Source organism: Zosterops lateralis (genome assembly GCF_965231275.1).
Source record: "Zosterops lateralis genome assembly, chromosome: 7".
Lineage (NCBI taxonomy): Eukaryota > Metazoa > Chordata > Aves > Passeriformes > Zosteropidae > Zosterops > Zosterops lateralis.
Window position 1 is genome coordinate 12,661,099 of NC_139767.1, and position 125,322 is coordinate 12,786,420.

Sequence of the window (125,322 nt, forward strand, 5' to 3'; positions counted from 1 at the left end):
TGGAAAAGAAACATAGTGGTATTTCTTTCAAAGAAGGACTACAGTAAAAACTGTGGCGTTGTAGCCTTGAATGAAAAAGGCTATTAAAGCAAATCTGTATTTCAGTATTTTAAGTATGTAAATTTAATGAAATGTAGGGACTGAAACACCAAGTTGCAGCTTTCACCAATTAAAATGATGAGAAGTATATTTATGGTAGACTCAATAATTTTAGATCATTGAATATTTATGCTTCATAACTGGCCAGTGGTCTGTCATGTTTAATCATTGATCAAATGATCAATGATTCTCACTGAAAAAATGTAAGAAGTGAACATTGGTTTAAGTTCAGAATTAATACCAAATTTATTATTTAAGTTTTAATTAATTTCTAACTATCTAATTTTTATTTATTTTAGTAAACTTTCCCTTTGTTCTGCACAATAAGCCATATAGATGGCCTTTGGAATCTTGTATGACTTAGATCCATTATACCTACTCTTTTGCAACTGCAGTGTTAGCTGAAAGATAGTTACTACAGTTAATGTATATTTATATTTCTGTGATTGGAATGTACTTTAGAGCTTTAGTGAAATAAATCCTGAGGGGAGACATTCGGTTTCCATTATTACAGGGACATAACTACTTTTGCTTTCACAGTTGTTTAAATAAGTAGATTCATGGTTAAGCTTCCTTTTGCCTTTCCATATCGCCTCAATAAGAAATAATGTCACCTCAGGCTAAAATTTAGTTCTGCATGAAAATTTTAGAAAATACTTTGACCAATTGCAATCAATGAATCTTGGGAAGAGTCTGATGTAGATATGCCCTCTGTGACCTGATATTGTACATTATGCACCGTGTAGTAATCCTACATGTAAACATTGGGATATTAATAGTGAAAGATCTCATTTCCTGTACTTAAAACTTTTGAAGATTGGTTTTGCCCTGCTACAATTTTGGAGTTACTTGAATTACTCCTATATTATGCTGAGTAGAGAGCTTGCAATTTGCTGGCATTTCTCTGCACGTGGCATCAAAACTATTTTGTTTAATGTAATTCTGTTTAATTTAATTTCTGAAATGCATCCAGTGAATTGTTCAGATTAAAAGGTTTAATTTGAATGATTCGATATGTCTCTGTCTAGAATATGTAGTTTTACACTTTGGTTTGTTTTGTTATAGAATGCCTAATGCCATCTGTTAATTTCAAATGGATCCAGACTTTCAGGGTAAGGATTTTTCTTTTTTTTCCCCAACTTTTCTCAAAAGGCATTTCTGTGTCTTTTTGAACAGAAAGTATTGAATTTTAATGAAATCATGCCACCTTGAGAATCTCTGTGCTGTAGCATGTAAATTACAAATTACACAGCTGTGATGTCCTACCTTTTTTGTAGGAGCTGTCCTGGCACTTTCCTTGCCATTATCACATTGGCTTACGGAATGATCGGGGTCACAGGGCCATGATCCCTAAATTATAATAAATGCTGGGTTTTTTCCATACTTTGGAATAGCCATGAAGGGTGGTCATACACTCCCTTTTTGAGTGCAAAATCTCAGCAGATGCCTCATCTGCCACAGAGCAAATAGCTCAAAATGCAGAATAGCAGGTAACCAGTTGAAGATGTCAGGAATCAGTGCACTTCCATGTGTGTAGGAGCTCCTTTGTCAGCTTCTCAACAAAAGGCATTTATACTTCTTGAGGTGAAATTTGATCCACAGCAGGATGATTACATGCTGCTTTTCTGTCCAGAGGGGAAGCTCCCTGCTATGAGAAATGAAATATTTTAATGCCCCTAAATAGCCTCTCATCAATAATAATTCTAAAATGCTTTGCTATTTTACTTATGTGTCCTCACAAGTTAATTCTGGAACTGTGTTTGACAGGCACAGAATGCCCTACTTTGAGGCCACATTTTGTGTGTAAGGGTGGACTTGAATTAAGTAGCAGATGGCTACTAAAACAGATTCCCTTCACTTAGAAAATCATCTTGTACGTGGAAGGTGTTTGAGTTGAATCGTGTATATTTCTAGCATTTGTATTTGAAAATAAACATTTGGAACTTAATCTATAGCCTGCTGAAAACTGTGAGAGTTGTTCTGTTGCTTTCAAAAGGGCTTTGGATCAGTTTATTGAGGAAAGAGAACTGATGACGCGTGGAAGTCAAAACTAATTTTTCACATTGTATGACATGCTATGCTATATCTTCAAATAATTTCACAAAACATACTATGACAAGAGCAGGACTAAACAGATGGTATAGCAGTTATTGGCATCTTCCTATAGCTTAGACAGCATCTGGGAACCAGCAGAGCCCATAATTTGCTGACTATTAATATTAATCTGGTGTATTTCTTGGAAACCATTGCACACAGATTGGCTCCTTTCCAGACTGAACAGGTGAATTATTTTGTGAGTTATTTCTACTCATTTATACATATTTATTGCTTATCTTTAACCTCAATAAACTGTGTGTAACTTCCTCTCTGAAGTACAGGGAGAAAAGAATCTCTGAGGACAGAGGGATAACTGATAAATCCCTTTCTAGTTTCTGAAGTTTAGTGAACAAACCTTGTTTTTTGGTCTTGAAGTTCTAGGTATGTATGTAAAGTATCAAGTATAGGTCATGGTCAGCATTTCTTACTTTCCACTCAGAAAAATATCCTTTAGTGATGTGAAAGAAATAAGCTGAAATCACTTAATGGTATGGGATTTAGTCAAGCAGATTGAGTGGGTTTGCTAAACAGAGATTTGCTCTGGCTTTTTTTCTGCAAGAGTCCCACATGTTGACCTTGACAGAAGATTTGTTTGGTGCTTGAAACAATATGCAACCAAAACAATAAGCCTGCTGTGCAGACTGACAAACTGTTCCTTGTATTAAGACATCTCTGATCAAAAAACCTATTTGCCAGAAGAAATGCTATTTTGTTATGATCTTGGCTAAAAGCACGTGCCGTGTGTAACCCTCATAGGCCTTGTTCTGATCTATGAATCAACTTGATTCCCAGAGAAGCAGTTGTGCTCTCTATGTTAAATTGTCACTGTTTACAAGAAGACTGTTCACCCCACAAAGTTATTTGAAAAAGAAGAAAATGTTTTCTTTTTGTTTTCTTTTTTTTTTCTCCCCAGTTTTCCTTCAGAGTGTCGATCAACTTGAAACTCCAAATTTGGTTATTTTAATTTTTAGTTAGTTTTGAATGAACTACTCTATTGTAATGTGTGTTTGTTTTCTTTCACAGAGGCCTTCAGTGATGTTCAGAGCTCCGTATACAGAACAGCCCTAAAACTGCGCTCAGTACAAAGTCTTTGCCAGTGTTAGTAGCCAAAGACAACCTGTGCTTTTACAGGGTGGAGAATCTGTATAAAATTTGCATTGCTGTCACCATAAGTTATTATGCTACTTTGCTCTCTCATTTTCCACCTTAGAGTTTCAGAATGGATTATGAACATCTAAGATCTAGGTAGTGCTTCATAGACAAATTGATATTTTTTCCTTTTGAATGTCAATGGAAATATATTAGTGAAATTCTAAACTTATGAGAGAATCAAATTATTTTTACAATCTGCAACACTCCAATGTTGACACCAATGCAAATTATTAATCTATATCTAGGTATTATTATACTCACGAAAAATCAAATTTGTATGTGTTTCCTAGGAGCTGATTTATTGGAAATAGTCATGGCTTGCTGAAAATACATTGAATGACTATAAAAATTTATGAGAGCAAAATAGAATATGATAGACCAGAAAACTCCTGGTTAGTATTCATTCTCCCTGTCTGAAGTGAGAGAGAATTCAGTGCAAGCAGAGTTTGCAACAAATTCCTGGTCACCTAGCTCACTTTGGAATTGCTGTAAATTTTGTGGAAATCTTGAATTTCCCATTTGAAACAGCCTGTTGCTGAAAATGCACAATATTGCATGTGAGGCCTTCAGGGTAGCACAGAGAAGGTGACTAGTTTGTTGGCCTTGGACATATTTCTTTCATTTGGGGATTCTCTTCTATGAATATATTTAGTCTGGTCTCAGCCCTGGTGTGGTTTATCTGCCTGCTGTTCTGTGTCATTGTGAAAGAACCAATTCACACAGGTACTGTGGTGTACTGTTCTAGGCTTCATTTTGCAGACTTGTCCTAGCTAGGCATTTCTGATTTTAATAATAGTCATGTTTCCATTCATGAAAAGGTGGGGATCCTCATTCATTTCTTCCTTAATTTTCCCACAGTGGATTTGATTGATGTTTCTCTGATTCAGCACATCCTATTAAGTGAACAAAGCCAGAGGGAAGAGCAGATTTCTCTGAACATGCGCCAAATCTCTAGAATGCTGATGAAACTGTTCCAAAGGGCAAGATTAGAAAAACTAGGCCAGGTAGACCCAAGAGCTGTTGAATTCACATTGAGCCTGCTGACTGCCATGTATGACAGGTGAGAAAAAGAATAAATGTAGATCCATTGTGAAGTACCATAGAACCAAATAATGTTTTTTTGGACAGAACGTTAAAGATCGTATAGCTCCCACCCCAAGTATTGCTAGGCTAAATCTGTTTCTACCACTCACACACCATTTCTGTGTGAAATTCTCACATTTTGATCTGTTTTGCTTTGTATAAAAACTAGGAGTAGTTCAGTTGTAGGAATATGAAGCACAAAACTGCATCTGAAAAACAATGGTCAAATGTTCCCAAAACTATCTCAGACTTTTGCCAGTCCATACTACTTTTTCTCTGAACAACCTTATAGAGTAGCTCTTCTGTCTTCCAAGATACTTTGATACACTCTTAAAAAAGATTCCTTATTTGCCTCTGGAGAACAGTACCCATGAACAGCTCAGGAATTTGTCGGTCACTTTTCATTATTCAATTTTCTCAAGCTAAAAAAGTTCATCTACCAATTATGAAACAAAATAGATGTCTCATAACTAAGCTGAGCAGCTTAGTGAATAGAAAATTTTCTGAAAAGAATAAGGAAATAGGTCACAGAGTGTATTTTTCTTACATATTGTTCAGGAATAATGAGTTAATTCACTAAAGGCAGGATTGTTTTATGATTGTATCAGATTTGAAAGACAAAGACTAAATTCATTGTACAAGTTATTTACCACAGGTGAATTTTTTCCCTTCTACATCACACCAAAGTTTTTTACTGAAAGTAAACGAGATGAAAGTGATCTACAGGACTTTTTCTTGAATCATTATTCATTACTCCTATGGTCACTACTGCTTAAGATCCCATTTTATAAATTTTTTTTGGTAAAAAATCGATTAAGTCTAAAAAAATAAATGGTGTATTAAGAAACAAAGCTAGAAACATGAAGAGTATTTTGTAATTTGTGTACATTGTAGGGAAATTATTTAGAAGAATCTTATTGAGAAGATTGTCTTGGTCCTTCAGTCTATTTTCTTAGGACTGTCATTTTTTTTTTTTTGCTGTTACTTATTTTAAAAAATTCACAAGTTTCTTGGCATGTATATAAGATAGAAAAAACTTCTTATAATTTTATAATCATATTTTTCATCTAATCATGTTTTCTCTGTAGAGTGCTATTCTCCACTATTAACACTGGAAAGTGTTTCATAGGAGGAGCATATAGGAATTTTCCATATTTGTGTGGTAGTTTACTTAATAAACTTACATAAACATCTTAAGGGAGTTTGATCGCATACTTTAGCTTTAGTCTTGGAGTTTTTTCTTTGGAATTTCTGGAAAAACAACGATTTCTCATGCAGTTCATACTTCAGAGACTATATTGCGACTTTACAGTGTGGGTTTATCTAAAGACTCTTGAAGACAATTTTATGTAATGGTATTTTGAAGCTTTGCAAATGTTATATTTTAAATATAGATTTCCAGATTTTCCTAATTTGTGGTTTCTGATTAATATCTGCATTGTCTTCACAAAAAAATTGTTTCCTAGATCTGGAACAGGGTATGTCTAAACTAGATCTGTTGCAGCTGCCTTAATTTCCCTTTCAGGAGACACTCTACTGGCTAAATACAGAGGTGAGAAATGTATGATTTTATACACTGCCTGAAATACTCAACATTGAGGAAAATTTCCATCGTCATTTTTTTTATTTTAAAAGAAAATTCAACTCTGCCATGAAAAAAGAATTATGTTGAGTGCTTAGTTATAGAGAAAGGCTGATGCAGAATAATGCTTTTCAATCAATATCTGTAGCCATCTTTGCAATAAAGAGCCTCAGAAGAGGTCATAGTAAAGTTTAAATAGAGCTTCTATTTGCCTAGCAGAAAACAACAGAAGCCCCGCAGTTTTAAATTAGCAATTCACAATTTAAATAGAGCACTTCTTGTATAAACATATTTAAATATTTTTCCTATTGTTGTAAGAATGAGTTCATTGCTTTTCTCCTTGCTTGCCTTCTCTTTCCCTCGCTGTAAGGGAGAATTATGGTCACAGCAGTCACTGAGAGCCTGTTAGGTACATAATAAAGTGAAACTTCCTTGAGGCGTTTACTTGTTAGACTGCAATTATCATACCAGTTTGAAGATAGCTTGAAGACAGTTCAGGCTCTGCCATGATTCCAAGGTTTCCTCGTTGTGTTCAGCTTTATTCCAGATTTATGCTGTCCCTGATGGGAAGGAGACCTTGATTACCCGTAGTGCCCTGAGAACCCTGCTAACAGACTTAAATCAGGTAACATCACTGCAGTGCTGTTAGACAACAGATTTTGTAGGAGTGTTCTAACCTAGGAGAAAAACCCCCTCATGATTGATACCTTTCACATTTGATTACCTTATGGGACTGAAGTTAATAGGACACTGTGGACATTGGGACCTGTCATGCAAAGTAGGTAAAAAAACCAAATTCCCTTTGTCCTTTTCCTCAAAATAACCACTTGCATTAGTGAATGCCTCTGTGCATTCATGTTGCCTGAGCTTACAGGTCCTGCAAACAGCTGGATACAACTGTTCCTAAAGCAACTCCAAAATTCAGATGTCTGTACTCACTAGAATAGCTTGCAGTTGCAGCAAGTTGCCTTAGCATACAGGTACTTCCTGCTGAACTGGTGCTGAAAATGAGATCTGAAAATTACCTCTGAGATTTAAACTCAGTGTCCTTCAATATTACAGTGTGGATACATAGTATGTTAATCCATTTCAGTAAGTGAGTTGGAAACAAATCATTCTGACACACCCTCCACTGTGAAACTGCATACTGATGGTATGAATATGAACGGGTTTTCTTCAGAACAGTGTGTAAAATGACATTGCTATAGATACTTCACCATCTGTGTGCTGTCACCATCGCAGCAGAGCATGATGGGAACATCTGTTTTTTATTGAGATGTTTCTGAGCCTTTCTTCTTGATGTAGATCCCAGCCATTGTGGGAGAAGGTTGCACTCTGTCTTGTCTGGAAATTGCGATTCATGACTGTTTCCATGGGGTGAGTGAAATTGTGATGTCCTGGGAAATTATTCTGGGTGTTGCTGATTGATTAAAACTTCAAGTTTTAACACCACATAACATCCCCAAGTATCTTCTTTTAAGAAGCAGGGCTGATGATCACTCTCACAGAATGGGAGGATTTGTATCTATAGAGAAGATGCTTGGTAAGATACTACTGAGGACTCTTGCATTTATTCCAAAACCTTTGGAATCCAGTAACATTTTACAGGAATGGAAAATTTATGCCAGTAAAATCCAATATCAGAGCTTTTACTAGTGGTTATAGGTGAACCACCAGATTTTTTCAAGTGAATGTATGAATTTGAGACATGTATTTTTTCTAGGTTCTGAATGCAGCTATTGTTGAAGAAGAATTCCTGTCTTGGCTGAGATCAGAGCCTGCTGCTCTTCTGTGGCTCCCTACATGTTACAGATTATCAGTCACGGAAATGGTTTCTCACCAAGCTAGATGCAGAGTCTGCAAAGTTTTCCCCATTACAGGCATCACGTGTGTCAATGGTCTTTAGCATCCACATAATTAGTTCTTACCACTGTTTGCATACCTTACAGGCTGTAACTGATGTACTAAGTAACAAAATTTGGATGTAATCTAATGTAACCAGGAAAAGAGGATAGAGAGAACCACTGCAGTCTAATGCTCAAGCCTTCATCCTACTTCTCTTTAGCTCACTAGCACAGACATGACTATAAAGACTTGCCAAAGGTAAACTGGCAATCCAAAGGTAAAGCAAATTAAATCTGTGTATCTAATTTCTTAGTGATTTTTCCTGTAGCCAATTGTATTAACTAGCTCATTAAATTTTCCATCTTAGCATCTTGGTCATCTAAGTAATGGTATAAAGCCCCACCCCACGTTCTGCAGCAGTCACCTGGGGCAGAATTGATTTGTGTCCTCCAATAATACAGCATAGTGGTATAAAAAGAACACTATCCATTACCTTCTGACCAGAATGCTCAGAAAAGCATTTTACTGTTACTATATTCTCACTGATTGTAAGCTTGCAGGTTTAGTTTCTTGCATTTTTAGGTTTTTTGTTTATGAATCCTATGTCATTATTACAGTTCCATGGGAGCAGCAAATAGAGATAAGCTGGTGCATAAGAAGCATATGAAGTTGTAACTGCATTCTGAAAAATGGGAAATGGTGCTAGAACAATGGTTTCCTCCATGGACTGCATTTCAATGGAGCAAATAAATAAGATCAAAACCACTAGTGGGTTTCGAGAAAAGTCCACAATCAGTTGGACAAAATAACTTGAATTCAGAGAATGCTGAGGAAAGTCATTATTCTAACAAAGACGTTTCTTTGCATTTCAGAGCCCAGTGATCTGGGTTTCCAGTAATCAAGCTTTCTTGCACCAAGTTCTGACTTGTGGGAAGGTAAATGAATTCTTTTGTTTTCCCTCACAGGTATCGCTGTTTAAAGTGCCTCAATTTTGACCTTTGCCAAGCCTGCTTTTTCACTGGCTGTCTCTGCAAACCACATAAGAGGTCACATCCTATTGTGGAACACTGTGTGCAGGTAGAGTCCTATTGTACCGATTCATTTCCCTGTTGAGGTTTTTTATGTAGCCAAGTAGGCAGTAGATTCTTGAACTACATGCATTAGAAAGCCATGCGTGTATTAGCCATAATGGCCATGACATATTAGCATTATTAGTCTGGGAACAGGGAGTCAGGAAAAGGACAAAAGCAGGCTTTTAACTTTAGATTGAGTGTCTTGTTCTAAAATAACTGACTAGAGCTATGAAATACCCCAGTGCAAGTCTTCTTTTTAAGAAATTTTATGGCAAGTTTTCTGTTAGCAGATAATCCTTAAATCTATGAAAATTCCCCTCAATGTCCCAATGTTCCTTCATCCCAATCCCAACACAGACTCATCCAGGAATTAATTAATTCTAAAGTTATACAGACTCCTCCATGAAATGTCTTTTTTTTTTTCCCCTCTCCTTTCTGAATGTCTTCAGTTTTTCCACTTTGTTGTAAACCTTTCTGACTTATTTGTCTCTGTCAGTTAGGGATACAGCACAAAGAGGCAGCATGTGCTCAACTAAGATCACATACCTGGACTCTGTTACAGGGGCAACTTGTGCTATCATCACACTAGTGGCAAAGTACAACCTTGGGAATTTGTGTTTGGAAGACCAGCTTCTCCTTTGAGCAGGAGATTTCAGATCTTGCACACAGCAAGAGATGAGTTTCTTTGTGAATCTGTATAACAGTATCCTTCTGTTTCAGTAAATGAGCTGAAAAGCACTTCAGAAAATTTCCCTAGAAAGCTGTAAGAAAATTTCCCTAGAAAGCTGTACCTCCTGGTCTCATTCCCAGTCCTCTGCTGTTAATGTGAAAGATACCTGGGCAGCCAGTGTCTGCACTACAACTAAAGACTGTTAGACTGCTCTTATAGTCATCCTTTGTCTGAGGTAGCATTCAGCTCTTACCACTTCATTGCTCTCTTCCCGCAAACAAAACCCTATGGCTAACATTGTGAGAAATTATATCTGGGTACTCAGTGTCTGCATAAAACATAACAGTTCAGTCCTCCAAATATTCCTCCTCTTATTCCATCACTGAGGAAGTAGGAAAATCAAATGTTAACTGATCTCCTCATGAAGAGATTTCTAAGTAGAGACATTAAAATCAGTGTGAATGGGAGTGTGTTTGTGGAAGCACCAGAAGGAAGGGCAAGAGAGATAAAGCAAGGCAGGAGATGTTGCAGCCTGGATTGCAGCCACATCGTTGCTGGAGAATTGCAATTGAATCACTGAAATTAGGTTTCCTTTATGAAGCCCTACTCTAACACAAACCTTGTAAATATTACTTTATAGGCCAAATACTACAATACAGGCCAAAATCTATACCAAAATTTAAAAGATAAGTTACTCACTATGACAGATACCATTTTTGTATCTGTTGTGTGGAACATAAAATAATCAGCAGTAAGTTGATATCCCCATACCTTTCACTCTTAGCAGGTGCTGTTCTTGTCTGGGTAAGTTTTCACTCTGACTTTATCAGGAATTGAGCAGCTGAGTGGGGGTTTAAAATATCAGCAGAGTTTTTCCTTACCATGCTGACATCTTGTGGTAATGTCACTACCACGTTGAGAAGCACTAGGAGGCATGTGGTGTGTTTTCCTTGTTTTCCTGTTCAGTCTGTCAGGGCTCATCCCATGTTCTGCAGCAGTCACCTGGGGCAGAATTGGTTTGTGTGCTCCAATAATACAGCTACTGAGCTTTGTTGTTGTACATGAGCCTGACATTCCTGTAATAGATGGATGTGTATTTTACTGTATTCTGTGAGAGGAGGATGTAAGCCATGGAAGACTATATCTACAAATGCTTTATACAAGTACAAAAATATTTCTCCCTTAGGCACTAGTCAGCAGAATTATTGTCGTTTCTGTGAGCTTAATCATTGTAATGACCAAAATCCTGTGTTAGGCATTTCCAGGATGCCTGGCTTTGATCCAGGCAGTATTTTTGCCTAAAAGAATTGGAGCTGCTCTTGGCTGTGATCCTGCAACATTACCCACCTCAGCTCCCCTTCTAGAGCTCAGATAGCAGCCATGAGCCTCATCAGATGGTGAACAGGTGGACCTTTGCTTTGGAATATGTCTGTTTCTGGGCAGTACTTGTTTGAAAAGTCACTTTCTTCTTTATTATCCCTCATTCCAATAGATGTCAGCAAAGGCGAATGCAAACCACTTTCTCCGCACCATCAGGAACAACCTGTTTCAAGAGCACGGCAGAAGAAAAGAGGCTCAGAGAAGGACAGCTCTGGAGTCAGTGGAGGAGAGTCACTTCCCTGCTCACAAAAAGACTTTGTGAGTTTCAATTTCAGATGAATTTATAATCTCTGAATGTCGGGCTGTGGAATATTGCTTGATTATGTCCTTTGAGTAAGGGATTTTGTTGTGACAGATACCATGTCATGATTTTTCTATTAAAAAAAGGAAAGAATAATTGAGAAGTTGTTGCACATTGTTCTGTAGCTTAACTATGGTTACCATGCTGACAACCTAATGATCAGTTGTCTTATAAAATATAACAGGCTTGTGTCTTTCTTCCCCTCCTTCCTTATGTTGTCTCTTTCACTCCGTTCCATTTCTTATACTAGCGTCAAGCATTGCAAATATTTACTACCTTTACAACTGCATATGTTTTCAAGCACCTCCTCTGTGAAAAATCCATTGGAAATTAGCTGTGAATACTTTCCCCATGTGACCCACAGTGCATTCACTGGCAGCATTCTACTCAAGTCCCTAAAATTGCAGGCCTGTGGAATTACAATAGCAAGTAGATGATGTCACCATTCCTCTTCTTTCAGACCAGTTGTTTTGTTTGCTTTGGTTAATATTTAAAGTCATTACTGTATTTCCACTGATCACAGTGTTTAATAATGAGAATTGGAGGTTATGTTGGGATTTTCCCTGATAGTTTCTCCTTCCTTGCTATGAGATTTTGGTTGATACTTAGTTATAGAAACTGAAGGGAATGATTACAGGAGATTAGCACTAGAAACATACAAAGGATGAGATACCTTCCTATTTGTATCAAGATCTACCAACTGTCTTGCATCTCCCATGTGTTCTCCAAAAGAGGCTTCAGTGAGGCTGAAATAGGGAAAAAATGGTCAGTCCTCTATAAAATAATTAATTTCATCTTTATGTGAAGGAGGAGAAAAATCTGTTTATAAAATTGGGTTGTGCTACTCTGGTAGGTTTTCAGTTAGAAAAAAAATAATTATATACTATAGGACCAATGGATGATAGTTACAGTGATCCTCGTGGAGAATATAATTTCAGTGTTTGTTTTTTAGAATGTGGTGAAATGCAAAATATCTTCCATTGCTAATATTTCCTCTCTTGTATTCGGCAACAAAACAATATTTAATCATTTTGAATGTAATTGAATCTTTCTGGAAGCAATTGAGATTTCTCTTTAATTCTGTGGGGGTTTGCTTACCTACTGCTTGGGTAGCAATAAGACAAAGAATTTAGGGTTGCTGTTACAGGTGTCACTGTGGGTCTGATGAATATCTAGGCTTTTCCTAACATATAATGGACTGAACAGCAGGAAACGTAGCTATTTTTTGTAGTTGAATTTCCTAACACACTTAACTCTTGGCTAAAGGAAGCAAGAAAGAGAAACAGCAAATTGCACTGAGAATAAATGGGTGGACAGAAGAACCTGTTGCTGATATTCCATCGGGAGAGTGGAATTTGTTTTCAGGAATTTCATTCTTTCAACCAGAATATGCCAGAAGTAATTTTTACTTCTTGCTTAGTCTGTCTGTCTGTCTGTCTGTCTGTCTATTTAGAGTGCATTAGTTTTCTGCATTTGGATCTTCCTGGGTAGCAAAATCATGTGAGTCCTGATCTTTTTCCTACTCATTACTTCCCTGTTGGTATACAGTCGTCATGTGGAATTCAGTGCTTCCTCACTACCTGGTCCTGAAAATATGTCTTTCCCAGTGGATAATTGTGTCCCAGAGTCACCCTGGTTCATACCTGAAAACAGGACTGTAATGCAGAAGAGTGAGAATAACAAGAAGACACCAGAGCAAGACAAGACAATAGCTCAGGTGAGCAAAACGCAAAGCAGTAATAGTTTTAAAGCTGTGAAGAAGACCTAGCAAGTTAATTATCTAATTGCCTTCTAATTCCAATGAAAATGTAATGGGCAGCTTCACCTTTCTGTTAAAACCTCACTTATGGTGAAAAATGTGGAATCTGAAAACTTAGTGGGGTTTGGATTTGTTATCTTCCCAAGATTAGTGACTAACTCCTCAACATCCATGACCTTCAGAAGCACCTGGAAGAATATTTGCTTTGGGGTTTTTGCGTTGTCGTAGAGTAGCACGCTGAAGTCTAGATGAGTCTGGAGTCCTCTCGCTATTCTGACAGTAAAAAAGGCCATCATGTCTTCCTACTGCAAGCAAATGTCAAAGAAGAATGCCTGAATTCTTATCAGACTCAGGCCATTTTTGTTACCATGGAAATAGCGAGAGGACAGAACGGGCCCTCTTAGGATAAACCCAGAGCAGTGTCCACTCCAACTGAAATAGATAATTCACAAAAGGTCTCCATTAATCTATTCCCAGCTCCCCTCCAAAGAAACAATGCTGGAAGAGTGGGTAGGACAGTGTAGCTAAAAATAAGCACATAGCAATTTTTTGTTTTTAAATTTTTTGAGAGGTTGGTAGCTCTGCATTTACTCAGAATACAGGGAACACTGAGTTGTGTTCAAACCAGTTTTTGTGTCATCCACTCATCTTGTTCTTCCCAGGAGCCAAGGGGTGCAGTAACACAGAACTAGCCTCTGTGTGTCAGGTCACTCCTTTGGCTGCTACTCCTGTGCTGCCCTTTGGAAGACCTATCTTTTAGAACTCTGCTGCTCAGCTCAAGGTAGAGTGCCACCAGCAGATATCTGCAGGAGAACTTGTGGGCAGACATTGCTTAAACATAGAATTTTGACGGCTGGCATTTGTCATTTTAGAAAACAGCAGGACAGGACTTGCATCCCTGTGCTGGGATTCTGTCAGGTGCATTGCTCTCTTGTTTATTGTCTCTCTGGGCTGAGAATTCCTTTTGAGCAGTTTTATACTGATTTCTAAGATCTTATAGTGCAGATTATTTCCACTTTGATTGAAAAGATGTGGACAGTCAGTCCAATGATTGCTTTTAATAGAATCCATGAATATGGAGGTCCTAGGTGATCAGCTCTTAGTCTCATAACTTCCTGGCAGCCCTGATCCTGCCCAACTTATATCATGCCTGAAAAGTAGCTTAGCTGGAAAGTATTTGACTCCCTGACTTTTGGGCTACTGTTCTCTGCATGGTTTAGGGAATGCTACTTCCATCTAAAGACCAGGAGTTTCTCTTCTCTCTTATACATACAGTCCACTCCATCTCCTTGTCTCAAAGCAGTTGTGGGGCTTGGGAAAGATTGTTCCCAAATCAGAATATTCCATTTTGCAGAAGTTTTTGGGAATATGGATTTTGTTCTAATTTCAAACCAATTCTTATACACTAAAGTTTGTCATAGATCAAAGAATTTGTTCTATAGAATAAATTTTCCAGCCATTAGAAATACTTCAATGCACCAGTTGATTGTAATACATTAAATTAAAAATTAAATTAAATCTCTAAGACAGACCAAATCCAAAATTTGACACGCACTCCTATAATAAAACTTATGTATAAAAATGAAATGCTATTGCTGATAAAGTTATGAAGTTACTTCTTTTTGTTTTAGGCAATAGCTTCTTTTGAAGCAGAAGTGTTAAAAATGCACAAATCCATTAAAAGCATTCACAATGACAGCAGGTAGGTAAATGGAGTAGTACACTGACTGAAGACTGGTGGGCAGTGCTGTTCCAGCTGGCGGGCTTAGAAGACAGATGATTTTTCCATACTTTGGAGATTTTGAGATTTAAAAAATCCTATAAAATGAGAATGAATAATGAAAACTCAGCAACAAAAATTTTAGATGAAGATCACTGGAAAAACAATGGCAAAGCAATTCATTTTGGTTTGCTTTCATCATCATTTCTGCAATTGCTAGTTTACATTTCTAAAAGTAATTTTTAGGCAAAAAGATGTTCATCCACATAAAAATGTCAGAATAGCATACTTCTCCAAATTTTTCTCTGATTAAGACTTAATCAAAACAAATTTCATAATTTGCATGAAACTTTTAAATTGAAGTAGAATTTCTAAAATATATACTGTATGTCAAATAAAGATAATTAGGCTGATTACAATAACTATTGGTATAACAGTTTATCACTGAAGTTCCTTCTGATAATAAAATCCTTGACACTGTAAAATATTAACTCCTAAATTAAAAATCTTTTGGGAAGCTTGTTTGCCTGGGTGACATGGCAGGGGGGAAGTTGATGTGTGAGCAACAACGCTTACCTTTTACTTGCATTTTTGCCTTCTCCTCCTTCATTTTTGTAATTGTATATAAATGTGTTCTCTATATAACCATGCCTATGACCACTGAAAGTGATGGAATTACAGTGAAGTGTAGAATTTGATTCTGAATCTACTCTCTTTATTTTCTTCAGTATGTTCAGTTCCTTCTGTTCCTATTCTGTTTCATTCCAAGTACAATTGCTGCTCCAAGTTCACACAAGGGCACTCCAAGATTAGAGCTAAACAATTGCAGTTTCATTGTAAGTCTGTTCTCACTTGGGAAAATAAAGAGATACGGCAAAGATCTTCAGCTTTCTTTTAGATTAGCAATCGTTGAGAGGATATTTGGTATGCCTGCTCCTGTAATGCTGCTCTGACCCAGAGCTTATCATAGAACTGGGTGAATGAATCACATTACTCATGGGAAGCTCTTTATTCTTCTTTGTGGACCAGCATTCACCTGTCTGTTCACAGAACTGGGCTCTGAGTTAGCTGAAGGAGGACAGTATTTTACAGTGAAGAGCCCTTAAATGTTCTTATAAGGGACAATTGTAGTATTAATTTTAATTTTGAATGGTCTGACTTGCTGTCCCATTCAGACAAATCTTGCATAATTCAAGTGAAACTGATGGGGCTGTTGTCTCTAAGCCAAAGCATAACCAAAAGAAAATGAATCAGGTGAACTTCTGAATGTAACCAAACAAAGCAGACAACTGTTTCAGATCTGTGATAGGAAGCAGTTGTTTTATTACTTCAGTGTTAAGAAACTTTACTGTCTACACCTTAGCTGTGAGGAAAGCAAAACTATTTCTACCCTGAGTTTTTAGAGAAATCATAACTAGAACAGAATTATGGGTGGTATTTCTGTCATACTGTGCTCTGAGTAGGTAATTTCTAAATCTCTAATGTGCCTGGGAGGGTGGCACTTCTCATTGCAGAAACCAGAGTGTTTTTTCAAGGACAAGTGGCCTGTGCAGAAGCTATTGGTATCATTAAAGAAACTGCAGAGAATACCACAAGCAAGAAGAAACTCTGTCAAAGGGGTAGAAGCTGCTTTTACTTCAGTGTTTCCCAGGCATGAAATAGGAATCTTTTGCAGATCAAGGAGTTGCTATAAGTAGTTTGCTTCTATACAGAGGGACTGCTGTTGTCTCTCCTGTTGCAGCCACCTTTGTGAGAAAGGTAAAACCCCAAGGCGAAAGGTTCAGTCCTGGCCACAGTTCTACTCAGCTCTCATATTTCCTCATCTGGAATACTCATGTTCTTGCTAATTCCATAGATATAGTCCAGCTCTTGAAATATTGGCCTCTAATGCCAAAGCTGACAAAAATTTCCTGAACTAGTAAAGTGGATAAAGTTTGTGCTAAAGCATTTGCTCATTTCTGTGACTGCATATATTTGTGTATGTCTGGTCTAGCAAAAATCCCACCCTCCTGTATCTCTGGTAGGTACATGAAGAAGCAATTAAAAAAATGGAAGGATGAAATGCAGTTTCTTCGTAATTGCCAGGAAGAAAAAAGCTGCAAAATAGAGGCAGAACTCCAGAAACTGAGAGTAAGCCATGAAAACCTGCAAATGACGCTGCAGCACATGAAGGAAGAAGTAAAGGTATAGTGATATATATATATATATATCTCAAGAATTGTCACAGCTATAAGCCATTACTGAACACTAACAACTAGTTTTCTGGTAGACCAGCACTCTTAATACCATTTCATGCCCCTTCCTCTTGTATTTTCAGTCATCTTTGGTTATTCTTTTCAGAGAAAGCAGATAAGGTCTTTCCAGTAGGGATTTTCTTGTCATTCTGTGTATATTTGGCTTCTAGCACAGATATCCATGTTAGCATTTAAATACTACTGCAATGAAAATGATTAATATTCCAATAAGAGTTTCCAACAGAAGTGTTAGATGCTTCATTGCAGTCTGTTCTTCAGAGAAGAGTCAAAGTGCTGGCATTGAATAAATAAAATGTCGTTCCTAATTGCTGTCTTTTACTGGGATGTAATACAGACATCTTATGTAAAATATTTTATTTGTTTTCAATTGCAGTGATTCTTATAATTACAATTATTTCTGAGATTCTCAAAAGAGCCTTATTTCATAGAAAATGCTTACATATTTTCCCCTACAGCATTTTTGTAGCATTTTCTGCAATGCTGTTTTAGTACTACTGGCAGAGTGAAATATCAATTATTTTTATAATGTATTTTCTGTGTTTTGTCTATTGTAGACCATGTTGCAGTCATCAGAGCACCCTTTTGCACAGTGTCATAATACAATGCCAAGAAATCCACATGTTCTGCTGGAAAGGAGAATGCAGAGTGAATTAAATCCTGCCCAAATAAGGCCTACTCCCAGAACATGTGCAGAATGGAAATCTTTGAATCCCTCAAACTCTGTAAATAGAACACAGCTTTTACAGACACCTGAGGATCCCACTGCAGTGAACTATATGTTCTCAGATGACCAACTGGAGTCAGTGTCCCTGCAGAGTGACAAACCCTTTATGGGACATCATAACAAAGCAAAAGAGAAACAAACATATCTGCCTAAACTGACAGAAAACTCTCTTGGTGGAGTGGGGAATACTGGTCTTATTCCCACTGCAATGCAGATACCAGCTGATGAGAAGGAAGTCGGAGAGGAATTGGAACTACTAATGATGAAACTGAAGGATACACTGTCTCTCCAAACTCAACCAGGTATAAATTCTGCCATCATCTTAACAGTGCCTTCTTACCTTCATCCAGTTTACTCCATAATATTGTTCGTAATCATGTAACCCTCAGAGGAAACTCAGAATCTTGCTTTAGCCTTTGTAGTATTATTCTATATTGTAAGGTAGAGCATATTCCAAATATAGCCCCTAATGTTGGACTGATATGGAACTGGATGAATCAAAGCTCCTAAGAGGTAATCAGTCTTGGCAGTCAATTAAGGAGCAAACTTAAACTGGTGAGGGCACTAGAGGTTTTTGCTCTTGCCACTTTTGTGAAACTGTAACTATAACTCTAGTCCTAGGAGACTTCCAGCAGTACAAAATTCCTCTGTAATCAATGGTCTTACACAGCAGAGCTTTGTTTAGCACTCAGGTTGCCTTGCTTTTGATAATGAGGATGTAATAAGGAATATGACAGAAAAAGCTGGTGTTTCTACAGAGTTATCCTAGAGATTTGTAAAGAGTTTTCTAGTGCTCTGGCAGCATCCAAAAGCTTGGAAAGACTTAAAATCTGTTCTGCTTTTCAGCCCAACAAACTGCTTTGCACCAGGAGTTGTTCTCTACAGCTGAGCATGTTTGCAGGTCCTTTTCTGACCTCATCAACCATGTAATTTCACCAGCTTGTAAATGATGGAAACTACCATTCACCTTACAACTTCACTGAACTATTAAGGTAATTGATGCCATGTCTTTTAAAAGAGCTTCTTTAAAGTGTCTCAGATGTTGCCTGTAATAACACAGCATGACAGATTTCTGCATTTACTGACTTCACCAGGAACATTTTGGAGAGCTATATTCCTTTTCTGTTGGTGATTTCGTGCTGTGACTTCCTCAGCAGTGCAAAAGGTTGCCCATTTCTCTCTCTTTAGCTGTTGATATCCCATGGTCAAGTTACTTCTTGGAATGGTGCTGTATTTCTTGTTGATGCCAGCAACAAGGAAAACTTTTTTCCCTGTAATGTACAGAAGGATTTTAAAGACTGGAGAAATGGAAATTATTCAGAACCACTTCAGAGAGAAAAAAATATACAGTCAGTTATTTACTATCACTCTTGGGCAGGAAGTGAATAAAAATAGTAAATAAGTATGTTCTTATATGCTCAAAACCAGTTATGGTTCAAGAAAATTTGGATACTTTTAGTTATGGATTTTAGTTATGTTGCTGAAATGACACCAGCTTTCCAAGAAAGAAAATAGTCCTAGTTTTTACAGGATTTTTTCTGTGATTGCAAAAAAAATAAATCTCACTTGAGTGAAAACAAAATATTTTTGGAAACTCTGAGAGAAAAGTTAGGTAATTTTATATTCTGAAGCTTTGTTTCATATATAATCAGTGTTTGGGCTGATGTCAATGAAAAAGCTAATGAAGTGCATACAGCTAAAGAAAAGCTTCTAAGTAAAACTCCACATAGATTTTCCATGTAGATTTTCCTTGTGTTGTATTTTTCAGAATGAATTATAATCATCAAGATAAAGGGACTGCCCAACTCATTAAAGAGGCTAGAATTCTAATTTTCTGTTGGTAGCACCTCAGCCATCTTCTTGAAAGACCTTCCACTGTGGTAGTGAGATTAATGAACATTCTTCATTCTTTCTGCTAGTTTTGGTCAAAGGAGGCCTGAATTACACATACTGCAAACACTCGAGAATTTACAGCAAGAAATAATGGTATGCTACTGGAAACTAACTAGTGGTTTGACTCTAGCAAAGGAAGTATAAAGAGGGTGAAAATTAAAGAAAATAAACTTATTGAGGGAGGACTCCAGAGAACAAATAGTGATGAGGTAATTCAAAAGTGGATATATGCATATCATAACATAAATAAATATACTGTGTGATAGAAGCTTAGTAGCTTTTGCAATATGCCAGTACCAAGACACACACACAAAAATCCAAGGAACCTAATTGTTCATTATGGGAAGATACCTATCAGCTTCTGATGAGGCTTTAAATTTCTTTCTAGTGCCTGCATCTGAATTAAACTTGGTTGGAAACAGCCGCAACTGACAAATGCTGGTTTGGTCTGAAGCAACATTGAACAGACTGAATTATCTGTTCTTACAAATAGATATTCCTGAACTACCATGAATTCTTCTTTCATGTCAGTATGTAAAGAAAAAAACAAACTTAAAGAATTGTTTTCCATTATAAGAAGCAGTTGTTTAGCTCACAGATCCCTGTAAGATGAAAGGGACAAAATCACAAGGTCTTTATTTTGTTGTTATTCAGTTCAGCTGACAGTGAAGGAGCTTCAGTCAGACGTGTTCATCCAATCCTATTTCTGACACATTCTGAGAAACAGTAAGCCAGGAACAGTATCTGCAGAAACAATCCTAGCTCACTGAGGATCTGCCATGAAGTTTATAAGGAACAGTGGTAGGAGGCAATATCCTGTCTTTAAACACAATGACAGTTTTAAATGTTCCTATATAGCAGATCTACTTTCATCTCATACTGAGAGCCCTTGGGTTTTTTTTAATATAGACTCTTTTATCACTTGCACTCTATCACTTGCAGGTTTACATGTAGTTAGTTGCATCCCCTTTTTTATTTCAGCACAATTAATAACACAGATTGTCTCTTTACATCAGCAATTTCCAGATGTTCTCCATAGTGTGATCTATCCTAGAGATTCATTTGTTTTGTCAGTCTTGCCTCCACATCCTTTCCTGCCCTTTGCCTCAAAGGCTGAATTTTGCCACAGTCTATTAATTAAGAAACTTACTGAAGCAGAGAGGCATTGCAAATTCATTTAAGCTAAACATCATCTTGGCCCATAGTGGTGTTTCTGTCAGAAGGGAGGAAGAAAGCTGCCATGAGCCATTTCCTAAGGGATCCTGTTGTTGCAGGTGGGACCTATCTAAAGTGGAAGCACTAACATCTGCCCAAAGGGCCCTGTGGAAAAGCATCTCAGTTAAACAGGACCTGTTCAGATAATGATTTCACATTTGCTAGAGCTTGGGACGGGGTGTGGGAACAGGTAATATCTGCTCTATGCCTATACCAATCCTCCTGGGCTGAGGCATGAGCCCTTAAAACTCTTGGTCGTTTGCTGGTCTTGGTAGCTGTAGGGACTGTGAGTGAAGGCTCTTTTATATCAATACAAAGTTGCAACAATGAGCTGGGGTTTTTGATATATTAGAATAATGTAAATAATTAACAACATCAGGAGAAAAGAGAGCAGATATGTTGTAACAGTGCTCCTGCTGCCCTGCCATGTGGTAGCAAACTCTCATAGGCCGTGGCTGCAACTGGCTGTTGCTGAGTGCAGTAAAGTGTGTGTTCCTGTGTTATCCTGCTTTAGTGTTCCCTCCTCTCTTGAACATTTAAATGGTTTGCTGTGTGCTTAACTTGAAGCACAAATTCAGAAGCTGCTAGTCCTCTTACAGTTTTTTGTTTGCTTCCTTAAATCAGGATTTCCCTCAATGGGACTGTGATTAAGCCTTATTTTGCTCAAGCCAGTAACTATTTCAAGATTTCTTTACACATTTTGTTACTTGAACCTATTTCTGGAAGTTGATGAACAACCGGGAAGCCCATTTTTCTGTGGGCACTTGGGAAAAAAGAAAAAAAAAAACACAAAATATTGCTACATGGTCAAGGAAAGAAACTTTGAATGAACAACTAAATGTAATAGCCCTGGAAAGACTAAATCCATCGTTTCATCCAGCCAATCTGGCAATGGAAATAATTTATATCATAAAAGCAATCAAATGTTACCTGTCATTAGTTGTTTTGCATTAATTTAATGTCAAATTGCATGTTAGGGTTATCAATAAGGATCAGAAGAAATGGATTTTTCTACAAAGAACTTGTAAACTAAAAAAGAAGGAAATGCAAGTTATGTTTGAGAAATTTTGTGATTGAACATTTTTAATGTGAAAGCAGAGGAGCTGGTAAAATCTCTTAACACTTTTACTGGAAAACTGAAAACATTCTTGGAAGGTATTTTTCATGTAGAAATATGTACTATTTTTCTTTAGTAGGATGATGTCTCTAAGCAAGGGTTGCTCTGTACGAGTACAGCTCTGCATATGACCAAACATCACCATCTCTTCTCTAATCCTGTCTTGGAAGCAGTGGAGGTTTTTTGACAACTTCCTTCTCTGCTTGTCTGTTTTATTGAAGGACCAATTATTTCCTGTTTTGGCACCCAAAAGACAACAGTTTGAACAGATCACATGTATTACAAAAAGGCTGATATACACACAGATCAAAGTAGGCAACTGCTTATAAATCATGCAGTTTAGTAAGAAGACTAAATTCATAGGTAATTAAGAAAACCCATAAATCCAAGTTAATCAGAGATGTAGCGCTCAAGGTTACATGCCTTCTTTCACCACATAAATTGACATCAATGGGGATTAAAATGCAAATAATAAAGAGAAACAGTTAAAATTATCTACAAATCAAAATCTTAGGCTAAATGTGTAATTTCCTCTTTTTTCCTAGCACTCCAATGATTCTTCCAAGTAATATAGATCTACTCTTATGTATGTGGATACTTATTAAATCTTCAAATGAGTCTTTCTTCTTCAGAACTGGTGACCTCTGAATATGAGAAAATGTCCCTGAAAAGTGACATAAAAATGCATATAAGTAAATAATTTCCAAACAGCAAAGAGCAGCTGAATACTCAGTTTCCCACATCTGTATTTCCTCTGCCTTTAGCTGCTGCTGGTCCTCATTTTATCGGCATTGCCCCCAAGCCTCTTGCTCTGGTGATAGTCATATCCCTCCATTTGCATGTTGCCTTTCAGTGTCAAGTCACTTTGATCTTTTCCCAGTATGGACCTTTTCCTTTAGTCTTCCTATAAAACTCTTCTACTTGTAATTAGCAGAATCAAAGTGCTTAAGTCTGTTCAGAATTCTACTAACTCAGTGGCCTGTTATCAACTTGTCTGCACAGTGGGTGAGATCTCTCACACTGTCTAGCAGCACATTTATTATTTCCTTCAGGAATTATGGGGTATTGTCTTTGCAATGATTTCTAAAAGGCAGCAGGTTGGTTTTCTTTCTTTTATATTTGTCTTCTGAAAAAGTACCTGATTGACACAGTACTTGCTTATTTACCAGACCTCAGTTGTACAATAGCCTTTGCCCCACTACCCCCGGGCACCCTGCAGAGTTGGGACAGCAAATTATGTCTGTCTTGGGCCAGGTGTAAGGGCTAGTCTGAGCCTAATCGCCTGCACCTGTGAGGGAGGTGTGCACAGCTGAGGCCACTGAGTGGTAAGGGGCAGTGGGACTGCTGGGCAAGGAGAAAAGAGGCAGAGGGGGTTTAGCTGTAGCCTTCAGATGTTTCTAGGGAGGATGTGCAGAGGCAGAGGGGGTTTAGCTGTAGCCTTCAGATGTTTCTAGGTAGGATGTGTTATGTGGCTTCTTGAAAAGGATCTTCTTGTACAGCTGCTCTTCAGGAAGATTGCTGTAAGTACGAAATATGTGTTTTCCTTGTGGTTCTAAAGTCTTATTTTGGTTAAGACTTGTTATAACCGTGATGTAACTAGAGTGTTGTAATAGATTGGAAGTGCATTTATGAAATCTGCTTTTTCATAGTGTCTGGATTTTGTTGGGGAAAGGGATTAGTTACTAAAGATAGCTTGGCCAGGTAATTGAAAAACTCTCCCTACTTGTCTCTATTTAAAGCTGCTTAACACTTCTCTGCAGAATATCTAGGGAAGTTGAAATGCTGCTGATTAAGTATGATTTAAGGTTGATTGAGACAGTTTGTCAGATTACTCATATTCAGCTGTTCTGATTTTGTAGTCTTTTTCATGGATTGTGTAGAGTTTAAGAGTATCTCCAGACTGTGAACACAGTTAAAAGCCTGGAGGGACTAGACTGGTCCAGAAAACAGTGTTTTAATCTGTAAGTCTAGAACTGGGCTACTTCTCCCACTTTATGGTGCACACTTGAAGAGAATTGTTTCCTAGGAGGACCAAGTATGAGTAACTATAGAAGTGCCTCGAAGATGTGATAAAGTAGTTTTGTTTGGGATTTTTTTTGCTTGGAGGACTTTTTTTTTTTTTTTCTTCTTAAAAGCTCCTGATTCTCAATCTTTACAACTAGGATTTACCCATTAGTCCTGAAATATAATGCTAATAATAACACCTTGGCATCAGTATTTCTGTGTCAAGTTCAGATTTCTGTCTTGCTTTTTCCAATTCAGTGATGTGTTTAAGGAACTTCGATGAATACAGGTTACAGATTGCTCCTCATTCCTGATATGATCCTATTTGCAATTAAAAAAAAAACAACAAACCCCAAACACATTGAAATTTTAACTATTTAAGAGGAATAAGATTAAAAACTTGGGTATGAAACAATGAAGTTATCAACTGTTGCAAAATAACAGTATAAACAAAGAAAATTGCTTTATTTTTGGATTTCTGGAACAAGTCTACTGCAAGTTATTTATACCTGTCCATGTAGATGTGAAGTACATGAGGTAATTTAAGTGCCATTAGTGCTGCTCATGGGGCTGAGTCTTGTACCTCTCTTTATGCATAAGAAGTGGAAATTCTAGTCCTCATCCTTTGCTATGTGATTTCTATCTGCAGTTATTACCAATTGATTTCTACTTTCACTGGTGAAGTAAGGCAGTAGGATCACAGGTTACAAAGATTAAAACAACTGGCTTTGTTAAGAAACTGTGAGACTTGGATGAGAAGTTAGATAACTCCTCTGAAAAAAAAATTAGCCTGTCACTGCTATAAGCTGCCTGCTACAGACAGATGTTAATCAGTTGTACAGAGAACACAGATCAACTGATTACAATTCACAAAACAAAGAGGATATGACTACTTAGTAGTACTTAAAATCTCCTTGTATTAGAGCAAAGAATAGTCAGCATTTATCATAAAATCCTTAATTTGATTCTTCAAAATTCTTCTTCTGTTACTCTTTAATCTTGACTGGAACAAAAACTCTTTGTTTAGGAAAATCACAGTGTGATATAGATACGTAGAGCTAGATGTAAACAAAAGGCTAAGTGGGAGTTTAAACAGTAATATTCAAAGCTGCAATCCCAAACAAAAATTAATCCAGTGCTTTAACCTGCTGGGTTATCTTAGTTTTTGACAATACTGCTGCCTCGTGTGTCTAAAGCTGCATTCTGTTTGCACTCAACAGTGCATCAGTCTGGTAAGGATTGAGCAACTTGTTGCCTGTGTGATGTCTAAGACCACTTGGAAACCAGAAGTGGGTTCTGTGCTGCATGCCAACACAGTAAAGATCCAGTCAGAACTCAGATCCTTTGCAGAGCACGATAGGATCCAGTCCTTGCTTTTAAAGTGCAGCTAGTGGTCATTTGACTCATAGTTTAGAAATTGACCCTATGTGTGTGTTTTTCAGTCTGAGGGGATTGATTCAAACTCAACTCCTATCTCAAAGTTCAGGATACTGCCCGTAGGTAATAGGGTAAGGACTTCTCAGTCCTTCCTGTCTCAGATTCTAGCTTTCAATACTCAAAAATGTTTTGAGTCTGTGGGCAAGAGAGGAATGGTCAGTGATATATTGTCCCTGTGGGGCAAGAATCCTGAATTCAAGTCTGTTTTTTTAGAGACACTCTAATGGGTACTTGCTCAGAGGGACTCTTCATTATTTTATGAACATTCCCCCAGTATGTTAATAACTAAGACACTGGTCTAGGAAGTGGAGATAAGGCTCTCAATCCATTGAAGTGTAAAGGCAATTCTGCCTTCTCACCGTGGGCCCATGCACTACACTGTTGGTGATGGCAACAGCATTTCTACCTCTCCATCAAATTATACCACCTCCCCTATCTGAAAGTGGATATTCTCCAGGCAATGATATATCTGTTGGTAGCAGGATCAGAGCTGAAGCCTTGGAAGGGACTGAGATTTAGGAAAGGCTGTACTGTATCTCCCTTTTGGGAATGAGGATGGCAATTGACATGCATATAGAGAGGGGACTGGGAACCTGGAGACTAGGAATTGCAGCATTAATGTCACAAGTAGTGGTGTTCTTCCTGGAACTGTAGTTGTGTCTGAAAGTCTGCATGCATCTAAGTCCTAGGTCTGTTGCCATTGTGTGTTGGGTAAAGTTACCAGCATGGAAAAGGAAAATAGCTAGTGGCTGACTGCTAGATGGCAGGTAGACATATCCTTACCCTTCTGCCAAAAGGCTGCCACTCTCCCCAACAGCACAGTGCCATGCATTCCTCTCAGAATGGGGAATTCAGAACTAGGCTGTTCATAGTACAACTGTGGTAAAAATGCTGGTGTGGAAGAATATATTGGTATATTCAGTTGCTGAGCTGCCTTCTTTATTTGAATCCTCCTGTATTACACTTCCTGTTGCTTTTCCTGCCCTATCAAACAGAAACTTAGAAGCTGTTGTTAAAGTTTAGGTTGTTTGGAGATCAAATTTTTACTGAGATCACACTGAACATAAACACAGCTCTACACTTCACTGGGAGGAGTCATGGGTTTTGTGCAGCACCGTCCTCTGTTTCTGTGTTATTACCACATAGCACACTAGGCCTCAATCTCTTTTCTTTCTCACTAAACTCTAATTATTGCCCATTAGATGCATATTAAAGGAGTAAGTGACCTTGGTTTCTCCCTGTGAACTGAGAACGTAGAGTAGCTGTCTTCTGCTTGGCTTCTGCCAGCTGCCTTCTCCCCAGGCCATGGGTTCTGGAGAGCACACAGTCCACATAGATATCCCAGAAGAGCTGTGCCAGGTCCCAGAACAAAGCCCCATGCTTCAAGTTTTCTGAAGATTTCAGAAAGATCATGAAGTCCCAAAAGCCGCTGACGGAATCAGAAATGCGAGGCTTCCTCATCTCTAGTAAAACAGCTGAGGAGGATTCCCAGCACTGGGGGTCTGCCCGCCCAAGAGCCAGTGGATCTATTTGACTATGGCAGAGGAAAGGGGTCACACAGAACACTGCCACAAGTAAGAGAGAGCAGGTGAGTCTCATGGTGAACTGCATTCTTCCTCTGCTTCCAAGATCCATTGTGTCACTGAAATAAAAGAGAACCAAGAGAAGCTGAAAAAGTCTGACTCTTAGATGCAGGAATAAAGTCCTGTTACTTTCCGTGATATACAAGGCACTCAGATATTGTTTCTCTGCTCCTTAAAGATTTGTGTATGTTTTTTGTGTGTATATCAATACTAGAGGAGTTGCAATGTTCTGTGCAGCAGAAGCATGTGTAAGATTATTTAATCATCCTCAGATCTGAATGATGAACTGTCTTATCTGGGAGATCTTAATATTGAAGGTTTTTTGCCATTTTTCTTTAACAGATCCCTAATATTTTTCAGTAAAAATCCATCTCTCTTTACATAATTTAAGCTTTTAGGCAGTCTTGCTTTTCTCAAAATTTTATGAGCCCTTTAAAATAGTCTTCAGAATCACAAGGATCAGTGGAGAACAGGTGGAAGAATTTTGTTGAAAATGTGTTTTAATGGTTCTAATTATTGCAGGTTTTATCCATTGACCAGGAGTGGTTTAGGTGCTAAAAGGCAGAACCCTGAAAAGAGGGTATAGCAAAGATACCACACAGCAGCTGTATTGTATGGCATGTACCTATACATACAGGATCACAGAAGAGTTCAGGTTGCAAGGGACCTTTAAAGGTGTCTAGTCCAACCCTTCTGCCATTGGCAGAGACATCTTTGACCACATCAGATTGCCCAGAGTCCTGTCCAACATGACCTTGACTGTTTTCAGGGATAGGGCATCTTCCACCTCTCTGAACAGCCTGTTCCAGTGTCTCATCACCCTTATTGTAAAATTTTTTTTCTTTATGTCTAATCTAAATTGATGCTCCTTTGGTTTGAAACCATCACCCTTTGTCCTCTTGCAACAGGCCCTGTTAAAAACCTGTCCCCATCTTTCTTATAGGCCCTCTGTAAGTACTGGAAGGCTGCAACAAGGTCTCCCTGGAGCCTGCTCTTCTCCAGATGGAACAGCCCCAACTTTCTCAGCCTATCTTTTCAGGGGAGTTGCTTCACCTCCTCATCATTTTTGTGGCCCTTCTCTGGACTTGCTCTAGCCAGGTCCATGTTTTTCCTGTGCTGAGATGTATTTATGTATAGAAAGAAAGTGCAGATGTGTGTTGCAGATCACTAAGAATTCACTGTTAAAACTGTGAAATTCGCTAAATAATATCTGTAATGTATGGGTAGAAATCCTGAGAATGATGACCTTTTGTGGACAGAAGATTGTCTTCATCAGATTTAATTTCTAGTACATACTTCTCTGTTGTATTTTCTAACATGCTTCTAGCATTTTTGATATTGAACAAGTTTGGAGGGTTGTTTTTAGTGCAGTTTATGGCATATGGAGAACTTTCCATTTGTGGAAATCAGCAACATCTGAGATCAGCATTTAGGACAAAATTCTGTTTAATGTATGTGCTGATCTGCTGAGTATTCATGTTTATACATTTTCAGTCTGGTTGCTGGGGGTGGGGAAGCTAATTCTCTTAATGATCTAGATAAGTAACTAGCTTTTTGTGTAGAAAGTCTCTTCCACAGCTGATCCAGAAGAACTGTTCCTTTGCTATGTGAAGAAAATGCCAAAGGCAGGATATTGATGTGCAGAGGGAATGTACATGAAAAGTAGCCCAGCCACAGCCTGTGAGTGAGACTAGGGAAGCGTAGTCTGCTTTGTGGAATATATTTCATTGTAGAGCTTAAGGACTCTTCAGAGATTTCAGTCCTAGCAAAGTTATTCTTACCTAGCCCTGTCTGGCTATCTAGTTAGGTTCTGGGAACATTTTTGAGGTATTCAGACCATTCAGACTTTACTCCTCAGCTCCTTACAGTCATTTTTTAATTTGAGTTAGGGTGTTGTGAGAAGAGCTGGCTTGACAGCCCTGGACTTGAACCCATTTAAGGAACAAAAGAAGGACAGCTTGCTCTTCCCACACCTCTCTGCCTAGTGAATATCACAACAGTGGTGGTAGTAATAGGGCTGTCCTCCTGCTGCTCCCAAGATCCCCAAGAAACATCATTCTTCTGTACTGTACTCCACAAGGCAGGCTTCTATTGCTTTCTCAGAAGCAAGTCAAAAACATCTTGTGAGTCATTACTTCATTTTTGCCCTTCCACTGGGCACAGACACCTATGTATATATGCTATGCAGTATGCATGTCTGTTTACTGAGACTTTTTCAAAGGACATTGTTAACTTTATCAAATTAAGTTTATCAAGTTTCTGGTTTTCAAAGCAATTTAGCAATTGACTCTCAGATATGACCATGAGGGTGAGGAGACAGAAACGGGACAGTGGGTGGGGAGCCTCAACAACAGATTGTTCAAACAAAGTAATAATACTAAGAGGCTAATAATATTAAATAACAACACTAAAATCCTTTAAATGATGGCTCTATAACTTTGACAGAGCCTATCTCGTTTGTACAGGTTAAGAACTGAACTGGTTGCTTTGCATTTTCTTCTTCCCAGCACCCACTCTAAACTTTCTAAGTTACAAAGCTGGCTAAGACAAGGGTTCTGGATTTCTCAAAACAAGGGGACAGCCCTGGGCAGGGAGCTGGTAGGACATTAATATGAGAATCAGTGCCCTTCAAAGAATAATGTGCATGGCATCAGTAAGGGCCAATAGCAAAGCCTGCTAGTCCTTATGGTCTGGTCAAACTCAGGCAGCACTGTGCTGTTAGTCTTCCACAAGGTTCAAGATTGTATATTTTCTTTGATAGTTGAGAGCTGGAGGGGATGCCCGGCAAACGCCAGATTTCATTAATCTCTTACCTGTGCATGTGGTGAATGCTTCCATGCAATTCCTCCCCTACACCCTCCAATCTTTAGGTCTTTCTGTCTGTACATTAAAGTTTGTGTTTATGTGAGTGCTAGTTACACTTCCTGGTTCTGACTTTCCCCATTCTCCCCCCTATCCCTGCTTCTCCTTGCAGTTTGGTCTCCTGCTCCACTCCCCGTCACGGATAATGCCGTACAATAATAATTTAAAAGTTAAACAGTTAATTGGTTATTATCATTGAACTTGTAGCTCCCGCTCACGGATGGTCCCCCAGCCGGCCCCGGGCAGCAGTGCCGGCCCCGGGCAGTCCCGCGGGCTCCGGGCAGTGCCCGACTCCCCTGCTCCCGCCCCGCCCCGTCCCGCGCCGCCCGCAGCTCCCAGCGCTCACTCACCTCCGCCCAGGGCAAGACTCTCCCAGCCCGCTGCCGCCGCCGCGCTCCTTAAGAAGCCGGAGCGGTCAGCCCCACTTAGTTTTTACGTCAAGGCTCCGGAGCAGCCCCCACCCCCTGGGTCCGGCCGATGCTCCCGGGCACCCGGAGCTCCCTCTTTCTCTGTGCGGAGCTGTCCTTGCTGCAAGTCTGCTCCGCTTCTCCGCCTCGCCTGTCGTCCTCTGCTTGCGGACCCCGACCCTGCCGGGGCAGCCTGGTGGCCGTGCTGCCTCTGGCCGAGGTGAAGAGGGGCGCAGGGGGTGGAAGAGTAACAGACCTGGCAAAGCTGCGGCCTTCCCCTCGCCCCCTCTCTTACCAGCGCTGTATCGGGAGGGCAAGAGGGGAAGAGTAGAAAGCAAGTCCGCCCATGGAGCTCATGTTGTCTAGAGCTGGCTCAGACCTCAGCATCTCGCTTTATGTGCTTGGCTTTTGCAGATCCCTCCATCCAAGAGCAGGAGTCTGTGAGGCTTGACTAGAGCTATTTGCTGGCTGGGGCTCTCCTGGAAGTTGAAGCAGAGACCCAGAGAACAGCCACGAAAGGGCTCCACTTAAAGGCATTAGTTGAAGTAGTTGGACTGAGCTGCTCACTGCAGCTCAGTTTACACAACTTTACCTAAAGAAGAGCTAACTTGGAAGGCTGTACATTCTCCAGCGGAGGGGAGTGGTCTGGTTACGTTTTCCCTCCCAAGAACAGTAATGTGGTCTACTGTTGCATTTTCTCTCTGTGATGTTCAGCTGGATTGTGACCCCTGTAACAGCTGAAAAACCTCTATGTATTGGAGAAATTACTTAAGCTAGTAGAGAAGTGAAAGCAAAACATTGGTGAAAAGGCTGTCTCCTGTTACAGCAGCAAGGAGAGAAAAGCCTGAGCACAACTCTGCCTGTGCTCACTGTGCCTGCTGAGATTCCCTTGTGTACAGAAAACATACTACTCTAAGAGCTGGGGCACTGTGGCCATGCTGATAACCAGTGTTGGGCAGAACTTGCTTAACACCAGCTATGTAAGTAATAGGCAGGTAAGACCATTCTTTTTTCGTCCCTCTGTAGTTTATAGTCCAAATCATGTAGCACACCTTGCTGCCTGTCTGAAGCAGTGCAGCTGCACCAGTCCATACCCACTGGGCAGCAAGCTGTTTTTCCAAGGCTTTCACTGGCAGCTCCCTTTTATCTCTCCATGTGGAGTCATGATCCCTTCTCCGGAAAGCAACTGTGCTTCAGTAGCATAAGGCTTATCTTAGTTGAAGTCAGTGGGTCCACACTGGTTCACATCAGCTGGAAGGCTGGCTTGAGACACTGATTTCTCTGATGTTCATCAATACCTTTATAGTTTGTGTTCTTTCTGTGCATCCAGTCCATGTAAATGGAGAAGCAACTTCCTTTCCAAAACCTTGATCTTGCGATGTGCTTATAACAATAAACACTGCTTTGCTTTTCTTCTGATGCCTTATATCCTCAATAAGCAAACCCTATGAAAGTGTATTTTGTGTAAGTAATGCTACTGTTTAACAAAAGTGCAAGGAACTTTTTGGGGATGAGAGAACACTGGCTTGTAAATAGCTATACTGTGGGATTTTGGCCAACTTGCAAAGTTTCCATTTATTTGACTAGAAGTGTGAGTTTGGGAATGCCAGGAACAGTGGTCACCAACTGCTGAAACAGACTTCAGGATTAACTAAAGAGTATAATACCTTGCAAGGAGCCCTTGCAGTGTGGTGGGGGAAACTTCTCCATTTGTAGGATCTCCAATATTTCTTCTCGGTGCTATTGAATACATGCTATTCTAGTAGACTTTTCCTGGTTTCTAGGGCTGAAATGATCCTTAAGGATCAGCTTTTGGATTTATTTGTTTCTTTTTAAAGTCTGCTCTGTGCCTGATTCTGGACCCATGTGCTCCCTTGGCAAGTGAGTAGCCAGTGTGCTTCTCCTTGCCCTCTGTGTTTGGGGATTGAACCAGGCAAAGGAGAGAAGGAAAGTGCAGGTGAGACCTGTGTTGTGATGGAACCTGAAGGCAGTTCCTGGGTAGAAAAGGCTCTGGGGCTGCTTGTGTTCATGGTTGGCCTGGCTGCAGGGGCCAGAGCGGACAAGATTAAAATGCCACAAAAGTGGTTTTTGCTGCTGTTGCTATATCTGTGGTGTGTCGTATTAAGGACTATGCCTCATGTTGTTAAGGGTAGAGCCAAATGGAAAGGAAGTGATAAAATGTTTCTTGTGAGTTGATAAATTTCTGTCAACCTGCAACCTTTGTGGATTCATTGTTAAGAAGTGAGTTTGAATCCCCTTCTGGGTTGCGCTTTATCTGGTTTTGGATCAAGAACAACATTGATTTCATTCCACTCAGAATCCTGGCAGACCCGAGGGTATTGAACCAGGGGCTCTCACTGACATGAGTGTTGCTGCTCAAGGGAAATACTGCTACAGATAAAACAGTTGGCTCCACAAACACTTCCTGAGCTTACTACACTCTGCTCCCTCTGTACCAGAGCACTTATGTTCTATTTCTGGGAAAGAGGTTTTTGATAATTAGATTGATCACCTCAGCCTCCTAGTGGAGAAGAAATATACCAGGATTTGCCATCTCATTCAGGTCCTCACACTCCCTCAGTAAAGCTTTCTGTGCCCTTCTTAAACTATCAATAATCTTTCTTTCATTGCAGCACATGATATATTCCCCTGGCAGCCAGTGTTCATATCTTCTATGGTTCTCCATGCCCTATGAATTTAATTCACATGAGCTGTAGATCATATCCAGAGCCATTTGCAGAAAGATATTGTTATCAAGAAAAGTTGATAATTTACTCATAGATGAGACAGATTTCAGATCATGTAACACTACAGAAAGGATGCTATTTCTACTAGAAAAATATAAGATAAAACAAAAGGTTAAATGGTCACAATAAAGGAATAAGGGATAAGTAAGAAAAGTAGGAGGCCGTTTCACTGATAGTTGCATTTTGAATAGAGCAAAGGTGTAAATAACTTTGTACAGAGTTGCTTTCTTCCATTTGCTCCCAGCAAACCTTCTGATGTGGTTTAAAATTAACATTTAAGTTAACAGGGAGTGGCTTATGGTTGCATGAGCTAAGTAAGCATTTATACATAAAAACAGATTCAGCACTGAGACTGAAAGACAGCAGTGTGTGATGAGATGCCCAGTTTGCCTCTTATGTCCATAAGCAGCCACACCTGAACACAGCATTAAGCTTTTTAAAATAACTCATGATGAAAAACACCTGTTTTAGGCTTATTTTTTTTTTAAAAAAGCTTTACAGACATATTCTTAGGTGAAAGTTTACATTTTGCTGAATTGGGTTCCAAATTATTCCAACTTGGTGTGAAACTTGGCTAAGTGACAGCAAAGGCAAAACTTTTGATTCTCAAAGTGGGGGACACCCAAAGGTCTGTTAGCTTTAAATTCATGGTACCTGGCAGAGGCTTGATTTTTCTTCAAAATCCATAAAGGCAGAGTGTGGAATCCTACTCCCATTTTTAACTTTTCCTATTCTATTTTAAGCAGAAGATTAAACTGTCCTTAAAATTGGCTTCCTGACAAACATACCTAAGAGCTTATTGGAAATGAAACAAAATGAAATACTGATCTAAAGTCCACAGCTATGTTTTATTCATTTTTAAAATGATAAGTAGAGGGCTTTAGTTATCTAAACCTGTTTTTGTAAACTTTTGATGTCAAGTTGGTTGGGGTTTGTTTGTTTGTTGTTTTTGTTTGTTTTGGAGGGGTTTTTTTTGTGGATTGAATCTCTATTCCCGAAGTGTTTGATGACCCCACACTGCTCTAAACAATCCTCTAGTCTATTCTCTGTTGAAATGGCCAGCAGGAAAGTCCCTGGGTGTGATGCAACACTTAAGCAGTTCTAACCAGTGGAAAGATGTAGTTACTAATACAATTCTTCACTGCTGTACATTATTGCTGATGACCTGAAACATTTTCATGGAACTGGCAGACAAGACATTGGACAGGCAGGAGGCCAAGGTATTTCTGTGCCAGGAGCTGGAGCCCTGTGGATACTGTGGCATGTCTATGGCCTGTGATGAGAAGTGGCCTTCTGCTAGAAGGTTTGAGGAACTGCAGCTCCCCATTAAAACAAATCCGTCTTTCTTCAATAATGTGTCTCTCTCTCTATGTCTACCAGTTGTTGTATGTGAGCAGCTCTGTCTCCAGGGCCATATTTGGAGTGTTTCCCCAAGAGTAAATTTAGGTGACATGTCAGAAATGTGAACTGGCTTCATTGTTGAGGCCATTTATTTAAATTATTTGTGGAAGAGGTAACACTTCTCCTGGCAACTGTATTTAACACAAGTTTTGAAAAGACATCTGGGGCAGGTATTTTTACAAGTGCAAGCTAAGAAATGTTGGTTAAAAATTAATATATATTTTTGAAAACATAATCTGGTGATATGTAACACTGTAAATGCAAATGAGCTTTGTAAAGGATGCGGCCACATTTCTCTCTAGACTAAAATATTCCAAGAAAATAGCCAGACAACTATTAGTTTGTGAATCAAGGGATTCATTGCTATTTGGGTGCTGGACTGATATCAACATGTTCCAGAATAAAGTCATTGGTTCTTCCTGACTTGGCCCTCCTGCTTCCTCATATTCCCACAGACAATGGAGAAACCCTTCTCACCTTGAGCACTCCAGGCAGGCAGGAGAGTCACTCTGGGTATGTCACAGTTAGAAGGGCAGTTCAGTGAAACAGGTTTTTATAAAACTGCTACTAACATCTAAGAAAGCAAGGCTGTTATGGGATCTGTTTCTCCCAGAGAGTTACAGCCAAATTTTCTGGGGAAGAAAAGAACACATTTTTACAATGTGTTCTTTCCTGAAGCTGAGCAGGATTCCAGTGTGGAGTCTTCTTCCTTTTCTTCTCTGAGGGTATTTCTTTGCTGCAGGTCTTGGGAGAAAAGGATATTTGAGTACACTTGGCTCAGGGCAGCTTGTGGGCCATGCCAGTGGGCCACCAAGGAGGAGTGCCAGCCCTGCCACTGTCACACTCATCCCACAGCACAGACAACCCCTGGGAGCCACAACCCCATGCTGGGAGCCTGCACATTCCCACTCAAAGTTCTTTGGGGAAAACAGTCTTCAGGAAGAAATTGAAGGGGGGGGATAGCAAATTATTTAGGGCCAAGAAATAGGTTAGAGGAGAATCTGCAATGAGGACGGATATTCTGTCTTGTGTGAAATGGAATTGTGGGATCTTTATCTCTCCTTGGCTACCTGCTCATTCTCAGACTGTTTGCTGGACTCTGCTTTGCTCTGGTACTAGTCCCTGCTGGGGTTATTTGGCACTTACAAAGCACTTGCAACTCTTCAAACCACAGATGCGAAGCCTTATAAGTACACTACTGCTGTTGTCAGGGGAAAGTTGGGGGTTTTTTAACATGCAAGATCTGTCATGAATAATTTATTGGCAGAGAAACCTGCCTTCTTGAATGATATTCCTGAGTGAAGTAGTAGAAGCTCTGTCATTTAGATTACTTAGATGAGACAAACCCCATACATTATCAGTAAGGAACCATATGATAAAAACAGATAGAACATCGGTGGGCTTTTAAAAAGTTGAGTATATATTTCATTTATTTTTAATAGGTGAGGCCACTCAGCCTTTGAAACTCCCATTTTTATTTCATAAATGTACCCTTTGAAACCTATTCTCAAAGGGGATGTGACAAAGATGATGCTAGAATGGGTTTCTATGTAGTGAGTTTAATTTGGAACTTCTGAAAAGACTATAGTTGGATTTAATAAGGTCCTTTCTTTCCCATCCTATTACTGATTTAGGCACAGCTAAAAAGCTGCATATTTAATTAAGATTATAGAGGTTTTTTTAATACCTGGGGAGGGAGGTTGTCTCAAACTTATCAGCCAGCCAGCTCTGCCTAAAACCAGTGATCCCTGGCCTAGGTGCTAAAGGTCACCTTTGAGTACAACAGTTCCTATTCTAGAGATCTTGTGTTTGAAGTGAAAAATGCTCAGCCAAATCAGAGAAAGGAAAACTGAAGCAAAAAAGTAATGGGACCTGAATCTTTTACCTACCTGCCCAGCCCTCAGGTCCAACAGCACACAGACAGGATTCTGTAATGTAAGGGAATTGTTTCTTTCTTTCTGCAAATGAAGCAATTTTCAGTCAAGTGTTCAGGACCTCCTCATTACACAAAGCAGAAGTTAAAATTAATTTCCTGCAGCTTTTCAGTGAATGCTGAAAGGCACTAGAATAGTTCAGTTTTCTTGGAACTGCTTTCTCATTGCACAGAAATCCTGGTCAAGCATTCATGGTCTGTAAACTATGTTATTGTTAACAATATCTGTAAGAGTAACTTCATAATGGAGCAAGTCTTGAAATAGCAATGCAGAGTTCAGATGTGCCTGAAAGGAAATAGAAGTGACTGACTCCAAAGGGAACGGGCTTGCTTGTGCACTTTGCCGCCATCTGATTTCATTGTCGTGCCACCCTGAGTGGGGCACGTTGAACAGAAAAGGTCTAGGAGGAAATGGATGGTCAGAATATGTCAAATCCCAACATAAACATATGAATAGAGTATGGAGGTTTGGACTGTGGTCCTTGTACTTACTTTTAAAAGCAACTTGAGCCTTCTCTTTGAATGAACAGATTGAGACTGCTTAACAAAACCATGAGCACTGCTACTGCAAGTTCTGTACATTTATTATCTAATTACAGTTATTGGTGTGCTTTGGAGCAAACCAGACTGCTAAAAATCATATTTTGGGAAGAAGCCCTTGTTAGGGAGATAAACATCTCTGCTTACATAAGCTGAAGAGAGGAGTGGAAGCATCTTTGTGTGACTGCACCAGTCAGGCTTTGCTGTAGACAGGTGGAGCTTGAGGTGTCCTCAATGCTGCTGCCACACAGCTCGGACCACTGACCAGTGGAAAATAGAGATGTGTTGTGCCAGTAGGGTCTGGCCACTTCCTTCAGCTTGACAGCACAAGGTGCTGTTCAGCACAACTCCCATCAAGGGTCCTTAGAACATTGTCAAAGTTCCAGGCTCACAGGAGTGTCAGTTGGTGCCATTTTCTTCTGTAACCCTTGAGTACAAAAACTTCCACTTTGGCTGGTCTGCAGGTCAGTAGCCAGCTGGGAGGGGAAAGAGGGGCTGTTTCTCTAAGCAAATAACTCTGCTGTTACAAGTATGGTGAATTATTTGGTTGTGCTGAAGTTCCAAAAGGCAGCCAGGAGCCCCATCACCTGGATTAGAGACTAGGGATAGATCTGTTCAGTTTTTTGCAAAACTAAATACTCCTTTCTTGGAACAAGCTTTTATGTACTGATTAGAAGTGATCCACTGTGCTGTGAACCCACAGCATCCTGAATAATATGCATGTTGAGGAATCCTCCCTAAAGAGTGGGTACATAGTAGATAATTAAAACCTCAACAGGCCAAAGACCCAATCTATGAAAAACTATATTGTATTAGTATTAGTGCTTATTCTATTTCAAGGCAACTCATAAATTTGTATTGTGGATGTAAAATGTGAGGGCAACATGCATAGTGATACTGATTCTTGTTTCTATTATGTACAAAACACTTTCAAAGGAATCAAGTGGGGAAGCTGGGAGCTGTCAGTTGTTAGCCTATGCTTCCTGCAATTTATACGCAAGTAAATTTAGCACAGCTGTCATGAAGTTACCATTTTAAAATTTCTCTTAAGGCTTCTGCAAACAGCACTAGGTTTGAGATACATAAACATCTTTCATTCATGAAAATAAACTGATCGCCATCTCAGCTGGAGATAGGAAACCAGTCAAAAGTAGTTTGCCTGTGCCATTTTTTGGCTGGGCAATGTCCAGGTTAGACTGCAGTGAAGCAGCACATGTCACATGTGGGGACACTTAATTCAGCACAAGAGGCAAAAGCAATGTTATATCCCACAGCTTGTTACCAGTGTGTGATGTAAGGAGTGTGTCATGCTCATGCCTCTGTCACCAGTTAAAATACAGCTGCAATAACCAGCCCTTCACTCAACTTCTGTGTAGTGCAGATGCAAACGTTGCTTCACAGTCTCCAAAGCAAATTCAAACCCTTCAGTAGCTGGACTGATGGCTGAGGAAATCGGTGAATATATGATATACAGTGGTGGAATGTTGTGCTTATGAAGTCTGACAACTGGACTTGGACGGTGTAAAATGCATTTAAGTTCCTCCATGCCTTGAGTTACCAGCTTTGATTAGGAAATTCTTATACTGGCTCAGAAAGTGCCATACTAAAGCATGGCGTGTATTAGTGGTAAAGACAAGGGCTATCCCATGACTTATTACAAAATCAAGCTTTTTTAGAAGAAAATTTTAATTTTAAAAAATCAACTAACACTTGATTATGGGTTTTCTACAAATCAGAGCATTCATAATTATGCTGCCCTCAGCTGTTTGTGGTTGTTCAGAAATAACACATTAAGTGGTTGGTGATGCTGGTCTGCCATAGAGTCCTTGTACATATCTAGGGGTTGTGTTCCCTCTTGTGTTACCTGTCCCCACTAAATAACTTATTCCACAAACCTACAACAATGTGCTTGCTGAGTTGTGAACAATAAATCACTGAACTGAATTATAGTATGTTTAGCTTTAAGATAATATTTTTGTGTACTTTTGCTTTCAATAGTACTGGTTTGAGCATCTCTACTACTAAAATTCTTAGTTAGTTTTTCTTAATTTAAGCTTTCTGTGGGCACTTAAACAGTCTCTGTGATATTACTGATGGTTAATTCACATAAAAGTAACTTTTCAGCTCTTGTGGGTGGGAATCTATAGGAAGTGCATTTAGAACAAAAAAGGTGGTTTGGGGTTTGTACCAACATAGTTTGGTGTTGTGTTGGTTTCATTCATGGTAGTAAGTGTCCCAGTAAGATCACTCTTCAGTGTTTTGTGCTGGAATTGAGAAAGTTTTCAAAAACAATTCTAAGAATTTTTTTCTTGTAAAATCAAAAGCAAGTATGCACCTGTGTCTATATCGCTTTTCTATTCGTATGCTGCAAAAGACTTAACTCCTATTTTAAGGAATGTCTGTCTATTCTAATTATAGTCAAAATGCTGCATGTTTATATTGAGTTTATGGATAAATCCTATATTCAAATGACAGGAAATGGAAGTGGATAATAGTGGATCCATTAATGAGTGTTCCATCACTCTATTGTTCTAACATGCTTTTATACAGAACCTTGGGAGATATCAACACAAAAGTGTATTTTGTTTCCCTGTCTGGAGCTGGAGAAAGCAAAACAATATCAGTAGTTATCTGGTAACTGTGACATGCATGCATTTAATTTTCCCAGGCTGGCTTCACTAGAGTTAGTCTGGCAAAAAAGAAAAGGGAAGAACTTTTTTCAGTATTCCATTAAAGTGATAGCCGTTGTATCTGGTTGTTATGATGTAATTATTTAAAGAATTCTTCAAGGGCCTTATTCTGAACTTCTTGTAATTATATAATTCAGACTTTTTGAGCTGGAAAAGGCTTCACTCAACTAACAGAAGCCTCCATGTCTCACTGAACTCAGTGTAGCCAGCAGCTGGGACTGAAGCAGGCTGGGCCCATCCTGGGCGCCGAGGCGCTGGATTCATGCACGGCAGAAAGGCTGCGTGCAGTGTCCTCCCACAGACAGAGCTCACTGTGAGATTTGACAGTTTGAAATCTTTCATAAAAGAAAACTCCATTCAATTTCCACTAAACAAAGGTGAGGATTCCTTGAACACAGAAATTAAATTGAGAGAATAAATAAGAAAAAAAAAGATTGAAAATTAAAAACTACTCCATTCCATGTTCATGACATTTTTAATACTCATCTTGCTAAGATGCAGAACAAGAACTATTGAATTTCCATTCATTAGCAGCCAACAGGATATGAATGAGTATTAACTTCAAACAAAAACTTGATTTATAACAACATCAAGTTGTGCACTTAAAAAAATAATTACAAATCATTTTTAAAAGGAAGAGTAACAGTGGAAGCAGTAATGAATATAAAACATGACTGATTAGGCTTAAAACATAACTTCAAGTATTCTATAGCATTTCCTCAGACATTTGTCTTATCAGTTTGTGCAATACCCATCTTTGCATAGTAAAGAAAAATTGGTTAGACTCCAGCCTTAAGTAATCTGTTTCTTGAACATGCACCTATACAGCTGTTAATTTGCCTGGCAGACTTCTCTTTTAGCAGTATCAGATCAAATCAGTGAGATCATGCAGCAGACTGGAATGAGCTATACAGTTACCACAGTTTCTTGTCCAGCTGAATAGGTAAATAATGAAGCAAATACAGAGTGGATGAAATGGAAGCAGAGTCAACCTGGTCTTCTTTTGGTGATGCTTTATGATGAACAAGTCCTGCTAAATGGATATGCACTTCCCAAAGCACAGCAAGGGGGATGCACAAAATCAACACCGAGCAAATCCAATTTTTTAACTGTCTACCAGCACAAGAAGCACTTCAGCCTGTACCTACTCTGGGCTGTGTTGTCACTTGTGTCATGTACACAGGGCAGAAGGTGAGCTCTTCCCATACACACAATGGCTGAGGACTGGAGCATAAATTCAGTCAAGAAATCCTAATTGCTATGAAACTGCTGGTGTAAATAAAAAAGTTACTCCAGCACTGGACATATATACATAGTAGTTGGGGACCACTGTGGTCTGACTTAAAACATCACATCACACACTAACAATGTTGTTTGTGAAATGCTTTTCCAAGGTTTATTACACAGGTAGTTTATATATATGCAGTTGACTTATTGTAATTTTTGATACCACTGGTGTTTCTGTTGTGGGTTATGCTTGCTTTGGAAGCAGAACCTGAAAAAAGTTAAACATTGTGTTCCAAATCAAAGCATTTTTAAAGAACCATAATACAGTTGCAAATATTTTTGGTTTGTCATCAAAGAAATGTCAGTAATTTAATTCTGCTTAAAGCCAATCAGGAATTTTTCAGAATAAGGTTTATAATTTCTATTAATGTCAACTACCTGTGTGCAGCACCTTTAACTTATAATGTAGTAAGTGTAAATGTGATTATGTTAAAGCTGATTGAAAATATTTAATAACTGTGAATCAAAACCAATATATTGAGACTATTGAATTGAACATTATCATAAGAAAAATAACTGAAATGAGGTTTTCTAACTCACAGGAAAATGTCTGCAGCATTTCTTTAATGTTTTGGCTCTTAAAGCTAACTTGGGAAATGGATTGCCTCTGAACAGAGATGCAGGAAGTAGAGTAACTGGGCTTCTGTTGTCACTAAACCACAACTTTTAAATTAGATCCAAAATTACAAAAGTGTTTAATTCTGATTATCGAACACAGCAATTAAATTTTCAGTTACTTCAATTATCAGATGACTTAAGTTTTAAGTCAAGATTAAAAGGCTGAGCCAGACTGTCCAGCTCTGTATGTTAAGGGAGCCCTAAACTAGACCTGTTCTGCTTTGTTCACAAACCTTTCTCAAGGCAGCTGCAGCCAGGTGAGCCTGGTTCCTAGGAACACAGGACTGCTGCCTAGGATTTCTTGGAAAAGTCTGTTTGTACAGAAGGTGTCTCTAAAAGTAATGACAACACACCTGAAATCACCTGGGATCTCTTGCACATATTGTGATGGTCACTGGCTACCAGTAGCCGAGGGTCAAAGTATTCATCTTGCATTAAACTTTGAAAAGTGACTTGCATCAAAGAGATACAGGGAGTGAATTAAAAAGGTCAGTCACCTTTGCAAGCTGCTTTGAGTGGATGGGTAGAAGGCAAGACAAGAATAACTCATTCCAAGCTTTAACATCTTTTGAGTATTTTAAGGCTTATTTAAGTTTTTATTTTACAGGATCTAGGCAGGAAAAAGAGAGTAGCTTTTCTTAAAAGAAAAAAAAGAGCTTGGCACTTCTGTGATTAGTTTGAGTGTGTTACTTATATAATGGAAAAGTCTGTATAACAGCCAAAAAAAGTAATTCAGACTTATAGTCAATACATAGATATGCATTTATACATTTTAATTGTTTTTGGTTTCAAGCATACAAACTTTAGATCACATCTGTTTGGTGTCAGAACTCCCTGCATCTGCATGCTGTTATCTGCCTTTTTTGAGCAAGCCCAGAACATCTGCTGTACAACATGCTACAGAAAAAAAGGGGAGGAAAAAAAACCCAAAACCAAACCCAACATCAAAAATAGATTTACATAAAGAATAGAACCTTTTTTTATGGAAATTCTTTTCTCTCATATATATATATTTATATATAATCTGTGAAAATGATACATCAAAATCTTATTTCCATATTTACACTTTTTCCTTCTTGGAAGAATTCCATCCATCATTCACTAGCTTCCATACCCAACAGGCTCCTGTCCAAGGTGGACAGTGAGCTCATGGAGCAGGGAACCCTCAAGTCCAGCAGCAGAATGCACTGCATAGCTGGAAAAGCTACTGAAGCCTGGCACTGGCTTCCCAGTGGTTTGTATTTATTGGGCTGCAGATTCTGCTTGGGGTCAGCTTGCTAACTTGGTTGTTTGTATGTGAGCCATGCAGGTTACCCTTTCAAAATTAGCTCCTCATGCCACTGGAGTTTGATAAGAAAAAGGAAGTCATGCGAACTCAAGTGAAGTTAGAGTGCCAGCAGGCTGGGAAAGAATCTTTTGCAATTCCATTATTTTGGAACAGTTCTCTTATTGCACTTGGTCTGTGTGTCTCCTTCTTAATTTGAAAAAAGGAAAAAAACACCTGATTTTTGAAGCAGTTTGCTTGTACCACTTGTCAGTTAATGTTAACAAGAGAAAGGTGAATAGAGGAAGTATTTCCAACTTATCTCCAAAAAAGGACAGCGTTCTACCAACTCAAATCTCAACCTCCCAACTTTGTGTTTATAGTTACTGTTCTCATGTTCTTCTGTACTGATTTACTTCCTGTGTAGCTACAGCCAAGACATCATACCCAAAATCCAGTAGGGCAAGAAGCAGTTTTTTGAATGGCATTTCTTCAGATAGGGCCTTGTTGAGTTGGATCGAACCTTCGTTTTTTGACATTTCTTCCAGGTTGCATCAAAAGGAGATGGAAAAAGAAAAATGCAAGACATTAGTTAGATATAACAGGAACAAAGCCATTGCTAAGGTCATAGTAAAGTAAAAGGCTCACACTGACACAGTTTAACCTGTAACTTTTTCAAGGGGTAACTACTTAAGGAATTTGGTTGCATGCTTTCTACAGCATGATATCAAGTACTGGTTTTCTTATGCAGTTTAAAGATCATGGTAGCATAGAGAAATCAATTATTTCTGTAGTACTTCAAGTGGTGCTATAAATTTGTAGAACTTTTCAGCTCCCAGCAACACATGTATGCACTAGACCAAGAATGCACACATTTGCCTAAAGAGAATGAGTCACAAGTGCCAGGAATGGCAACACTCCAGCGTACAGAGGCTTGAGTTCTCAGAGCAAGTGCCCAGCTCTGGCTACACCAGAATTTAGTGTATGTAATCAAGGGTGACAAAAAGTGTGTGCCTTTGTGAGCTCTTACCACACTATTGACCATACGTGCTGTGAATCTTAGGTGCAAAAGACAGCTGAGACATTGCATTCGAAGGAGACTGGGCAGCTTTGTCAGTTGTGTGATTAGAACTGAATGTTAACTGTGGGCAGCAAGCTGGTGACATCCAATCTCCTGCGATGTCCTATGTCAAACAGCAAGACATTAGGAAGCAACAACAAAAGTTGGGTGCAACCTCCCCAGTATCTGGCTTTATGTGGGGCATCAAGCAAGGGGCTCATGCATTTAGTTTAACCATTGGGCATACACACCACTACCATCACCAAACCAACATGCAAAAAATATAGAACAGGAATTCATATATTCTCTAAAGCTACAGACCAACCCCTGGATTTTCAATCTTCTGTAGCCCTGCTAACCTCCACCACTCCTCCAATATTTATTCTATACATAAGGTTTAACTGGTGGTTTGAAACTAATGCAAAGGCAACTTTTTTTTGAGAGGACTTCCAGAGGCCAGTAATTCTTGGGCATCCTTGGTTTTGGTTTTCTCCTTGGATGCCTGTGATCAGATTTATGCAAGACAAATGCTTAAGAATTGCTAGTTACTGAAATACTACTGTATTCATATTTCAGTCTTTTCCCCTCCAGGATTACTGTACTAAAGCTCCTTTGGAATGAGGCTGACATTACCTCACTATCTCAATTCCTTGTCCCCTAAACTACAGATAAATTTGAGATAAGGAAATTAATTTTCAGGCCAACTTGCAAAACTGCCAGATTGGAAGTATGACTATTAAACAACTTGTTTAAATGTGAGTTAAAGGCTGCTGTGCATCTGCTTGTCCTGCCACTTTCAATGGAAAAAGGACATGTCTGCTTCTCTTCCCCCTGCACCTCCTCCTTTTAAATACTGTCCAGCATCCTTGAATTCAAGTACCACTGATAAACAACTAATTAGTCAGTCCTTTAAAATCAACAATGCAGATGAAAAATCCAGGTGACATAGCTTGCCCTTCTACTATATGAGAAGTACCACATTCCCATTTGCTTGAAGAGGTCAAGTCCTTAAAACAGACACTGAATTACATTGTTACCTGAGCATATTTTAATTAAAGAAATGGACTTCACAAAGTCTTAGGACATGGTACAGAGGACAGATGATTCCTAGTACAATCTAACAGAACTCTTTTGACTCTTATCCTGTCTGTTCTTTTCTAACCTAATCTTCACTAGTGTAGTGTTCCAGTACAAACCTCATCATGCATTCTGTGATCTGTCAAAACCATATTATTTACTTATTTCCTAGTTTTATTCAGCAGAAATACGGCCTTTGAGGAACAATATACTGACCAAACCACTGCCTTTCTTCACTTAGGATATTCTGCTAACAATGTTGTATGAGAAAGAGAAACGTGTGAAGAACTAAAATAAGAGCCCAAAATACGGAACATGAGGTACAGTGTCAATAAGGAAACGGTACACACATGCAAAGCTTTAACAAGAGCTGCCATCATAGCACTTTAGAGGTGGGCAGGGAGGTGCTACCCTGCAGGAATTGAAATTCTGCTCTGATTACCTGACCTGCTTTAACAACTTCATCCTGAATCACCAACCATTACAATAATAAAATGAAAGCTACTAATGGTCTAACTTAAATTGGCAAATAGAACAAGTCTCCCTCTTCCCCAAGACAATTAGAAGAAAGGAGAGTAGGTGAGTAGCAGGTTCTGGATATTTCAACCATTTTAAGCTATGAGTTACAGCATACAAGGTTCCTTCTGCTATGCTTCTGTTAAATGGTAAGGGGGCAGAAATGTTCTCTATGGAAGGACACAGAAGAACGATGCTGCTTCCTAGTCCTTTGTTGTTTTATGTGGAAGATCTTAGAACATCAACTTCTTATTTGCATTTAAAGTTTTAATGCCTCTCTAAATAATGAGAGTCAGCATTTCTGTCTGAAATCCAACCAGAAAAAGGGTCGCTAACAAAAAGAAAAATATAGGTTATTTTTAATCAAAAAAGCACTTCATGCTACAGCACATCACTGTCTAACATCATCTTGTTTACAAAAGTAAATTTTTCTGCATTCTTTTGTGCAACTAACTAGGAATGTGGTCATAGAGTACATTACTTGCAAACGTGTGCCCCGTGTGTGATCATGTAAGTACAAAGCTTTATTGAAGTCTTTACAGATTTTATGCAAACCCAGTATTTTAATCACTTCAACTAGTTAACGTTTTCATAGGCATTCCTAAAGCATATTTCAAATGCTGAAGAAGAGCTTAAATAAACTAACTTTGCCTACAAAATGGATTAACATTAACAAAATGAGGGACTAACAAAACCAACTCAAAATAAGACACTGACCTCCCATTTATTCCAGTAGTTTGGGGAAAAAAAATGAGAAAATACCTCACATTTGATTCTAGCTGCTGTTTGTGCAGTGATGACTGGATTTTGGTCCACAATTCATGCTTGATGGAAATGCTGGTAAAGGGATCAAGACCTCCTTCCTCACAAAATTGTCACCAGCATTCCACTGCTTTAACTTTAGGAAACCTTTAGAGTCTAAATGCAAGTGCACAGACCAGCTCAACCTCAGCATCTGTTATAGCTGGGTAACTCTTCGGTTCCTCCATTGATCTTCTATTAAAGAAAGAGAGCCTTGTAGCTCTTTAGCTAAGAACAATTGCTGGAAATAGGGAATTGATCGTAGGCACAATTCTATCTGCCACTTTTGTATTCTGCTAAAACAAGCAGCAGCTTTTCATGTGCATTTCCACATCACTTTTACTAGTGTTACCTCTTAGCAGTGTTTTGTTACCAAAATTACTGTTAAAGTCAGTAACAGAAACACTAACTGACTTATATTACTGCAGTAGCTTAGCAGAAGTGAGTGAATATATGCTAGGGAAAAAAGTGTAGGCCCCTGAACTACTCTAATGGTAAAAATGTCCTTTCTCTATTAAACACGGTATAATGAAACCTTGCATAGACTTGCTGTGCCAAAATCAAGTTCTGCTGCTGTCTAAACACCAAGCGATTTAAAGTACTATGCAAGGCTCAACTGAATAAAATCTACTTCTTAACAAGGTTTCTACCCACAGCCTTTAAGCCACCTGAAATGTCTAATGAGATTCTACATTCTGTAAAGTTGTCAGTTAATATTTTCTTTCCTATTCTGTCCACAAATTAACTTGATTGAAAATTAACCTTGGATTCATTCTTGAAGCTGGAAGTTGGTTGTTGAGCTGTTTTTACTTTGTTTCTCTGAACTTGCATCAAGCCTTCTTTTGCACTTCCCCTCCAACCCCCACCCCCCACCTCAGTTCATGAACAAAGTTTGCTTAGTTGCAGCTTACGTTTGATATGGACTTGACACCACAGTACCGTATGTTCATATGAACATCTGATAACCTGTGAAACAGAAATCACATCTCCCAGTTTGTAAAGCATTAGCTACCTTCTCTCATAGTTGCAGAGACTAAATATATCACTTGCTTAAAAAAGGAAAAGTTAAAATCCCTTTATTATCCTCATCTGTTCCTCCAGATCTATCTGAAGCCAGGTTATTGGGGGTCTACATGTACTAGCCCTCTTTGTCTACAAGCTACAAAGCCTCTTCTGTTCCCCTCTGGCCCCCAGAAGAAACATGCACTTCAAGCTGTGAGCTAGGCCAGGCCAGTGTATTTGAGGTTCTGCTACAGAATAAACAGTTGTATCTTCCTCTTATGAGAGCAAGAGCTTCAGGAGGCATTTTTAGGGCAGATCGTCTACAGGGATAATGAGCTTCTCCCTTTGGGCAAACAAATGACACCAGGGTGCAAAGTTGACTACTTGTGAGAGCAGTTTGAGAGGTGTGAAACAGAAGAAGAAATAATCAATTACATCCTGTATTGTTTTAGACAGGGAAGAGTTGTTCTACTCCTCTCTCCTGCAAATTCTCAAGCTCTGTGGCTGTTGGAAGCAGGGACTGCAGTGCTAAGGGCAAAGGTGGCCGGGCATAAGGCAGCTTGAAAAGACTCAGAGAAGAACTGACTAATTATTTTATATTTTCATGACATGTATTTTGTTTTCAGCAAGCTACCTTGTGCAATACAGTCCTATCATCTAGGGATGCACATCCTATTTCTGCAAAGTCTGTGAATTGCTAGGTAATGGACAAATGTCTCTTAGGGTAGAAAACTTATCCAAAAGGGTGAGCTGACTTTTTTTTTTCTCCAACAGAATCTAGCTTGGTTAATTCCCATGGGCACCCTCAGAACAAGCACTGAGAGAAAAATGAATGTGGCAGGTGCTGAGTCTTTCTGAGAACACCAACAGTGACAGGCAGTGCAACAGAGAGTAATTGCCTTGTCCAGGAGAAAGAGCAAAGCCTGATTTGCTGCTTTCAGCAGGCCGGAAAAAGATTTTGAAATATTTTGCTTCTATATGCATATTTAATTAAGGCAAGCTGAAACTTCAAAAATATAAGAGTATAAACCAGAAGTAAAACATTTTCAGGTGACCTTTGAAAGTGAATTACAAGATAAATATGACCTTATCACTAGATTCTATTTTGATAAATGCCTTAATCAATTAGGGAATAATTTTTTTTCTTCTCAACTCTGATATGAAATATGAATAGAGGCCGTAGAAAATTTTCTTTGAATTATTATTATTACTACTACTACTTATTCTTCTTGAAGAATTATGGCTTATTGTTGTATCATGGTTTAACCTTGATTCATATTATTGAAAAGAAACAGCAACTTAAAATGCCATGAGAAATCACTTGTATTTAATTACTTCCATGATTGGTTAGGTTATAAACACGGATTCTAAAGGGAGATCTTTGTTACCAAATACAGACCATGCATGTGGGCAGAATGGACACTACAAAAAGGGTAGGAATTAAGTACCTTTGTACAGGACTCTCTGTTTAACAGTCCCAAGTGGAATGACTAATCTCTTAGCCCTCATAGTTACAAAACATAACTAGAACTGGGAGAGAAATGCTCTCATCTTTCAGGAAACAGCTCAAGACTTCAAATGATCTTACTAAACCTGCATTTGTTTTTTATTAAATTGTGTATCAATAATAATAAAAAAATCTGTAACCACAAAAAAGGTAGGTCTGCTATTCCCAAGGCAACTATGTCAACGCAGTTCTTCCTGAAAACTATTCTGCTCCTTCCACCACTGACCATTTACACAACATCTCTCATTGTCAAAAAGTTGAGCAGTTTGAAAGTACTACTACATTCAACATAAGACATATCTTTTGGGGGCTTTTTAACCAATGTAATCAGCTTCTGAGAACAATGCTACTGCCTGGAGGTGAAAAAAGACCTTATTCTTTAAGCATTAATTTAATTTTAATGAATTCACCCAATTCTTTATTGTTACTCAGCTTTGCACCCTGATAACATTTGCTCTTTTCAAATCCATTTCCTCCACTTGTTTACGGCATGTGTAATTTCTTTTCTTGTTTAAAGCATCTTGTTGGATTTTGAGGGATTAACTTGGAACTCTTGTAGCAGGAACTCAAAATTTAGTGATGTAAGCAAGAAATAGAAATGCCAGAGCCACCGAAGAGAAGACATGCGGCATTGCTTACTTAAAGCCCCATCCTGTCCCCCCAAGGACAATAGCTGCTACCAGGATGGCACCAGCGATGGAGCCTATTATAAGATTGGTGGCACTAGGACCTGTGATAAAGGATTAGGGTAAGACACACATAAGAACCAACGACTTCATTCACATTATGTGAAGCATCTGAAGGGTAGTCAAACAATTCAGGGAATAGAGACAGCACACAAGGTGATGCCTCTAGACAGTCTCAACAAGCCCAACTTAACTTACTTGTCTTTAACAATAGGAACAAACAAAGCTGTTGGTCTCTGCATTGTGCTATGCTGACTTCTACCATAGATAAAAACCTAATATTAGAAAGTGAATTTCTTTGTAACTTACTCCATTATCTGCTGCAGGAACAGCCAGCTGAGAACACTAAGATAGTTGTGAATAATTCCTTAACTTAGAGGGAAAAGTATAAATGCTGTATGTTTTAAGACTACAGAAAATGAGAAAGAAATAAAAATCAAAAAGCCCTCTCTTTTTTTCACAGAGCTCCTGAATGAATGAATTAATTAATTTGAGCTGGGAGCATCTAACACCACTTACTTATCAGAGTCCAGACTCCCTACAGTTACATCAATGCTAAATTTACAATTGTTTGACAAAAGCAAAGGATTATATAATAGAGAACAAAAGTTGAAATAAAAGTTTATTTCCACTAAGCTTTCTAAACATCAAAGCATCACTTCATCATCCTCAGGAAGCTGCTGAACAACAAAGTGAGGAAGGGCGGAGCAGAAAAAAAGAGCAACAAAAAGAAGCAGCACAAAATATGTTCGTGCAATTTTCTGAAGAGGGCAAGAGAACATCTAAATAACATAATAATAATTGACCCTTAAGTACTCTCTTTACACAAGACAGAGGAAAACTGACAATAGGCTTGAGTAACATTTGCTCTGTACAAAAACTTCCTATTGCAGTCTTTGATGTCAAACATTGCATCAGAACTCAAGGCAAAATGAAAGCAACTCTACAGTTCTTCAGCATATCACACACTTTTTGTTTAACCATTTACCTATTCAGGAACAGCCTTCAAAAACAGTTTTTACCTCCTAGCCCACTCTCCCCAAGCCAACACTTCTATGCAGCAATTGAAATTTCCTAATTAATTGTTCTGAAACTGAGTTTGGAAAACTGTCACACAGCTAATATAAGGAAGAAACAGGAGCAGCCAGAGAGCAGCAAAGAAAGAGCAAGGGCAGCTAAAACAACTGTAATTTTTAAGCTGTTGGGTTGATATCACAAAGCCTCCTGCCCAGCCCCACACACTACAATAAGCACTTGCCCTAAGTTTTAAAATTTACTGCAGCCACCTAACTTTATTGCCTCTGCTACATGCTTCTCACCTCAGCTTCTGGAGATTCTGATTAGCTAAAAGAAAACCAAGTTTTCAAAATTGCTTCCTGCAGTTCCTATACAAAGAGTATTCAGGAATATGAATTAAATACTTGGACTGAAGAAAAATACAGTGAGGTTTACAGATGAACAGTGCACAAATTTGAAGCAAAAATCAGAAGGTAATTTTGCACAATTTGGAAGAATGTAGTTTATTTGGACTTACCTTTAAGTCACACCTGGCTCAAATTAACAGGCATGAGCATGGTGGAGGGTAAGTGCCATTCTGCAGGCATTGTGGTTCCAATCAAGGCTTGCTTGCAACAGCAGCCTAATGAGCCACCATATCTGACTGAGATCTATAGTTTACTCTGGGTTTCATCAAATGATCTCACAGAACAAAAGACTGAAACCACAGCAAGTGCTTTATCTGTAATAAATTTCATTAGCATTTTTCAAGGCTTAAGCCAATTTCTTTCTAGCCATAGAATGCCATCTTCTCACAAGGGAGGCACAATGATTAATTGATAGTAACATAGTCATAAATTAGATAAAGATGTGCCAAATCATCACTTTTTACATCCCTCTTCTCACTATGTTCCCTGGTTGTTAAATGCCCAGAGATGTGTATCCATTTCATAGTGCATATCTAATCACCAAACAGTAGTTTATTCTTTCAATAAAGCAAATCAGTATTGGTTTTATTTACTATAAATATGAAATAATTCAATCAATTTAAACAGAAGAAGATAATATATGAAACAATTAGGGTCAGGTAATAGAATAGTATAAATATAAAAAATCAAGCTTGTAGCATAGGTAATATGACTAAACAGCAACCACCTATTTTTGAGACTAGATTACTCCAACTGTTGAATCCCAGTTTCAAAATACAGAGATCTAAGAGGATCACTGATAAATCATTGTAAGACAAACTGTGCACATAAAAGTACTTAAAATGAGATTACTTTTATGTCTTATACCTTACTGTACAGATCTTGCCTTACGTTTTATTAAGCATTACCAAATAAATTGTATTATTAATAAACCAGAATTTTGCTACCAGTAAAGGGACATTTACGAAGAAAACTAAAAATTCACATGTTTCAACTAAATAAGCCGCTCTAGTCACTAAACTCAAATGCTTGACAAACCAGAAATAACAGGAAAGTTTTAATAACCACCATACTGTGGGATCATTTTCCATCCAGACTATCACAAGAGGCAGCACTTTCGTACATTTGTTCTTTCCACCACACTACTGCTATAACCTGCAGACACAGATTTATCAGGAGGAAACTCCTGCAGATAACTGCCTGGAACACCTTTTCCTGCAAGGACACTGCTCTGGCATGGCTATTGTACCATCCTTGGCCATCCTTTAGGACTCTGATATAAATCCTACTGAAGGTGTTAAAGCAGAACACACCTGTAACTTCAGTAGACTTTAGACTATTACCTAAATCTTCATCATCGTCAAATAGATTCTATAGGAACTAATACACAACAACATTTGAAACTCTACCAGTATTAGCAAAGTCAAGTTTACTGCAGGCTGTCTTGCAGGTAACAACAACTCTGGTGATCTGATGTCTTTTCTTGCCTGTTGCTTTGCCAGCCAAATCCTCTGGTTTAAGTTATCAAAGCTGAGTACTCATTTTGGTATGAAGTCTGGAAAAAAAACCCATTGCACCATTTTGTCCCCCATGATTCCTGAAGTATGTTCAAAAAGCATTAAGTAATTAAAGTTATTTCTGCACTTTGAACAAGCATTTACAATTTGCAAATGAAGTGGTGAGGAAGGAGGAAGAAGGACAGGTCCTGGCATCAGGTAGTGATGATCACACCCTCCCCTGCAGCCACTCACATTACTGCCAGCAGGGCCTGAAGGGCATTAGGAACAGAAAGGGAATTTGCATTCCCTCCTTGCTTTCTATAAACCAACAAAAAGTAGCAGTGGCTTGCCTTGAATACACATTTGTATCTGAAGAAACCAGAGGACAGAGAAATATTGATGGGATGCAGGAAAAAAGAATGAATAGGAACAAAAAGAATGAGTCAGATAATGAGTTATGAAAGCAGAGGAGGGATGAAGAAAAGCTGGCATTGGTACTGAAGGATACAGGAGCAAGAACAAATGGTCAGGGACACTGGTCAGAGCTGAGTCACTTGAGACAGCAGGTGAGGGAAGAGACAAACAGAAGGGAACAAGGCAGAATGTAGCAAAAGGCAAGTGGTCCTCAACTTGTAGGTGAATCTTCTGCTCCGGAATCTGTCCTCCAAACCTCTACAACTTCCACAGTCTTCAGTTGTTAGTGAACAGTTGTACAAGCTACCAGTAAAACACAGATCTGATCATTCTCAAGGAAATTACCTATTACCTTCTTCCTTCTACTTATTTTCTAATATTGAACGCAAAGGTCTCTACTCTTTTGAGAATCTTGGATCAGTTTCATGTATGGATAGGTTCCTAGGGTTGCAGACTCAGACACACGAAGTGCTGCCTCTGGACTAGGACTGTGTGTGAATGCCTTTGCACTCAGCCTGATTGGAAATCACAGACTGTTCTGCTAACAAGCCCCCTTCAGAGAGGCGCCACTGTCACATGCCAGATGTCATATGTAGTACTAGAAACACGGAGAAGCTGGAAATCTCAGAGCAGCAAAATAGCAGTCATCATTTGTAGTTTGCACAGTGAATGCAGAATGAAGACAGCTCTTACACAGGCCATTTTATATGTGTGTATATATCCATGAACACAAATTTATATAAACCATAGCCTTTGTTAAAACTGAGGTACTGTGATAACATTTAGGATTACTATTTCCTAGAACTATGAACAGACAAAAATTCATATATATTCTTTATACATAAATACTACACTCCAGCACTGTGCCATCTTGAGGTAACAGAATCCTAGCAACACAACCTTCAAAAGCTTTCCTGTAAAACTACCTGTCTGTATGACTGTCATCAGCTTTCATCTACCTAGCTTGATCATTAGACTGAAAGCCCTGCATGTAATGAAGCAGTTCAGTGTATTCTGCAAAATAATCAAGAAATTCCATTTCTCTTTTTTTTCTTCCTTTTTTTTTCAATTTGGTGTAATGTAAACATTTAGACATTTAATTTTTATGGTGACAATGTAAAAATTCACAAAGTTATTGTTTTATGCCCCACATTACCCCAGACAGGAGAAGGTTCAACACTGCATGAGCAAACCACATGACACAGACACAGTCAAATCACACGACAAATACGGTCACCACAGGACAAAGCTAAGGGGCAACACAGAGGGCTCAGGTGCATACGGTTACCTCACACACTAAGGCACCAGACAGAGAACTCAAACTAAGAAAAGTGCTTACTCTATTCCCCACCCTGTGCCTCCAAAAATCACCCCCAAGGCCAGAATGGTCCCTGCCACTGCACCTATTAGCCTGTTAGCAGCCATGCTCACTGTGTGGAGGGAAAAGGGAAGAATTTTTCAGGAAATCATCACATATATGTCTGAAATGAAAACATGAAATAATTCCTCAAAGGAATACTTTATGATATAACCCACTGTTGGATAAACAATTCAAATCTCCTCACAAACCTTTGTTTACCAAATAATGTAGCTTTAAAAATTCTGAAATGAACTGTTTGGTTTTCCTTGAATGCCTGCAAATATTTCAATGAGAAATTTTCCTGTAAATTCCTTTCAGCTTGTGATTCTATTATTTACTCTAAAAGGGAACATCCTCAACCTACTGCTTATTTAAAACAGCCAAAATGTAAATAAATTGCCAATAAGAATTTTTGATCACCAGAAACTTACTGTATCCATAGTATAATTAAGAAAATGAAAACCATTTGGAAACAATTCCACCTCAGGGAAAAAAAAAAAAAAAAAAAACCCACACCAAAAAAACCCCAACTTTTAAATTAATTCCTTTACTAATTATTATTATTTGTTACTGCATTTATCAATAGGACACTCTGTTTATCTATATGACCTAAAAACAAATAACACCTTTTAAAAGAAAAAACGTACCCTAGAAACTTCAGGTAACAGCCTAGAAATTTTGATATGTTCAGATAGTCTCTCAAGACATCGAGGCCTTATTTTTAATGCTTACGGGAATTCTTTTGAGGAAAAAATTGTATACATTTCCTATGTTAGAGATTAAAAGTTTTATAGATTCATTGAGTCACAATGGACCACAAGCAAGCAGCTGAATTTCCTGCCAAATGGGAACTTAGGGACAACAAAGATTTTATAGACTCCATGCTGAGTGAAGTATGTTTTACAATATTTTGGAGATTTTTTCCTGTTTCATAAATATACACACACAAACACACACACACTCTTGAGACATAATTTCTATATTAAAATAAACAAACACTTCTCCACTAGTCAAATAAAGGCCTAATTCTGCAAATTAAATTGCAAAGAAGAATCTCATGTGTATATGGAGTCCCACTGATTTCAAAACCCACACTCTAAAGTAATTCAAAGTTTCTGCAGTAAAACTAACAAGAACTTTTTGTCTTCCCCAAACTGCTAAAAGCAATGTACATCTACTAGTACAGGATACAGTAGGTTGCTGAGTTTAGAATAATTCAAGAGTCATGTATTAATAGCAGTATAATTAAGGACTACTAATTTTTTTACCCTGAAATAGAGAATGGAGACAAAAAGCAATTGATGGATGATGGAAAAGTCTGAAAAGTGCAGCAGAATAGCAGTCAATTGTCAATTTTCACAACAATACATAAATAAATAGCAACACTCCCTAATTATACATGTTCTAATTGTGGCAAGAAAAATGCTTGGAGTTTTGGTGTGAAAAATCTTAAACCTAATACATGAATTTTCACATTGTGAGTGTTTCATTTCAGTCAACCCTATGGCTAAGGAAAAACAAGTATTTTGTTTTCTATCTTAGGCTTGTAAACTGACATATGACATAGGGAGCAATAAGGGATAAAAACTTAATGGAAGCTACTCTTGAGTATGTCCAGTTGTAACAACAAAGGAAACTACTACTGTACTCTTCTGCAATCTTCTCACAACGGAATTCCTCTATAAGCACACAGAAAGAGGTCATAGTGTTCAGTCTCCTAAATTCATCTCTAGATGATTCAACATCAGTAAATTACTGTAACACCGTAAGAAAAACAATCCATCTTTTGAGATCATTGAATCACCTTGAACAAAAGCACAGTCTGCCATTTTGCAGGGGACTCCACTGAAAAATGCAGTCTAAACTTTGCCTGAGTCTGCTGGCAGAAATCCATGCACATTCTATTCATTTAAGGCTTTTTCCCAGAATATTTCAACAGTGATGTATTAATTTTCACAAAGGTATTTCCATTCTGAATTAGATGAGTTAATCTGACTTACAGTAATTTATCCAAGATTAGTGTACCTTCTGTGTTACCCTTCCTATAGACATTTTCACAGAGGAGGGAATTATTTCTTACCTACCAGATTTGGAAATGAGCAAAGTAAAATTCATGTGCTCTCAGTGTCACAGCTGTAAATCCTGCTCTCCTTATCCACACACACAACAGCTCTGTAGTGTTGGTATCAGGGTTTTTTTTGTTTGTTTGTTGTTTTTTTTTAAAGACTCTCTAAGCAGCATTCCACTGTCAGGAAGGTTTTTAGAGGAAATGGAATGATAAGTGGCTTGTAAGGCAGCATACAAACCAGGCAGCTCTACCCTGAACAGTGTTGGAATTGGGAGTCCAGGAAGCACCTGTACAGATTCCCCATAAAAATCTGGACTGGTCTACAGGGCCTCCTTCACAATAGTAACTTGTTTCAAGATGATCTCTTCAAACAGTTATTGGCAAAGGTCTACTGGAACCATTCTGCTAAGGGGTAACAGAAAAAGGCACACAAGACAGATGTAGAGCCATTCTAGAGGGACAGAGGACCAAAATCCTGTCCTTCCTTGAAACCTTGGTACTTTTAGAGTAATCAATTAGACTCTGAGTCCTCAGGACTACATTTTTGAAGAACTCTTTTCTCCATCTGCCTTGCAAATGGAGCAGAAGAACCTGGAACTGGGAACTTTGTCTGTAAATGCATAAGTCTGGATGAATATAGTCTGATGTTAAACAGTGCCCTGATGACAGGAAAGACATTTAAAAAAAACAAACTGGACAGCACAAGTCCAAAGATATCCTTTGGCAGAGGAGTCAGAGAGAAACTCAAATACTTTCCTTACTCTTTGAAAAAACTTTTGGATTATTGCCTCAATACCTCCTCTTTGTATTTGTACTTCATATGTAGTTGAAATATGTACCAAGTACAAGCAACAATGATTATAAGAATAATATAAGTTCTCAAAAATCTTAATTTCTTTTTTTCTTTCATTACAATATGATTTCAAGGAATCTGATTTTACCAGGGACATTCAACTTTTTATGCTACAGTTCTCTGAATTAGTTGACTGAGAAAATGTCCTGTAAATGTCTAGTAAAATATAAATATTCAATTATCATGTAAAAAATAAGAGCTACACGAAGTCAGATCCCAATCACAATGAAGACAAACATTAAAAAATAGAGAATAAGGGACAAAGGAAAAAAAAATTACCTGTTGAAATCCTCCCCAAATTTATTGAAAAAATTTTAGAAAAGTAAAAGTTTTATCAATTCTCGAAGTAGAAAAATCTACTTCCTCTACATGAAGCAGAATTTAACTCTCTGGGTATAAACACAGACAGGAAGCAGAATTTAACTCTCTGGGTATAAACACAGCTGTACCATAGTATTTGCTTTTTATGTGCTAATTCTGCTACCATGTATCAACAAAAAAACCATCATAAGTACTTAAAAGAACATAAAAACTGAAACAAAACACAAACCCTTGGGTCCTTCATCCTTCTTGCCACCAGTATCCCTGACAGGATCATCAATGCTGCAGTCTGTCCCAGCCCAGGAGAAATTACAGATGCAAGTGGCTTCATTACTACAAACCTGGAAAAAAACCCATAAATGACAGCAGTTAGTTTTTAGCTACATTTTATTAACATGTCACACTGTGTTTAATTAACATGTAATTAGACATTTAATTCATGGTATAAAACTTATCTATTTATATATTATAACAATAGCACTGTGTGTTTGGAATGATGTTACACACCTGGAAGTTTGCCTTAACCCTCCTAACACTCTCACATGCAAGGAGAAGCAGAACTGGTTCTGTCATCACTGGCACTACACACCTGCACAGGCTGTGAAAAATAACAGCCATTTAGCTACACTAGCTAGATCTTCACCAGCCAACTATCTGGACTTTGAGCCTAGACGCCCAGAAGGGATACAAACTTTTGCCTTTGAAATGTTCAAGACATGGTTACACTTCCCACTGTCGCATTTACAGCTTGCTCCCATGTGGAACAAAGTCAATATATTTTCACTGGCTTTGTCAGCATTTTTCCTAAGCAGCAATGAGTAATGCTTGTCTGGCTTCTAAAAGAGGGAACAGTTCTTCCTAAGTTTACATTTACCTGAATGACTTCTAAAAAAGGACTTAGGACTCTAAAATTGGCAGTGTACTTATTAGATAGAGAAAAACCTATCCAGTGGACAAAACCTAAACCACCAAATCAATAGTAAGAGTTAACAGGTATAAACTTTCCATATGAAAAAGAACATGGAATGATGTTGCTAGAAGAGGTTACTGGGGAAAAAAACATGACACAAGAAACAGACAAAGAATGAAGTTTTGATTATAGACCTAGAAATGAAGTAGCTCATTAGAAAAACAGCTAATAATGTCTTTTGGACACTGGACATAATGTGAAAAAAACCCAGAAAACAACCTACCCACAAATGATTTTAAATAGCACATGTGATTTTTTAAATTCAACTTTTATCATGCTCTGGTTTTAAGAAGCACCCACTGGAGAATCTTACCTAAGAAGTTGAAGATAAACTCATTTTATGGCAGGTTGGATCAACTGAAATACCCTTTAAAATTAGGAATTGTAATAACCCAAAACAGAACAGGTAAGACAGTTCACTCACCCTTCATGTCACTCTCAAAATATACCAAGTTGATTTCTAATCTCCTAGATACTTTACTTTCCAATTTTAATTTTTTTCTTCTTGATTTTGAACCTAACCCTCTACTTTGAACGACTCATTTTCATATTCAAGTATAGACAACAAGAAGAAATAACACCCTTCTTGCATGAAGTCTAGCCCTTTAGGCAAGTATTCATCTTACTGAATCCCACAGTGGAAAGGTTTTATTGGTATTTAAAACAGTGATCTGTTCATCAAAAGAGACCTAACATCTTAGACAAATGAACTTATGGGTAGAATAACAGAACATAATTTGCATGAATATAAAATGATACACTTTGGGTCTGTTCAAGGACTCCATTGAGGACCCACAGTCTGGAATTTTAATTATTCAAGCCACAGGCTATAAATCTGTGAACACAAGACCAACTTTATAAAGATGTTAATGTGCAAGAAAAAGTTTAATTGAAGGTGGCAAGTAGCTTGAAATATGGGTAGTACATTACATAAGTCATTACAATAACTAATGTCAAAGGTCTTTCTTGCTATTAACAAACCCAACTCTTTGGATATGATTGCCAAAAACAATTTGAGAACTTTCCTAAAATTATTTTTATGCATCAGAAAATGGCAGTCTTCCCCTGAATCCAACATTCATTGTTTCAGATCAAAAGGTCTTAGGAAGATGTTCAACTGTTAGGATCAAGTAGAGCAGAGAGAGCTGGGGAAGCTGAGCAGTTCACTCCCACTACAGACTCACCCCATGACCAGAACAGACTTTTCCATTGGAACCAATGGGACAGCTGCTTATGTTCAGGGACTGAATTGGCAGGCACTTTTTGTCCAGACACATCATCTGAGGTCCACATGGAGCTCCATCCTCCACATAACCTAAATCTGTATCATCATCTAAAAGAACATGAGCACCACTAGGAGAAATAAGTTTTAAGATAGTATTAGTATTATGACTGGAATCTTTTGAAAATATTAAAAGCGTGTCAACCTTTCTTTCATTTAAACATTCAGACAGACTGACCAGAACTGTAGAGTTTTTCTGTCCATCCACAGCAATGACAATGTGTTCCAGTTGTCAAAATAAAAATAAGTCTAGATTGGGACTTAAATACTCAAGAAGGGCACCTTGGGCTTTGGGGATTATTAAGTCTCTGAGAGACCATGCTTTTTTCTTTTTCTCCTTCTTTTTTTTCCCAAATACTGTGAAATACTACTGCTAGATAAAATACTAAAAAAACAACTTCCCACGTGATTTAAACAAAACCACTAGTGGTATAATGGAAGAATTAAGAATCACCATTCACTCAGGACCCAACTATGTAAGAGAGTGTTCTTAGGGTGACAGCAATGTCACCATGTCTTCAAATACAAACCCAGTAATGCGCACAGACTCAATAGTACAGCAGACTGAAACTCATTTCCTTATTCTTTAACTGAACTCTAGCTGACCGTTTTATCCTGTCATAACTCTGCAGTTTCCTCTCTCTCAGCCTTCACTTCACTACAGCTGTTTCTTTGAGTATTTAATACTCAAAAATCACTGTATTTAAAATACAGGTCTTTGGCAATTACAGACTTTCACCACCCCCAGAAGAACATAATGCTGAGCATTAAGCTCTGACTGTGAAGTTCTGCTATTGGAGGGATCAAGCAGAAGATTCAGGAGTATAACTCACATTTTACCCTATTTGAATGTGGAATATTGGCTTTTTATGGTTTGGGGATTTTTTTTAATCAAATTAAATACCACTCAGAATAATGATTTTGATGGGATGACCTAAAATTCACAGAATCTCACATTTATGTCTGTCTTAATTCAATTAGGTTTGACAGAGATAAATCATGTTGGAATACTGCATTATCTTTTACCTGCAGTCCACTATGCGTCCTTGATGATAAAAAGAATTTGGGATAATTTCTCCTTGAACTTGACCAACTCGTGGAACTCTAGTAAGATTAGTACAGAGCAAAAAGCCACAGAAAACATCACTGGAAAATGAAAACATAAATCAAAATATTACTGTTACAGTATGAGGTAAACTTACAAAAAGGAAAATCTGGCAATGGTGCTGCTGATCACAGTAATATATTACCATAAGCCACATGATAGACTTTCAGAGTGCAAGCCTGGAAATAAAATACTATTTCATTTAAATGATGAGAGGCAGAAACAAGTCATCGTTCATTCCAATGCACCAGTGAGTGCTCACATGAGCACAGAATGTATCTGTGCTCTAGGAACAATCCAGTACAAGTAAGAGGGGCCAAACTGTAGAAAACTATATCATGATAGGCTGAATTTCTTTTCCCTCTCTCTGGCAGCTTACACACCATAACGTTAATGTCAAGTTTGAAGTTTTCATTGCATTTTATTTCCCTTGCAGGACAACAGAACCATAGCAACAATTTTTACTGTGCAGTTGTGTGTGCCCAAGTTTTGGTAAAGAATCTGCTTTTTTAAATATTATTTTATATCTTCAATAGAAGGATATCAGCTAATACTGATTGTCCTAAGTCACAGAAGCAGCTGGATGAATACTGGAAATTGATTTTGTTAAAACTGAAAAAAGCCTTAAATAGCCCTTCAGCCAGATCAGTCCTGCATCTCTCTACCAACAAAGAACAGCTTTTATAGGAATGAGGGGTTTAACATACACATCAGAATACAGTATCCTCATCTAAATATTTAAAAATCCATTAAACAACTCCTTTTCTTATGATCCTATCTGAAAACTAATAATAAAAAAGCCACCACACAAGCATCAAATAGTCAAAGAAGGAAAATATTATTCCAAAACTGAAATTTGTACGTACATAATTAAAAATTACAAAACAGAAATAAATCAGGAGAAATTTAAGTCTATCTACTAATGGTCATTAACTTGAAAAGTAAATTTAATAAAATATTCATATAGTAATGATCACATGGAAGTGAATCAGGCCTTTTCTCTGTAGCATCCAAATGTCTAATGGTCCTCTCTGGTCGAAATAAAGGTTGGAACAAACTTGAAACAGCACAATCTGGTGTCAGTCCCAGAGCAAGTGTACAGACTGTGTGTATTTGCAGTCTAATTTATCCCTGCCAAGGCTGAGGTGTTTTTATGTTATGAACTTGTGACTTTTTGTTGTCTTGTCCCTCAGCTCCTCTGAAATAATTGAAGTCACAGTATATTTTTCTGAAAATATAGAATTCTTTACAAGTGTATTGCTGAGTCACTGATGCATCAGAGCACAACTTTTTCAAGATGCAAATCTCATAAGGGAAAGAAGATTCAAAATAATGCAAAATAAGCTGCTGAAACATGCATGACAAAGTAGACGATGTTAAACTATACCAGTCTATTTAAATGACATATAATCTCTACCAAGCTCAACTTACTGTTTGCTGCACTGAATCCATCGGTCTCCATCCTTTCCACAGTTTCCTTTTGTTGTGCCTTCTGTATTAAGCTTTTCGTAACAAAATTTGTCAGATCCTGAAGACTCTGTTGATGAAGAAAAAAGAAACATGCTTTCCACTAGCAACATGACAGCTTTGAAACTTGCATAATTTATTACAGCCATTCTCTAATTTTTTTTAATACGAAACATCAATTTAAATATACGGGTATGTGCACAATGGTATTTTCCAGTGACTAAAAGGGAGAACAGGCTAAACTGAAATACCTACTGATATGTTCAAAATTTGCTCTGAACTTCCAAAAGTAGCCCCCAAGGTGTCTGTATTGTATTCTGCATATGAAATCTATCTGTGGTCTAATTTTGTTCACTTCATAACAGTTGCACATAGATTTAATCTAGTTATTTTTCACTGCAATTTTTCCTGATCTGCATTTCAGATGTTATATAGGACATTTATGATAAGCATATATTCTGACATCAACTCAATGTTGATTTTATTCTAATTTTCAGATGTTCACAGGAAACCAAACTCAAACAAAGTGTAATTTTTACTTATTTTTAGGAGTAAAATTCTGAACTAATAGGTTTTAAACCCATAATTATTTACTGACGAGCTCATTTGTTTTTTCTAAAAATGATTCTAAAAAAAGAAAATAGAAAAGCACAACAATTCTATAGAGGAAGATAAAATAGTAAGACAGAGTGGCCTCAGTGGCAGTTATGATTGGAGAAAATGCACAAGAGCACACTAAATGCCAGAACACAGGACGTTCTGGTAGTTCTACTCTGCTGAATTGTCTCAAAGTCATTACACAGAACATTCAGCCCCTCTCTGCTGCAAGCAAAGCCCATTGCAATTGCAATTCTATTTAACTCAATACTTCTGGTCTTAAATCCACACTATGCATTTTTCAGTTCACACCAATGTATGAATTTTCCTGACTTGGAGGATAGTATAGGAAGGAGAGAAAGGCAAGGTGGAGCAGCTTTGGCATGAACCACTGATGGGATAATGGAACTGGTGACTGTCATTAAGAAAAACCCCAAAACATCTGTTTTTGGACTATACCCAAAAAATCCTCAACCCCCCTCCCCTCAGCAGCATTTGCTGCCTTACCCAGATCTGCAGCCACATCATGCCAGAACTCTCTCACTGACACCACTCCCAGAAGCAGAATTCCATTTGGCAATTGAGCCATTCTCTCACTGCAGTCTACTCACTCTACTGATCAGAAAACTTTAACTTGGAGTGACAAGAACAAAAAATGAAAATAAGAAAATTCCCAAACAAAGGCAGGAATTAACTAGAAATAAAATATGTTTAAGGTAGTTAAAGTCAACCTACTAGATCCCCAGATATATTTGCACTGATTATCTCTTGTCTTGCATTCACCATTATAGCAACGACCCTAAACAAAACACAACATGTTAGCAATGAGAACTGAAAACAACTTCATCTCCTTCCCCTCCTACAACAAATATCTCATTTTCATTCTTCACACGCCATGAATTTGGGTACATGAAGTACACATTTTGGCCCAGATTCCCAAAGCCAGTCTGTGTCCAATACGTACTGACATTTAAGGAGTTGCTTTATATTTTTACATAGTTGTAAAGAACTTATTAACATGGAGTGTAGTAAAAGATCTACATATAAAATATAGAGATACCAAGTAGATTTCAAAGTAGAAATTATTACTATTCAGAGTGCATAAAGTACAAACAACATTGATGTTTAACGGATAAAATTTATGAAGAAATATGGAATACAGGATTTTAAAAAATCAATGCCAAAACAAGAATGTCTATTTGGTTGATCCTATTTGGTGATGTGCAGGGATTTTAAAACATTGCATACCTGATTAGAATCACAGGCATACCCATCTTGTTTATGAAGATTTGGTGGACACTGAAAAAATATTAAGAAACTTTTTTGCGGTGTGTACTGTAATAATACATCAGAGTATCACATAAGGAATTTTCCTGCTTTAAAAAAAACTGCACAACATATAAAGAGGGTTGAAAACATAATTAATGCAATAATCTTTATAACTAAAAATAGAAATGAAAAAATTAACGTCTTGAGCCATGAAATACAAGGTTTAAGCTATAGATCAGGCAAAGAATAAAGAAGGATGCCTGACACAAATATTATACACAAAACCCTGAGAGTTATAAAAACCAAATAAACCTAGAGAAGTCATCTTTTGAGTCCACTTAGATTATTGTTTTCATGAGTTTACAATAGTTTATACTCCATTATTACATCATCATTTTGGGCATATGACTGTGCAGTTTGTTAATACAGTTTTCCTGTTAAATGAATACAAAAAGCAGAGTGCAAACAAACATCAGTAGTGCAAGCAGAGTACATTTCTGCACACATACCTGTCCAGAATCCCCAGTGCAGAACTCTGCAATGTCACACTCATTCACTGCATATCGACAGTCATAACCTCGTGGGAAAAACTAGAAAATTAAAAACATAGTTCAGCACTAAGAATACATGTACATAAGCTGCTCCTTTTCCTTCTACCTAAACACACACTTTGAACTTTAGCAGGCTGCACATGACTGCCATGGACAGCTGAAAAGAACAATTGATAATGTGGCAGCAACACTCACAAGACACGATGTATTACAGCAGGGTCCATCACTACAATGAGCTCCGTTAGAAAGAGAGCACTTCTTACAACAGTCTGCGTAGCATTCCTGAAGAAAAAAATAAGCAAAAAAAATAGTTTCACATTTTAAGCAGGTTTTTTTTTCTTCACAATCTTTCCAACAACAAACTATTACATACCAGTAGATAAAAAATTCAGTTTAGCACTGATGATTTGTAATCATCAGCTGGAAGAAGTCTTTGCAATACTCAAATACTAAAAGGAAAACAGCGACATACAATGCTATGGCAACACAGGGATTCACATCTTCTGAAGCCTGTGCCAAATTTATGCTGCTTAGTTCAACAGTATTCAATGCAGGAAAAAAACCCCAATCTAATTACAGGTGCAATTATATTTAAATACTAGAATGAGAACTCAAATCTAGAGGGGAGATTTCTGCAAAAACATTATTGGTGTATTTCTGCAACAGTGAAGAAAACAACAGTTTACTTATTCTGTCTGAACACAGGCACCAGTACCCAAAGGATCAGTAAGGAATCTCCCACTCCAGTTATGCTATCCAGGAAAAGCAAAGGGGTAAGCTCTTATCCAGTGCAACTTAAAAACTGCTGGGAAACAGCTGTATCTTGTCATTGGTGTAACAGGAACTGTTCAGAGGACACTATCTTTGCACTCACTGTCATTTGAAAAAATGTTTTAACACAGGCCTTTAATGAAATTGTCTCCAAACAACAGGCAAAACAAATTCATTTCCATAACCTTTCCCCCCTCTCTTACCAATCACTTAATTTATCTTAATAAATTTCATAAGAAAGACTTGTGGAGTAATGTATATCTCTACTTACCATTCGGAAACCACAATCACATTCTTCTCCTGCTTCTACATATCCATTTCCACACTCGGTGGCTTCAAAGAGCTGAAAGAAAAAAGCCCCCACCCCAAAGTAAGAATAAAACTAATGTCAAGTAACTCCTGTGTCACACACAACCCATTTCTGTAATACGACATAAATGTGCTGTCCCAGACAAGGCAGGCGCCGTGCCTTGGTGATGGTGAGGCACCGTGGTTTCCAAGTGCGGCTCACCAGAATGTTTCAGACATGAAAGGCATACAGCTCAATCACAGGAATGCTGCTCCTCTGTACGAGAATACCGAGCTCAGAAAACCATGATAAATAGAGACACACTACAATAATACTAAGGGGATGACATTTGAACTTCATTCCTGGTTCCATGGACAATTCCTTCAATAAACTGGTCCACAATATCATTCTTGGGATTTGCTCAGGTAGTACACTTGCTTATGCAATGAGCTACTGTTTGTTCCTGTGCAATGTTTGAGCATGAAAATAATAAATAGAAAGAAATATTGCCAAAAGAAAGTCCTATGTGCCTTATTAGTACGTTATACACAACAACATACAGATAGTACTAAACAGCTAATCCTAGAACCAGATACATACAATGCAGATAAATTCTGCAGTTGAGGAAGAAGCGATTCTATAGTGGTTTCATCATAATTTTGATTAAAGATACTTTTCAGTCTTGCCACAGAAAAAAATTTGTAAGAAGCTTTTTTGTTAGCAACATAATTCAGCTTTAAAATCATATAAGAATATCAGGAATCTCCAATTTAACTGGAATATTAGCAGCAGAAACACATTCACTAGAACATGGTTGAAATGAGAAGTTAGAAGTTAAATTAAAATGTGAACAGATAAATCTAAAGGTGAAAGATCTGAGTAAACCTTTCTGCAGGGGCTTAGTGGAAGTAAAGCTGTGGAGAACCATCGACATATGAAACACAACATATAATACAATGCAAATGATATATAAACATGTATGGAATTCTTCTTTGGTAGTTTTGGTTGCAGCAGGGGAGAATCATAATGCCTAATAAAAAATAAATACAACATTTCACTTCTGTTGTACAGGCCACATAGGTAATCAATAGGACCTACAATTTTGGGTGCCAGAAGCAAAACAATAGTGAAGAAATATCCATATGTGCTCATCTTCACCAGCAATGTTGACAGGATTAAAAAACCACTTAATTTTTCTTTTTTCCTGCCTCTGTAAGCTCCTGTTTCTACTACACTTTGGTGCAAAATCTTACTCTGAAATTGAAATTAATTTTTCTATCAAACAAGAAAATTACAGAACACAAGCAGGCATACATAAATTTCCCATGGCAATCAGGAACTATTTAATGTTCATATACAAGTCAGAGCATAACTCAGGATATAATTTTTTAAATGGCATCATGGTGATCACTTACCAACTCTGTTTTACTTACTTAAGGATTAAACACAATCTTCTACCTTGCCTCCTGACCTCCAAATAAGAGCATTTAAACATTGTATGATTCTTCCCCCCCCTCAAAGTACTTTAAAGCTGTGAAGTGCTGGCACAGATATTATATAAAGATAATTCAACCTTTTCCCTGGGAGCCTTTTCCCCAAAATAAATCAGATTTTCATTTTGTGAAATTGAGTCAAATAGACAACTTTTTCACATTACTTTGCCTGACAATTATCACTAAAAACTGAAGCTGTGTTTTTATATTTCCCTACTTATTTTTTTGTGTAAGAATTCTTGCATTCTTATTCTATAAGCAAAGATTGCTATCCTGGGAAAAGATTCAAAATCACTCGAACAAGCAAAAAAATTTTTAGTTAATTGTGCAAGGTGATGGTCCACCAAAGGGTATAGCACAGTAAACAGAACAGCCTAATAGTCTCATGTGGTATTAAATTCTACAAGGACAGCAGTTTGACACTATGATTAAATAGAATATTAATGCTTTGGATTGCTCTTACTTGGCAAAAAGAGCCACATGGAATATTTTTATACTGCTCAGCTTTAGAGGGATGTCAGGCTAACATTGTCTTAGAAAAAATTATGACCTTGGTAAATTTTTAGGCAAAAAAAGCAATGGTACAAGGAAACAGCTATGAATTATAGAGTTTGCTAGATGTACATTTGAAATTAAATGAAGCTAACATTGAGAACAACCAAATATACTACTGTCTATATGAAATCATCTTTGGATTTCTCACTGGCATTCTTTTTAACAACCTTAGACACGAAGTCCAAGAATCAAGTGTAGGTGTACCATACACTATGACTTCACTTCTGGATTTATTTTGCACTACTTCCAGCTCAATAAGTAGTGTATTTATGCTGAATTATTTGAGTATTAAGAACTATGGAAAAAAGTTGCATTCCTCTCAATATTATTTTAAAATGCTATGGGGCTGAACACCTAATTACACTTAAAAAAAACCCTACATAGATATCTGAATAAATATGAGAACAGATGGTGTCAGTGAAATTATTACATTTTCATTACGATGTGTAGCAAATGTCCTGACTACCAACATATTTATTACCTTTGTTGGCCTGTTAAAAAGACAGGCACCTCCCCCACGAAGTAAAAATTCTTTGTATTCTGCAATGCTGCATTTGGAGAATTTCCTGGAATGGTATACCCTAAAACGGCAAAGAATTAGGTGAGTAAATGCCTTGAAACACCACCAGCTACTGGAAAGGGGAAAGGAGTCAAAACATTTTTTAAATACTGTAAATCCCAGTTTCTTACAACCACTGTGTGCAACAGTATGACAGCTAAGTCTTATTCTCAAACAATAAAATCAGAATGAAAGAAAAATTTTAAAACATTTTGCTTTTTTTAATATTTCTATTTTATGAATGTACAGTATATAAAACTGTAGCTTTTAAACTTCTTAATAAGGTAAACTCACATTATCATAGTAGCTGCTATTCAGCCTTTCCATTGCATGCATAATCCAGTATCCTCTCAGGTTTGTTTTTAGCACCTAGAAGATGCTACAGCAAGAAGTTTCACAGCTTAATACAGACTGGTAGAAGAACAATTTCATCCCATTTTGTTCTGTCATATTTGCTAATCTCATTTCATGTCTCCCTGGTTCCTATACTGCAAGAAAGAGTAATCATTTGTTCATGATGTTACAGGCTGCTCTCATATTTCCGCAACTCAATCTTTTTCACAGATTACTGAAAATGTACCTTAGTAGTAATTTCTCATTCAGAAATGGTCTGATATGTTTATTAGTCATGTCTTGAGACCTGGGAATGAGATCTATTCACACTATTAAAGATTTGGGTAACCACGTCATAAGGTGGATCTCCATTCCTTTCCTAACGTCTCCTGACACTGATGGAGAAAAGGCTTTAAAGTGCAGCTAATTTTTCACTCATTTCATTAGTCAGTCCTTTTTCAGCTTCTACGTGACCATCCTGGCTTTTGTTTACTGTTAACCTTTTCTACAGAAGAGCCTTATTCCACAGCCTTTTCTTCCAATACTTCCATCCAAGACCAATACTTTGATGAGTTCACCAAATGAAGGAAGCCAGTATCTATTCTGATCAACACCTTACCTCAGATTCCAGAAGCAAATTTATGGAATGTTTTTCCGATGCATTCATACAGTGGCTGACAATTACAAGTCTACAAGGAAGCCACAAAGTATCTCTATTGAAGAACCGATTTCCAAATACCATATAAAGAAACGAAGCTCCTTCTGGTTTATTTGTAACTAATTTTCTCCATGAATTTTGTGATCAAGCTTTCACAGTGAGCAAGATACTGACAGGAAGTGATTTATAAAATTCAAATCCCTACATTTCAGAAGTTATCCTTTTCTAATCAATTGCCTACAGTATAGAGAAAAGAACCTTTGGCAACATTTGAGGGTGGAAGGCAATGAAATTCCTCCTATATAGATGTGCTTCCCCTTCAGAGTTCACTGACCATTTATTTACCTAAAGATTGAGTTCCAACTGTTTCTAGTTTTTCATATATTAGCACTAAAACACATGGATAAAACTCAATGCGTAAATATTTCTGCATAATGTAAACTGTGAACTCATTCCAGAGCCCTCAATTACTGATATTTATGACATACCCTGTTTCTTCCATGATGCAACCACCCCAGGATTCAGTGCAGTCACACTCTTCTCAGACAAGACCAAAATACAACAGAAAAGGAGAGAAGTTATAAATATGCTTGCAATAAATATAATACTCACTATACAAATGGAGCTTGACTAATTATACAAAGATTTGATGGTTGATTGGATGTACAAACTCTAGCCCCAAAAGGCAAACCAGCCCACTTGAAGACATACTAATACATTAAATAAATATGGTACTTTCAGATTACCATATCTGCAGGTTCTTAAGAATCAACACAAAATTTCAGGCAGTACACAAAGCTAAAAATAGCTGGCAAGGTTCTACCCTACATGCTCTCAAAACAAGCTGTACAAGGCTGTATGCAGTACACATAATACTGATGATTTTAAATGTTCACATTTTCTCCTCCCTAAAACAGAACACTCTGAAAGAGGATTGTTACTGGACAGGCCAGGCTTTTTCCCTTTGGCATAAACTTATTAACAGTAATATGTGAATCAGCCAATCAAACAATCACTAGAAAAAGTAGTTGAATGAAAATGGATTTACAGTTTACTTACAGCTATAGCATGTAAGTCAACAGTGACCAAATTCATAACATAAAAACAAAAGATCATCACCTTATGGTTGGTAAAACAAGCTGCAAAGTGCCCATAAAAATGATCTACCAAAGAGAGATGTACTACAGTTACTACTGCAAATCCTGAGTTTCTCCATGGAAAATATTGAGAGATTATTTATATGGTTATTTTTACCAATATACCTTTGAATATAGGTTATGAATCTAACCTCTTGACACAGGTCATCACTGAGGTCATTGAAAATGTTGCTAAACTGGTGGCTCTTATTTTGCTGAAGCTGAAATTGCACTACGTATATTTCCAAAAGCAGTAATTCTTGTTCTAAAGTTACAGCAATTTTGGCATTTCTTTCAAACACAATAAAGGAAGTGTTTATGTATTTAGCTAAGGAAGACAAAAGACTCCATGTACATACTCGGTTTCCTGGCGGCTGGCTCCCATTGTATTCCAAGATTCTGAGCAAGACTCTGTGCTAGTTCCTGTGCCATGGGCAAAGGGAGGCCATACTGCATTCCAAGAGGAGCACAATTATAAAAAAACCCAAATCATTAGTTATTGCAATGAACACTACACTGGCTCATTCTGGTTTACCACATACCTACTACATCAATAATTTAGTGCAGTCATTTACAATTCTGTGTGCATATATGCAAAACGAACTCACTAAAGTATATAACAGATAAAATACTCCTCTCCTAGTCTCAGGCAACCTCTCCCCACTGGTTAATCTAAAGAAAGAAGTCTATTTGATATATATGCAATACAATTCTGTAATAGTAGAATTTAACCCATGTAAAAACAGGAGAATTTCATTATCAATTTAACACTACACTGAGGAAAAAAACCCAACAATAGTGGAAAAATCAATACACAGGGACAATTTGTTTTCTAATTTCAATGCTTAAAAATTTCAGAAAAAATTACAAGCTATTGGTACCTCAGAGGATCAAGTGTCTTATAGGGTTAAGACAAAGATATTTACTGCTGTGTTTCAACTCCTGTCTGAGAATTTTTGGGCCTAAATTTCTGTTAAATATAATAAAAGCCAATTTAAGTTCTTTATAAGAGAATATGCAGACAGGAGAAATACATTCTAAAAAGAAAAGCACTCTGAGCAGTAGTTTGATGATGATTAAGAAGGCTGACTATGAGAATTCTAGCTTTAATATGTAAGTTTTCTTTAAAGCCATGAGTACTGAAACATATAAACTCTTGGGATTATAATGCAGAGATTCTACTTTATTTCACTCTAGTCATGAAAAAAAAAATTACCTCATTCACTCCTACTCCTCTGGCCACAGAGCAAACACCTCCAAAGTAACTTAAGCTGCTCCTTTTGTAATGAAATGTCACATTCCTTACAAACAAATAAAAATGAAGAAACTATAACACATTGACATTGGGCACCAAGAGCTTATTGAAAGACCATACTCTCACACATATCATGATAGATTGCATGTACATTCATCTATTTTTATCATAAAAAGCAACTGCAAGTTTACAAACAGAACACCAACACTGAAAGAGGTGGTTTTATATAAGCTTTGACAAAACCCCCCCTATTTTTCTCTTCCAAAGTCAGAGTCAGTCTTAACCCACAAACAAACCAAGCACAGAAAGCTTGAGTGCCAGACTCCTAAGACAATACAGTGATAACATTTCTTTTAATAGTTAACAATATATTCCAATTTATGATCTGGAATAGGAATTCTATTCTGAAATGCACCAGTATTGAGAACCTTTTAAACTGTTATCTTAATCCAAACCAATAAAAGTTCTAGTTTCAAATCCAAATGAAAAGACTGAGAAGTATACCTAAAGGGAAAGTCATTTAATACTGCTCCTTAACCTTGCCTCCCTTCATGTATTGTTAATAAGCCCCAAATAATTTAGTTAAGTAATGTAATCTGGAAGATCTAAACTATTCAATAAAATGCCTATAAATTACTATGAATTACACCTATTTTAACTTCATAGTCATAATAATAAACCTGCACAGCCTACAAACAACCTACAGTGGTCCTGCATGATGTACAAATGACCTAATCTTTGAAAACTTTTTTTTTTTTTTTTTTTTTTTTTTTTAGTTACAGGTTACTCCATACAGGTATGTATTTATTTTTCAGAACATTCTAACAGTCATCAGAACTTTCAGACTGCAGCTTCACTAAACACTTACACCCAGGGGTTTTACAACACACAGGTTTGCAGAAGGGCTGAGCCTGACAGGCACTTCTGGAAATGTTCATCTCCCCCCAGCTCCAAGGAGGCTCAGTTGGAGCATGCCATGTTCCATTAGCTTTGGAAAATCTCCAAACATGGGCACTCCATAGTCTCTGTGCAGCCTGTTCCAACCTCTGATCACCTTCACAGCGAAAGGGGGGGTTTGCCCTAAGTTTAAATGGAACTTCTTGTATTTCAGGTTGGATTTGCTACCTTTCACCATGAGAAGAGCCTGTTGCTGGCAAACTCTTCAGCAGGTGACACAGAACATGCATGGCAGTCACTAAGAGTGCATGTCAGCAGCACTGTGCCTGTATTATGAAGAACAAAATCATTGTTGTATTGCGATGCCTGTATTAAGGAAACCTGGAGGAAATTCTTCATCCCCTGTTTTTATCTTCTGCAGAAGATGAACTACAGAAGAATCCCATGGAAGACATTAGTTACTCCATCCTCACAGTATGTCATGCTGCTGGGAGACAGCTTAAGATCTTTATGCTGCACAGAGGAACACACATTTACTTCTCTTTGCTTACAATGCCATGAAGTAAAATAATCCTTGCTCAAGGCTGAAGTCGTGCCTAGTGATGCAAGTGGAACTTCCCCTCAAAACGCACTGTGTCTTAGAACAATTCATTACAGCTCTAAAGAAGACCTTCCATTAACAAATCATCACTGCAGCTACACGTGTGAATAAATTTACTAACTGGAACACTCTTGTGGCAACACATAATCCTGCCAGCTCTGCCCTCTCCCGATTGTCACTGGAAAAGCAGCACATTACACACCTGATTAGCAAAGCTAAGTGTCCTTAACGGCTCATCAAAAGACACTTCACATGTGACACTGTCTCCAGGTTGCAAAGACATTCAAATATCATTATAGATATGTATCAACATGACCGTGGTATATACTACACCTATTAAAAACAGGTGTTAAATATCTGGTTAAATGATTAGGCTTCCTAAGGAAGATGGATGTTGATTGAAACAGAGAATACCAAGCAAAAAGAGTAAGAAAGAAGAGACAAGTAGAGAAAAGCAGCAGACAGGAAATAACATTCTAAGCCACTGCCCAGGGTACGTACGAGAGCAGGTGCACGGCATCAGCGTGCTGCTTGATGTAGTGCTGCCGGTACTTGGAGAAATCGTGGAGCATCTGCAGAGGGTCAGGGTGGATATTAATGCGATCTCTCTCTGTCCAGGTCTCCACAGCAACGAGAACCACCCTGGTGTTCAGCTGCTCCTTGTATATCTGAGGGCAGAGACAGGACAGGCACAGGAGTGGAACACTGGGTCAAACATGCACAGTTAGCCAGTAAGAGTAAAGCGGAAGGACAAGAGGGATAAAGCAGGAGGAAAACATGGGGAAACAGTTAGCTGGTAATGCCTTGCATTTGCTAAAAGCTGATATTCTGATCAACTTAAATTTTATGTTTTAGAAGGAAAAAAAAACAACACTTGTTGCTCTTTTTTATTTTGAGCCACTCCATTTTCTTTAAAATTCTCATGGCAAATAATGTTGCCACTGAGTTTTACAGAAAACCTGTGAAAAATCAGCAAAGAAGAAGCATAAAGGTACACTGGGTGATCTCAAAGAAAAATAAAAGAATGATCTCAAAGAGTAGCCAAAGACAATTTTAAAGTTGAGATTAAATAATTTCTCAGTTTTCCAATAAATCCAAATTTTAATTAATGCTTGATTTCCATTTATATAGTATGATCACATAATTCTCACATTGATTGAGTGGAATCAGGGAAAATATCAATTTTTTCTATAAATTTTAATGTTACTGTAGCAATAGACAAGGAAACAACAATCAGGCATTAATAATAACAAAACAGTTTTAAAATATGCATTTTAAGACAGTGCATAATACTTGGTTCTGACATGAAACTGCTGCTATCTTTAGGTTCAGTTCAAAAAATGTTAAATTTTATTAACTAAGGTTATGCAGAACTTACAGATCTACAAAAGATGCATTCCTTATTCACCCTGACCAGAAACCCAATTTTGTATCAGGGCAGCATTATCTTAGTAAAAAGTCAATGTATAATATTCAGCTTAGAAAAAATAAGAGAAATATAAAAACAAGAGTAGGAACCAGCTAAGCTCAGTTTTGTCCAAGATCTTTGAAGGAAAAGAATATTAGCATGCTTCAGTCTCAGGGAGACAGCCTGAGAACACACACAGAAAATGGTTTTACAATATGAGAAAACCCAATGAAATTAAACTGCCTGAAATGACATAGGGGTGGATCAATAAAGACTTCACTTCTGTTTGCTGAGAGGAGAACTCTATTTCCTGAAGCAAACAGCAACAAAAGAATGGAAGAGGGGGTAGAGAACCTGAAGGCCTCTGAAAGCCAATATCCTTCTCCCCAGAATAAATCAGTAAGAAATACACTCCACATCCTATGGACACAAGGAAATAATAAGGAAGAAAAACTTGCTCTTTTTCATGCTTTAAATAAAGACAGAGCCATTAGGATGTTATTTTGTATGATCTCTATGAAGGGACTGAATTCTACACAAGAATGAAGCTTGATGTTTCTGCATACACAGAAATAAAAATGGAAAAAACAGACATAATAGAGAAAAAAAAGATGGATGAAATAGCTTTTGTTAAAAGAGGAACAAGAAAATAATTATCAGATGAGGAAAAAATAAAGATGCCACCTTTTCTTTGGGTATGTCCAATATAAATTGCAGAAATATTGCAATTATTTACATTTTTATGTGCTCTAGTAACTTTTCTTTAGGCTACTGGCATTTTCAGATCATTACAGGGAAATATTCCAAAACACTTCTGATATTTCATGTATTATAAATATATTCACCTAAATTTTCAATATATATCCAGTACACTTTATATGTAAGAACAAATACCGCATTGTTTCCTCCAAGCCAAACAACCTGTTGACAATGTTTTGCACTGAATCATATCCCACAGTTCCACTGGTATCAGTAATGTCACATGGAAAAGGGGCTCAGAGTCAGCATTTGGTAGTCTTTGTTTTCATCCCTACTAAAAGATCTACCTGTTTTCACTACAGACAGAGCTCTGAAATGTGTGTGATCATTATACGTGTATCAAAAAGAGGAAAAAACTCAAAATAATTTTACCACAAATATTACTCCTAGTTTATATGCTGTATGCAAAATTGTTTTAAATTTAGCACAGATACAAGTATGGTATCTATGTCAGTTCCACCCATGTACAATGTACTACAGTGGCATTTTGTTTGTATTAAGCTATAAATAGAGATTTATAAAGCAGATTTTTTTACTCACACTCACTCACTTTTTCTCCTAATAGATATATGTATCCCTTGTGAGCTATAGTTGCAGTTTCAATCACATGTAGTTAGATTTGTTTCACAAATCTAAATTTGAGTAAATCTCATTCTTAATTGGTGACAGATACTGAAATCACCCCTGCCAAGGGCAAACTCTGACAGTTGCAAGCTTTAAGAATAATGCCACAATCTGGTAATTTCTTATATATTCACCCCAGGCTATTCTTCTGCCTGGAGGAACTAGAAGTGCACTTTAAAGTGTAACTGAAATTTGGTATCTGAAAATGATAACATTTTTAATACAGTGCTGAAGTAGAAGTCAATGAATCAGTTTTCAGAAGAAACATTGATACTTACAGCATCTACAAGGTTTACCACAGACTTTGCAAAATTGTTTGCGTATGCAGTTGAAGAACGGTGCCTTTTGAACTAAAAGAAGAGAAAGTAGAACACAGTGAGAACTTAAATATTTATTACTAATTATTTTTACAGCATGAAAATAAAATTATTATTTTATGAAAGTGTAAGGAAAAAACTCAAAAAACTTTTCAGATCACAGCCTATATCTCATATTCAAGAATCCCTTGAAGTTAAAGGAAGCCATGTATGTTATGCAGCCTTTCCCAACTGTAAATGGAGCATTTAACCACAAGAAATATTGTGTTTAGAATCAGAGTTCAAATGTTTGAGACAAAATTACAGGTAAATATGACCATAAACATGAACTCAAAATTGAGAGGATGCTTTACCCATTAAAACTGCTTAACCTGATGAGTTACATATCAGACTGTAGCAGGCATGTTCCATCACTTTAATTATAAGACATGAAGATGAAGCATTCACCACTTATCCTGTGCACAGCTCTTTGCAAAAGCCTCCTTTTCTACAATAGCAGCCTACTTTTGTGACATGTATCAGTAATTATATGAAAAGGCAAAATGGAAGAGGAAGCATGTGGTAAAGTAAATATGTGTTTGAACATGAAAAGAGTTAAGCTGAATATCTTAAATTCTAACTTCAATTTTTTTTAACAGACCTAGATGAGCTGTATTACAAGTTCTGCTTCATAGTATCTATGCATGTCATTAAAATGGTTTCATGACTTTCCTCATCCTGCCTCACAAGCCCCTTCTGTTCCAAGTCAAAATTTTTAAAGATGCAGCTATGGTATTTGAACATGAATCCATATGACTTTCAAAAAACTGCAAAATTATAAACCAAAATTACATTACACAGTATGATTTGCAAATAGGTCTTCAAAATCTCATAGAAAATGAATGTGCAATTGCTTAGAACAGGGGGGAAAAGCCTTTATCAAAAAACTTACTAATTTCAACTACTGGTTAAAAGCAACAAGTCTCATTGCCTCACAGTGTTCCATGAAAGTGTCATTTATTCTCTGTATGAAACACAGTACTTAAAAGAGGCCTTGGAAGAAGAGACTCTTCTCTGAGCAACTGAGTAGCTGCTGTCAGGTACAGATATACACTGAGAGGAGCATTATATCATGGACTGCTCCCCAGAGAACAATGGCAATGGGGAAGGAGGAAAGGGTGGCTTGGGCTTTTTGTTTTGAGCCAATCCCAAACCTTTCCAGAAGTGGAAAGGTAAAATAATATGCTTTGGAAAATGTTCTTGGTTTTCACGAAAGAATTAAAATGCTAAAATCAATAGCAATATACCACATAATGTGGTTAAACACAGATCCTAAAAGAAATTAACCTAAACCAGTAAAAAATGCAACAACCTAATTAAATGTGTTGAGATTTCTTTATTGCTAGAGGAAAGGAAATGTGAAAATACACCGTATTAACCATTTAACACAATGATCAAGGAGGTTTAACATATTTCTTCCAACGAAGACCTTTGCTGCAGGGGAAACCTGCCCTCTCCTGGTAAGCAGAAAATCTTGAAAGTACATTTAGTGAGCTCCCCGACTGGCAGGCTGTAACTCCTAACTGTGAACACTTCCCTAAGTACATCCATTTTATTATTTGAAAAGAATTATTATCTGCTTCTAAGTCACTGATAACTATGAAGCAAAAACTGTTGCACTCTAAAGTTCTAAGCAAGTGTGAGAGGAGACAAATTGTCCGTAAATAAGTGTAGTGAACACCTTCAAGCACATCTGTAATACAAGAGGCTGAGGAAAGAGACAGACATAGGAGTATTTTTTCTTCATAAGAAACTCCAAGCACAGATATCAAACAAGACAACAAAATGGCCATAACTTCAGTTACTGTGCACTACTGCCAAATAATCAACACCTGAACACTCTTAAAGTAGTTTCCTACCAGGTGGCTTTACAAATGAAAACAGCTCAAGAAATTTCTGTCCTACTTTTTCCACCTATTCAAATTCCCTCCACAGTGCTAAATTAACACAGATAAAATATAGGTTATATTTGTCCAGGCTACTTCTGTGATTTATCAGAGAGGTGAGGGGAGGGTACATTATCTGTCTATTCAGCACCAGAACAAGTATGAATTACTGTATCCTGTTCGCATATCTTCTATTTCTTGCCCTTAAATATCATCTCTCAGTGTTGACAACAGAGCCCACAGCTCCATGAAGCATGGGGAAACTTGCAGCAGGGTGAGAGACATAAAAAGCTCTTGCAAATGAAATAAGTGAAAACTATTCTGTCAGCAGAATTTGATAAAAAAAAAAAAAAAAAAGTCTTGCTTACAACAAATGTCACTTAGTCTGACTTTTTTCAGTCATCCCTCAAAAAGGGAAGAAAATTGGGGTTTCCTCCTCTCACAAATTTTGGAGCTTTTTAAATGACAAATACTTTCTGAATCAAACAAACAACTTACCTTTCACTCCATTATCACTCCCATTTATAAGTATGGAATAACCATGAAGAACAGAGTTTCATCTACATGTTTTGCGGCATTCAAATTTAAGTTAGTAAAGCTAAACTCAAAGTAACAAATTATGACCTCTTTCTACACAACTACAAAGACAGGATGTAATTTTAGAATATTTAGTGTGTTCAGGACAAAAATATTTTGCTGCTTTCCTTTGTTGGTTATGGGCATATTAATGACACCAAAGTGTTCCAGATTCATTTTGAATATATAATTACCTCAGAAAATTTTAGGTAACATTAAGCTTCATTAGGTATTATGGCCGACAGTGTGTCTTACAGTACAAATGTGAGAAATAAAATCCTGGGCCCAAAAGTAGCTGATGCAGCACAGTGCTGTACATCAGCCTACAAATGGAAGATACATCAGTCACAAAAAGGAAGATTACCACTGAATTGATATACTTACCATTTTATGGTCATTGACTATCATGAGCTCCAGATATTTCATTTCTTCAAATACACCACGAGATAACTGATGAATTAAAGAAATTCTTTGAGAAATCATGAAGATGTAGTGATTTTCAAAAGTAACTGCAGCTGATTTTTATTATATATACATACTAAATATATATTGTTTAGGGTATGTAAATCAGCAGACAACTGAGTGAGAAATGCAAGTAGGGTAAAGAATCATAGCTCCAGTAACTTAGACACTGGCTGAGAATCTAAGCCACATCACTAAAAAAGATCAGGGTCTACTCTTTTTGCTTCAGTTCAGACACCACCACTTCTTCCCTCCTCCTTTCATTATGTACTACTCATCACAGATTTATTGAGGAAAGAAGTTACTAAAAACATAAGCACGCTCAAAAATGCGGTGTGGACTGCACAACTCAGTGAAGAAATACAGAATAATCTCCTTTAACTCAATTATTCCCCTAACTGATACATATGCATGTGAAGATCAGGAGGACTGCCCACCTATGTTCTCACAGTAACCCAGTTCTGGGTGTCCTCATTTGGATATTTGATTTAATCATGCTACTTTAATAAGCCAAGTGACAGTAAAGTCAGATATCTACAAAGTAGCAAGAGCTCATTCAAAATTATTATTTATTCTCAAGCAGAGAAAAAAAATTAAAATTTTAAAGTAATTTCTGCTACTAAATTTTGATTTAATTGATGCGTAAGATTGCTGCCACTTTAGAAAGCTTATCAACTTTCTTCCAAATTTTCTATTTTTGAAGAAAAGTCTTGTTTTCTTATTTGATAATTCTATTATGTGACAACATTAAGCTTCTAAAAATACTTGTTTCCTAAGGCCTAGGCTCTACTGACATTTAAAAATACAGAAATTAATGAGTTTGGGTTTATAAACAGTCTTAACTCAAGGTCACAATTCTACTTACTGCTCTCTTTCTTCTCCTTCTCCTCAGCCACTGCAGTTCAGACAGAAAGGGCCATTCAGAACTAGAGTCAGTTTCTGTAAAAATTACAATTTAAGAATTTCATGGCATTATTTTAAACTACTTATGTACACTGTCCAAACCAAAAGTAGAATAAGATCACCAAAATTAGAACCACCCTTGCTATTCAAAAGCTCACTTTTAAAAATATATAAAATATATCATTAATTCAGAAATCTTAAAGCATGCAAGGAGAAGTGAAGAAATTATAAGCTGGGCTTAGAATATGCACTTTCTTCCATTTCATTCCCTCAGTAACATTAATATCACTGATTAAATTCAGTGATTTTCAGAGGAAAGCTAAATACAGGTCTGTGGATGAAAATCTTACAGCTGCCTTTTGAAAAATCCATATTCCATTGCAATAATTGTGAAAAAAGGCAGGTAAAATCTATTTTTCAAAATCTTCTAAATAATCAGCAATTTTATAAACACTGCTAGCCTAATACCCAAATTTTCCAAGTTACATATACGATTATTTCCAATATTTAAAAACCCGTAAACAAAAACACACCAAGGTCCCGCAACTGCTTGGAGGCTTGTGTTCCATAAGTTCTTTGGATGACATGTGGCCTACTTTTACTTTCCTAAAAAGAAAAATATGTGAAATTTTTTAATTAATAGCATCAAGCGAAAAATGTGGCACTTATTTCAGTATTTATAATTTCTATTATTTTTTCTATAAAATGCAAGCAACTATAGCAGCGATTTGGGATAGTGCTAATTTGAAGCAATCTATTTGTAATCCTGAGCAAATCATAGAACCCTCTCTACTTCAGCAAATTGACCAGTCCACAAAGATGTCTTTAAGATTACCTTAAAGCAGTCCTTCAAAATCCTTAGCATTAGAGGACACAGATCCCTTATTCCAATAAATCAAACTAGAATGTCTGTATCTGGTTGAAATCTTCCTTCCACGGATGAAAAGCAACTATTACTATTTATGAAAAAAATCCCATCTAATTGCAGCAAATGGCAAGAAACCAATCAATATACTATCCTAAAGAGGATCCTTTCACCCTGTTTTATTAGTTTATTCCATACTTTAAAAGGACAAGATTTTTAATGCGTAATTTCTTTAGAAGTCTGACATACCTCAAATTATCCCATTTGAGTATCTACTCTAGAAAACAACTCCTTTCTTCTGTAACATCTCCTCTGCAGAGCCTTCCAACACAAGCAATTCTTTTCAAGGTTAGGTTGCTACTGTTCTGTAACTTCCATAAGAAATACAGAGCACACCGAAGGACAATACTACATATGTTTGTTAGATTTTTGGGGGAAAGAGAGGGAGTTTTATATAGTATCTACTATAATTAAGATTAGTCAAGCTGAATAAAGTACATGCTGAAGGCTGTGTTCAAGATATTTATCCCACATATTGCAATTAAAAAATGAGCCTCTGAAAGCTCTCAGTACCTGTACAATTATTTTCAGTAGTTTTGAGAAAATTACGTATCTCATCTGTTTTCTTATTTAGACTTCAACTTAAAACCTTGAGTTGGGCAAATGGTATCTCACTTTTATAACCAGAACTTTTGCTCTACTTAGTTTTTACTGAAATACCACTCAGAGAGATAGCCTGGTTTCCTTCGTTCACCCAAGCAAGAAAACAGTTTAGTTAAATTTCCTTCTTCCTTGTATAAACATAATCTCCATGAATTTACTGTGTCTGTGTTGTCAGTTTTTAGAACACGTGCTACATCACAGACACACAGCATGTACTGTTGTTCCTGGGGAGACTGATTCTTTTAGGTGTAATATTTTCCCATGTCTCTGAAGTTTCATTTATAGCCCAATAATTGACTGTCCAAATGATACTCTGAGTCCTCTGAATGTTGATCCAGTTTGACAGTATCAGCCAATGATTTTGCAGATCTTTATTCAGACTCTAATTTCAGCTTTCCAGTCACTAAAATGTGTCAGTTCTGCAGCATTAGTTATTTGTCACATACTATACATATACTGTCATATACATACTAGAGCAAGACAAGCCTGAGAACTGTGGCACAGCACCTGCAATATATCCTACAGACTAAGCAGGTCACAAACCTTAAGAATTCTCTGTCTCAATGTTGCAAAATCATTTCACTCAAAATCACTCAAATACTTCAATCACTCAGAAGTTAGAAATACACCTTCTTTACTACTGGCTGTGAAATTGTGTAAGCTGTATTAACAGCTGAAGTTTTAGAAACAGTTGTACACATGACACATGAAATACAAAAATAATGATGGCAAAATACTTGCATAAATGCAGTCCTACATGCTGATCCAGCATAACCTCGTATTTGAATCTGCTGGAGCACAATCATTTAAGCTATACAACGATCACTGACTTAAGACATACGAAGTTTAAGATACCCAGATGTAATGATGTAATTATCTACTTAATTATGCTTTTTGTGGAATCATGGCAGGCCAAGAGCAATCTGATACAATTATTTAGAGAGGAATGTATAAATGAGTTCCAGAGATCCTTCCAATGAATGTATAAACACTTTAGTTCAAGTACTGGAGCAAATTGATAAACACTTTTCGACGGTCCATAACCACGTGCTATGGGAAAGTTTTATTTGGCTGTTCCCAGCATCTAAATGATCAACAGCAAGTAGGAAACAAAAGATTAAAGAAAAGCAGAGAAAATTGTAAGTAAATCATAATTACACATTTGCCACCTGAAACAAATTCAAATCAAGTGTTTTAAAATACTTTTCATTTTCATATCAATGCATGAGACATATCACTCATTGATTTATTCTAATACTTTTATTTGCCATTCCTTGAGCACTCTCCCAAGCCAAATAAATTAGACAAAAATAAACTTACTACAGTGTGAGTCAGATCCATCGGTTCTATCAAGTACAAATAAGTACTATCTTCAAACATGCCACTAGAACATGGAGAAAAAGAAGTGATATTTAGGATTACAAGGAAATTGGTTTGACTCCAGGACATGAATTTTGGTAAGACAAAACCAAACTCAGGGCTGAACAACTGACCAATATTAAATATATATTCATTATAACCACATGAAGCTAAAGCCAAGACTGGGGGGATTTTTAAGATATCTGGTACATTTTAATGGGTTAACACTAAATGTAAAGGCATTGCAATGATAAAGTTCCAAAAGGGGTAAAGATTTGACCTTGGAAAAAGGAAGTTCTATGACATACCCTGAGCACACAAAATACAATCAACAGCTGAGCTGCACTGAGCAGTAACTAAGCTAATTTCTTGCATTTTTTCCTTGTACAATCTAACAAAAAGATCCATTTTTCTATGACAGAATCATACATGGATACTGGGCATACAAACTGCTGAAATGCAAATCTCATTTATCCTTTACCATGGTAAGTCATCTGGGGAAATATTTAGCTGCACTTACTGTATTCAAAGGTTTCATGAGACAGCATCAAATCACTAATTCAAATGATACTAAGAAAAATTTCAAAAACATAAAAATCTTTGAGCCTTTAGTGTTTCAGTTCCTCCCATATTAAGAGATAATATTCAATAATAATAATTAGTTATAGCCTTGTTTAAAAAATGAGAACATGCACTTACTGAAGTCCATTACAAGTTGAAAGAGCAACTTTGGAATCCTTCACACCTCTGATATTTCCATGGTAGTAACAATGCTCTCCCCCCTATGATTTTTAAAAACAAACCATCACACACGCAAAATTATCCTGATTTATCTTTTGCTTAAAAATGAAAAAAAATCTAACAATAACAGTAACAATACACATTTACCTTATTTATGTACTTGTCTTTATTGTCTATTAGCAATAAGCTCAGGGAAACTAAAAAGTAAACTCAAAAGTATTCTCAAATACTTCCAGTAAACTAAAAAGTATTCTCAAAAAAATTTTATTAAAAAGCCTTACGTACGGTGGTCTCTCAGCCACTGTTTGAACAACCTACTAGTCATCATAAAAATATTTTAAATTGTTGTGTCATGTCATCTGAACTCCAACGTGCGTATTAAATCCATTCTTTATGCAATTATTATAACTCCAGAAGGTACAAAAAATGTAAATGCTCTTTGTCTAAGACAGCATTATTTCCATTTTGCATCCCATTTAATGAGTTATTCAGATTCTGATTTAAATTCCTTACAGGTTATTGTGTATAATTAAATCAAAGTACTTCATAGAGAGTAATCATTCTGTGTTTACCCCTTCATCAGTGAGAATGCATAAAACATGCTTTTTAACAGCTAAATTTGATTATGTTTCTCACACAAAGCTTTTCAAGATTTTTTTTTTCTTTAAAGATGATCATCTGAGTAAAGAAATTGCTGTTTGTTCTTCAGTCATTTTTGTAATTAACTACCTCATTCTAGAAAATACAGTACTTTTCACTGAGATCTCACATCTTTAGACCCACATCAGGAAGCAAAATGATCTTTTGTTTTGTTAGGCCTAGAAAGTATTACAAGACACTGCAAAAGACCAGGATACAGTCCTTATTTGACCTCCTACACAAATTGTGTGGGGTTTTGGGGTCTTTTTATTATCTATAATGAAGCCTTTTACAGATTAACGTGACCTCAGGCACTCTATTATTGCTTCTAAATAAAGCAATTCAGAAAACATCCCCTAGGAAGTTTGGATCAAGTTACTGCAGCATGCAAAGGTAGCCCATTTGCTGAGTCTGAAGTTCTAATATAATTTTCCAGTCAGATTCATGATTCAGCAACCGCAGTGCTCAATGCTAGTGCTGCAGCTGACAATTGCATGAGCTTTTCTAAATGCCAGAGGGAATTGTTTTCTTGCATCATTTGGCATTTTTGCCTATTCTGCAGAATACTGGGTCTCAATGGAACAACTTCCTTTGTATGTAACATGAAACTATTTTTCTTCTTCAGGGAAGAAAACAAAACAGCAGATTTCAGTGATCACATTGCAATGGAATTGTTTAATTCTGCCCTAATCTGCCATTTTAATTTATTTTTTAATTTATCTGAGATTTTCTACAGCAAGGGCAAAAAAACAAACCAGACATCTAATAGTTGGACAAACAACAGGCCAGACTTTCTGAAGATATGAATACAACTGGAATACTTGCTTGCTTCCACTGTAAATACTGATAAAATTCACACATAAAAAGTTTGCAAGAAATATTTTGACATTTCTACCAAATACAAAAAAAGTAATTCCAGCAAATGTAGTTTATAACCTTCCTAGGAACCTTCCAGTCCTCATTTTGTTACTATAAACAAACAAAAAGACTGATCTGGTTAGTGCTGAACTACCTTGCAGAACTTTAATCTGGCTTGGGATCAGCAGCCTATGGCACTGAATTAAATTTGGGAGCTAGTCTGACAAACAAAATTAATTGGATATCTAGCAATATGCTGATTTTGCAATAACTCCAGAGGTTAAGGTTTCAGTTAAATCTTTCATTTTCTGTTTCACAACAGTGTAATTCTTGCAAACAAAAGTCACTGCAAGACTTTTGCATTTGTTAAAATGTCTTACGTTACCGTTATTCTTTCTCCTTGCACTTTGTGCTAAGGACATGTAAATAATTAATGAAGACTAATCTGATGGTGACTTCAACCCCTCCACCTCCTATATTTTACATGATGTAATTGTCCTAGCAATAATGGATCATCTTCACTACTCATCCTCACTCCAAAACACAGCTTTTCTTTTTTGTACAATTCCTCTCGTATTACTGAGATACCCAGACAAGATGAGATAACAGTTACCTTCTATGTGTACAAAAATACTTCTGAAATTATTAAGTCTTGCAAAACATTTTTTCTCTCTCTCTCTCTTTTTTTTTTTTTTTTAAACATTTTATTGGCTTTGCTCCTTCAGGAAGACAATTTAAGAACACAATACCTTAGAAAATTTTGGTTTTCCATCTTCATAGTGAATCTCCACGTAATTGGAAGATAACAAGTCACTGTCAAGAAAGGATAAATAAAGATAAGAAAAATATGAGTACTCTTTCTACTGCTATGGGTAGGTTTGGAGATTTTTGTTAGTATTTTCAAACCATTTTTATTTTCCTTGTACATCCGTTTTAAAAAAATCAAGCAGTTTGTGTTCATAAAATGGTTTGATGTTACACTGGAAGTCATAGTGCAGTACAGAAGAGGGAATTTTATTCTGCAATCTAATTCTCTGTATTTTAGCTTTACAATTAGACTACCAGCCCTCTAAATATGCAAAAGAAGATACTCCTTGGCTTTAGAACTTTCCTTGCTGACAGTAAATGCATTTTAGTTCATCACCATTTTCAAGTAAGTTTTACATTTTATCTAGAAGTGTAAACAGTGTATGTAAGGCTGAACAAATAAATACACCATTGTTATGAATACAAGAGTGTATCACTTTCACAAACTGCAAATACTCAGGTTTTTTTTCAAAAGCAGTAATGTACCTTAAAAGAAAACACACAATGCAGAACCCAAAACACCCTCCATACTACTTTTTTTCTTACTTTCACGTTTTGTTTCCAGGTACCTTTTTCATTCTTATTTTCTTCCTAACTCTGGCAAGAAAAATTTCTGAAGCATAAAAATTTTCCATAATATGTAATTTACAGGGTGGGGGGCGGGAGTTGGGTTTTTGGGGGGAGGATTTTGATGAGGGTTTTTGTGTTTGGTTTTCTTGTTTTTGTTTTTTTTTTTTTCTTTGGGCGTGGGTGTTTCATTTGGTTGGGTTTGTTTGTTTTTTTTTGGTTTTTTTTTTTAAACTAAGATTAGGCAGCCTGTGCACATCCTGCAATAACCTCAGTGCCCCATTCACATCTCATTCTGTTACAATCAGAGTTGCAGCATAATGCCCAGGGAGAGCAAAGCAATTAAAGATGTTAACTGGCCCCACCAAATATGCAAGAGAAGCATTTTACTTAATGTGAGTCAGAATTCTTAGCATTTTTAAAACCCCTAATGTACACTTGCAACTAAAAAAATTTAAAAATCAATAAAGGGTCTGATACTGGTACATATATCAAAACAAAAATATCATTGCTACAAATAAAAAATATCATTACAGAAATCTGGTGTGGCAAAATAACTCTGATGGGAATTCATGACTAAAAACAACCTATGATAATGGGTATCTCAAACTCAGATTAGGCTATTAGCAATCCTGATAACACTTTAACCCTGGGACTCTTGGCTCAACAAATCAATTCTTCATGCCATATTTATCAGGCCCTGCACTCCTTAGAGAGCATCCTGCAGAAGTCAGTTACCAGTTGTTCTCTTACAAGTCCTTTCTCATGAAACTGACACAGCACACTCCGGGCACTCTGGGCCTGCAAAATCAATGCTAATAGCCCTGAATAATTACTTAATTCTAGTAAATTGCCTTAAAAATCACTGTGAAGGCATTATTAAAAATATTTTTTAAGTGTGAATTTAAAAATAAATTCAGTTGCATGAAATCATTTTCTCTATTTGTGTCAGAGTAAACAAACTTTCTGCAGAAAATACAAATGCTGTATAAATAGTGTAAGTGCTTGACTACAATGCAAATATTCATTTCTTCATCATGGCAAGATTAAAGCTTCTAAAAAGGCATATACATACACAAAACAAAGTTTAGGGTGTTGATAATGTCATTTCATTAATTGCATTTTTCATGCTAGTTATGAAGATAAAGACTACTGTTCTCAACAGGAGACAGTACAGACAAGGCTACAGGTAACTGACATAAGTAAGAAAACTGAAAATTGTAATTACAATACAGGTATTTAAAAAATTACTGAGAATGATTAAACACAGGAACTGTGCTCAGTGTGATAAGGCCCTGACCAGATTCCAACATTGACAGACATTTCTGCTTCAATTCACAAAGACCATTTGGTTTCCTCAAACTAATCCCTGGATCAGCACTTACCTACCTGTTGCCAAATCAAGCTCACTCTTTCACACCTTTTTTTGCCCTCTTCTAGTAACCTTATATGACTGATCTCAGAACTTCTTTCTATGCTATCTAGTTCTTTTTGCATCTCATAAGACTTGCAGTAAGTGATCTCCCACCGTGTGTACTGACTCACAATTAATTATACTTTAATTACAGCATTTCTCTCAGATTTATCCTATTTTGTGCAACATAAGAGCCGCTCAAAATTTCTTTAGTCTACCCTTTGCAGAATCTTTCCAGAGTTTAGTATTCTTTTCTTGGATTTTGGTTGAGCTGCCATTGTAACCCAGTCGGTTCCCTCATCTGCCAACCTTTTCCATTCTTTAGCTTCTCATTACTTCCAACTGCCAAGGAATTCCCAGTCTGGGAAATGTCCAAATACAGTGTCACATGTTAGGATATATAACATGGAATACTTTTGATGGAAAACTCCTATATGTATATACACAAATATTACAAGTACAAAGCAAGGATACAGTTTTCCAGTAGACTCTACACTTTCCTCATCACTGACTTTCCTACATGTGTTGGGTCTGTGTGGAAAGGTTTTGGCACTAGGAGGGGCTATAGGAGTGGATCTCTGAGAAGCTGTCAGGAGCTTCCCCCACGTCCAACAGAGCTGGTGCCAGCCAGCTCCAATATGGACCTTTGGGATCTGGAGGACACAAGGCACATCAATGAAATTCTCCATGCTGAACTAATTCCCTCCAAAGAAAATTCAGGCCTGCTGTTTGTGATGTACTTCCCAAATGCCATGCTATTAAAAAAAAAGAATGCAACTTAGATTTGTGAAGCACCCTTTTGGCAAATGTAACACAGTATCCAGCACCTAGAAGGTGGAGTAGAAAAATCTTTTATAAGTCTTTTGGATTTCACAAAATCGTTTCTCTTGCAAGGCTGGACTAGGGTGCTTATCATCAGTTTCTGGTATGTTTTTAAGCTTGCTACACATAACTACCAAGTTCACACATGGGCATTTTTCTCTTAACATTTCCCTCAGGAGAGCAAGAATTTTGAACATTCCATTGAAAAAACAAAAATCAGTCAGCTGCTCCTAAAACTGTAATGTCTCTATCTTGGCAAGTACCTGATTTTTGTCAGGTACTTTGCATCACTTTTTTTTATTTCAAACATCTGTCTACACTAGCAAAATATCCAAAAGAATACCTTGTCTGTAACCATTGAAAAAGACAGGAAGGGTAAGGAAGCTTGTTCTACATTTTGCTATAACTCCGGGAATAAAACAGATGTAAAAATATACATAAAACTGCTACTGCAAATTTCCCCTACAAAACTTTTACCTGTTATTAATGCTGACAAATCTGACAAAAGACAAAGTATTTAAAGAAAAGAAGAAGGGAAAAAAAAAAAGAATGCTTAACCAAAATAACTTTCAAACATTTTTTTCCTACACAAAAGACACGCACAGAAGAGCACTGTAATTTAACCAGGAGGTGTGATGGGGTTCTTTATGTAAGTGGCATCAAAAAGAAAGGCCTAGAATACACTGATTAAGAGCTCATGTAGAAGTGAAATTGCCTGAGGAGTGAGGCACAGAACTCATGCATAAAGTAGGGTTTCCATAGAACAAAATAACTCTTCTTCCTTCATTATCACTTAAAGAATGCCTAAATTTACCTCTGACAGGCAGACCTGAGTTTTAGAAAATACATTTGCATTTCATTTACACTGGACTGTGTTTTGCCACCTTTGATCCATTTTGAGTCATTCACATTTTGCTTAGGGCAGAAATGCATCCAGCACAGCAAATCTGATTTTCAATATAATGAGCACCAGAAACAGTGCAAGCTTTAACTGAAACAAGTGTCAGTCATGATCACATCAGACAAAAGTCTATTTAGGTAGTGTCACATTAGCATGATTCCTTACAACAAACACATCAAGCTGCAACGTGTTGAATGAACTCATGACAAAATAATTTGTCTGCTGTGTCCTTTTCTACAGTTGCTTCCACCCTGCCTTGTTTATCTTAGATAATTGTTCTTATTAAGCTGTCTTGCTCCCTGGCCCTTCTATCTGAGTTACACTGAGAAATGCAAAATAAGCAGCAAAGGGATATGCCATTCCCTGTAGCTGCTGCCTTTGAAGGTATAGGCCAGCTGTTAAGAGCAAACAGCAGATGCTTTCTGAAGAACTCACATCTTCCCTGGGACGTATTTCACTGCTGATGTTTTCATCATTAACAGGAGAGCTGCAGAGTAAAAAGTGGCTTACCTCAGCTGGCATCTAACTATCCTGATGAAGAGAATTGATTTGGGTAGGAAAAGGCTATGAAATGGCAAAAAGGTATCTCATATACAAGTAAACAAATTAGCTTCCAGCAAGCTAGAAGACAGTCTGTTAGAAAATCAGAGTACAGCAAGAATTACTTTTCTTGCATACTTCTTAAATTGTCTTTATACTAATCTACTACCAGGCAATAATTTTTTAACTATTCTGAAATGTTTCAAGCTCAGTACCAGTGTCTGAGCAACCTAGTTTAATTATTTAACAGAACAACCATCAGATGCTTTTGTCCATTTGACAAATATAGTTTAGTAGCACATAAAGATGGGAAAAACAATGAGACCTTATTGCAGTATTTTTTTAAGATGATCAAGGTACTGTCATCTAATGCAATGCTCATCCACAGCCTTGTTTATATTAAGTTTCAATTATATTCACAAGCTTTGTTGAACTCACTGTTCTTATGGGAATTTATTAAATTTCTAGCATGCATTTACATTAGTCTTTACTTAGCTGTTATCTTTGAAGCTGCTCCGACAAGAGTGTCTCCAAGGAATAAATATACTGCTAATATTCATTATTTTTTAAAAACAGAGCAAGACTCTGCTACCTTTTTCTTATATTATCTCAAAGGAGCTTAAAAAATCAGAACATGGTACTGTAGATCAAGCAAATGTGTTTACAATTAGTTAACAGAAACAATTGATGAGGAAAATGTATAGGTTAACTTTTTTATAACTATGGAATCAAAGGAAGTCATCACTCACTTTCAATATTAATAGCATAATGATTCTGTAACAGTAAACAGTACACTTATTTAAAAATCACTCCTTGCATGGTCTTGCTATTGTTGCTTGGTTTTGCTGCATTTGTCTTTGAGGTAGAAGAAAGGATTACCTAACCACAAATTTACAAACTGAAATTACCTAGGTGATCCTCAAACAGGGAATAGGTCTCCAAAAAAGACTGACAGGAAAGCATATAATAGAATGGTTTAGAATACTCATATAGAACAGTGCAGAAAATGCTGCATATTTCTTTCTGGATCATCTGCCTCTCTCAGTGCAAGAAACCCTGAGTTGGTTTGAGGGAGTGCAGGAAACAAATTCATGATCCTTTCTCTAGCTATGCCCTGAAGCTCTCCCTCTGAGAATGGAACATGCTGTATTTTATTGGCTATTTCAGCAAGCATTTTGAAGGCAGCAGTTTTGAAGAGTTCTTCATCATATCAACAGTATGTTTGACAGTTTCCACCATATTTTTGTTTACCACCATGCTGAAGATGGAGTCTCACTTCAAAAAGTGCTATACACAAGGAAATGAAGACACAAACAACTAAATATTACAGAACATGAGTTCCATGCCATGGAAAACACTTCAGTGCAATTTGTTATGGCAGAAGTTTCCTAGAAGATCAATTGACAAAATAAAAATTTCATTTAAACAACTGTTCAAATTTACTCAATACTGTGTTTCAATTGGTCCCATTTCTTTTCTCACCAGCTTGGAAAACTTATCAGTAAGAGTTTTATTAACCTGTAGTGTAAGATTGAGGGCTGCCACCTGTCTTTACCAGAATGGTCTCATCCAATGGTAACCATATTTGCTAAAGCTTCTTTCATTTAAATAATGGATTTTTAGATACAAGAGAAACTTGTTTCTTCTCCTCTTAAGCACTTCACTGAAGGTGCCAGATGTTCTGATACTTTGTGTCTAATGGTAGCACTCCTATTCAAAACAACTCTTTCCATGGAGCAAAAATCCAACCAGATGTGTAGGGTTTTTCCCATTATTATTTTATTTCTAATATCAAAAAAGAGTGGAATAAGCTTAGTTATACTTACAAAGAGCTGACTAGAGCACCTTCAAATTTGATTAACAACCATAGAAGCATCAGAGGTACATTCCAGCAAAGTCCAAGTTTATTTTGGTTCCCTTAATCCAAGCTTCCATGTTGGACTATATTGTGCAACTTTAGCTCTGTCACTGAATCAAGTTAAATTCAGTCAAAGGCTCCTAGGGGCATGCCTGATGAACTTAATCATATGCCAGGCATGCACAGGCTTTATATTAGCTCCAAATGCAAAGATTTCAGCCTGTCTACAAAGCGATCTGAGATGCCAGGAATTCGACATAAAGATCTCACTATTGACAAATCTAGAACCATATCAGAAGTCAACTGAAACACCTACTAAAATGGAAAGACAACAGTTCTTCACCATTGGCAGGGCAAAATAGTTACATGTGGAATAAGAACAATCTATGAAAGGATACATCGACTCAGACAACTGCTTACTTTGCTGTCTGACAGCAAACATTGCCACACATGTAGCAATCTCTCAGGGAGCTTCTCAGCACCCAGTGCTCTGTTGACACCAGGATTTCATAAACTAGAGTTAGTATAATAGTTCACAATGGCTCTCAGCAGATTTCTTTTCTCTAAGTTCTTCCAATTTTTTAATTCCTGTAAATAGTTCAATATGTACAGCATCCTGTAACAAAATTTACCTTTTAATTATTTTTGTGAGAAGCATCTTCTTTCAAACTTCCTCCCGCATTTGATACCAGCAATTGTTACATGGGAGGGAGAAGGCAACATCCTTCATCCTTCCACATGGAATTTTACAGCATTGTCATATTACTACAGATGCGTATTTGTGTTCCCAAGGCTTGTTGACCCCAACAATCCACCAAATCAATGGCTGTGGTTGCATCTCAGCTGACAGATATTCAAAAAACTGTTCAGATGGATGAGAGATCCACACTTAATTAAATCTGGGATCAGGAGTGCATAGAATGAGGTTTTCACTCCCCAGGCAAGTGGCTTGACAAGTGGTACTTTATACAAGGACATGTGGCAATAGGACAAGGAGGAATGGCTTTAAACTGAAAAATTTACAGATTTAGATATAAGGAAGGATCTCTTTACTGTGAGGGTGGTGAAAGATTTTCACATCTGCCTCTAAGACTTTGCACATGAAATGCCCACTGAGATAAACGATAATTTTTCATAGGTTGCCTCCAGCTCTGGGAGTAAAGCTCTGTTATCTATAGCTGAAAAATTCAAGACTGCACTTAGAGGAGGGCACATACATTGCTGTAAAATCCTAACACTGAGTTCCTTGCATTTCATCTTTAAAAAGTAACAAACTTTTTAAAGCCAACTAGAGTTTAACTTTTCACAGTATTATTATTGCATTTAATTTAGCTTATGTATCTTATAGGATCTATTTAATATCCTAAATGTTTAAGTGTTTATTTAAGAGAATGTCATAAATACTCAAAGTTTCCTTCAGAAAAACTGTAACTAGCTTTCCCATTTTCATTAAAAAAGAATTATGAAAACACCCCAAGAATCAAGTAGTTTCTCAAATAGTTTCTCAGTTGCTGCCCTACTGTTTTTTAAATTAGGCTAACATTGTAACCTCCTCTGGGACCATTCTCAAGTTAATTCAGTCCTACAGAAACATACACCACAAAGAATAAACACCAATTATAAGATTCCAACTATTAGATAACATCTGCTGCTATGTTGACTGCACTTCACAAAGAAACTGACTTTCCACCATAGTCATATTTTAATGTCTCAAATTGTTAAGTCATGTTATGGTCAAATGCAGTGGAGTTAGGTTTTTCCAGTTCATATCAAAGATGTCAAATATTTTTTCTGTGATATCTTCACTGAAAAGAAATCCATTTTCCTGAAAACAGAGCTTCCTGGAAAGATGAACTTCTACACAGAAAAAAAGGAAAAGCTAAAAAATACAAACTGATTTCAGTGATTTTTTTTTTCTCCCCTTCCCTGAGAATCCTAAATTTTGAGGCAAGTTATCAGTAGGAAGGAAGTAAAATTCTTGCCTTTGGGTTTCACCTTCTGTTTCTGCCCACATCAGTCAAGTAATTCCCTATTCTTGGACATGTCTCAGCCACCACCATCCCAGAGAGTGAAGGTTCCAGTACAGCCTCAGCCCCCTGTGCTGGTGAAGACCTGTTTATTTAGAGGCTGGTACTAGACCATGGCTGCAAACTGCCAGATAATACAGCCAACTTCCCTCCTCACTAAAAAGGCAGCAAGTTGACATTTTTAATTCACTGCTTTTGGTAGTACTGCTCTTTAACATGTTTTAGTGCTCCACCAGAACATAAAGCCTACTAGCTTTAAACAGGACATTAAGAGTTACCTGCAAAAACTCTTCTCTTTCAGCAGAAGAACAGCAAGTTAAAAGCCTTTTACATGTTGCTGGAAATGAGATCATTAAAAAACTAATTTGCTAGCACCTTGCAAACATTTGTTTGCATAAATAATGCATCAATATAAAATAAGGAACTGGTCAGATACACTAGGATCATTGATCACCCAAATACAATGTTACAACACTGTCATTCGAAGACAAAAGTGAACTTACTGAAATAAGTGAACACTTTTAAAGGCTTTCTATATAAATTGTGTTTTATGACAGTGATACATGTTACTCATTGCATAGGAAATTTATTGAGTTTGGGCAGACAATCACAGCTTACAATTAGAATTGTAAGTCTAACTTTTCAAATGGGATTATTACCCCACTACTGCACTACAATCTTCTGTTGGCATCTAAGTAACTGGCATCACACTGAGAGCCTGCAACTGGTCAAACATTTGAGTGTAGCAAGGGCAAGATGTCTAAAATTTCAGAGTAACCCACCCTGCTAAGGAGGTCAAAACTGAGTTCTTTTTCCCTGAGCCTTCTTGTCAGAAAAAGCTACCATTTGTTAGGATAACAAATTATATTTCATCTGGTTTAGACCTTGTGCAACTGCAAAGCTGGTTAACCCATTCAAGCTCCATACAAATCTTACATATTAATTGTCTCCGCACACTGGATTCAAGGCTTTGAGGAGTTTGCATTTCTTTCAAGCTGTTTGTGCCATTGCATCATGGCAAGATGGAAAACAAAGTAAAATTTCCGAGTAACACGCTCCATAAAGTTTCAGACTGCCACCACTTCTTACAAAATCTCAACAGTTATTAATGAAATTGAATATCCAATTTTCTTCACTTAATAGTCAAGTTATAATATTTTATGTGAAAAGTAGAGCATCTGCAACATAGAAGGTAGGCAATTATACAGGTTCCAACAGAGGTAAAGAAAACTAAAAGCTAGAACCTGATGGTATGTAACAACCATCCTCGACTTCAGCTTTAATTACTTGTAGAACATTCAAAAAAACCACAGGAACAAAACCAAAATGCACAGAATACACATAGCGTTGGTGGCATTAACTCACCTTAGAGCAACTGATACAAAAATATATTCATCATATACAAGGGTATTCTCAATTGTTCTGCCTTTGCTTCTGACTAGACATTAGCAGTACCAGTATGCCAACTAAAACTCAACGCAGCAAAATGCTGCATTTTGCTGAACACATAAACATAACCAAAACACAAGAATGGGTCTTTTTCCAAATCATTGTCTAAAGGTATTTACAATTTATGTTACAAGTTTTATGACTTACAGTTTTAGAGTATTATGTCCAGTCAAGAAGAAGGATGGGTTTTGATGTAATTTTCTGGAGCAGAACCAGATAAAGAGGCAAATGTTTATGAGTCAAAAAACACTAAGGAAGCTAGGAGAAAACCTAATGTATAAGGAGGTAAGCAGTGGGGATATCAGTAAGGCACCTGAACAACCTGCATCTTATATATAGGCAGTAAGAACATTCCTGATATCACAAGAGCAGAACTTCTTCAGCTAAGGTGCACAGCAAGTAAGCTGCCTCTCTCTTTTTGAAGTGATAGGCACTGCATTTCTTGACTGCTGAGAAAGCAGCCACAATTAGAAAAATTCTGTACATTTACTTATGAACCGTTTGTTGTTAAAAATAAGCAAGGACAAACAGCAGAACTGGACAAGGGGTAACATTGCCAGGATATGGAGAGTGTCAATGGGTTTGTGATTTTACTTGGATAATAGCCATTCACCATGAGACTTGGACAGGAAATGCGACAAACCCCAAATCCTAATGAACAGGAGATAAGAGTTCTGGTCTTCATTGTTGTGTCTCTTAGGCCACTGACCGATGGGCCATGGAAGAAGCCACTGAGGCATGATCTTGAAGAGGTTTGGCCAGAACTTTAGAAGAGATAAGATGTGGTAAACAACATAATTTGTTTCCTGGGAAGGAACAAACTTATCTCAGGATGTCTGCCCAGACTTGTGGATATGTGCAATCATTTTTATGGAATATTCAGGGAATGTGCCAAGGGAAGAGAAGGTGAACCAGGACAGAACATGTTGGAAAATGGAGAGGAGGTGGCCTAAAAAGGAGTCACCCCTCTAAGTCGCAAGACACTCGGCCTGCTTGGCACAGCCCTGCACCTGATCACTGCCATCAGTCCCGTGTTAAGTCCTACTTGCAATACTCCCTTTGTGACCTTGCTCTCTATTCTGCATAGGTGTGATCTGCAAGGAAATTTGAGAGTCAGTCAACAACTATACAGAGATTTGTATCTGGAAAGACTAAGGCCTAAGACAGTGACCACAGAAGAGACCTCAAGCCTAGGCATCAATATTGAATGAACTTAAAGCCTGTGTTAACATTTGCATCAGTGGATGCTGGCCTGCCCGTGAATTAGGGGAGGGCCGGTGCACCTTTGACCAGCAAACTTTCAATTCTCAGCAGCTGTGGAAGAAGTTTATAAGCCTGTTTTCCTCTTACTCACCTAAGTGCTGTCAGCATGTTTACGTGGCACCAGTGAAGGCAATGTTTTTTCTCTGTCACTGTCTGTGTGAACAGCCATACCCTACATACAGTGCCATTTTGGGAATGCGTGCTCACTCTCACTACTTGCTGGATGTGCAGACAGGAGCAGTGGAAAGCAGACCAAAAGGAGGAATTCCCTGTAGCTTAGAGGGCACTAAATATCAGTTCCCTCCACAAATGTCATGATTATCCACTGTAATTATTATGCACAAGTCCAACCCTCATAAAACAACAGTCTTGCACTACACTATAATTTTTCCAGAGCCTAGAGAACATCCAGTTATCTTCAAGCTTTCTTTGTCCTTCAATTTTGTGTGACATTCCCAGCCTTCGCACTAATTATCTTTTGCCAAAGTCTCAAGACCTCACATAACATTTTGAAAGATGAAAATGCAAGAGCACCCTAACTTCAAAATTATGCATGGATGAAGGAATATGTTTCCAGTTCACCTTTACAGAAAAATCTCTGATAATTAGCAGCCAAGAAGCAAAATATGCAAATATAAGTTCTGCAAATTTTATAAAGCTGAAACTTGCTGTGTTTAAAGCTATTTGATTTAATAAGTTTGCATCTTTATCCCTAAGAAAACTTCCCTTGTAAGACAGTTTAAGACCAAGAAAAGACCTCATGTGAACCTCAAGACCAGAGGAATGCTTTTCGAAATCAGTATGCAATTGTTTCTGTAAACTTGTTTTTCCTTTTTTAAGCATGCTCAGTCTCAAGGGCCATAGAAGGGGCAAATCCATTTTCGAGCATTATATTTTACCTGTCCAGTATTTGATATGGATTTTATACTTCTACCTTATTCTCAAACTTCCAATGGCAAAAAAAAAGGTCATTACAATTTTTAGAAAATCATAGTTCCATACCTCGAACAGTGATATAAAAGCATGTGGTGTATAAACAACTAAACCACCACTGCCCTGTATTACAAGTCAGTTCTTCTAAATCAAACAGTTATGTAAAATTGTCTGCCCTACAGGCAAACAGACCCTAGCTGCATCTTTCAGCACAGCCACACCATTAAGATTCCCATCTCATTAGGAAGTTCATGACTGTAGCGACAATAGCATGATATCCACATCATTAAAGATGTGTCATTCATACAAGTATTTACAGTATTCTTACACACAGATTTGAGCAACTAAAACATCTCATCAATTAGTTTTTAAAAAAGCATAAGAAAATTCACACTTTGCAAACACTACCAGTATTGGATTTCTCCATTTATCATAATTTATTTTACCATGAACAGTAAAATTTTAAGGGTATCTACTTTATGGGTGTCAGCAAGGGCTACTGATACCTTACATAAAAAATGTTAAATGTTGCTTTGTATTATTAAACTTGGACAACAGCATCTTTTTTCAACCGATCTATGCCCTGACCTTGTACCATAAGATGATAAGAGGAGAAGCAAAAGAAACCTCAAATCATGCACTTACTTATTCAATGTGAGGTCAAGGATGAATTTAGAGCCAAAGGCCTCAATCTGGAAACTTGCCTGGGCCAGATGTACAGCCTGTAAACAGAAACACACAGTTGTCAAAATATTCACTGAGTTTTATATATAACAAATGTGACTGTGAAAAACAAAGTTATGGAAAACACGCTCATTTTCATGAATCTCATGGTCATATGGAAATTTTTGCCCATGTACCAAATTTGATTCAAAATATCTTCCTTTTTAGAGGGAAGCAAATGGTATCTGAAAAGCATGCTTTCAAATACACACTCATCCCTCACAAAAAGAGAAGAAAACAAAAAGAGAAAAAAGTTTCACACAAATGTCTGTATTTTGCCATAACCAGATGGCTATGCAACAAAAGCATAAGTAATGTAGTATACTGTTCTTTTAATTAAGTTATTGCAACCATTCCCTTTAAAAGGCTGAAACAATTAAAGCATTTGTAATACACACTTTCGAATATGAAAATCATGGCAAGGCTCATATTACACATTATGAAAAACTCCTTCAAAGTAATCCCTTGAAAATTAATGGCTTCATACTTGGCACTGTAGCTAAACCAGTATAAAGAATACTGATGTTGGTCAACATACAACAAATCAACCTTGTCTTGCTTGTCAGGATATCCAGTTCATGTCAGATAAAATGTATTCTTCATACTGTAATATACTTTATACTGTATTCTCTATACTGTAATAACTGTAGCAAAAGACATTTAAAACATGCTTATCTGTTTTCTAGAAAAATAGGGCGATAAGAGACGATCCAAGAACTTCTTTTTGTGAAGACACTGTTCCAGCAGGGTTGAAGAGATTAGATCTGAATTTCATACTATCTTTCTTGACAATGCTCTAATCAAATCATGCTTACTTATACACTAATTTGATACAGTATTAATAATATGACTAAGCCTGTTAGTCAAAAGACAAAAACAAAACAAAACAAAAAAAACCAAACAACTATTTTTTATTAAACACCAAAATTAATCTTCAGGTATGCCACAGAAAATATATCAAATTCTGGCTAATTTACAGCATAACTTAAATAGTACGAAGCTTTTATGGCCCACAGTTCTGTTCTCCTTTGGAAATTTCTCCACAAAGGATAAGCTCTTTATGTTTCTCTTCCATTTTTGCACTACACAAAGGAGCACCAATTTTCATCTTCTTTCTCAGCAAAGTTATTCATCATCTTTCATAAAATTCTTCAATATAGTTTTTTTTTTTAAGTTTCTATTGTGATTAAAATCAACTGTGACATTTCCTGTATTACTTTATCATTCTTTGCTGCCAGAATTATCACTTCTCTTTCAACACAGAGCTTTGTTGTCAAGCTTCTTTTTTTAAAAATAAAGGTCATATACTTACAAAATATTTTATATAGCTTTAATGCCATTAAACAATTTTAGCTAAAGCCTGGTTTTGTTTATTAAAAAAATACAGTGACTCTAAATGAGAATTTAAAAAAAATAATATTCCTAGCTGATATCTACAATCATATAGAAGCAAACCAGTACTAAGCTTTCTTTCTGTTCTATTTTTTGATAAATGTATATTGTTGTCTCACCAATTCACCAATTTGCTAACACGGGCCTGGCAGAACTGAGTTTACAGCTGCTCTGAATCAGCACCGCAAACCAGTTTAAGTATAAACACAAACAGGTGGCACGATCAGAGAGACTCCGCTAGCATATACACTTTTAAAAAACCCAAACCGGTATGTCAGGTTAAATACATGCCTAGTCGGAGAGGCTTTTCAGCCCCAAATCCATTTTTTTAAAGTGAAATCAAGGAACAAGTATCACAAGGAGCTTTCCAAGCACCTGTTCATGACAAAAACCTTAATATGTTTTCAAATCACACATGTATTAATTTAATGTTTTTAGAGCATGAAAATTTGTTACAGGAAAAGGGCTGCAATTAGTTTATGCCATAAAGATTCCACTTATGAGTTACACAAGCTACTGCTTTGAATCTCCTCCACATAGAACATTTACCTAAAAGGAGGTGTCTTCACATATATGCCACAAACAAGATTTCAGTGTTAACTGTCTGCAAAATTTACAAGAGCGTGAACTATTCCATTAAGATCATTCTGAAACATGAGAAATCTCTCCCTAGGCATCAGCTACTGACTATAGTGACAGCTAGATGGATGACTGATCTGCTATAGCTTTTCTATTGTCCAATCAAGCCCATTAAATGATACCTGTGTATCACCCTTCAATTTTCTAAGCTGTGAACCATGTAGTCTTTATCTTTCTAATTGTTGAAAGTAATTTTTATTTTTGGTCTGCAATATCATAAAACCCCTTCCTCTTCTAGAATTACATAGAGCAACATTGCTATTTCTGAAAACAACTATTTCTGTGCTTAAAAACACTCCTTGCTATCTAACAGATGCAGCCTGTACACAAAAGCAATTACTGCAAAGCAGCTGACATTAATTTGATGACCTGCAACAGGGCATGTTCTCCAACAAGCTCAGCTGAAACCACTGGTTACAAAAAGATTTTAAAAGCCTGCAGTTTAGCAAAAGTAGGTGAATGCAAAACACTGTTCCCTACAGCAAAAACAGATCCTCTTAAAGGAGTTCAACAATGGATAACCACCCCAAAAGCCAGAAGCCAGCTGAAGGTAATGAGACTAAATATCTAATCCTGAAACTGATTATTTTCCTGCAATAAGTTAGCATAGAAAGCTACCAGCGAATTATCACCAGGTGTTTAAGCATTACAACCATCCTGTACCACAATGATGGGAGGAAATATTGCAGAAAAGTTATCTGCAATTCTGTTATCCACCTTATAATTTCACTGTAGTCTCTCAGCAGCTACTGTGTAATACAAATACTCAAAGTATAATCTGAAATACAGTGTTCTTCTCATTGGCATAGAAATATAAATTCAAACAAGAATATAATGTAGATCAGCACATATTTTGAAGACTATATATATTTTTGCAGGAAAAATATTAAACACCATCTTCTTGTACGGCTTGCACACATGCAAATGCTCACACCTGCACATTTACATAAAGAGGAGACCAAGTTCCTTTGTGTTTGCTTATCATCTAAAAACCTGTGCAGAGGTTCCTGCTTTGACAGCTACAGCCTATTCCAATGGCAAAGCCCCAAAATTATATAAAGTTTTTCTTCAGCAAAGACTTACTGATGATGTACAGAGATGTGAGTTGAAGAAAGGTCTCAGTCTTTCAAATTCTTCCTGTCCTCATACCCAAATTTTAGAAGAAAAAAAAAAAAAAAAAAAAGTTTTTTGTTTCCCCTGTTCTGGAAGCTCAAATTATTGGTGAAGTCATTGTAATAAGAGATTCTTCATACTAGGGACATTCTAAGAGTGCTCTAGCTGCTTATGCAAAGTATTGGCTCTCAGAGTCTTTTCCAAGCTAAAAGTCCATATGTATAAAGAATTCCAGTTTCTTTCAAATCAGTCATTAGGTTACAGTATGTTTCAATATAAAAAATGGCTGTAACAGGAATCTCAGTTTTACTGATCCATGTCACAACTTGAATCCTTTCATTGTTTTCATTATCACATTTGGGTATCATTTGTCAATAATTCACTTTTTTCAGACTTTCAGGAAATTTACAATCATTACCCAAAAACTACTATATTAGTTTTAGTTTCTTCACAGTAAAACTATGCCCAATGCAATAATGTGTTATCCTTTCAAAAATAGTAAGCTATGTCACAAGTCTTTAAACAAAAGTAACAGCATTATTTAACTGACTGATGGTAGCTATGAGTCTTTTGCTCTATTCATACAGATACAATCTCCAAAGGACAAGCTCATTGCTTTTAGAAATCTATTTTTTGCATACAGTTCTGCTGACTAAAATAATGGCTAAAAGCTACCTCTTTCAGTTTAGAAGCTGAGCAAGGGGTTTCATCCCTCTCATTATGGAAATAGAAATCTAAGTCAGATTTAGATGGATTTTACACCATCAAAACAGTTTTTTGCTCTATACCCTCATTCTAATAATAGCCTAAGTTGGGTCACAAGTCAGTGTGACTTACTAGATATTAGTTCATAATCCTGCTTTTAGCTTGTTGGCCTATCCTCAGACCCCATACAGAAACCATTCCCTCCTCCAGCATTTGGTTACATTCTAGTGCATGGCACATCCACCAAAACAACCTTCCACTACTCCTTGGAAATAAAGCATTTCACATGGTAACAGAATACATAAATATCCAGCAGCATGTGAAAACTGATGTTTAAAACACACAACATTTCAGAAAACCTCCTGTTAATGATTTGTCTCTGGACTTTAACAATAGAGGAGTTACTTTGATGCACTTGAGGAAGCCTTCAAGACCGTTCTTTGAAAGAAAGGTTGTGGGCATGTGAAAAAAAAGACCCAGGTCTGGCTCTGGAAGCAATCCTACTGTTGTGCATCTAAACCCCAGGGGTCAGAACTCACCACTCTCTCCCAGTACAGCAATACTTAGATACCCTTCTGTAATAACACTGGCCTCCAAAGCCATATCCCTCTCAAGGATTTTTTTGTAAGACTATACAAAGGAATGCATCCCTCTCTTGGGCCACTTTCCTGCAGTACCCAGCTTCCCACAAATGCTAGAAAACATATAAACTTTATTTATTTCTATTTTGGAACAAGGCATAACAAGTACAAGTGTTGTGCTACCTAACACTTAGGAAATGAAACCTTTTACAGGTTATTGTGTGAAGCTCATGAGAGGACCCAGAAATATATTAAAAAAAAAATTAAAAAGTTGTAGAAATAACATGACCCACATTTCAGCTAAGAAACAAAGATCTAGATCCAGTTGAAGTTGGCATAAGGAAAATCTCCTATTCCCAGAAACCAAAGACAGAAAGACCCATTTCAATCCTCTTGTTAGTAACTACTGAAGACAGAGTCAAGATAAGCCTTCTGCGTAAATATGAATTCAATATAGAATAGCAAAAAAATACAAAGTTCACACAGTCTTCCATTTACAAATTGTGAAAACTGAAGCTGCACCACAGAAAGATCGGGAAAGAAGAAGGAGAAAAAAAAAAAACAAAAACAAAAACAAAAAACACCCAAAAACAAACAAACAAAAAAACCCCACAAAAACAACCACAAAAAAAACCACAAAAAAAACCCCGCAAAGCCAGCCAAAACACTGCAAAGATTCTAAACAATCTAATACAGATAAGTCACATGGACTTCATTCATTATTTTGACCAGTTTTCATTACATGGGGATTAAAAGGGAAAACATGGCCTATAACAGGCAAGTAAAGGGATGACTAACTAGTGCATAGGATTTTTAATCTGGATTCACATGATGCCACCTCTTAAGAGTTTACAAATTATGACCTTTGGTCTTTTGCAAAAAACACCTGCTTTTTCTTCAATACCACTTCCTTTTAAATGCAAAAGTTATTTTCCTTCATCTTAAGGATGCTTTCCTGCTCAACTTTCATATGCTGCATACTAAAATTAATGAGACAGCATTGTACCTCAACCTTTAAGGCAAGGCAACATAGCAAAAATTATTGTATTCACCTGGCAGGAGTATTTCCTTTATGTAAATCACAAACAGCTGACCTGATCAGAAACACCTGGAGTTCCACTCCATGAAAAATAGCTTGGAACAAATCGAACTTTTTGGGGGAATGTGGAACATCTTCATAGTCAAAAGTACTCTTCCTTTTTTTTCCCCTCTTTAGGATCTGCAAAACAGTTTTCCTAACACCTCTCTCCTCCCCAAAATTATATTACCAGCTTATAATTATGCATGAAGAGATGGCTTCTTTACAGCTCCTGAAAACTTATGATTCAAAAACTGTCCAGCAGATGCAGTTTGCCTTCATATGCATCCAGTCTGAGCTATTTTCTGCTCAAAATTGGCTTAGGTTGCCTTGGGCTGTGTTTCTCCAGCAATCCTATTATGTTCAAACACCTTGCATTGCAGGACATTTCCTCCTGCTGGCCACTGTAAGGACTTGCTCCTAGCCTTTTGTGATAAGTTGTGCCCCATGCAGTCTTCCTGCTAGCTCTTAAAAGTCTTGCATATGTAGCCTGTGAAAATGAACCAAAGCAGTCATCTGGTTCAATGAAGAGATTACCTTCAAAACGCTACCTCCACCTGCAGAAGTTTAAAAAGACAGAACACAGGTGATTCAGACCTCTTCATCAAGCTTAAGGATTCCTGTGAGCTTCTTCAGTGTGTTTTTATAAATAGATGCTCATTTTTGAGCATTTTGCACTAAAAATAACTTCAGAGGAACTCAAAACCAGCTAGCCTTAATTCGACTATGAGGAAACAAGTACACAGAATTTAGAGTTTTCAAGCATCAAGTACTTCAAATCTGCTTTTTTAACAGCATAAAGCTAAAATAAAGTAGAAACTAAAACTCTGTCCCCCTTGGACATAGACCACTCTGTCAAAATTATGGTGAACATTTCTTTCTTTTAATAGTGGTAAAAAGCTTTTTCCAAGAAGAAGAAATGAGAGAGGATCTTGATCACATACACCCTCTCAATATGATGACATTTCACCAAAAGGGGATAGAGAATCAGTGCTAAGAAAGTACTTACTATTGATGAGTTTTCAAATTCCCTGATACACTGTTTTCTCTCCAGTGTTTAATTTCTACCAACGTTTCATGAAGAATGTTGCACACCCTTACTTTTAGAACATGACTTTTAAATATATTTTAAATAATTTTGCATAATTATGTTTCTCTGACTTTACCTCTTTCCTCCCACATGCACACCAGTTCCTCTAGTCTCACCCTCTCCTTATAGTGACTCAGCATTTCTGAAGCATTCAGGCCTAATCCCACAAACTGGCCATATTACATTATTCTGATCACTATAGACAAGTTCCACAGAAAGGGGTCTACTGAATGTTATCAATAGCTAGAGACTGTTTCCACACCATATGCCTATAAATGGCATATTAAGATTGACAAGAAAATACAGGTCAGAATGTATGGTCCCAAGAACAGTAAAAGAGCAACAAAAACATTTTTTCCTCAACATTTTCCACTCTATACATATATAAGGCTGTCTTAGCTTTTTTCACATGGTATTAGAAAAGAAATCTTAAATACAGATGTCTTTCTTTACCTAACTATAAAGGTAATTTGGCTACTTTTCTTCATTACCAATGTAAGAGACATCAAAATCTCACAAGTAGGATTTATTACAATATAGCATTTCTTTTAATTCTGGGAAAAGATAAAAGCCAGTAGTGAAAAGAATCCTTCCCCTAAGTCAAAACCAACCCCTGGGTATCTTTCACAATCAATTGCATTGTTTTGTTTATGGGTGGTTTTGGGTTATTTTCCTTTTACACCTTCCAGACTGCCCCCAAATCATTGCTCTACAGAGAAGATTATAGCAAACATTAAACAGAATAAAATAATATAATAACAAATATTTTATCTGTTGTAAAGTACATGAAAGGGCAAAGAAATTACTTCAAGGAAAGGCGCAAGATGCAAGCTGAGGTGAAGGTGTCAAGTACGATGATCTGGAAGCAAGACAGAAAAACCCATCCAGACAATGAACATAATCAACCTTTTCCTTCAGTTAAATACAAACAATAAATATAAAATAAATAAGTATATCTAAAAATAGAAATTTCATGCCAGAAGAACATAGTCAACATAATGTCACTCTCCATGAAGGCCCAGGATTAAGGAACTCTTCTGTGGGAAAAACTGCAGCATTAGCATTCCCTGTGCTTAAAAGGGACACAGTGAGTAGAAAGAAGATCCACTTTACACAATAGTCAGCAGCAAGCATGCCCAAGGAAATCAATACCAGTTCTGTCAGCAATGATTTCTGCAGAGCTTTACTCCAATGTGTAGATACAAGGTAGGGCATAGGAAGGAACAGCAATGTTCTCATGGGCAGTGCTGGGTAAGCGCAGAGACTGGTGGACATTGTCCCCTGTGGATTTCAAAGAAACCCCATCCATCAACATGGAGCAAGCATTATTCCCAAAGGCAAGTCTGCAAGCACTTGTAAATCCCCTTTCTTCCCAAGAGGGGAAACAGCAAGACCTTAATGTTTTAAGTGTATTTAAGAGTGGTCTCACTTGAAAGAGTATTAGGTCTGAATGTCATGTTCGCTTAAGTAGCTCCAGTTTCCAACAAACAAAAAGCTTTTCTGTGCCAACCATAACATACATGTTATTGTACTGAGATGCATCCAAAAACACACACCAGTATCCATGTTCAATAAGCTAGGAAGGAACCTTTCTTCCTATTAAAACATGAAAATTATACAGCTATCTCAAACTTTTTTTTTCAAAGATTATTCAGCACCTTCTTATTAATTCCACATCTGAAATGGCACATAATCAATATCAACATAAGCACATACAGCATATTAAATTCACTGTCTAAAATTTCAAGAGAAATGCTATTCAATAGGTATGAACTCCATTACAGCTAAGCCCTTCAGTAATATCATACACACTGATTTGCTTTGCTGTCTCTTCCCTACCATAGTAATCTCTTTATATCCAAACCATCTTTACCTTCACTTTACCTTTTACGTTGTAGGAAGAAACTAATTTTTTAAATAAAGACTTATAAAAATAGGATTAAATAAGTTTAAAAGCTACTAAATGGTATAGCTTAGACAGGTTTATTTCTTTACAAAGTTATTCCACAAAACCAAAGTTTGTTCAATTCTGTACAATTTCAGGAAAAAAAAAAAACCAACAAAACAAAACCAAAAAAACCCAACCAACCAAACAAAAAACCCCAACTTACTAACTGCATCCATACAAAATGGAATGTTAGATCTCACCATTAAAAATGGAGAATGCAGGTACTGTTTGACAAAAAGATGGTAACACTTTACAATGGTCTTCACTGGCCATACAGTGGCAGGAAACGAATGCTGATTTATTAGGTAGTGCCCGGCACACTCAAAGCAAAGTAACTCACGCTGCAAGTTTAGGATTCCAAAGAAGCTTCCTATGCAGATACTTCTGCAGTCCAGAGCTATTTTGGAAGAAATATTTTTTTGATGGTAGTGTACCAAAAGTGAAGACATCAGAAGCTGTGGTGATTAGCCAAGTCAACTTCACCTAATTCTCATTTTTATCTACAGTTCAGTTTCTGAACCATTCTGAAAATCAAAATAATTATTTTTAAGTTAACATACGGGAAATTACATTCTTGTTTAATTACATGTACTCCTTTAATTCCCACATATTGTGGTAGGGACCACCATTAAGTCTTGAATATGTACAGATTAAAACAAACACAGTTTCATACATATCACTGTTTTGAAAATTCTGCAGATGAGCCTCTTTTTACCCTACCTTGTCATGTTTCTGCTGGTGCCTTGCCCTGGTATCCAGGATATGGTAAGGGGTCTCAGAGTCTCTGTTGATGTAATAGATTAGTCTTGAAGGCAGTGTGATTTCTTTCTGGATTGCATTGCTGTAGCTGTTATTTTTACTGTTACTGCTGTTACTCTGTTGAAATGTATTCTCTTCATCTGCCAGTACTTCCTCTATCCCGCCTGCTGTTTCATTCCAGTGCAGGCCTGGGGAAGAAAGATATGCCAGCCATAAATTCCATGGCAGAATGTGTTTATTTCCGTGAAAAAGCTACATATTTTTCTTGCAGTTTTCTAACATTTTACTAATCACTCAAGCAAACAAAAAGATAGCTTACTCATTGAGCTAGATTTGATTCATCATTCACACATAAATGGTTTCAGAAATAACATTATTTATTTACTTGCATATACATCTTCATATGCAGCCATAGATTATAAATATTTTAATACCACTCAACCTTCAGGAAGAAAAAAAAAAAACTTAATGGATATGTAGCTACCCTCTTCCCCCTCTTGGATAGCTAAGTTCTTTCACAAAAAACCCCAAAATTTACAAAAAGCTAAGAATACTCCCCGTGTTGCTAACATACACTGAATTCAAAGTCCATGTGCACTGAATGCTAAACTTCCTATTATATAAAGGGAATGGATTTCCACTTCTTTTAACTTTGACAAGAGCCCTTTTCTTCAGCAGCAGCTTTTAAAATGAAATCCTGTATCTTTCCTCATTAAAATTTCAAGACAGTCAATCAACGCGATGTAACAACACAACAATATTACAATGTAACGGCAATGTACTAACAATAATAACATGATGCACAGACAGGCTGCGTTCAGAGCATTCCGCATGTCACCTACATGCAACCGAGAGCGAATAAACAACAAAGCACACACGAAAATCCGAGCCCAGGAAGACAAACCAGCGGATCGCCGTCCGCACGCACCGTGACACACACAAAGCCCACCGAAGCTTTTTGTGTCGCATCCCTCACCGGCGTCTCTCCGCGCACAGCATCCCTGCCCAGCACACTGCAGCACCGGCACCGCACGTACCGCTCTTTTGTGTAAGCAAGCAAGCCAGGGAAACGCTAACTGAGCCGCGGGGCGACACACGCCGACACAGACACGTACACAAAGCTGGGAGCGGGAAGGGAGGAAGGAGCGATGGAGGGGAAAAGGATGTTGCCGGGGTTTATCGCGGCGGGCGGCGAGCGAGGGGCCGCGGACACTGGGGCACCCGCCCCCCGCCATACCCACCGGCGGCCGCGCGGGCCCGGGGGCAGGAGGAGCCGTGGAGGAGCAGGAGCAGCGAGACGAAGCGGCCGAGGAGCGGCAGGAGCGCGGGGCGGCGGCGGCGGCCGCAGCCGGGCTGCCGCAGGGAGCTGCTGCCGGGCGGCTTCATGGCTCATAGCGCCCCGGGGCGGGGGGGCAGCGCGGCACAGCCCTCACGGGCGGCGGGCTGTGCCCGGGGGGCGCGGGCGGAGCGGCGCGGGCGGGTCTCCGCAGCGGCACCGCCCGTGCGGCTCCTGCCGCTGCCGCCGCCGCCGCCGCCGCTGCCGTGAGGGACACAGCGGCGCCTCAGCGCGGGGGCGGGCGGGTCCCCGCAGCGGCACCGCCCGTGCGGCTCCTGTCGCTGCCGTGAGGGACGCGCCGGCACCGCCTCGACACCTCAGCGCGGGGGCGGCGGCGCGCGCGCACCTTCCGCGCCCGCCCCCGGTGGCGCGGCCCCGCGCACGCGCACTCGGCCGGGCCGGGCCGGGCCGGGCCGGGGAACGGCCGCTGTCCGATGTGCTGCTGCTGCTGCTGCCCGCGGGGCCGGCGGCACCTCGGCACCTCAGCGCCTCTCCCGGCACCGCCCGGCACCTCCGTCCCGCCTGTCGCGGGGCCGCCGCCCGCTGTGCAGCCCAGAGTGAGGCGGTGCCCGCCGCCAGCTGCGCGCACAGTGCCCGGGCCGGTCCCGCGGCCCAACGGGCTGAGGCGGCGGCTGGAGCGGGTGGGCACTGCCCGCGGCACGGCCCGCAGGGCTCTCCCCTGGCGTGGGCACAGCTACAAACAGCTGGGTTTAGGAATTATTGTAAAGAACTTTCGCGCAGAGTGAAATTACTTTGACATCCCACAGCCCCGAGCGAAGTTCGGAAGTCTCCGGGAACGCTGAACAGCAGCCGGGGCAGCTCGCTCTCCTGAGAGCGGGGCAGGCCGGTCTGCGCGCCCGGGCAGCTCTGCGGGTTGCGCTGTCTCAGAGCTGGCAGTCCCAGCTACTGCAGAGGGGTGCATGAGCAGCCCCTGCTCCCAGTGTTGTGCGGGGCTTCAGCTTCCCCCTTCCCTCCCTCCCACCGCCTCCAGCCAACAGCTCTGTTCCTGCACCCCCCGGCGCTCTCTTTGCTCCCCCGGGCCCGCTCATCCTCACTGACTGCACTAACCCCTGCAATGAAGGGGGGTGGAGGTGACAGCCAAATGTTACAAAAAAAAAGGTGTACATATATTACAAAGAAAATGGATGTATGTGCAATAAACCAAGCGCAGGACTGCAGGGGGGTGCACGGTCATGTTCTGACCTGGTGTAAATCCACTCTGCTGTGCTCTGTTCAGCAGCAGACAGTCTGGGCTGCAAACAGAAGGACTGGTGCATTTCTGTGCAGTGAATAATATCTCTCAGACCAGTATGCCTGGGGTGAAACCACCAACACATAGAATAGTTGCAAAGATAAAAATAACTTCAAAGAGGTAAGAGAAGATGAATCTGCTGTTTTGTATTCATTCCATGACTTTAGGAGTCAGAAAACCTGAGTTCAGAGACAAGTTTAGATATGGAGTTCTTAGCAAACATTTTGCCCAGCAGACTTCTAATACCAAGAACAGATATGCTTTATTTGGTGCAAGTCTTGCTGCTGAGGAAATAAAGATGTTTCTCCTCTTTCTTTTTTTTTTTTTTTTTTTTTTCTTGATATTGCTTTTTATTTGTCAGTTTATGCCTTCTAATCTGAGTCTGCATAGCACATGGATTTCCAGAAAGATAGTGTTCTGTTTCACATAATTTTCTCTACATTCTAGCCTGACTTCACTATCATTTTTAATTTAGAAAGTATAAGCAGTTGTTTTACAGATCATTACCATGCAGACTACTTTATAACACTAGTGTTACTAGTTTTTTTTAAAAAATAATTCTGAATTCCCATGCTGGTTAAATAGATGCTGCTTGTGGAAACTCAAAATCTAGGTGTGTAGTAGCAGGCAAACACTTTGAAAAAACAGATCCATGGTATTGCCAGGAGTAAGAAAAAAGTTTAAATGTGCCTTAGGATTTCACTGTTGTCTAGGCCTAATGAGAAACCTATACCAGTTTTCTACATAAAATGGTCTTCATTAAATCTCATATTTCCAGGCATTTTCCATGCCATGCAGCCCACCCAGCCCAGCTGTTCATCATCATTAGATATCACTGGAGTATTTCAAACAGCTCATGTTTCTCCCCATAAATATATAAACAGAACAAAGGATCAGTTATGTCAGTGCAGTCAGATCTAAAATAAATACAATTTAAAAAAATATTTTATTAGCAAAGAGAAAAAGAGTAGAATGACCATGACAATTAAAAAAAAAAATCCAGGGACTTTCACCACTCACAAGAAACAAGTCTAGCAACAATGAACGCTGGAAACACCTGCTCTCTGAAACTACTAGGTCTTGAATTTGCTGGCCAGATTTTGAGGGTAGAAAATAATGATTGCCTTTTTGTACAAAGATGGTCTAGGGCAAAGATTTTCTGAAGTTCTTTTAACTCATGTACAAGCCTCCAGCAGAAATAAGCAGCTGAAGAACCATCTAAAGCAGACATGCTTACTCTCCAAAGCCCTGATGGGCATGTAGCTCAAGCTGTGCCTCATAAACCTGCTAGAATCCTTCAGATGGTCATATGCAGTTCACAGAGCATAATCAGCTGAAGATGAAGTGTCCTACTACGAATGACAGCTGCTTTTTTTTTTTTTTTTTGTGAACTTGCTTTCAACTTTGAAAGACACTATGATAATCCCAGATAGATTGCACTGCAGATGTCTGTAAACAAAATACCAGAAGCATGGGTTATTGTAGCATCTGTATCCAGTAAAAGAAATTGAAACATCTAAGTCAGAAGCACACAGGAAACAGCTGACAGCTGGAACTTCAAGACTGGCTGGGGAGCAAATGAGTATCATGCAAAGTACACACATACTTTCCATCAGGGTATTAAATAGACTTTACATCACAACTTCAGGTGATTGCCCAAAGCTTTCTAATTTCCTCCTCCTTTATCAGGGCGGGGGGCAGTGAGCACATGGGATGAAATTTTGTAATATCACAACTCAACAAAGGCTTCAGATGCAAAACTGCTGATTATAATCCTGGCTGTTCATATTGATACTCTGGTGGAAGATGTTGGTCCAGACTCTGTTAACTCAGCCATAAAGATAACAAACTTCCAACACAATCAAATGCCTTTTCTGATGTCACCTGAAAAAAGTCATCATATCACTTGTCCTGAGAAAATCTCTATGTAAAAAATGGGTTTAAAGAACTTGTTCCTTACAAAGCATAAATAATATTGATCTTTCTAAGTGAGCACAATAAGACGGTATTTTACTAGAAAATAAAGATAATTTCTAGATTTCAACAGTAGTTTCTTACCTAATATTTATTTTGAGAAGTCATGTAACAAGTCCTGTAACAAATAAGCAAGTGGAATATTCCCAGATATTCCCCACAAAAACTGGTTTTTATTTTAACAGAAAGAGGAATATTTCTGTTGCAGATGGAATGAGAAGGAGACAAGTTCAGGAGATGCAAACATGGGTGACTGATTTATCAAAAATCTTTGCAAGGATGCCATAAGAACAGATCAAACCTACAACAGTGATGATCGTTACAGAGGAGTAAAGCACTAGTATAACCAGTCACTTTGGTAATAACAGGTGATTCCAGCTGGGCAGCTCCAGGCTGACCCTGGCCAATGAAAGGTATAAACACCACGGGCTGCAGGCAGCACAAACAGCACGGCAGAAGCAGCTATTGCTGAACTCTGCTCCCAGAGAAGGGCAGTAGTCAAGTCTGATTCTGATTTACTCACGTTACTGCAGCACTTGCAGGCTCAGCTAGGATCCTGCTGTGCTCTCTGCTGTACACACAGGACAAAATGACAGACCCCTGTTAGGAGAAATTTCCTTTTAATTTTCAATAGCAAATAGCCCAGCCAATGCTGTAAATAACAGAAGGAATCTAACAGCTCTAGGAGGGGTACCAAGCATGCTGCAAGTCTAAAAAGTGATAATTACGCTGGGGACTTTTAACAATAGAACCTCATTAGCTGGCATGTAACTAATGCACACAACCTGTAATCTGCATGCAAAAGAGGGCCGTAGCCATTCTCTGTTTCTCAACAGGGGGTTAACAGCGAAGACAAAGCTGTACTGAAACTTCATGCCACCCATAATTCCTTACTTTGTATCACATGCAGTGTAAGTATGGATAATTTATACTGAGAAGAAACCTGGTAATTGCAATGAACAATGCATTGCATTAGCATAACTGGTTTTAATCATTCATGTTTGAATATACTCACCAATTCTCCATGTTCAGCTATTCTTAAAGAGTTCCTCAGTAAGTATAGTAAAAGAGAATATAGCTGTTAGATTTTTTTGTAATTATATGACCATCTCTTGCTACACATCCCACCACCTAAGAATGCAGCAGCAACACAGCATTTAGTCAGAAAAATCAGTACTCTTCATTTATTCTAGCCTCTTTAAATACTTTTCAGTAACTGAGGGGGCAGGAAATGTGAGAAGTACATAAGACAGATTCAGGAAACAGAGCACTGACTCTAGATTGTTCAGAAGCAGACCTCACTTTCCAAACTGTAGGTCTAACAGAGCTGGGTTTCCATTACCCTTCACTTTTCCATCTTTATTTCAACCTCATACACTTTAGAGGAAGAGCTTTCTCCTGCTTCTTCATGGTTAAACAGAGCCCTAAAAACAGTTTTCCCATCTATGTGCAATAATGGAACTATGTACAATACTGGGCACAACACTATATTAAACACAGTAATACTATAGAATAAAATTCAGTAAAAAAATGTCACTTTTCTCTCAGAACTGTCACTCATTTACTGAGATCTGTGTGCGCATCTTCATTAATAACTCTGCTCACCAGTGGTACTGCACAAATGAACTCTTTTGTGTGTACTGCATGTTCCAGCACTCCAGGGTAGAATATACACAGTAATTAGGATATACTTGCCAGCCTTCTCCCCTTAACATGGTGAAATGTTAATGTTAAGGTCAAGTCAAAAAAGAAACATAATAAAAGAATATATCTTACCAGTGTTTAGCAGGGAAGGAAAGAGAACATAGCTGTGCTGCTAATAGCAAATGGGTTAGAGGGTTTATTAATTGCAGTTCAAATTGCATCCAGGTGAAACTTAAAATCAATAATTTAATTCTGGATGTAGGAAAAATTATTTTGAATAATGTGCCAGACTAATTTCAGAATTAATTCTCTGTGTCCTCCTGTGTAATTAACTAAGCCTTCATAGCCAAAGGATTTTACAAGCTGTTTAGTAAGATTCCTCAGCAGCATTTAAGCAACTGCATGTAAGAAATTGTACATAAGACACTGCAGTGAGAGGTTATACCATCAATGGAAATATTCTTATACTAAAAAGTCTAATTATTCACCATATTGTCCAAATTATTAATGAGAGAGAGAGCAGCAGCAGAAACATGCTGGTCAATGAGGCTACCTAGAACACATTTGTCAACTGTTCTGATACAGATATACTCAGCAAGTAAAACACATGGTACCAGCAGAGAAAAAAAGGCTGCTCTTCAAATAAGCAAGTACTTCTAACTCTGGCTGTGGCAGCAGCCTGCTCCTTGCTAGCTTGTTTCACTCTTGTGAGGTAAAATGTAAAAATAGCATCAAGAAAGTAAGATAGGGTGGCAGGGGAGATCTTACTTAGATATGTACTTTGATTTATATATCCTTCAAAATAAACACATGGAGTTTACATCCCAAGCATTTGCCACAGCTGATCAAACGTTTCCGAGTGGTAGGTTCTAAAAAAGCCAGATTGCAGCTATTCCAGTGCAGCTTTGGAAGGGGGAGGGATGATGTCATCACTCATTCCCTGACTTGCACAGGGGAGAAGGGGACTGCAAGGGATTTCTGGAATCATCAAGTCCAGCCTGTGGCTATTCCACTGCACAGTCCATTCCATACCTTGCCTTCAAGAGTGAGTGGGGAGTTAGTCCTTCTACTACCACTGGAAGGCTGTTTCATAAGCTCAAGGTTAGAGTCACTAAGCAATCCTCCTCCTTTCCAGACTAAATTTATTCATACTCAGCAGAAACCCATTTGTTCTTGCGCCCCCTTTTGTTCCTGCGGCAACACTAGCACTAATGGCTCATTCCCTCTACTGATAGAAAGGACCAGGCTCTCACAGCTTACAGCATGTAAGCCCAAGTGATAGGTGAAAATTTCATGAGACTGAAGTTGAAAATATCTTTCAGCACAGAGAGGCCCCAAAGAGTAAAGGCTGTGTTAGCTTGACAAGCAGAAGGAATATGGCCATGCCAGTACAACACATGCTTGAGCTACTAAACCTCACTGAGAAAAAGAACTTACTATCTATAGCTACTACTGCTTGGAGGATGGTAGACTGGGTGGAGACACACAGAATTTAAAGGTGTTACAGTTGCTTTTCTAACGTTCATCCCAAAATAGAAATATTCTTCCTTCAATAATTGGCAGATGCTGAAGTGCTGCTCAGGTACAGTCTTGAATTCAAGAGAGACACCTGTGCTGCTGCTTCTGCTGTCATCACGGCTGTCATACTGGGCTATAAATGTAGGTAAAAATGCTAAGAAGTGACAATGGTCATCACATGAGGAAAATCCTGGTGTTTCCAAAAAATGCAGCTCTATGAAACAGGCAGAAACCCCTCCCAAACCTGTTATATCCAATTAGGCATCCTGCCTTTTCTTCATAGACAAATTTGGACCAGTTTCCCTGCTCATTCCCTAATTAAGCATAGGGATGAATCAGACATGAAACCTGCTACACTAAAAGATTCCTATTTGATGCTGTATCTAGGCTTTGGCACTGATTCCCCTAAAGAGCCTAAAACATTTAACCATCATTTCTCTAGAGAGATGGTCTGAATTTTTAAGAAATATCAGTGCAAAGTATTATCAAATTGTTGCACTAAAGCCTTAGGGTGTCCCCAACACCCTAAATTAGTTATATATGAGTTACTAGAATACATTTTTTATCACAAAAGTATCTTGCAATATTGGACATGGATCACAGATTGGTATGTTATGATCCCCATACCAAAGATCATCTGAATTAATTTCCTTATAACTTTTGTATACAATCAAAGAAATTCCTCTTTCAGCTTCTCCCTTCCAGTCATTCTGGACCTACGGATTCCCAAATCTTAGAGTTTAGTCACAGATTTGGTCATTCTCATGACCCATCTGTCAAAGAGAGCATCAACGTAGTTGTTTTGTAATATTACAAATTAAAATTATGCACAGATCCCATTGAATGTTTTGCATAATTTCTGCTATTAATTTCTTTCTTCCTAAGGAAGCTCAAGTAAATTTTTAATCTCCCAAAACACAGAAAGGATCATGACCCAACAATATTTGACTGCTTTACCAGACTTGAGCTGCCAGTGCCATAATGCAGCAGATAATTCAGGGGTTTACTTCTTCTGCTTTATCATCTTTGTACAAATGCAAATAAGATCCAAAAATTCTTTTCCCAATGGAGTATGCACCCCTCAGGCTTCATGTTAATTTTCTGGACAAAAATCTCAGCCACAAATCTTTAGAGCACAAAAAACCCGAAGTCCTCACCACCATGAAAAAGGGTACTCCTCTTTCACACCCACAGGAGCCACACACAGCCCTCCCATGTGGATTGTCATGTCAAGAACCCACTCTTGGGGGATGTGAAATTATGTCCTTTACCCCGCTGCTTTCATTTTTCCTTTCACCCACATGAACTCACACTTAGTCACCCTTCAAAGATCTTATTATTTCTCTATAAGCATATGTTCCCCATGGTTTTCTGGAATTGCTTATCCCACTAGTTAACCACAAGTTTAAGCACACATTATTATTTGTTGTTACTATGGAAATGTAGCATGTTTTTTTAAGACATCCTTGGAAATTAAAGAAGCACAATTTTATCATGCATGGAGTACCTTTGTAGCATACATGATTGAAAAACTGCTACTTTTACTATATACCCCCCACTTCCAAGAACACATTTATTATTCAAAACCCATAGTTCAAAAATAAATTGTTCTATTATTTCTTATAAAACTGCTTCTTATGAGGAATTAATTAATTTGCTTTTCTCTCTTAAATTCCATCCATATCTTATGACTAAGAAATGCTCTGACATTAACCACCTTTCAGTTTCTCATCTCTTCATCCCATTTTTCACATGTGGACACCAGAAGCCCCAGAAATAAGGAAGAAGGTAGCTTCTTTTCTCAAGGTCGTTGCCTTGAGAAACCAAAGGCCTCAATGTTTAATGATGGCAGAACAATTTCTTGGTGCAGATGAGCACAAGGGGCATGGCACAGTTGTCTGTGCACACAGGTGCCAGCTACTGCTTAAAGAGAAGACATCACCAAAAGCAGTTCATATCTATAATTCAGGTTTAGTTGCACCATCTACAGTATCACAGTTAAAGAATTTCACATAAATAATAAGAAAACCATAGGAATGCATTAACTTGCAGCAGAGTATGTTTGCTTACTGCAAGCAACTCCAGAAAATTAGCTGTTCCTACTTGTAGCTGAAAAGGATCAGTTTGCTGATAATCAAAGCATTGCAGCATTAAGTACCTAAACAAGAACCAAAATTTAAAAAAAATTCACTGCTGACAAAATGGGATTTCAGACCAAATAATATTCCTATATCAAACACATACACAATACTTGGATTGTAGGGCTGCAAAATAAAGTATTTACTCAGAGAAACTGAATTATCCTTAATTTTTATTACAGTTCTCATGTGCTGGTACTGCATGTGGAGCCTGGATTGCAAAAGAATTTCTTAAATACATAAACAAATATAATTCAGATGGCAAAGCTTGGTGGATTGGAGCATTAAATAGCAGGGGAACATGCCCAAAGGTACAAAACAGATCAACTACACAATCTAAAGGACAGTCTGACCTCTGCTGGCCAAAGGCATTTCAAGGCCCTTCTCATTGGACAGTGCTTTCCTGCCTGTTTTAGGGGCTTTTAAAAACATTATTTTAGCGCCATCCCAGAATTTATGGTGCTCTCCAACATAGTTGCATAATCCATGAAACTTTCAAAGAGAGGTTTACCAAAGAGATCTTACCGAGCACAAAATATCTCTTTTTGCTCATTCTGCTTACAGATAAATTGACTCTTCTGGTAAAAGAGAAAACTGCTCTTAAACAGCCTTTACCATCCATTGATTCTGGCTCTGCTTAAGCAATACAACAGTATATCACAACATTATACCACCTACAAACTGTAAGAGGGAAAGAACAGTAGCTGAATGGATGAGGACAAGGAGCATCACTGTAATAAAATAATAAAATAATTCCTAGATCAAAACCAATGTAATCAGAATTGTAGTATTTCTTTTGCATTATTTTGCTAAGTAACAATCACAAGAAACCCATGAAATTCTATTTCTGCTTCACGAAGTCTGGCCTCTCAATAGTTCAATTCAAAATGTCAGCCTGTTTCATGCTAGCTAAAAAATTACCTTATTTTCTTGAGCCTAATTGTTTTAAATCTGACTTTCCCAATCTATACTGCAGCCCAGCACCCAGATCAGTGTAAGAGAGCACTGGTTACCTCCTAGGAGGTACCACATTTGACACCTCCCTCTCTCTGGTTTTCAAGTGAATTTAGTTATTTCTATTTTGAGAACAGCCCTTACAGATATGGGCATATGGTAACAGCCCTCAGTCTGGGCTTAGATAAGATACAAATAGTCTTCCAGTGACATTTAAATGCAGGTTTCTGGAACCCTTTTTGGTCACAGACAAATGTGTTAAGGCAACCAGTTGTAGAGCCAAAACTAGAATCTGTACTGGAAGCACTAATGTGCTTATCCAGTCAGGGTAGAAAATGTTATTTGGCTGATATGAGCTGTCATGCAGCTGAACTGAGAGCTCAAATTTAAAATATTCATCATCATCCTAGCAATCTTATCATCCCCTCCCTTCTCTAAGAGAGCAATGAAGAAACAACCTTACATTTTCAGAGGTAACTGCTTTACAGAGGGAACATCTTTTGTTGCCAAGCCTGAGTCATCCCTACAGACTCATTTCTTGAAGAAGCATACACATAGAACTGACAGCTGATCACAAACCATCTCCCAACTTCCATAAAATCTTATCAGTTTTAAAGCAACCTAGTAAAATTAAGACACTGTAACCTTTTCTTTATAGTGGCAAATATTAATAAAACTCTCTGTTACAGCAGTTATGAAGAGGGAAGAGGTTTTTTATTCATAAAACTAGGTCACTGAGAAAATAACATGCTCACAGAGCAGAGATGTGGAGATAGCACATTTGCCAGCTTGTTACCACAGCCTGGACTGCCCCATTTGCCTCTCAGCTGCTCCCAGTGCAGTTCTGGCACTGGACCTTGCAGGGCTCCCAGCAGCAGTGACACAGAGCAGAAGCAATGAGCCCAAGCCTGAGAGCTTACCCAGGCATTGCTGTGAGCAGAAATGACACCTTGAGGGGCAAGTGAGGAGTCAGCACAGAAGCTTTAGCAGCTGGTATGTTAGAGTATTAAGATGGTAAATAGCAGGTGGTAACAACTTTAACTTCTAAAAAGCACAGATATTGGATAAATAATAATCTTCCTTTGGGGTTTATTTTAGCTGATGCCACCATATCTGCTAGACCATGTTAGTATTGCCCACATAAACTGTGAGCAGGGTGATTCTCCCAGATGGCCTATGGCCACAGAGGAGCTCCAGATGCTGGGCTGACAAGTGCCATCAACCTTCTGGGGACAGGCTTGGGCAGGGGGACTTATTTGGTGAGAATCTGTTTGGCAGAGTAAGTTTCTGGGTAAAAGACTGAGGATGCACAGGGAAAATTGCTAAACACCACACTCAAGACCTGCCTGGTTTGGGGTCTGAAGGCCTTTGCTGGAAATACAAAAAGACAAAGGAGGCCCTTGGGTGGTTGGTTCCCTCCCACCACCCCAGAAGGCTCCCCACCACACATAGGTAGATACAAGGGTCAGGCACTCAGCTCCTTCTCTAGCCCATGGCCATCTTCAGGCTCTTTCTTGGAGGAAATCTCACCACCAGTGAAGATGCCAGTCAGCACCTCTCTGAATTTCCCTGCTCCCAGCCAGATTAGGCAGGAGCAGCCCCACAGCAGGATCGCTGTAGCAGCCAGGCCACCTTTCACACTCACTGCCAAGCTGAGTGGTGGGGCAGGGGCAGATAAGGGCTCAGTAAAGGCAGGAGTTGGGCAAGGACAGCCAGGTCTCAGCAGGTGCTAGGGCAAGCACTGTCTCCTTTTGTCTTTCTCATCCCTTGGCTTGCTGTCATGACGCTGTTGGAAATGAGGCAGCTGCGAACAAGGACCTTGGATCAACACTAAGGGTGCCTTCTCCATTTGTACAGCTCTGGAAGGACCTGAGCTCTCTAGGTTACTTTAATGGTGGAAGGTCTCAGGTTTCATTGAGTGATTTTCCCGTGTCGGGCAAGCAGCTTTTTCTGACCTTTTTCTGGCTCCTTTGCTGCAATGCTTCACGGTCAATTCAATGAAACTGCATATAATGAGACAAGAAGTGCCAAAAGCTTATTTGGTAACCCTCCTACCACATCTTTCACATGTCTCAGATGGCTGTGTCAGGAGGAGACAGAGATATCCTTTGCTGCCATTCCTGAAAACTGATTCTGTTTTGATGAAAGCAGTTGTAATCTCTTCCCACTTATCCTGCCAAACCCAAGCTCCACCCAGCATGAATCCTTGGTATGATCTGCATTAGGCTGCCAGCAAGGCCTGTTACTTTTCCAACTGACATTTGGAGATAGCAGAAATTTCTTACTTTAAAAAAAAATAATATACAGTAAAGATGTCCTCAAGGAATTTACGTGGAGATCTTTCCATTACATTCTCCAGCAGACATTTCTGCCCCAATAGGAAAGGCAGCTGAGTGTCTAGAAGGCTCTTTGCTCAAGGCATATAGTAATTAGCATTCCTTGTGCCAGGAGGGAGAGGATTAGACTCTTCCCAGCCATCTGCCGATATGCCTTGCCAATGTCAGAAGAGCATTTTGCTATATAAACAGCACAAAGCATATATCCATATCCAATTTTGAAATTTAGTAATTTTCCATTGAAAATAAAATCTGGTTTTGCACAGTGCAAAGAGGAAAAGTGGAACTACAACACAGCATATAATAAGACACTGAAAGTGATGTTATTGAATCTTATATTTTAATTTTGGGCACACTGACACTAGTTAAAAATGGCCATGTAATGCAAGTTCTCAGAAATTTCACAAACCCCCTTCATGACATCAGTACTTGTTCAGCATACTTTCATGATTAACTTGCTGAATAGGAAAATTGGAACAAGCGTGTGAAATGTAAAACAGGGACTTCTAAGTTTATTTGGAAAAAGTAACGGTGTAGGGCCTTGGAGGAAGAGACATGCAAGTTCTCTCAACTCTAATTGTTACACCACCCTACACCAAAATGTTTTCAGTTACAACAGACAAGCTGCACTCTGAAGAAAGGTAATTCCATTTTCTGGTGGATTTTGATATACTCTTGCATTATGTTTCATTACAGTTTGGAGCAAAACAGACTTGTTTTGTTTTCAGTTGCCTACCAAAGAGGATGGAGCTACAGCTCTGGAAAAGCCTATGTCTTTCCTGTCTGGAAGCTGAGCTGCTCAGGATCTGGCAGACATGATTACAGAGACTTCTCCATGCCTGACCACACTCCACTAGCCCAGGATTTGGAATTTATAGATAACAAGTACACTGGTATCCTCCAGGTAAATCATGGAGAACTTGGGAGGAAGGACTTCCAAATATTTAGTTGACAGTAATCCACTTAGCTATTTCCCTACAGCTGGACTTTTCTCCTGTCAGGCCTTGAAGCAAAACAAGATCTCAGAGCTTCTCTACCTGCAGCCCCTATTGCAGGTGATAGAAAAAGCAGAAGAGAAAGAAGATGACATACAGCCTACTGCCTACCCATGTATTGTGTCAAGGCAGAACATACTTATCAGTAAATTAAGATTTAAATACCAGTTTTCCCCTTGCTTCAATATTCACAGCCTACTAGCTGTATCCTGAAATACAATACAAACTTACCAAGAGCTGCCATGCAGCCTCAACATCCACTGGTTTCAGAAGCAGAATATCAAATACACTGCAAGCACCAAAGCTGGATGGAGTTTTATGCCTAAAAATAATGTTTTCTATCTCTAATTTTTCTAATTCCTTTAAAATCTGTACAACAGCTCTGTTAGGCTTCATGAGCCTTGTCACAAGTACAAGCCTTCACGTTGGCACATTTTAAAAATAACCAGTGAGTAAGATCCTGCTCTCATTTCTATAAAAACTCCCCTACTGATGATAAAAACTGGTTAATAATTTAACGAAGTAATCCAAGTGTTCTAAAAGTGGTACAGAGCCGTTTATATTTAAAAGAAAATGCTTAGTTATAGGAGATGAATCTGTGAGAGAAGTCTATTATTTAATGCAGAAAACCTTCCCAAAGCCATTTGCATAGACTCCTAAGATCACCTACCCATGGTTAACTATAGTCTACTGGTTCCTCATGCTGTCTTACTCTCATGTTCAGAGAATGGCTCTGCAGAGAAAAGGCTGGCTGCTTACAGACTGAAATATTATCCACAGGCCTTAGTGTAGTTCAGCCTATGTAATCCAGATCTAAATTCCACAACTTTACGCAGGCCCCTACACAGTAAGAAAAGTTGAGTCCTTCCAATACTGACATATTGATCTATAAATCAGAAAGAATTGGAGGGTTTGTGTTTCTTTCTTGGATTTGGGAAGGTTGCTTGACCCCACATGATCAAGGATCTCCATTTATGTTGAATGCCATTTTTATTGATACTCATTTCAGGTTACCTAGGGCCTGATCTTCATAAACATCAGGCAAATACTTGGACCAGCATCCAAACCATTCAAACTTCTAGCATTAGTCAGCATGCATTTTGATTTGAAACTGAAGGAGGTCAAAACTAGTGAGCATCTTTAAAATATTTCTCTCAAGCATTTTACCTTACCTCATTTTTCTAGCCTTTAAAAGAAGCATAATACCAGTTTCTTACTAAGAAATACTTTCAAGATAAACAACTAATTGGAAATAGAAGAAAAAAAAAAAAAAATTGTATTAGTGCATCCCCACATCCTTCACAATTCATCTTACGGGTAAAGTATAAAAATATTTTTCAGTGTTTTTGACTTACACTTCTATTCCAAAATTTTATAATTTAATAATGTCTTTTGTTTTGGTTTTTCAATGTATTATTTTCTTATTTTTGAGACAAGTTCAAATTTTATAGCCAAATCTATGTATATGGAATACTGAGCTTCTGGATAGCTGAAAGTGAAGCGTGAAAGAAAAATTACAGTTCCAAGGCATTTTCTAATTTGGTTTATAAATAGATGGCTTTGACATGCCACTCACAAAAACAAAGCTATAGTTAGCTTGCCTGGAGCAGCTGCACAGCTGGGAGAACATAGGCTGGCAGGCCGGCTGTGCAGTCGCCTGTGTTGTGATACATACTATCAAAGCACCAGTTAAGAACACAGGAAGAATTAGCATTTTGGCTCGAGGCAGAGAGATAGGAAGTGGTCTTTGATTTCACACCGTCCGAACATGTAAGCCACTGAAGAAAAGCAAGCTAAATAGATCCTTAATTGGAAGAAGCAGATAAGAAACTGTTACACAACTCAACTTCTTGGGTTAGGCACATAGACTCATGGTGAAATCACTGTGTGCTATAGTTGTAAAGCTTTTCTTCTACTGATAACTGTGGATCAAAATAATTAATATATTTAAGTAAAATGAACAAATATTCTTGGAGTAGGAATAGTGGACTGGATACCTCAGGGAATGGCACATTATGCCTGGGACCTGACCCAGGCTCCTTCCTGGCACTGAAGGTCTTTGCATTGACACCAGGTGATTTCAGCCCAACCACATGGATGAATATTCTGCTGTACCTGCAGCATTCTGGCTCTGAATCAGCACAAAATGTTACAGATTTCAGACACACCTCAGAAGTAGGTCCCCTTGAACTGACAGAACCTTGCTGATGACAGAAGTTAGCTCTTAGATGATCTGGGCTGTAACTTACTGAATTAATGTCCTATTGCCCTCCCTCAACTGGAATAGATACAGCAACATTAAAGTTTCTTTTGTATTTATTAAATTCACATATTCAAACTGGAAAACTAAGATCCACATCCAAACTTAAGGAAATCTCAGTTACTCCAACATAATTTATTTCAAATCCATCTTTCAATTAGATTTCTCCTAACTGACAAATACGTCCAGTACGTGCACAAATATGAATGGATAAAACCTTGTGATGTGACATCACATAGTGAATGCCATCATAAAGGCCTTTCATACTACATGCAACAATTCTTTTTCATCAAGAAGAGTGTTTCCAGCCTCTTAGTACTTCTTCCAACATTAATTTTCAGTGTAGTAGATGTGTATTTTGCAATTACAAGAGAAATTCTATGTGCCTTAAGTGACATAATACCAAGAGGCTGAAAAAGAGCAAGCGTCCTCCTAGGGCCTGCTTACAAAAATGACATCTGAGATGCTTCGTGATCTTCGCTTACAGCAAGTCCATTACGTTTAAATATTTACTTTAAATAAAAACTACCAAAACCTTTTCTCAACAAAGCAGCCATTCTTAGCATATAAATACCTTCCTAGTTTATCATTTAGAAAGAAAATTTTTCTTCCTTGAAAGTACAAAGCTGATACTGATACAAATGGTAGTCCACTTCTAAGTGCTAAAACCATGAAAGTTAAAACCAAGTCAACTTGTACTTGAATTTTACTACTCAGTCCTTTCAAATCCACTTACAAGCTGCGAATTTTGACTGTCAAGGCATTGCTAAAAGCACAAAGTGCTGAAGAAAGAGAAAAGAGAAAAAGAACTCAAACTCACCACAACTTAAGTATTTCAGATAAAATTTCAGAGTGAGTTGCTGACTCATGCCTTCCCCACCTTTTCAAATGTAATTCAAGAATTTACCAAGTTTTACACAAACTGATGATGGGGAGGTCAGATTTATAAGTCACTTTTGGCAAATGTTACTTATTTCCCCCAAAAAACTTAAAAGAAATAAATATATAAACAAAGAAAAGATTTAGCACTCTCATTCTATCTAAGATGGACTAGAACAAGGAACTTAGACTGACAACAGAGACATGCCACAAT

At 37.8% G+C, this 125,322-nt stretch overlaps 3 protein-coding genes across 7 annotated transcripts; 1 reads left to right on the forward strand and 2 right to left on the reverse strand.

Annotated features, from left to right (window-relative positions):
• Positions 1–4,271: 4,271 nt before the first annotated feature.
• Positions 4,272–18,690, forward strand: DYTN (dystrotelin; the record flags this gene model as incomplete). Its single annotated transcript, XM_083865202.1, is given in 13 exon segments — positions 4,272–4,408; positions 5,898–5,916; positions 5,920–5,983; positions 6,550–6,638; positions 7,319–7,390; positions 7,737–7,900; positions 8,824–8,935; positions 11,094–11,239; positions 12,831–12,999; positions 14,673–14,743; positions 16,786–16,945; positions 17,571–18,042; positions 18,587–18,690. Coding segments are annotated over 13 exon segments (1,764 nt in total). The 5' UTR covers positions 4,272–4,286.
• A 3,790-nt stretch (positions 18,691–22,480) lies between these two features.
• FAM237A (family with sequence similarity 237 member A) lies at positions 22,481–27,041 on the reverse strand (the record flags this gene model as incomplete). Its single annotated transcript, XM_083865371.1, has 2 exons — positions 22,481–22,629; positions 26,633–27,041. The coding sequence occupies 2 exons, from the start codon at positions 27,039–27,041 to the stop codon at positions 22,481–22,483; spliced, it is 558 nt and encodes a 185-aa protein (XP_083721497.1).
• Positions 27,042–40,042: 13,001 nt separating this feature from the next.
• On the reverse strand, positions 40,043–109,208 carry ADAM23 (ADAM metallopeptidase domain 23; the record flags this gene model as incomplete). 5 transcript variants are annotated; one of them, XM_083864696.1, is made up of 27 exons in its annotated part: positions 40,043–43,279; positions 47,104–47,158; positions 49,341–49,431; positions 57,556–57,667; positions 59,481–59,649; positions 60,605–60,724; positions 62,115–62,220; positions 63,483–63,546; positions 63,996–64,046; positions 64,526–64,606; positions 64,763–64,849; positions 65,610–65,681; positions 68,157–68,256; positions 69,714–69,762; positions 70,721–70,811; positions 71,578–71,662; positions 73,616–73,782; positions 76,184–76,255; positions 79,108–79,173; positions 80,051–80,124; positions 80,622–80,694; positions 82,937–83,000; positions 83,675–83,757; positions 85,963–86,026; positions 98,440–98,516; positions 107,784–108,010; positions 109,064–109,208. In XM_083864696.1, the coding sequence occupies 27 exons, from the start codon at positions 109,206–109,208 to the stop codon at positions 43,166–43,168; spliced, it is 2,559 nt and encodes an 852-aa protein (XP_083720822.1). In that variant the 3' UTR covers positions 40,043–43,165. The 5 variants fall into 5 exon arrangements, with proteins under 5 accessions (XP_083720822.1, XP_083720818.1, XP_083720819.1 ...); XM_083864693.1 differs by lacking the exon at positions 47,104–47,158 and having other exon boundaries at positions 43,129–43,279; XM_083864694.1 differs by lacking the exons at positions 47,104–47,158; positions 49,341–49,431 and adding an exon at positions 54,064–54,154 and having other exon boundaries at positions 43,129–43,279.
• Positions 109,209–125,322: the final 16,114 nt, after the last annotated feature.